Source organism: Microtus pennsylvanicus, chromosome 15 (genome assembly GCF_037038515.1).
Source record: "Microtus pennsylvanicus isolate mMicPen1 chromosome 15, mMicPen1.hap1, whole genome shotgun sequence".
In the NCBI taxonomy this organism is placed as follows: Eukaryota; Metazoa; Chordata; class Mammalia; order Rodentia; family Cricetidae; genus Microtus; species Microtus pennsylvanicus.
The window spans coordinates 14,896,876-15,039,856 of record NC_134593.1 but is presented as its reverse complement, the minus strand read 5'-3'; the positions used below and the strand labels follow the sequence as shown (position 1 = coordinate 15,039,856).

Genomic DNA, 142,981 nt, shown 5'->3' with positions numbered 1-142,981 from the left:
TCAGTTACCACTGAGGGCTCTGTAACTCCCTTCAGTCTAGGCCACTATGCTACTGTCACAAGAACATACTCCTGCAGGGGGCATGTGGGTCTTGGAGTGCTGTGCTGCCACCCAGGACCATAATTACATGTGGGCCAGGACTGTTGCTGAGAACCAAGTCTCAGTCCATGGCTCTGCTGAAGCCAGGGTCTGAGCATTTATGTCCCAGGCTCGTGCTGCCATCAAAGACAGTGCAGAAGCCTGGAATGTGGACCTAAGTCCACCCGGGGTCTGCTGCTGGGTCCATGCTGATCTGAGTGACCTGCATTGACAACCATGGCCATGGTGACATCCCTGCCCAGGATGTAGCTTAGGACCATATCTGGGTCCATGTTACAAATGCAGCCAGGGTCTGTGCTGATTCCATGGCTTATGTTTCCAATCAAGAGACACACAGAAGTAGAGATCTCAGCCACCGCCATGTGAGTCTTTGAGGGCTACACTTCTGCTGGGGTCACACAGATCTGAGTGTCCTATGCTGTCACCAGCGAACATAAGTGTCCTCTGGGCCTGAGCTGCTGCCAAAGGCCATGTCTGCATCCATTGCCCTGCCAGTGCCTCTATCTGTGTTGATATCATGGCTCCTGTTAGCACTGAAGACAGGATACGGATGCACAGATGAAGCCCACCCTTCACAGGCTGCAGCACTAGGGCGAACTGACCTGCCTCTCCTCAACTATAATAATGGGGATGCTGGGTCCTGCACCTGGACTGAGCAGCACAGTAGAGCTGACCCTGTTAGCAGCAGTGCAGGGGAGCTGGCCCTGAGCCTGTGAGAGCAGAAGAGCTGAGTTTACCCCCTTCTTCTCCCTTGTGTTGGCAAAGATGAGGGAAAGACGCCTGCCTCACCTGAGTACATATCACCTGCAGTGGTGGGAGAGATGGCTTCTGGGGCATGAGAACAAAAACCTGGGTCTGCCTCTCACCAACTGCAGCAACTGGGAGAGTGGGCCTGGGACCTCACCTGGGCTCAACAGTAGAGCTGGCCCTTTGTGGTCTGAGTGTGTGAGAGCTCGATGGGAGGGCGTGAGAGCAGGATCCTGGCCTCTCTGCATTCTGCTTGCTCTATTGGGAGACCTAACTGAGGCAGTGCTGGAAAGCTTGCCTGGGTGGTGAAGATGAGGGAAGCCTGGCAGGTTCACTAACCCAGCTACAATGCAGGCCCAGAACCAGGGCTATGATTATCCCACCCCAACACCCTCTTTATCTAGGAACTGCTGGAGCAATGAGGGCCTGGATCCGCAGACCCAAATCTGCAGGATCTCCATGACACAAGCTTCAGTAGGATATCCAAAAAGAGTCCCAGTGAGGATACATTATCCATAGTATAGTAGAAGCCAAAGGTCTGGAAAACTTACAGGAAAAGATGTATGGACTAAAGGGTATACTGTGTGACTCACTGGGCCACACTGCCGAGTCCTCACCAAGATTTTGTGTGTTTGTTTTTGATTTTGAGTTTTGGGTTTTTCTTTTAAACTTTGTTCTGTTTGGTGGGGAGGTAGCAAGAGCAGAACACAGATGTGAGGGAATGGGTAGGGGGAAGAGTGAGATTGAGATGCATGATGTGAAACCAACAGAGAATCAATAAAATATTTTTAAAAAGAAATTACAATAACTGGAAGTATCTGTCTCTGGTTTCCTTGAAATACAGCATCAGGGATAACCACACAGCAGACAGAATGACTTCTAAGATATGTTGGCCATGTTTTTCTGTTTTGGTGCTGTGCATTAACTATGCTTTGGTTTAATTTTTAAGATTATTTAGTAGATATATATGTATGTATGTTTTACCTGCTGAAGGGCTGTATATCACATGCATTCAACTCCACAAGAGGCCAGAAGAGAGCATCAGATTCCACCTGAACTTGGCGGCTTTTTATCTGCACTGTTGTTCCTTTGGGACAGAAAGAAATACTGAAAATTATGGCACCATCTCTCCAGCCCCTACAATTGACTTATATCCATCATATTAGTTAGATTGAATTATCCTCAAGCAATAAGAGAAGTTTAAGGAGACCAGAGGGACAAATTCAAGATGTAGGAATGCGAATTGTCTTAGGATGCCAGACATCCATGCAAGGCTTTCGCAGGTTCAAGACCCTGCTCCAGCATCACTTGTTGTCATGGCTGGAGCTCCAGCATCACTTGTTGTCATGGCTGGAGCTCCAGCATCACTTGTTGTCATGGCTGGAGCTCCAGCATCACTTGTTGTCATGGCTGGAGCAGATCTCTCACATCTCGTCCTGAAATGACAGTGCAGATTAGGGACATCTGATGAAATGCAGAATTGAGAAGACCTTCCTGGTGGCAGTGGTATGGTTAAGGAGTCTCTCTTGGTGCTTCAACTAAGTGCTGGAAGGAAGCTTCAAACTAGCCAGAGTGGATGGAGCCTGCAGCAAAAGCCACTTGCCTCTGCCTGAGAGCACAACTGTGCAAGGCTAAGAAGGGAGAGGGATGCATGACGCTGCTGCGTGTGACCACAGCAGATCTCACTGTATACTGAGGAAGGGTTTCTTCCAGATGACTGCTTTATTCTTGTGCAGCTCCCCAGAAACGGATCTGACATCTGAGACTGACAGTGAGTCGCAGTTAATGTGTGGAGGAAGTAATCTTGTGGGTCCACAACTGGTGCTGTCAAACCAGGGGGAGTGAATCCACTCTAGATGAATGAAGGACATATGTATTCAGAACACCAATATAGATATAGCGCTCATTCAAGTCCATGGATAATGTGAACCACCAGAGAGATGTCTCAGAGACTATAGATACCTGCTGACAGCCTACAGGCCTGAGTTCCTTCCCTGGGATTCACATGGTGAAGCAGAGAACAAAACTCAGACAAATTCTCCTCTGATTTCCTGTGGGTGTGGGTGCCACACATGGTCCACAGAAGCTAAGACACCCAACTTTCCACTGAATCTCTCTATCTCGTGCACTCATTTAATTATAGTACTGTGGTGTCCATACTATTTTGTCTTTCTGGCTCTTCGGGATTTCATTCAAGATGTTTTTTTCCTAGTTCCATCCATTTGCCTGCAACTTTCAAGATGTCATTGTTTTTTACCTCTGTGTTAAATGTACCACATTTTCTTTATCCATTCTTCAAGGCAGCTAGAAATATGCCTGAGTTATTGCCCAAACAGTGTTGCAATTAGTATAGTTTCTGTGTGATTATTCAGGTCTGGGTAGCCAGGAAACAAATGAGCAATCTCTTCTTACAAATTGGGAAACCAATGTGGGGCAACTATATCAACATGAAAACTAAGAAAGCTTGGGAAGGAACTCTAAACACAAAAGAACAGAGGTAAGCACAGTTTCTTGGTAGCCACATTTTTTTTTCAGATAGACTCTGTTTGCTGGCAGCAAACAGAGGCATGGCACCATTAAGACAAGTTTTAGCAGCAAAAAATTGCACAGATTCTTTAAGATCCAGCTTCCTGGTTTGTGCTGGCAGAATGAACTTTTGCTATTTCAGGAGGTCCTCCAACTAACTGGGGGTCTGTGAACAATGTGTTACAAATTGCTTAATGGTGACATAGATCTGTTGGGCCCTCTAGCTGGGGTGATAAGCATGGCTCGCAGAGGCAGTGAACATGCCTCCACCATGTTGGAATAGGTGGAGCAAACAGGGCTGCAGAGCTAGTTATAGCCATGCCTTCTTTGCATTAAACAAAAGGCACTCCTGGTCAGAAAAGGAATTCAGATACACACTTGAATAGATTCAGACATAAAAGACCTCTAAAGGGGTCACAGCATGTTTTTAAAAATGTATGTAGGCTTTGGAGAGAGAAGAAAAAGAGGAATGAGAATATGAGCAAAGAGGTCAAGAATATGATGGGTACCCACTAAAACAGTCTACCTGAGCTAATGGGAGCTCACAAACTCCAGCTGGACTGGGAAGGAACAAGCATAGGATCAAACTAGTCCCTCTCAATGTGGCTGACAGTTACATAGCTGGGGCAGACTGAGGGGCCACTGGCAGTGGCACCAGGATTTATCCCTACTGCATGTATTGGCTTTCTGGGAACCTATTCTCTTTGGATGATAACTTGCTCAGCCTAGATATAATAGGGAGGGCCTTGGACCTTCCCCAAAGCAATGTGCCTTACCCTCTCTGAGGAGTGTATAGGGGTGGGGTGGGAGGGTGTATGGAGGTAATGGGAGGAGGGGAGGGAGTGGGTACTTTGATCGGAATGTACAATAAAAAAAGATTTTTCTTTTAAAAATGAATAAATAAATAAAATAGTTTTAAAAAATAAAGTTTTCAAAGAAACAGTAAAAGTGATATGAAAGAGTAAATACAGTTATAGATTAAAGGGCTAAAGAAAAATAAGTCATGTAAAGATGGAATATTTACAGAGAGTCTGGATTATGATATTGTTGTGTTTTCTTTGAATTTTTTGACTGCAGAGAGAGACTTGATTCTGGGGGCTGCTAAGTTAAACCAACATAAAGGTATCTTGACTTCAAAATTTGAGTCTAGGGATATGTTACTTTGTAAAAGAGTTTCTGATTTTGTTTCCACAGAAGATGAGAACCTATGGATTCCTTCTAGGCTAATGTGGTTTGATGGAACAGAGCGTCCTGAAAGGTCTCCATGAACCCTAAGAATACATCATTCAACAATCAACAGGAAGGATGCCCAAAAGTTCTATAGGAATCCTAAGAATACTTCACCCAATATTCAGCAGGAAGTAGTCTCTAGAACTATGCCCAAATTCCCAAAATGATTGGTTATGTTTGTTTTCATTTAAGGGGAGACGATTATAAGTGTTTAATGGTCATAGTCAATTTCTAAGAAGAAAAATAAGGGGGATATGACATAGACATAATACTTTACATTGGTATAAACTTTGGTTTATTGATACAAATTTAAGACAAATTTTATTGTAAGTATATATCTATTCTTGTTTAATATGTTATATTTATATAGCACATTTATAATCAAAAATTACAGATTAATAGACATTTATAACAGTCAAACTTGTAGTCATGTTAGTTAGGTTTTCTACATGTACAGAGATATTGTTTCAAATGGATATGTATTCTTCAACCCTTTCAAAGACCTATAGAATATGGCATTTTAAGGGTTTTAAGAACTTAGAATTTTCTCAACAGCAAGACAGGTCTGCTTCTGGCAACACCAATCTACTTCACAGAGATTGAGGGGAATTGAAGAAAATCATTATGGAATTTGCCTTCAATGTGGCAAGGCTAGCCATTTGGGCAAGAAACTGCTCTTGTCTGGACTACTTGATAGTATGCTGTATGAACTAGACTTGCAGGGCACACAAAAAATAACTGGTGAACTTACCTAAAGAAGGTGAGACAGTCCTTCAGGGCTCCTCATTCATGAAAGAGTCTGCCAGATATTTGTAGGACAACAAAGATATTATGGGTCTGTAAGCTGAAGATGGATATCCCAAGAGTACAGAAGAACTTTGGGTGACTGTCCATGCAGCAAGATTTCTCTGTCAAATCTAGAACTTTGGCAGTTGTTTATAATGCACTTCCTGTTTACTTAGGTAATATTATATCCTTCTGAGGTTTTTAAAGAGCTGAAGACATATAGTTATAGTAACAGTTTTCCTTAGTTATCATAAAAGATAAATTAGATATAAAACTTCAGATTCACAAGGATAGGATAGATGATAGAGTATTTTACTTAATTTGACAAATGTAAAAGGACTAAATATTATAACTATAATTCTTGCTTGATAACTGTTTTGTATATGCAGTTTTACAATGTTAAAACTTTCTTTTTTATTTAGACAGAAAAAGGGAGACGATGTGGGATGTTATTCTGTTTATGTGTGGCTTTTATTGGTTGATGAATAAAGCTGTTTAGGCCAATGGCTTAGCAGAGTAAAGCCAGGCAGGAAATCAGAACAGAGATAGAAAGAGAAGGCAGAATCAAAGGGACACCATATAGCTGCCGAAGGAGAAGGACCAGGAATCTTTCCAGTAAACCACAGCCTTGTGGTAATTTACAGATTAGTAGAAATTGGTTATATCAAAATGTAAGAGCTATCTAGAAATATGTCAGAGTCATTGGCTGAACAGTTTTATAATTAATATAGGTTCTGTGTGACTATTTGGTTCTGAGTGGCTGTGAAACAGTCTCCGCTTACAGTCAGAAAAGCACAGTGATTTAAGTTCAGTGACTGAACTACACATCAAGATGGAAGGACAGAAAAGACTACAAGAAATTTTACTTTGACCTCCACATGCACTCCATCACGTGCACAATGCACAACACACATGCACGCACACACACCATGTAGACACAATAACAAATTTTAAAAGAGCATAACTGCTTAATAATGAAGAACCAAAACTTTAAATATTTTCTTATCAATTTACACATACCTATGATATTTCTGCATTACATATTTATGCTAAGTAGTATTCTCAGCACTGATTATAAAATCAAGTTAATCACTAACTTTAAAAAAATACTCAAGATTCTAAGTTGTTCATTATCAAATAAATTCTCCATCCATCTCATCTTTAAAAGATGATAAAATAAATGCTTTTGTTTTAAAATAAATTTCTTTAATATGTTTTACCATTAAATCTTTAATTTGTATACCTATTTCACATATCTATATACTCAGTATAATATAAAACTTCTCAGGTAAATATGAGTTACAAGTGAGAAAAGGTTAAAAAGACCTGTAGTAGAGGACCTATTAGTTCAGTTCTTTCAGAACTTGGAAATATGTGAGGTATGCAGAGAGCTCCCTCATGGAACACAGGGAAGGTGACATTGCAATGTCAAATGTTTAGCAACACATAAAAACTGGAAGACAAATTTTTACTCAGAGAATTTTTTGGGTTCTTTCCACCAAGCCTACCACTTGAGTTCAATCAGGCCCCGCATGGTGGAAAGAGATGACCAGTTCTTGCAGGTATCCTTTAGAGTCCACATATGCTCCAGAACATACAACATACCCCACAGATAAACAAACACAGAGATAGATATGACAGATGGATGGATGGATGGATGGGTGGGTGGATAGACAGACAGAAAATTTACAAAGAAAGAAACTGAAAATAGGAATAAGTTTATAAAGTAAAATTCCTCTTTCCTATCCTTTTGGGACCTGAATTTCAAAATGGTAAAAGGCCACTGTCCCTCCATTACCTTACAGAAGTTTAGGTAAGTGTTAAAACCACACTGAAGAGAGAGGCAAAGGACAAAAATTACATAAGAATGCATGAGCATACTAGCATACTGCCATCAAAACATTTGCAACCACTTTCAATTTTTTTAACTCTATTTGTTTTGGCATTAGAAATTATCAAATATTCTACCATTTATTCCTGGTTCTGTGATACTCTAAAATACTTTCCTAACTCCTTATAACTACTTTCTTATAAAATATTCTGCCATTCATTTCAGTATCTAGGACAACCTAAGCGACTTTCACCACCACAAGTTAGTAAATGGCAACTGTAGTGTGTAAATGGAGACTGTATTTTAGTTTCTTATCTGCCCAGACATGAATATTCACACAAAAACCTATACTAATTACAACACCATTTAACCAATGTCTTAGGCACATTCTTAAGCTAGCTTTTATATCGTAAATTAACTCATCTCAATTAACCTATCTATCATCATGAGGACGTGGCCTACAGGTATGGTCCTGGTGTCTTTCTCCTTCAGCTACGTGGTGTCTCCTTGACTCTGCCTACTCTTTCTCTATATCTCTGTTCATATTTAGCTGCCTAGTTTTACTCTGCTAAGCCATTGGCCAAAACAGCTTTATTTATCAACCAATAAAAGCAATACATATACAGAAGGACATCCCATATCATCTCCCCTATTCTGTCTAAATAAAATGGAAGGGTTTAACTTAAACATAGTAAAGTTACAGATAGCAAAACAGGCATCAATTAAGAATTACAGTTACAATATTTAGTCTATTTGTACCAGGCAAAAATTAAAGAAAATATTCTATCATCTATCTTATCTTTGTGAATCAAAAGTTTTATATCTAATTTATCTTTTATTATAACTAAGGAAAACTATAACTGTCTGTCTTCAACACTATCAAAGACCCTAAAAGGATATAATATTACCTAAGCAAACAAGAAATGCATTGTAAGCAACTTTTAAAGATCTAGAAATGACAGAGACATCTTGCTGCCTGGACAGCCACCCACAGTTCTTTTGTACTATTGGGGCATCCATTTCAGTATACAGGCCCATAGGATCTAGCAGACTTTTCTGTGAAGCAGGAAATCTGAGAGACTGGTTTGCCTATATTGGCAGTTTTTCGGTTACTTTCTTCTGTATCCTGCAGAATGTCTGCCAGGTCCCTCTGTGAAGCAGGAATCCTGAAGGACCATTCTGCCTTTTGGAAAGTTCAGAAGTCAGTCACTTTTCTGTGGCTCCTGCATATGTAGTTCATACAGTATACTATCAAGCAGTCCAGATAAGAGCAGTTTCTTGCCCAAATGGCTAATTTTGTCACATTGAAGGCAAATTCCATAGCAAGTTTCTTTGATGCCCATCAACCTCTTTGAAGTAATTAGAGCTGCCAGAAGCAGAAATCTCTCACTGTTGAGAAATGTCTAAATTCTTAAAACCATTTAAATGTCATATTCTGTAGGTCTTTGAAAAGACTGAAGACTACCTATCCATCTGCAATATCTCTGTAATCTAGAAAACCTAACTAGCATGACTACAAGTTTGACAACTACAGATGACTAACAATCCATAAATTTTTAATTTTACATTGTATTTTTAAATAAACCATATAAACATAATACCTTAAAGAAGAGCAGAAATACATATACACAGAGCAAAGAAGTCGGGACCACGAGGGGTGCACCCACCCACTGAGACAGTGGAGCTGATCTACTGGGAGCTCACCAAGGCCAGCTGGACTATTACCAAAAAAAGCATGGGATAAAACTGAACTCTCTGATCATGACGAACAATGAGGGCTGATGAGACGCCAAGGACAATGGCATGCAGTTTTGATCCTACGCAATCTGCTGGCTTGGTGGGAGCCTAGCCAGTTTGGATGTTCACCTTCCTAGATATGGACGGAGGGGGGAGGACCCAGGACTTACCACAGGGCAGGGAACCCTGACTGCTCTTTGGACTGGAGAAGGAGGGGGAGAGGAGTGGGGGGAAGGGGAGAGGGGTGGGAGGAGGGGGAGAAGAGTGGGAGGAGGGGGAGAAGAGTGGTAGGAGGGGGAGGGAAAGGGGAGGCTGGGAGGAGGTGGAAATTTGTTTTTTTTTCTTTATTCTTCTTTTATCAATAAAAAAAAATAAAACTGTAACCCAAATAAAAGCAAACAAAAAAAAAATCAACCTTAAATTTGTATCAATAGACCAAGATCCTTAACAATGCAAAGTATTCATCTTTATATCAAAACACTTATATTTTTGAACTAAAAATCACCCAGTCACTTATTTTTGTTACATACCAGAGAGACAATGAACATATTAAAAGGAAAAAGTGTTTTTATGCCAACATATTTCACTGGGCTTCTCTTCTGGACTCTGCCGTTCAGGAAACAGGGACTGCCTTTGCAGTAAGCTGTGGCTCATCTCCCTTTAACCTATGCTTAGGTTAAGGAAGACTGTGTTTATACAATTATGTAATTAAGTTTAAACCATATACAGCAATTAAATTATTCAAAGCCTCAATACAGTAGCTAACTTTTGGAAATGACTTTTTACAAAACCTACTTTGCAAAGTAAAAGAATGTTTTATGTGCTATTAACAACCACCTTCTCTATGCAAGTATCAGAACATATTTATTTCACTTTTTATTTTCAATTCTTGTGAATGCCTTAGGAAAGTAAAAATTACATATAAACATTGTCAACTACTGTATTTCTAAAGTCAAAATGATTATCACCTAAGTGTTTAATTTCTGCAATGACTAATTTTTAAAACTCAAAATTGCTACTGATGTAATTTAAAAATGGCACTGCGAAATGCCTATTTATGGGTGGCAACAACATAAAGGATAAAATGTACAGAATATGAAAAGTATAAAATGGCATGGCTCCATAAGTACAAAAACAGCTGCATTCTGACTACAAATGTGGAAATCTGACTCAAGTCTCAAGGCATAAGGGCCTGAAGCAGATGTGCTGGAACTGGGGCATATTCAGTCCAGGAAGCTCGACAGGTGGAACTGCTGACACAAAGCACTCACGTGCCAGAAATGAAGCATCACAAATGGAAAGGCAGTCTCAACAGTGCACACTGCTCTACCCCTAAGTTCAGTTACATCTATAAGAACAAAGGGTAAACATGTCACTTACGATAACATCTTTGGTTTTCAAAGTAATACTTAAAAAAATAAAAATACATCAATCTGGTTTAACAAGTCATACTCATGCTAAAAGAAGTTTTACTAAACAGCTGAAGGTCAAGATCCCAAGTATGCAAAACTATCTTCAGAAAACTTGGGATGTAGCATGCTTAGGTTACTTAGATATCATCAATGTCTTCATCATCATCTCCAATATCATCAAACTGGATTTCATCATCATCCCCAGGACCAAATGTGTCTGTTTCATTGATTTTTGCATGTTCTGGAAGTTCTCCATATGCCTTCAGACTTCTTGCTTCATTTGCATTATACTTTAAGATTACATCAGCTTTGTTATCTTGATAGTCTCATAAACCAATCAATATAATGTCTGAGGTATTTATCCAAACCTTTTTTCTCAACTTTCCTCTGATGTGGCACAGCCTCCTTACACCGTCGAAACACGCTGCTTCCAACTGTCCATTTCCCAGCATTTTGATCACCTGGGCATACTCTTGCCATCTTCTTGAAACACCGACTCTCTTTTTCCAGATTCATTTTCATTTTTACCTCTGTGCTTGTTTTTGCCTCCTTTGCCTTTATTCTTCAGCATGATGGTAAGGGCAACCACAACAGTCGAGGTGAGAGACTCCTTACTGATGTTGCTGATGTTACTGACTTTTCCTCTCCAAGAGGAAAGGATGGGCAGCAGGAAGTGTCTAACAGTGGTAGGTTGGAAGCAAATCTGCAGCGGCTGGAGCTTTCTGGTAAACTGTTAGTACAGAAGATCCACAGGCAGCAGAAAGGGTTCCAGAGTCCTGGCTTCTGCTAGGGTGACAAAATGCAGTGGAAGCCCTTCACCACCACAGCTGAGCGAGCAGCCCAAAACCCTTATTTTTAGAAAAAGATTGACTGTGAGCATTTAATCATTTATGATCAATCCCCTGTAAATGAAAACAAACATTTATAAACAATCATTTTGGGAATTTGAGTATAGTTTTCTCCAAACTGCTTCTTGTTATTTGCTGGGTGAAGTATTTTTATGGTCCATGGAGAACTATCAAGGGGTCTTGTTCTATCAAAGCACATTAGCCTGGAAAGAATCCACAGGTTTTCATCTTCTGTGGAAACAAATGCAGAACCTCTTTTCCAAAGTAAAATATCCTTAGACTCAAATTTTGAAGTCAAGATACCTTTAAAATATATGTTGCTTTAATCTAGTAGTTCCCAGAATCAAATGTCTCTCTATAGTCAAGAAATTCAAAGAAAACACAGTAATATACATAAACCAGACTCCCTGTGTATTTTCCATATTTATATAGTTTTTTCTTTCTATTATTTTTAATATTTATTATCCTTATTCCTTTAATATATATTGTCTGTCTTCTTTAACATATAATAATATATAATATTATCTGTCTTCTTTAATATATCATATATAATATTGTCTGTCTTCTTATAAGCTTACATATAGTTTTAAATACACTGTGTCTTGTTCAGAGGTCTTTTATGTCTTAATTTTCCTATTGTGTATCTAAAAAACTTTTCTGACAAGGAGAATTTTATAATGATAAGCAGTGTGGTCAAGGCAGCCCTGGATGCTGGCTCTGCCTGTCTTGTCCTTTCAATATGGCAGCTGGCTCTGCCAGCTCTGGGAGCCATGTTCACTGCCCCAGCTCCAGGGATGCAGCAGTCTATGTTGCTTTCATTAAGCAATTTGCTGCATGCAGCTCTCAAACCCTATAAGTGCTCCATACAGGACCTCCCACTAGAGTCAGTGTAACACCCGATTCTGTGTTACACCCTCAGTACAGTTCCTGCGCCACTGTACCACATGCAAGTCGGGCAAGGGCCTGGAGATTGAAAGAACACACAAAGAGATCTGGGTCGTTCGAAAGGAGATCAGAAAAAAGCCCCTTTATTCAGACTTCCAGTCCTTAACTACCTAACTGCTGCGCAAGGACCTCCACCCAGGCAGGTGGGAAATTACCATATCAACAATGGAGTCAATGCCCTACAGCTAATCACCAGGTGGGGCAGGGGAAGTACAGGAACAAACAGAATGCTTTGTCAGCTGACCAGAAACTGTCCTCCAGATGCACCCCAGGAACAAGGGCAGACCTGGGCCCTACAAGTCAGACCCAGGCCCTACAAGTCAGACCATTTGTACCACCAGCATGAACCAGAAAGCTGACTCTTAAAGGAGTTTTACAGGTTTTGCTGCTAATGCTGAGTCAGGAAGCTTCTCTTACAGGAGTCTCACCTCTGTTTGCCACCAGCAAATAATCTATCTAAAAAATGTGGCTACCAATAAGCTGCATTTGGCTTCTGTTTTTGTGGATCTAGAAGCCTCTATTTTAAGCTATTTTAGGTTTTACATGGATCCATGCCACAGACGGTGGGCACCATATGCAAATGGTGACTGAAATTTAGTTTCCTGGCCACCCAGACATTATTAATCACACAAACTATATTAATTATATATTATTACAACAATGTTTGGCCAATGTCTTAGGCATATTCTTAGCTAGGTTTTATATCTTAAATCAACCCATTTCTATTAATCTTTGTATCACCACGAGGCAGTGGCCAACTGGTAAGATTCTGGCATCTTTCTTCAGCAGCTACATATCATCTCCTTGAGTCTGCCTACCCTCGGTCTATATATCTGTTTGTATTTCTCACCTGGCTTTACTCTGCTAAGCCATTGGCCAAAACAGCTTTATTCATCAACCAATAAAAGCAACACAAATACAGAAGGACATCCCACATGAGTAGTGGTCATGCCTGCGGCACAGTACCATCTTTTCTACCTTCCAATCCCTTACACCAGCATCTACACTAAATCTTCCCAAGAAAGTATGTGTGCAACACTCACTAAGTGCACATGTATTTCAACCAGCTCTGTGTACATAGTAAGGGTCACTTTTTCCACTTTACACACAAGGAAGCTAGAACTCAAAAGTGAATACCAATCTGAGGCCACAATGGGAGGGGAAAGAATAAGCCACAATCATAAAAATACATAATACCAAGATAAATTCAGCCATAGTCCCTCACTAAGAATATGATATACATTTATAGAAGCAAAGATAGCCAGGCACTGCAGAATACAGCTTTAATCACAGTATTCAGGCAGAGGCACGCAGAATGTGCTTACAAACACATTCAAAATAAATAAATAATTTTAAAAATTTGGATGTGAAAGTTCTGCCTACACAACTATATGCATACCATGTGTATACCTAGAACCTGCAGAGACTATTGATCCAATAGAGCTGGAGTTACAGATGGTTGTGAGTCATCACATGGATTCTGAGGAACCAAACCCAGGTTCTCTGCAAGAGCCATGAGCATTCTTGGTCACAGAACTTTAACAATTCTGTTCTCAGACTACATGTATTTCACAGGTTTTGTAGTTTTCAACTTTAAACATATACATAAAAATTTATAGATTAAATCTAAAATCAATTTATTCTGTTGAAACAAAAATGAACAATATTAATTTAAAAAGAAAAGACAAACAAAAGCACAGGATTCTTTAATTTATTACTGATTACTAATAATCTGGTAATTTTTATGGCATTAAAAACATTAATAATTGGTACACTCATCCACTGCTGGTGGGAATGCAAACTTGTGCAACCACTTCAGAAATCAGTGTAGCGCTTTCTCAAGAAATTCAGGATCAACCTACCCCAGGACCCAGCAATACCATTCTTGGGAATATACCCAAGAGATGCCCTATCATATTACAAAAGCATTTGTTCAACTATGTTCATAGCAGCATTATTTGTAATAGCCAGAACCTGGAAACAACCTAGATACCCTTCAATGGAAGAATGGATGAAGAAAGTGTGGAATATATACACAATAGAGTACTACTCAGCGGTAAAAAACAATGACATCTTGAATTTTGCATGCAAATAGATGGAAATAGAAAACACTATCCTGATTGAGGTAACCCGAACCCAAAAAGATGAACATGGGATGTACTCACTCATTATTGGTTTCTAGCCATAAATAAAGGACATTGAGCCTATAATTCATGAGTCTAGAGAAGCTAAATAAGAAGGTGAACCCAAAGAAAAACATACAGTTATCCTCCTGGATATTGGAAGTAGACAAGATTGCCAGGCAAAAGTTGGGAACTTTGCGGTGGAGTGGGATGGGGGTAAGGGGAAATGGGGAGAGAAAAGAGAGAAGGGGAGGATGGGGAGAGCTTGGGGAATGGGGTGGTTGGGATAAAGGAAGGGTGGATATGGGAGCAAGGAAGTATATATCTTAATTAAGGGAGCCATTTTAGGGTTGGCAGGAGACTTGACACTAGAGGGGTTCCTAGGTGTCCAGGGAGATGTCCCCAGCTAATTCCTTGGGCAGCTGAGGAGAGGGTGCCTGAAATGGCCCTATCTTATAGCCACACTGATGAATATCTTGCATATCACCTTAGAACCTTCATCTGGCTATGGATGGAAATACAGACAGAGACCCACACTGGAGCACCGGACTGAGCTCCCAAGGTCCAAATGAGGAGCAGAAGGAGGGAGAACATGAGCAACAAAGTCAGGACCGTGAGGGGTGCACCCACCCACTGAGACAGTGGGGCTGATCTATTGGGAGCTCACCAAGGCCAGCTGGACTGTGACTGAAAAAGCATGGGATAAAACTGGACTCTCTGAACATGGCGGACAATGAGGGCTGATGAGAAGCCAAGGACAATGGCACTGGGTTTTGATCCTACTGCATGTACTGGCAGCATAGTCTAGCCTGTTTGGATGCTCACCTTCCTAGACCTGGATGGAGGGGGGAGGACCTTGGACTTCCCACAGGGCAGGGAACCCTGACTGCCTTTTGGACTGGAGAGGGAGGGGGAGAGGAGTGGGGGGAGGGGGAGGGAAGTGGGAGGAGGTGGAAATTTTTAATTAAAAAAAAAAAGAAAAAAAATAAAACCAAAAAAAAAACATTAAAAGTTTTCTACTGAGAGATGGGCATAGTGGCACACACCTGCAAACCAAGCACTGGGGAGGAAAAAGAAAGAGCATCACTGAGTTCAAGTTCAGCCTGAGATAAACACCAAGACTCTAAAGAAAGGAAAAAATAAAACTGAAATGGGAAGCAGGTACTCATGACTACAGGTGAAACTGTGAACGACAGATGCTTTCCACAGACAACTCAGCACTATCTACCAACAGCTGCTGATGCAAACCCGTTTGTGCTCGCAATTCTGTTTCTGTGTGAGGACGTAATCAAGGATACACAGATATGTGTTATAAGACAACAATGTCAGTAAGTAGCAGAAAGGAAGAAGGGAGCAACAGGGAGCAAGAGAGGACAGAGAAATGCAACATAAATATTCAAAACAAATAATTAGTGACCTAAGGATAAATCTAAGTCAACTAACAAAATGGCATATAGCCATTAAATTAATTATACCACGTAGTTAATTGTATATAAACCCAAGTTTATGAAATATTTTATAATCTTGTTTTCTCCAAGTATATAATGCCACATATAATTTACATACAGGTACATAAGAATACATGTAAGACCCTCTTCAAATTTTCAAGTTTGGAAAGAGAAGCAACAGATTTCAATAAAATTTTTCTCTTAATAATGTCAAGTATTCCTTAGTGTTACTTATTTGCATTATATCCACTCCTGAATTTCTAGATGGACTTCTCATTATGGGAGTGATGGAAACCCAGTATCTTTCATGATGCATAAGATCTGGTCACCCTAGCTTAATAGATCATAAAACAGAAAATGATGCATAACAATAAGTCAACTGGCAAATTCAAGGTAACATAAGGCTCTGCCGGAGTCATAGCTCACAGTGGATATCCTTTTCAGTTAAGTATTTCCATGTCTCTTAGACTGAAGCATACTGAAGTGTTTGGGTTTGAAAGCCAGATCCTCATTAGTTTAAGTCCTAATGTTGAGCAAATGATCTAGCCTCTCTGAGCCTCATACTCCACAGCCAGAAAATATGGTAAGCAGTCTCTATTGTTATTATAAGAGTGTAATTGTGAGCGTTCAAACTCGTCTACGCAGTCACATCCTCTTACAGTTGTGAACATTTAAACTTGTCTATGCAATCCTAACCTCTTACAGTTGTGAGCATTCAAACTCATCTTGCAGAACACCTGTACTGGGCTTAACATTTTCATCACAAAGTTATAAAAAAATCAAAATCATACTGCTGTATTTTAGTGAACTTGCCCCTGGCCATTTCTACAGGCATCAAGGGAACGAATAAACCATTTTTCTTCTGGACTCTTATTTGGGTCCTGAGGAATCTCCTAGAGGAATCATCAAGGAGGAACTGTCTCCACTGAAGGGTGCATATCCTCGGGAGCTAACTACTCAAGTGGTGAGCATCACACTGGTACAGAACTTTGGGCAAAGCAGTCAAATAATACTTTATCATGGTCAGGGCAGAGAACTTTGGAATTTCACAGAATTCACAGTCTAGCATGCACTGATGTACAACAGGAGCCATGAGAAACAGTCTATTGTTCTTCTTATGGCTTCAAGTGAAAGCTTTGAAGATGATGGTGTAATCAAAAACATGAAAAAAAATCAACATTTTTACACACACTACCCAAACTATAAAGCATAAAACTTAAGTATACATTTACCTTAACAAAAGTATGTTCTTCACAAAAAACAAAGTGGGGATGCACTGCATGAAGAAAAGTTATCCCCAAAGGGAAAAGGATAACTAAATCTTATGTGGAAATATGAAAAATCATCATAATACCAAAGATAATTTTACATAAATCACAGCAGTCTTGTAATTGTATTTAAAAGAAACAGTCTACTGAAGGAGAAAATAGTCTAACATAGGGAGATATGCTTTGATAAAATATCTGTCTGATTAATGTCCTGGAAAGAGATCATGTCATGTTTTATAAAAGATGTTTCAGTTTGTATAGTACTATGTATTAGTGTGAGATGCTATTTAAAACTCAATAAGAAGGTGAATCCAAAGACAAACGCATAGGCATCCTCCTGAATATTAACCTTCATCAGGTGATGAAAGGAGACAAAGACAGAGACCCACATTGGAGCACCGGACAGAAATCTCAAGGTCCAAATCAGGAGCAGAAGGAGAGGGAGCACGAGCAAGGAAATCAGGACCGCGAGGGGTGCACCCACACACTGAGACAATGGGGATGTTCTATCAGGAACTCACCAAGGCCAGCTGGCCTGGGTCTGAAAAAGCATGGGATAAATCCAGACTAGCTGAACATAGCAGACAATGAGGACTACTGAGAACTCAAGAACAATCGCAGTGGGTTTTTGATCCTACTGCACGTACTGCCTTTGGGGGAGCCTAGGCAGTTTGGATGCTCACCTTACTAGACCTGGATAGAGGTGGCCGGTCCTTGGGCTTCCCACAGGTCAGGGAACCCTGATTGCTCTTCGAGCAGATGAGGGAGGGGGACTTGATCGGGGGAGGGGAGGGAAATGGGAGGTGGTGGCGGGGAGGAGGCAGAAATCCTTAATGAATAAATAAATTTAAAAAAAAATATTGAAAATCAATAAAATTGGGAATGGAATAATGACTCAGTGGTTAAGAGCATTGGCTGTTCTTCCAAAGGACCTGGGTTCAATGACCAAACCATACATGGTGGCTCACAAATCTGTAACTCCAGTTCCTGGGGATCCGATGGCCTTTTATGATCTCTGGGGACACTGTAAGCAAGTAGTGCACAGACACAAAGCGCAAACACAAAATAATAAATCAAAAATAAAATGTCAAGTCAAATGTGGTTGCACACATTTTTAATTCTAGCACTCTAGAGGCAGAAGCAAGAAGATCTCTACAAATCTGAGTTAAGACAAGGAAAGGCTACATAGGGAGAGTCTGTCTCATAATTAATTAGCAAATAAAGAAACTAAAAAAAATATATGTTTTCAACTCCAGCACCTGGGAAACAGACCTGCTCAAATCTCTTGAGTTTAAGGTCAACCTGGTCTCCACGGTGAGTCCCAGGACAGCTAACAATATTCTGTAGGACACAGACACTGAATAAAAAATTATATATATATATATACATATATAAATGTTTATATAAATGCACACACATATCTATGTGTGTGTTTGTATGTGTGTGTGTTTGTGTTACTTTAAAAACACAAAGAACCAAATGTACTCTACTTTGTTATTTGGGAACTACAGAGATTGGCTCAAGGGTTAAGAGCAAATAGCACTTGTTGCTCTTGCAGAGAACCAGGTTTCAGTCCCCGAGCTCCACATGAGCACCACGGCGGGCATGCTCTGATACAATAAATAAATAAGATTAAGTAAAAAATAAAAACAAGTATTAAAAGTAGGACTAGCCGTATGGCTCAGCAGTTTAAGGTGTTTACCATCAAACCTTAATCCCTGCAACCCATATGATAAGAAAACAGACTTCCACTAATTGTCCTCCGACCTTCACACGCACAGTGCGGCTCACATACACAAAAAATCATAAACTTAAAGATAATATCTAAAGACAACTGTTTTACGAAGGATCTCAAACTGCATCACCTATTCCAGATCAAGCGTCAGGCAGGCAGTGGGCAGGAGGCTCTCCCTTCTAGCTATCGAGTCAGGCACTAAGCTTACAGACACCTACAGCTACCCTGAGCTATCACATGGGTTCCAGAGTCTGACCCCAAAAGAATCCTGCACATCATGCACTTTTATAACAGGTGAGCTTATCTTCCTGGCCCTATGGCCAAAACTTATCTAGCACTGTGAAGAAGTGACCCATATTTATGATAAAGTTTTAATTAAATATACAAGGAAGCTCTCAGAATTTTTCTTCTTCCTGCCATCAGGTACTAAAGTTTCCCTGGAGAGATTATGCAGACTAAGATTTGGCTCCCTCTGGATGTTGAGGCTATAAACAATGACAAAAAGGATGCCCTTGTCCTAGGAAAGCATTAGACACAGTATTTATTACAAATGCAGCATGTTTTAATAACAGTTAAAGTCATCTATTCCATACAAGGTAGGAAGTCATCAAATCTTAAAGTAATCCTCAATAATATGAATCAGTCGCTGTCCTACTTCTTGTCTAGGAAACTCCTCTGGCCACTCCTTTAAGAGTAAACAAAAGGTGAGTCACCAAAGGAAGCCATTGTCTAGAAGACAATTTTCAAGGCCGTTTCTCCACCATTTTCCCCACTACAGAATAAGATCCTGACCTGCCATGGCAGCTGCAGTCATAACGTGGATGACGCCAGACAGAACTTTTAGTTTTTATTCATTTCTAATAAAGCTTTATCTTGTGTTTGTACAAACCTGCCATATTTCTCTTTTCCAGATGACCATGACACTAAAGCAGAGCTTACACATCTAATAGTGCTCAATTTCTCACCTCTTGCTGACACAGCATTTTCCTAAGTAAGTCAGCAAAGACAAAGTCTCTAGCACAGGACAGTTCCTTTGTGCTCAGAATCTAGCCATTCTGTTGAGGGAACCTAAGGGGAAATTTTAAAAAATCAGCTTTAGCTTGTCAAAAGTAACAAATTATTTCATTCAATGCCACAGTCCACTTCAGAATAGCACCTACCATAGACCAGACAAAACTCAATGCCAGGCGAGGAGATGTGCTTCTACAGAGGCAGCACTCAAATCATTCTGAGTTCTCTAAGTGAACCGTGGATACAGAAAATTTAAAATTTAAAAAGAGTCTCTCAAATAGGCACCATCTTTAGCACAGCCATCAGCTGGAAAAAATAAGACATCGAAGTGATATATTTCAGATTCTAATAACCAAAAAGTTCATCTTAATTTCAATTAATTTCACAACATAGAACAGTACGTGTTTTAAGCCCCACATTCATTCCTCCTTAAAATTCAAAATGCAACTGAGGGATCTTGTAAAATAAAAAAATAAGTTATATAATTTCTTATTACAAGAGGGAAGAACAAGGGCACACTTGCAACCATGCTTAAGCAAAACCAAATTACAACAGTGTAAAACAGCCATGTCTAACTCCTAGAAGCACTGATTTGGGCTCCAGAGGCTCAGGCAGCTTACTTCTCTGGCTCTGCCATCTGACACACACTTTGTCTCAGAAGCTCAGGCCAGCTCCACATCTGTCACTGTCTTCGGGGGTATCCACTAGAACCAAGGCTATATCTTTATTAATAGCCTCTCCTGGTCTCTTGAGGGAATTTTGATTCGGCTACATGGTTCCAAGTCTCAGCTTCTCACCATGGGCCTCTCAATACTGCAGCTTACATGCTGCTAAAAGCAGTCCTCATGTGCAGGGATTATAGACATCTACCACCATATACAGGGTTATCTGCTACTAGGGATTGAACATAGGCTTTTGTACATACTAGAGAAACACAAATTTCCATACATCCCTAAACCTAAATGTTCCTAAAAAGGGCCAACAACAACAAAAACAAACAATCAACAAACTAACAAAAACCAGATGAAGACAGAAAACATATGAATGGCTTCTGAGCATTAGGAATTAAAAACTAGATGACGACAAAAGGATACAGCCCAATCTGGAAGGACAAAGGAATTATTCTAATTTAATCAGTGGTTAGATGAATATACACATTTGTCAAAATCTGTAGGACATTATACACTGAAGTCAGAAAATTTGAATAAATGTAAAGGATATAATTTTAGAGAATAAAAGAAGTGGGAGACTAAGAAGACATAGTGACAATGTACTGAGTGAAGCTTGACTTTCCCTAGCTCACATCTGTGTGTGGTGTGTGCATTATGATGCAGGCCGCGTGCTAGTGCGTGTACCTAGGGAGAACAGTGGGTGTCAGCTGTCTTCCTCCTATCACTCTCCACCTTAGTCTTTGAGACAGTCACTCAGAGAACATGGAGCTCACAGACTGGCTAGACCAGCTGGCTAGGAGCCTCAGGGATCCTCCTGTCTCCACCTTCCAGCCCTCAGATTACAGACACACGGTGTCATGCCTGGTCCTCAAGGTTACCACATTAACATTTTACCCACTGACCCATTACCCAGCCCCTCCATAGCTTTTAAATGAATGTTAAAAGAACATCAAATATATGCTGAAAAATACAGTATTGTTCACATTATATGTGAATAACTGGGTCGTGTTAGGTATGATTAAGGCTCAACACATTACCTGTGTAGAAATGTTGAGCTCCAAAGCAGCCATAGACAATATGGGTGTGGCTGCAACTCACTAAATCCTTATTTACAGAAAAAGGCAGCAGGTCAAAGAAGATAGCACTACACTACCAAAATGCAGACTACCCTAGGGGATGCCTATGGTAGAGTAGGCAACAGATGAGCATTAAAGAGACTAGCCTAGAAGGTGGCAGGTGTATCAGTCCTGAAAATGGTAAAAATGTTGGTTTGACCCTGTTGAGTTACAGGCAAGTATGCTTTATCATAACGTACTAAATCTCATGTTCTCAATATGGGTGTATTTATTGCATTCTGTAATACCTCAACAAACTTGATTTGTTTTCTGTAGTAATAAGGGCGGCGGGGCTGGGTCCCCAAAACCCCAGCCGCCCGGCTCGGCTAGCCTATGCCCCGAAATAATTACACGGACACGGTATTCTTTTATAAACTGCTTGGCCCTTAGCTCTAGCCCTTACTGGCTAATTCTGATATCCCAATCAACCCATCTCTAACAATCTGTGAGCACCGGTCTTACCGGGAAGATTCTAGCCTAAGTCCATCCTGGGTCGGAGCTGGGGCATGGCGTGTGTCTGCCTGGGAGCGGGTAGCATGGCGTCTCTCCTGCGTCTGCTCCAGAGAGCAGAGCTGTGGAGTCTGCCCTCACTTCCTCTTCCTCCCGGCATTCTGTTCTGTTTACTCCACCCACCTAAGGGTGGGCCTATCCAATGGGCCTAGCAGTTTCTTTATTGCTTAGCCAAAGAAATCAACAGATTGATATGACACTCCCACATCACTTCCCCTTTTTCTGTTTAAACAAAAAAAGGAAGGCTTTACCTTTAACATAGCAAAATTACATATAACGAAACAGTTATCAAGTAAAAGTTACATCAGAAACATTTATACATATAACAAAATTGACCTTAAAATCCATACCAATACAAATTATTCATACCTATATCATTTCCCCCTTTAAATGTAAAAGAACATTTATAAACTATATTTGGGAACATGGGCGCAGTTTTTTCTCTCCAAACTGCTTCCTGCTGAATGGGGGCGTCGTTAATCAGATTATTTAGGGTGTAACCTGTGTGCCAGGTTTATCTCAGTTGGCAGTTGAGCAAAGCAATTTTCTGAAGATGTTCACAGCAACCCTTCAGGAGGACGTGGTCCATCATACCAAATCGGAATAGAAGAAATCCATAGAGTCTCATCCTCTGTGAAAACAAAAGAAGACTCTCTCCAAAGCATCATATCCTTAGACCCAAATTCTGAAATCGTAATACCCTTATATCCATTCTGGTTTAGCTTGGCAGCCCAGGTAATGAAATGTCTCTCTGTACTTAGCTCCTTCACAGTCAAAAATTTTAAAGAAAACACAATAATACAAAGAATCCAGACTCTCTGTGAATTTTTCATCTTTACGCGGCTTATTTTTACTCTATCACTTTACTTTATTCTGTCTCTTTAAAGACTTTACCTTTTTTTTTTAAACCATTAACTTTATTCTCTATATTCTTTTTCTTCTCTCTCCCAAGCCTACGTACATTCATCCAACAGTGTGACTCATTCAGTGGTCTGAATCTGTCCTATTGTGAATCTGCAATTTTTTACTATCCAGGAGCACTTTTGATTTATGCCTTTAAATCACTAGACGCTTACGAATCTAAGCTGAGACATTCCTAAATTAACTTTTTGCTTTTTGAGCGTATATCTGTGGACCAGGCTGTCTTTGAACTCTCAGAGATCCGCCTGTCTCTGCCTCCCAGGCATTGGGATTAAAGGTGTTTGCTACTACACCTTGAACTCACAGAGATCTGTTCGTCTCTGCCTTCTAGGCACTGGGATTAAAGGCGTGTGCTACCACACCTTGAAGTCACAGAGGTCTATCTCCCTCTGCCTCCCAAGTGTTGGGATTAAAGGTGTGTACACACAACAACTCTCTTCCTTTTTTTTTTTACTTTAAGAACTTTAACTTTTAGCTTGCATATATTTTTAACACACAGTAAACCATTCAGAAGTTTTCTCTGTCTTTGAATCTCTCTTTACTGTATATCTCTCTTTTTCTGACCACAAGAGCCTTTACTTTACCAAGCAATATCAGTAGGATTAAAGGCGTGGCTTTGACGGCTGGATCCAGCCCATTCCTTAGCTTTTCAGCCTCATGGCTGAGGTACTGGCTGTAGCCATGTTTATAGCATTTCAAGGTCCCTGCCAACCAGCAAACTACAACAGACAACACTCAAGTCCTCTCTCTGTAGCCGGCCCTCCTGCCTCAAACAGTGAGAGTTTGCCCTGGCAGGATGGCCCAGAAAGCCGGCATTTTAAAACGGCGCAGCTTTTTTCCTGCTACGGCTGAAAACCGAAAAGCATGCGTTCAGCTTTTCGTCAACACCGTTTAAGTGTTTCGTGGCAGGACCTCTTAATGAGCTGCAGGCTTTGCAGCTGAAGCTGAGTCAGGAAGCCTCTTGGGGCTACCAGGTAGGAGCGGCACTCAGCACTTTAATTCTGAGACTGAGCGTGCAGCACAGAAATTCTTTTCATCCAAGTAACATCCAAATCTGATAGGCAGAGCACTGCGCAGTCTAAAAACACGTCTCTGTATGGCAGCAGGAATCGGCCATGCTCTTCCGCCTGCCTAAGCCTGATTCTGCCTTCTGCCCAGGAGCAGGCGGGGAGCTCTGAGTCATCGCACGGTCTCAGAGCACTCTCCTTCCGATCCCAAGCGGGAACACAAACATAAAGCCAGAGTTTGCACTGGCAGCACAGCCCCGGGAAGCCACACTTTAAAATAACGCAGCTTTTTTTCTTCTACTGTCGCTGAATCAGGAAATCTCTCTACAGCACGCCACCAACAAACAGCAAAAATCTGTGTTAAACGCTCTCTTCCTTATTTTTAAGCCTTCTCAGGTTTTTTAAGTGGGTTTAGTTAGCCACACGTCTGGGCGTCATTTGTAGTAATAAGGGCGGCGGGGCTGGGTCCCCAAAACCCCAGCCGCCCGGCTCGGCTAGCCTATGCCCCGAAATAATTACACGGACACGGTATTCTTTTATAAACTGCTTGGCCCTTAGCTCTAGCCCTTACTGGCTAATTCTGATATCCCAATCAACCCATCTCTAACAATCTGTGAGCACCGGTCTTACCGGGAAGATTCTAGCCTAAGTCCATCCTGGGTCGGAGCTGGGGCATGGCGTGTGTCTGCCTGGGAGCGGGTAGCATGGCGTCTCTCCTGCGTCTGCTCCAGAGAGCAGAGCTGTGGAGTCTGCCCTCACTTCCTCTTCCTCCCGGCATTCTGTTCTGTTTACTCCACCCACCTAAGGGTGGGCCTATCCAATGGGCCTAGCAGTTTCTTTATTGCTTAGCCAAAGAAATCAACAGATTGATATGACACTCCCACATCAGTTTTCAAAATGAACTTGAAATTTTCATGTGACAACATCAATGATATGGAAAGGCCTGACCTCTGAGGCATCAACTCAATGACACATTAAGGCCTACTAGGTAATTTTTCCTTATCCTAAAAATTGGTTAATAATTTCATTCTCAGGATTCTTTGTTGGTCCCCACCCATAGGAGGGAGGGGTTGAGAATGAAATGATGAAAGTAGGTAAAATAAAGAGCACCTATCACAGAAGAAAACTGAGTGAACTAATTTTAAATGATAAGTATGAAAATGACAGTAAAGAACAGCAGCTACACTGACCTCCTCCGTAGTCTGCTTTAAATATCCAGACACTGCTCACTGTTAACTGCTGTTTTACCCGACATCAGGCCCCAGCATCAAAGTCAGCTGCTGCATCCACTGTGATTTGAAACTAACAAGCATTCTGAACAAAAAGTTAGTTTAAAAATACTCCCTGATAATTATTCATGGAGATAAAATGTGAGAAGACCCAAACAGAAAATGACAACAGGCCAGCGTTCCCAAGCAAGAGGAAGGACAGATGTCTTATACTAGTTTAGTTGCTTTCCATGGGGGAAAATAACAGTGAAGCGAGTGACAAGTATTCCCTTGAGGGCTAGGGTTTACATTTTGTCCATACCAGGAGCTGATCAATGAAACTGCACCAGCACACAGTATGGGGCTTTCTGGCCTGTTTCCCACAACAGCAGCATTTAGCTGACAGGATAATAGTGGGGAATGGGAGTGGAGCTGGAGGTGGAAATAAGAAGCAAAGATACAAAGTCTGAGAAAGATAAAGTGGCTTGCTCAAGATCAGACAGTGGAAAATAGCAATGTCCTTTATTAGAGATCACAAGAGAGTACCAACTTGGGGTTCTACAAAACTTGATGCTTAACATCTAGGAAAGGCTTTCCCCTATGTTGACACCTCATGTTAAAAAGGGTAACTGATTGCAGTGTGCTACCCTAATTAATTCCAAACCTTTCAAGAGTAATTCATTATTTCTGGTGGCAGGAACTGATTCTAAGATCAAGAGCAGGCTTATTATCAGAAAATAAAAATCCCTACAAGAAGCCTACATCATGGCATAAAGAGTAAATGCCTCACACCTTCCCCTTTCTTTCACTTACCATCCGTATCATACAAATGTACCAAGACTCAGCTCTGAAGAGGTAAAACAAAGCACCCCATTGCCCAATGTAGAATTCAATCAGTGTTTCAGTACTGATCTACCAGTCCAACCTCCCAGCAAAGACTGATAAAAATAATGTCTGATCTACTTACAATGACCTGATCAACACAAAGATGAACTAGAAACTATACACTGAAGACATGTGCATAAAATAAACATCTTCCTACTAACAGCTTCCTTCTCTCTCCCCCAATGTAGTAAGCTAGGCAGAACACACAGCACAATGACAATCACTTCCATAAGGATGTTCATCCTTGTCAGTAATAACTATAGTTCAAGACTCTTTCAGTGAACTTAAAAGTTAAATTTAAGGAAAGCAAGGATCAAAGTCCAAGCTTTCCCAGGTAATTTGGTCAAAGATATATATATATATATATATATATATATATATATATATATATATATATATATATATCCACAGTCTTTAGGTTCCATCAGGTAAACTGTTCTAAAACATATCTACTCCATTTGGTATCTTAAAAATTCTAAACTAAGTTGGTACAACCCACTTTAATAAAAACTTTCTTCTGTAAATGGTGGCATTTGGAAAGGCAAGTGAGTGGTGTGCTTAAGTCTCTTAACTGTGTATTATGCTAACACCCAGTCCAGTTCTATCTTGTGCAAACTTGAGACGTCAGAAAGCCATATTGTTTTCAAGGCCAATGGAAAATGGAAAAGTTAAACTGTCTGTAACTTAGACACTGTGGTGCTTTGAATAAGAACGGCCCCCACAGGATCTTAGATTTGAATGTTTGGTCACCAGGCAGGGACATTAGTTAACAGGGTAGGAGGTGTGGCCTTGCTGGAGGAATATGTAACTGGGAGTGGGCTTTGAGGTTTCAGAAGCCAAAGCCAGACCCAGAGTCTCTCTTTTCATGTTGCTTGTGGATCCAGATGTAGAACTCTCGGCTACTTCTCTAGCACCATGTGTACCCGCATGCTGCCATGCTTCCCAACAAGATGACAAACCTAAAACTTTGCAACTGTAAGCAATCTCCAATCAAATGCTTTCCTTTTTAAGAGCAGCCATGGTCATGGTGTCTCTTCACAGCAACAGAACACTGAGACGGACACACTATTGCTAGTATTGGAAACAATCATCTCTTGTCATTTCCCAAACCACACAGCTGTACAGAATTCTTTCCTTCCACACCACCTGGAATCTCACTGAGAAGAAGGCTAACAGGCGATGTAACAGTATAGTTTCTATCATCCTCCTGGTCAAATGACATTTTGTGATTTTCCAGCCAGCTGTGAGTTTAGAGTCGGGATAAGTGTCACAGTGTGAATGTGGAGGTCAGAGAACAACTTTCAGAAGTTGGTTCTCTTCTTCTATTATGTGGAGTTCTGGAGGCTGACCTCAGGTCATCAGGTTTGGTGACAAGTGTCTTTACCGACTGAGCTATCATCTGTCCAGAAACATCATTTAAAAACACTTTCTATCTCCATCCATCACCAGATGAAGGTTCTATGATGATATGCAAGATATTCGTCAGTATTGCTATAGGATAGGGTCATTTCAGGTTCCCTATCCTCAGCTGCCCAAGACAGAGACCCACGCTGGAGCACTGGACTGAGCTCCCAAGGTCCCAATGAGGAGCAGAAGGAGGGAGAACATGAGCAAAGAAGTCGGGACCACGAGGGGTGCACCCACCCACTGAGACAGTGGAGCTGATCTATTGGGAGCTCACCAAGGCCAGCTGGACTGTGACTGAAAAAGCATGGGATAAAACTGGACTCTCTGAACATGGCGAACAATGAGAGCTGATGAGAAGCCAAGGACAATGGCACGGGGTTTTGATCCTACGTAATGTGCTGGTTTTGTGGGAGCCTAGCCAGTTTGGATGTTCACCTTCCTAGATATGGACGGAGGGGGGAGGACCTAGGACTTACCACAGGGCAGGGAACCCTGACTGCTCTTTGGACTGGAGAGGGAGGGGGAAAGGAGTAGGGGGAGGGGGAGAAGGGTGGGAGGAGGGGGAGGGAAATGGGAGGCTTGGAGGAGGTGGAAACTTTTTTTTTCTCCTTTTCTCAATAAAAAAAATAAAAAATAAACACTTTCTAAAGTCATGTAAAATGTATCAAAATTATCATTTGAACCACCAGGAAGCAGCCACAACACAATATCGGACAGTGTACTAAGTCCCTTTTACTGTTTCATGCATTCCTAAGAACGTGTAACGCTACTACCCCCTACAAGGAAAAAAACAAGCTCAGCACTTAAGTGAAATGCTCAAGGCTTCAAACACAGATGAAAAGAAGATAAGGATCTAAAACCAAATTTACATAAATAGAAAAACTGAATTTCTTCTAAATTGAGCTCTCTTCCAGTTTCACAATAGAGGAGCGGGAAGAGCTATGAATGAATTTGTTTAGCGGTTTAATAGTCTCAAGGAGGAGGAGTGAGGGACAGATTTCTAAACTGCAATCTTTTCTTGGAAGTACTGTCCAAACCCCACTCATCTTCTAGAACAAATCAATAAATTAATCAACAAATAAAGAGTTTTGAAATCTAAGGAAAGTGATACAAACCTTCTATGGTAGCCCTAAAGAAACTGAGGCAAGGAAGTCCTGAGTTCAAAGCCAGCCTACACTACAAGACAAACACTAAAACAAAGAGAAAGAGGGAAGCTAAGCCTTTAATTCCAGCACTCAGAAGGCAGGTAGAAATCTGTGAGTTCAAGACCAGCCTGGGTTACATAGTGAGATCCTATCTCAAAACAGAGAGAAGCCTTAGCAAATTTTCCTAATCTAAATTTCACCACAGATGTGCAAGCTAATTACCATCCCGTTCAAGGCCCAAGAATTACTAAGTCTCTCCCGTGTACACTATCAGTAGCTGGTAAAAGTCACTTCACCCAAATCAAAGGAATGCTCAATACCAACTGTGTGTAGAGACTTTTCTAGTAAAGACAGTACATAGCAAAATACAGCCCATAAGAGTCCTTAAGGAGGAAAAAGACCAGGAAAGACCATTTATACTACATACAGTCTCCATTTAGTGAAGCAAGTTAAATTCTAAGAAATCCTGACACAAACTTATGTGTTGTCACAGTCCAGGGAAGGAAAGCAACTGGAGTTCTGGTCACCTGATTTTGTAGGCAATTATGTTTGTATTATGTGACTCCCTAATAACTTCCAACTCCTGCCAACCTCCTTTCCCTCACCACACCCACCCAGGAAAGGAAAACTAAGCACAAAGATTGTGAGTCCTGGATTCCTGTGGCTTAAGAATATTTTCCCTTGGTTTCATCAGGTAAACAGAGCTGAATTTCAAGTCAATAAAAGCCAAACAAACCAGAAAACCCAAGCCACTCTTCTCTACATTATTCACATAGAAAATAAAGCAAAATATCATTTGCAGTATTTTTCAAAGAAAACTTTAACTTTATAAGATGCCAAAGAGATGCACCTGAAATTAACATGAAATGGCGTGGCCATCATGCTTCAGTATGAATGACAGGACACTTAAGCTAGTTCCCCTTGGGAATTCAAACAGAATCATAACCATAGCATAAATCCAGCCAAGGAAATGCAGTGGAATGAATCCACCACAAACTTAAGAAGGCACGTGGTCAATGCAGTTAGGAAAACCCCAAGAAATAAAGGTGTACAAAATGACACCGGTTTATTTCACAGATACCTGAACTCATGGGAACGTCTTTACAGACAGTGACCTTAAAAAACTGGAGCACTTCTCCAGACCCGGGCAATCCAAAGGTTTAAAGAAATGAGTAAATGACTTTGGGGAATAAGGGGATGATAAGGGGGTGACGGTAGTAACCCAAAAAGACACATCACTTTGGCAATGAAATCCTAAAGTAGCTTCAGTGTTGTGGAAAAGCAAAGACCGAATACTAAAATGTTGCTCTATCCAATTTTCATTGTGAATTCCTGAATTCACAGTAGAGTCTAGAAACTTAATATGACCCAGATTTTCAGAGGCAAGATGGGGTGGGAATGAGGCTAGACAGTTTCCCAACTAAAAGAAAACTGGGTTTTCTACATCAATTGTTTCATGCATCCTGAGAGTCCTATTTACCAAAAGCAATAACTTCCTGGGTCTGAAAGTCTTAGCCTCTGCACTAGGGCCCCAGCTGAGGTTCTGAATGCAGTTTTCTGAGCCTTGGTCACGCCCCCCCCCCCAGAAAGCGTGGGAAAATGCCCTAAGACTGCCAGGGCACGCAGTGCTTACCTGTCTGATCCACTGTACCAGGGAGCTCTTTCCTGCGATGTCCACGCCGAGCACCTGTCCATCAGAGGAAAGTTCCAGCAGGACCCACTGAAGTTGGTCGCAGGAGAATGCGCATCCATGGAGGCTGGGATAGGCGGCCGCACCTCCCACTCCTGGCCACGGATGCTCTCGCCTGACCCGGGTTCTGCATCTCGCGCGTGGCCGCGGGCAACCCAGGCAGAGAGGCCGATGCGCGCGACCGCTCCTCAGACGCCCAGACTTCCCTCAACAGTTGAGCCCTCACCGGTCGGCTCCCCAGGCTCTCCCGCGGCCAAGTCCGAGCAGCTCCGCGCCTTGGAGGTGATGGACGATAGGCGGCAGCTCCTTAGCGGCGGCTGGGACAGAGGTCGAGGCTCCGCGGTGTTGAAGGAGCCCAGAAGCTTAACAGGGGTCTCTTTGACTCCCCCTGCATACAGCCCTGCCCACCCGCGCATGCGCTGCCTATGGACCTTGAGTAGACAGCTGCGCCCCGCCCCCAGTGAACGCCCCTTCTGGGGGCGGGGCTTCTGTGGAGCTATTGACAGTTGATCTCTTCAGGGAGAGTTGGTTTGAGAATTGGAACCCCTTTGATTAACCATGTCTCAGTGGATGCCCAACCCCCAATTCCTGTCCATATACTGGCAGCAGAAATTGAACACAGTGAAATATATATATGTGTGTGTGTGTGTGTATACATACATATATATTTGTATGTATGTGTGTGTACATATATATTAAAAAGGAGAAGTTGAGAGGGATGGCGTTGGTGAATATGTCCAAAATACGTTATATGAATATACAAAATTTTCAAAGAATTATATGCACAGTACTTCCTCTCAGTGCTAGGACTACAGGATTTAACCTGTGCAAATCTTGTGTTCGCTGCCACAGTCTACATGAGTTCATATGTACATCAGTCCTTCTGTGCCTGGAAGTCACTGTTTCCTTGGATTCATCCATCACCTCGGGCTCTTACAAGTTTTCTGCCTCCTCTCCTCATACCTCCCTGAGCCTTGTGAGTCGGGGTTCAATCAAAACATCCCATTTAGGACAAATGCTCCAATGTCTGTCACTTTCTACACATTGTGCACTTGGGGGTTTCCCATCTACTAGAAGAAGAAGCTTCTCTGATGTGGATTGGGCAAGACTGATCTATGGGTATAGCCAGCTGCCATTAAGAGACATTTTATAGATATGTTCCTTTATCAGAATAATAGTAGGCGTCTCCTAAAACCATGACATATCAGTTTGAGGCTCTTAGCCACTTTGCAGTGTAGGTATGACTTCCATATCAGGGAATCACAAAGTTATTGGTTGCTCCCACAAAATTTGTGCCACTACTAAGCTAATGTGTCATACAGGCAGGTCACTGTTGTAAGTCACAGGTTTGTAGCCCTGTAATATTGGTGATTACCTTTCTCTTATGGTATCAAGCAGAGTAACTTCTAGAACCAAAATAGCTAATCAATAAAGGTAAAGCTTCTAATTAGGCACTAGCTCAGTTCTTCCATATTTGATGAGAGAAGTAAACGTTACCTTCAGCAATAGAGCCGTACTATCAGTTTATGGAAAGTGTTCAGTAGCATTGGAAATAACCTGTGATATTTGAGGGTTTCCATGGGGCCTCTTTGGCCAACAGCTCAACAAGGTATCAGCTATTCTGGGCACTGGAGGATTTACTTGGTGGCATAAGATGTCAAGTTGTCTCCACTGTATTTGGTAACTCCATTTAGATTCCTCTCAAACATGCATGTGTTTTAGGAATCTTCTACAGTAGTAGGTTTCCCTGTTGGTTTCTCAAACGTCCTTTAGTGTTAGTTGTCCTCCCCATAGTCCCTCCTTTACCCTTTTCTCCCATCTCCTCCCATTTTAATTCTCCTAGTATCCCTGTCTCTCCACAACAACATAGTCTATCTTGTATTCCTTCAGGGAATCTCATTCCCCCAGTCCTTTACTTGGTATCCAACCTCTGTGGTTATTTGTAAAATAACACATATGTTGAAAGCTTAAAACCTAACATCTACATATGAGAGAAATCATACAATGTCTTTTAGGATCTATGTTACCTCAGCTGAGATGATGTTTTCTAGCTTTATCCATTTACCTGAGAATTTTATGATTTTTAAGAGGTGAATAATATTTTATTGTCTAAATGTATCACATTTTCATTATCTATTCATCAGTTTGTTGACATCTAGGTTGCTTCCTGTGTCCAGCTATTATGAATAGAGCAGCAATGAACATGAATCAGCAAATGTTTCTGTATTTTGGTATATATCTAAAAATGGTTTAGCTAGATCTTGAGGTAGATTAATTTCTAGCTTCCTGCGAAACCACCACACTGATTTTCATAGTGGCTAGAGAAGGTTGCACTCCCATCAGCAATGGATAAGTGTTACCTTTCCCTACATCATTGAAAGCACATGGTTTATTTTACTGATCTTGGCCAACGTTGTAAGAGGTAGAACAGTATCCCTAGCCAGATTCCCAACAAACTGTCCATGTCTGCCTAGTCCAGCCTTGGAAGAGGGAACAGAGCATCCCCAGCCTGGCTCACTAGCACATGGCCATCAGTCGAGAGGCCAGTCATGGAATAGTGGGTGCATCTTCTGCAGCCTGGATCTGCTGGGCATGGGCAGACCTAACGAAGTCATCTGTGAAAGAGAGTGCACAATTTTCCAACCCTAGATCCCAGAGAATGGCTGGCCCTGGGAAGTACAGTCATGGGAGAGGTTGGGGCAGCTCCACCAGCCTGATTCCCCATGAGATGGTCAGCCCAAGAGAAGTCTGTCATGGAAAAGCAGTGTGCCACACCCCTAGCCTGGCTCGTCAAATACTCTCCAGTCCAAGGTAAGCCTGGAGTTGAAGAAGGGGAACAACTTACTTGGCCTGTCAGTCACTGGGAAGGCTATCCAAAGAAGAGGTGGCACAGATTATTGTCAAGGGCAGACACACCCAGGTAAGCCACCCCAGGGCCTGTCCTTTACTGTGGAGACCAGCTGTGGACAATTGGTGGCACAGCTTCCCCAGCATTTCTCTTAAGGGGTTGTTCAGCCCCAAGATAATATCATACATGGAAGATAGGGGCACAGCATCCCAGGCCTAGCTCTACAGGACCTATTGTGACCAACCATGGAAGATAGGGGTGCAGCTTCCCCCTACTGTCTCTGCAGGGCCTGTTTAGTCCTGTTGAGGCCAATCATAAAGATGTGGGTACAGATTCCTTGGCTGGCCCTGCTGAATCTGGCCATACAGAAACCAGTTCTGAATGAAGTGTGCATACTATAGGGAGACTGGCATTCCATGTCCTGTCATTGGACAGCTGTGGAAGGAGGGATGTAGCTTCCCAAGCCTGAACTCTGCAGGGCAAGGTAGGACCTGGGGAGGCTAGTCATGGAAGAGGGGCACAGGTAATCCATGGAAGAGGGGCACAGCTTCCATCACCTGGCTTCCCATTCTATGGCTGGCCACTGGGATTTCTGTCACAGAGGAAGGAGCACAGCTTGCCTTGCCTGGCACCACAATCCATGTTCTGTCCTGGAAAGCCAGTTGTGAATACAGGGTGTGACTCCCCCAGGCTCTCAGGCCCTGTGGAGGAGACTCAGACCAGGCATCAAAGATGGGGCAGAGCTTTCACACAAGACACAGCAGTTACTGGCCAGTCCTGGAGAGGCCAGCCATGGAAGAGGAGAGGCAGATTCCCTATCTTGACTCCCCATGTCCTGTTCATCCCTGGGGAGGCCATTCATGGAAGAGGGGTGTGAAGCATCTCTGGCTGGACTCCCCTGGTACTCTTCTGTCCATAGCAGGCCAGCAATCAATGAAGGGTATAACTTGCCTGTCCTGGCAGTCCCAAGGGAAAACATGCATAAAGAGGTGGCATAATTCCTCAGACAGGCTCCAGATGTCCTGTCTGGCCCAGCAGAGGCTCACCATGGAAGAGGGGACATAGCATCTCAGGCATGACACCATAGGTCCTAGCCTGCTACTAAAGGACTTGTCAGACCCTGCAGTGGACAGTCATGGAAGATAGCGGTGCAGCGTCCCCACTTTGGATCCCCAGGGCTTGTTTGGTCCTGGGACATCAGCATTAAAACTGGGATATCAGGGTGACTGGCATGGCTCTCCAGAGACTCTCTCACCATACTGAGGCAGTTGTGAAGAGGGGAGCACAGCTTACAGGGCCTGGCTTCCCATGTCTTGTCTGGCCCTGCCTAGGACAGCTGTGAAAGAGGGCAGTGCAACTTCCCCAGCCTGGCTCCACAGTACAGGGCAGGCCCTGAGGAGACCAGTCTTGTATAGGGGTGCAGCCCATCCACATAAGAGTGGGCACAGCGATTTGGGTCTCTGTCTCTGTCTGCCTTCATCGCCCGAACAAAGTTAATATCCAGGAGGATGACTTTTGTCTTTCTTTGGGTTTACCTTCTTATTTAGCTTCTCTAGGATCCCGAATTATAGGCTCAATGTCCTTTATTTATGGCTAGAAACCAAATATGAGTGAGTACATCCCATGTTCCTCTTTTTGGGTCTGGCTTACGTCACTCAGGATAGTGTTTTCTATTTCTGTCCACTTGCATGCGAAATTCAAGAAGTCAGAGACCCAAATCAGAACACCGGACTGAAATCCCAAGGTCCAAATCAGGAGCCGAAGGAGAGAGAGCACGAGCAAGGAACTCAGGACCGCGAGGGGTGCACCCACATACTGAGACATTGGGGATGATCTATCAGGAACTCAACAAGGCCAGCTGGCCTGGGTCTGAAAAAGCATGGGATAAAACCGGACTCGCTGAACATAGCGGACAATGAGGATTGCTCTGTGTGTTGACTCTTATATGAACAATGAAATTTGTGATTTGATTTTAGGTCTATCACACAGTAGGGAACTCTTGGCTGGTTCTGTAAACTTGGTTAAGAGCCCAATGATTGAGGCCATGGTCATGTAATATGGCAATATGTCTTATTCTAGAGACTGGAACCTTTGCTTGACATCACAGCCAGAGTTCATAACATACCTTGAGGTCACTTAAGACATAAGGCTGCTCTCCTACTGTGTACTCAAATTGATTGTTTAGCCAACTTTTAAGAGAAAAACGTAACAATTACCACCACTTTCCTTGGTCTTCCTACATAGCCACCTTTTACAAACTAAACTAATACTTAATTGTAATGTTAAATTATGTCTTCTTCTGTGCCCCTGATCCAGAACAATTCATGTATATCATTTGTATAAAAGAGCAAACATAAAGAGGTTGAAAACACTTCTAAATGAGTATCCACCAAAACAGTTGGGCACAGCCAGCATTACTGGGCAATCATGGTATTTGTAATTTTTTTTTCCTGTCTGTGTGAATTGGGTTCAGTTGCACTCATTACCTTAATCCCTTGTACGACTCCATGAATGATTTCTGTAAAGTACCCCACTCCTTCCCCATGTGATTTTTATGGGGAAATTCAATAAAAGAGAGAGCAAGAAAAGGGGCAGACACACAAATTCACACATAGGGACACATGTAGGGACAGACAGACATAGGGACAGACAAAGACTCACACACACATACACACACACACATACATATACATACACACACAAAACCAGACAAAGGGACAGACAGACTTCTTCAGAAAGGCACAGATTTGGATTCATGCAACAGACATAGGAGGGAAGACAGGGAATATGGAGAAAATTCAAACCTGGAAATGACTCCCATTGGAAGTGCTTTTATTTCCTTACTGCCATGCTGATGCAGTAGCGGTGACTCTGAGTTAATCACTGATGTGGTGAATCCACACTATAGGCCCTCTGTTGTTGTTTTGTTAAAATTACATGGCATCAAGCTGCCTTCTACGTACTCTCCCTGACACCTATACATTTGAGCAACTGTAATCCCTAATGAGAGAGGCTTCTTTAGGAAGTGGGCTCTGCTGACTGCACAGACTCACACCTGGCCAAAGTTTAGAGAATACATAACTGCGCAGTTCTCAGACCTCAGCAGGACACCTGAACCACAGCACACTGCAAGGCTCAGGGACAACTTTGGAAGTGAGAGGCAGAGGTTGAAGGTTGTTTCTGTGAAATGGTGTCCAGGACACAATGATAATCACACACAGGAAGGGGCTCATAAGGCCCCACCCTCAGTGAGGGACTTTGCTCACTTAACATGTGCTTGGTGATGGAATGTCATAAAAAGTAAAGAGGGAATGCAGGTAAGCAGCCGCAGTTTAAATCTATGGATGTTAAGGCCAATAGAGTAGTTGGGGTGGTGTTTTTACTCATGTGAGAGCAGTGTGAGAATGGAAACCTCAACATGACTGGTTTGTGCCTTGGAAAACCCACTAAAATTCATTGAACTCCAGTTTTCAAAACTGCAATTGCAGGCCCAGATACCCAGAAATGGGCTCAATTTGGACTTTTGGAGGATTTCTGGAGGGTAGATAAATCCAACATTCCTTAAAAACTTGTGGAGCTACTTCCTCTTCTCAAAGGGGTCATTTCTCTTATCACTGGCAGTAGGAAACGTTGACTATCTGTGGTGGCTATTACTATAATAAGGTACAGACTAGCCTCCAGGCTCCTTCAGCAGCACCAGTACCCACTGTACATGTCAGAGTCCATGCTCGTGTTCTAGGTCTTCTACCCTGCTCCCTACCCTAAACTCCCTCTAGTTCAGAAGCATCCCTCTCCCAGCTTTTCATTCTCTTTCTAAACCTATCTCTCTGTCTCCTCCTGTCTCTATGTTGCTCTCCCTCTCTCTGTGTCCCATCTTCTGTCTCTCTCCATCTGCCTCTCTGCTCTGCTTCTGCTTCTATCATAGGCAGGTGCAGCTGACTATGTTCAGCCAACATCTCTTTCTGCTCTGGGTGATTTGATATGCTGCTGTCTGTTCTATCTCTGATAGCTATAATAGAAGCTTTCTCCTTAAACATGTCACCAAGAGGTCATGCCATCAGCTTGTACAATACAAGGAAACAGTTTAAAATATTTTCATAGTACATTTTAATGAAAAGCTACTAAAAACTTATATACAAAATTCAATATATACTGTATCAATTTTCAGAGAAATATTTAAGATTAAAATTTCTAAATTTTTTCTGAGAGTAAGAATTTTATTTTATTAATTATTATTATTACTACTAAAATTTTTCACCTCCTCCCCTCCTATTTCTCTCTCCCTTCCCTCCTTCCCTCTTCCCCTCCCTCTCCAGTCCAAAGAGCAGTCAGGATTCCCTGCCCTGTGGGAAGTTCAAGGTCCTCCCCCTCCATCCAGGTCTAGGAAGGTGAGCATCCAAACAGACTAGGCTCCCACAAAGCCAGTACATGCAGTAGAATCAAAACCCAGTGCCATTGTCCTTGGCTTCTCAGTCAGCCCTCCTTGTCAGCCATGTTTAGAGAGTCCGGTTTGATCACATGCTCCATCAATCCCAGTCCAGCTGGCCTTGGTGAGCTCCCATTAGATCAGCCCCACTGTCACAGTGGGTAGACGCACCCCTTGTGGTCCTGACTTCCTTGCTCATGTTCTTTCTCCTCAGTGGTAAAAAAACAATGACATCTTGAATTTTGCATCCAAATGGATGGAAATAGAACACACTATCCTGAGTGAGGTAACCCAGACCCAAAAAGATGAATATGGTATGTACTCACTCATTAGTGGATTCTAGCCATAAATAAAGGACATTGAGCCTATACATCATGATCCTAGAGAAGCAAAATAGGAAGGTGAACCTAAAGAAACACATGTAGTTATCCTCCCGGATATTGGAAGTAGACAAGATAGCCAGGCAAAAATTGAGAGCTTGCGGGTAGGGGTAAGGTGGGAGTAAGGGGAGAGGGGAAGAGAGAAGTGAGAAGGGAAGGATGGGGAGAACTTGGGGGGATGGGATGGTTGAGGATGGAGGAAGAGTGGATATGGGAGCAGGGAAGTATATATCTTAATTAAGGGAGCCGCAAGAGAGTGGACTCTAGAGAAGTTTCCAGGTATCCAAGGAGATGCCCCCAGCTTGTTCCTTGAGCAGCTGAGGGGAGGGCGCCTGAACTGGCCCTATCCTATAGCCACACTGATGAATATCTTGCATATCACCATAGAACCTTCATCTGGCGATGGATTGAGATGGAGACAGAGACCCGCATTGAAGCACTGGACTGAGCTCCTAAGGTCTAAATGAGGAAAATTTCTAAATTTTATAAAATATTTCTGACAGATTGTCACTTGAAAGCCAATGTAATAACATCATAAAAACATCATTTTAAAGGTGTCTAATATCTTTAATTTTTCAAAATAATGTACAACAGGTTAATAGGTTTTTTAGAATACTACAAAAGGAGGTGAACTAAGAAGGAACTAGATTGCTATATGCTACCAGAAATACATTATAATTTATTTTTATGATATATTTTGATAGTATTCTTTCCTCCCCTGCAGTATATTCCACATGCTTCCTTAAAAATACAGTTTTAAAATCATGCATTCTGACTACAATTGAGCTCATTTAAAGGACCAGGTATTTTAATTGTACATATATACATACATAACCCCCTACACACATATGCCATGTTGATTTTCATATTCTAATCCTAGCTGGGCCTCTTAGCCTCAACAATTCTCAGTGGAATTTTTCATTCCTGAATGTTGAACAATAGGGTGCTAAGGAACCCATACATATCTATATTTGTATTCATAAAGATGTGGCAAACTCAGCATCTAATATTTGTCATCTTTTGTTACAAATGAGCAACTCTACTCATTTTCTGAAAATCTCATGAAATTCATTCTAGGCAGAAATTGATTTCAATATTTTATCGGATGGCAGAATAATGAATTTATTGACCTCTTGGAAATACTTTTGACCCTTTGCTCCTTTCAACTCTCCATTACAGATCCTTAACCTCCCTTAGAATTCCACACAACTAGGAGGCTTCTGATCAAGGATTAAGAGAGAAAGTCCAAGTAGCAAAGTGTTTCTGTTTATCTTTCAGAATTTATCAGTATGTTCCACTAGATAAAGTCAAATTCCTATTGAATTGTGTATCCCCTTGAGTTGTGTCCTCTCTCTGGGGATGCATGTACAGTACATGTTTAAATAGGTGAATGAAAGTTTAGCAAGCTTTACATGTACTGAAAGCATAATAAGGTCTATAGAATTAGATAAGATTTAATGTTTTAATGCCTGGCCAGTAATTCAAGGAACAAAACACTATATGTAATTTATCTGCAAAAGTGGTGAAAGATAGATGTTATGTCTCCCTCCCTTTTTTAATAACTCACTTAGTCCAACTGATAATGTCCACATGCACTTGGCTGTGGGGGATCCTACTGGAAGTCTTACTCCTTAAGATAAATGACAAAAAAATGGGATGGGATGGAGGCAGAGGACAGGGATGGGGAAGATATGAGCAACATGGATGATCTGAATTACATACATTAAAATGTCAAAGAGTAAACTGAAAATATTCTTCAAACAATAAAATGAAAGAAAACCTTAAAAAATATTTCTAACAGCTTGTCATTTGTTGACAGGAGCTCCTCTTAGGTTGTTCAGCAGAAACTAAAAAGAAAAGCAAGAATTATCAGTAGTATCAAGAACATCATTGGTGGCATCGTCAAGATAAGCAGTAACAGAGGCATCACCCGTAGAATCCTATGTAGCGTCATGTCACAATGAGTATCATTGTATTTGAGAACGGTGAGAATGTGGAGTCTTGTTTCATTGGTTTTATTCTCAGAGGTTGTTTCTTTTGGGGTGTTTGTTTCCAAAACACTGCTGTCCACATAAGTCACAGTGTATGGACACAAAAAAATAACAACTAATATCTAACAGTTACATTTCCCTGCTTAGCCATTCAGAAAATACAAGTTTCACATTAAGAGTGAAAATCATTTCCTCATTCCAGCATGGGAGGCAAGTGTGTGCTTACCAACTTTACTTGATCAGTTTGGTTGGACTAAACTGAATTGGTAATTTTATGTGATGCATTTTCAATATGACTAGAAAAGATAATCATTTTTTCTAGTTATAGGTAATATCTAAAGAGTCCTATACAAAGTATGAAATTTATTTATCATCATGCATATTAGAGCCAAAGAGAATTGGATTTCCCACACAGAAATATTTATCTATTTTAAGACATTGGTGTGGTTTACCTTACCTTGTTAAGCTCCTTTAACTTTAACTGTGCAGGATTTCTAAATTAGGTTCCATATCCACGGCATCGTCAAAGCCACCAACTGCAGCAACCACATTGACGATGTTAGGAGGAGCAAGGATGTGGTTGCTGCCCAAAGTAGAAAAACCATGACAGGAGTCTTCGCTGCATAGCTGGTGCCATGAGCAGGACTTGAAACAAGAACCCGCATATGAGCATTCTGAGGGTCCAACGCGTCACCTGGGATACAAACAAGAGCAGATTTCTGGTCAGTAGTGAAGCTAAGACACTGTGTTCTCTTCTAAGCAGGTATCAAGAACAGGGTCAGAATGTTGCACAGGGTCCATGGTATCACCAGTGTGGCTACCAGGAGCAAGCTCAGGGACAGCATGTGTTCTCCCCATTGCATGCCCAGTATAAGTACCTAGAGAAGGTGTGTGATCCACGCTGGTGTTGTTAACAGTAGTTTCCTTAGATGACGATGACTGAAGATTGTCACCTGTTTCACTAACGCTGGTGGTGTTAACAGTAGTTTTTTCAGATGGCCGACGATTGTCACCTCTTTCACTAACGCTGCTGGTGTTAACAGTAGTCTCCTCAGAAGACTGACGATTGTCACCTCTTTCACTAACGCTGCTGGTGTTAACAGTAGTTTTTTCAGATGGCCGACGATTGTCACCTCTTTCACTAACGCTGCTGGTGTTAACAGTAGTCTCCTCAGAAGACTGACGATTGTCACCTGTTTCACTAACATGAGAAGTTGATGTGGCATTGGCATGGGCAGGAGGCTGGGGCACGATGTCATGCATATTGGATGGAGGAAGGAAATCTTCTCCCTTCTTTGTTTCAACCTTTAAGGAAATTTTGAGATGTTAGATTTCATTGAAAATCTCACTTATTTTTGTTCATTTTAGAACTTATCTGTTAATGTCAGGGTCTTGATTTAGAGTCCCCAAATGTTTATTTTCTCGGGCTAATTTTATCACTATAACCGCTGATATCCTGAAACTTTTGCTTCCATTGGTTTAGTCAAAGGCCCAGAGTTTGAGAATCTTAAAAGGGGATCTATTCAGCTTTATGCCTTCTTTTCTTCTGTTCTTTGCTACCTCTCTATAATGGAAAGATGGAAAAAAAGACACAATGTGTCCTCTTCTGTCTTTATGACAAGGATTTTACATTCCATCCAGATTAAGAAAATGTGACAATCGGGGGCTTTGGAAACAAAAGGAACCTCGCTCTTCTGCACCACACTACTGCTTTCCCCATGGCTTTCACAATTGCCCATTAGGTTCCCAGGATAACAGAATAGTGAGGGTGACTTTTGAAATGAATGAATAAAGTGTGCCACTTCCCACAGTGGATGGAAACTATGGGGCTGAAGGAAGGGTTCTGGGAGATGCCATCCAAACTGTTACTCCTTAGCTATGACTCTTTTTATATATGGCTGATGAATGTAATGGACTCTTCCAGCATCTCTGTGGTGGCTTGAATGAGAACAGACTCATGGGCTCATATATTTGAATGTTGGTTTCCAGGTAGTGTAACTATTTGGGGGGAAGGATAGGTGGTGTGGCCTTGTTGGAGGAGTTGTGTGGTCTTGGGTTTCAGAAGACTGGTGCCATTTCTAGTGAGCTCTTGGTTCCTTGTATAGATTTAAATGTAACTCTCAGCTGCTGCTACAGCACCATGCCTGCCGGCCTCAATCATGGTGGTGATGAAATTGTATGTATCCCATTGGAACCATGTGCCTTACTAGAACTGGATGGAGGTGGGTGGTCCTTGGACTTCCCACAGGGCAGGGAACCCTGATTCTCTTCGGACGGGCGAGGGAGGGGGACGTGACTGGGGGAGGGGGAGGGAAATGGGAGGCGGTGGTGGGGAGGAGGCAGAAATCTTTAATTAATTAATAAATAAATATATTTAGGAAGTGCCAGTTTTGAAAATGCATTTGATGCTGTTTGTCAGAAGGGGAGCCTCCCCAACTTTTATTCCAAATACAACTAATGATGCTAGGCCTTAATCATTCATGACATCTCAGGGAGACTCCTAACTTAGCAGTCTATGTTTACCTTTCTGTACCAGGTTTGAGGAGGATTTGTGCTACTTATGTGAAATACTCAAACGTTCCAAAGCTTACCAAACATGATCAAACAAGGTAACGTGGAGATGGTAAACAAAATAGCTTGAGAAGCATTGTTTGTAAAGGAAAACATATGAGGAAGTAACATACTACATGTGTGTCTGAACTGCTCAAGGGCATCATGTAAAAATGTTCAGTTCATTTGTTTCCTTGAGAATGATGAGCGTGAACACATCAAAGCTCAAGATTTGTGAGCCTTAGACACATTTTCACACGCCATATGTTTCACTCATTGCTTCATCATTAACTAAATATGCTTAAGCCAGTTATAAAAAAGAAATGAAAGGGCCACATGGTACAAGTATAGTTTTCCAGGACACATGTCACATGGAAATTAGAAACACTGAAGATGACTGAGAAGACCCTGAAAATATTTTCCTTATATGTTAGTTACACAACAGGAGTGCCAATCAATATATAGACACTATTTATTATCTGAATAATCAATATTGTATCATCCTAAAAATTACTATTGGAGTGTGTGTTTGCTTGTGTGCTTGAATTAATATGCCTGTTTGTGCTATGCTAGTGCATGTGTGTATACGTGCATGCATACATGTGTGCGCGCACGTGTGTGTGTGTGTGTGTGTGTGTGTGTGTGTGTGTGTGTGTGTGTGTGTGTGTGAAGGGCAGAGGATAACCTTCAGGAGGCGGCTCTCTGCTTTCGCTGGGTGAGACAGGGTCTCGCAATGTTTCTGTGCCTCTGTGTGTTCCAGTCTGGCTGGTTTGTAGGTTTCAGAGCTATTCTACTCTCTCAGCCTCCAATCTGGATTTAGGGGTGTTGAGATTACATATGTGAGACACTTGTTGTTTGTTGTGTTATCTGGGATGGAACTCCTATCAATAGGATTGCAATGTAAGGGCTCTGATCTGCTGGCATATGTGTGTGTGTGTGTTCTAGCTTTTTAATGAAAAGAAGTATGTGTGAGAGAGGAGAGAAAAACAGAGATTGAGGTATTGGTTTTTTATCAGTTCAGAATGAAGATGGAGAAAAACTCATTGTGATGTGAGCTTTTTCTTTCTCCTAAGCTAAGCATCATCTTTGTGCCTTTGAAGCCTGTGTCATTTATCAGCGTGTCTGACTGTAGCTCTTCATGAAGACTTCTGCTTAGTATTCTGTTAGCATGGGGAACTGACATTATCTAGATCAGGTGGTGACTTTATACTCATTACACTGCAATCACCAGGCAATGGGTTCTGGAAAACTCATGTGTTACTATCATTTTATGCAAATCTAACATCACAAAAGTGATGTCTCTTTTTATTTCAATCACATCTTTGAAGGATAGAAACAACTGCCCTTTCACTTTATTTGCCTCAAGAATATGCTAAGATCTCATTTCTATTAGTGATATTGTGGTTTGTATATTGTGGCTTGTATTCTAATCCTTTGCATATCCAAGATGTTGGTCCCTTCACGCCAAGGGGAACACTCCATGGCCGCCACACTCATCACATTACCATTTACTTTCTGTATCAAACTAAAATTTCGACATTAGTCTAAAATTTGCATTTGTATTAATCATGTCAACTTATGTGCTAATGATTTTTCACTGATATCTTGGAAGATGTCTGGCAACTGAATGTCTGTTTATTAAAATCACTTGAGATCTGTCTCCCTGCTAAGACCTCCCTTGACCAATTACTCACTTTGATCATACATAATAACTAATATTAATTTAGAAACCAAGTTGGATTAAGCTTAAAAGAAAGAACTTTTGAGTTTGGTTCTGACAATATTAAAATTACAGTTACTAATGGTTTTATTAAGTGTCATAATTAAGTCAAGTCTACTCCCATCTCTCCTATTGCTGAATTTAGATGCTTCAAGGTAACTAGCTAGTTGTTAGCCATTTGTTTTTTTTTTTTGTTGTTGTTGTTTAATTTTTATTTTATTTTATTTTTTTGCTTTTTCGAGACAGGGTTTCTCTGTGGTTTTGGAGCCTGTCCTGGAACTAGCTCTTGTAGATCAGGCTGGTCTCAAACTCACAGAGATCTGCCTGCCTCTGCCTCCCAAGTGCTGGGATTAAAGGCGTGGGCCACCACTGCCCAGCTTGTTGTTATCCATTTGTAATGGAAACTGGCAATTGGTTAAGTAGGGGATACAAACAGAGCGAGCTCTTCTGCTTGTTTATACCTTCTGAAGGTTTAAAACACAAAAGAAAATTGTTCATTTCCTTTACATTTTCCACTTTTCTCAAATACATATTTTTGAAATATGACCAGATAATTCTCTGGATTTCCTCAGTGTCTGATGTTATGTCCCCCTTTTTATTTCTGATTAATTTGGATTTTGTCTCTCTTTCTTTTGATTAGTTTGAATAAGGGTTTGTCTATCTTGCTGATTTTCTCAAAAACCCATTTCTTTGTCACATTGACTCTTTGTTTCATTTACTTTGTTTCTATTTTATTTTATTTTATTTCTTTTTTGATTTTCGAGACAGAGTTTCTCCGTAGCTTTTGGTTCCTGTCCTGGAACTAGCTCTTGTAGACCAGGCTGGCCTCGAACTCACAGAGATCCGTCTGCTTCTGCCTCCCGAGTGCTGGGATTAAAGGCGTGAGCCACCACCGCCCGGCTTGTTTCTATTTTATTGATTTTAGTCCTCAAATTGATAATTTCCTGGTATCTACTCCTCCTGGGTGAGACTCCCCTTTTTGTTCTAGAGCTTTCAGGTGTGCTATTAAGATGCTAGTGTGAGATTTCTCCAGGTTCTTTATGTAGGCACTTAGTGCAATGAATTTTCCTGTTAGTACTGCTTTCAAAGTATCCCAAAGAATTGGGTATGTCATGCATTCATTTTCATTAAATTCTAGGAAGGCTTCCTTTATTTTTCCTTGATCCAGGGATAATTCTGTTGAGAATTGTTCAGTTTCTATGAGTATGTAGAATTTTTGCAATTAGTGTTGTTGAATTCTAACTTTAACCCATAGGTGATCCAATAAGACACAGGGTTATTTCCACTTTTATTAATCTGTTGAGATTTGCTTTGTGATCAAATATGAGGTCGATTATAGAAAAAAAACCCTGCAGAAACAGCTGACCCAAGGCTGTGGGAGCTCACTGGCTCCTGACTGACAACTAGGGAACTGGCACAGGACCAAACTCTGAATGTGGGTGACAGTCATACGGTTTGGTCAGTTTTGTGGGTCCACTGGCAGTGGGTCCAGTATTTATTTACCCCTAGTGTGTGAACTAGCTTTTTGGAACCCATTCTCTATGGAGGGATACTTTGCTCAGCCTAGATACAGGGAGGATAGCCTTAGTCCTGCCTCAAGGGATATGACAGACTTTGTTGACTCCCCATGGGAGACCTCATCCTCTATGAGGAATGAATGGGGAGTGGGGGAGTGTGGAGTGGAGTGGTGGGCAGTTGGGAGAGCAGGTAGAAGGGAGGGAGAGCGAATTGGGATTGGTATGTAAAATAAAAGATTGTCTTAAAGAATAAAAGAAAAAGTAAAATAAATAAGTAAAAAACAATGAAGGCTATTACTTTTATAGTTGCTGTGACAAAATATCTGACAGAGATTATTTAAGCAAGGGAGAAAGGCTCATGGCTACAGGGAACTACTGTTTGCCTTCCCTGCTCTAACTGACTGGCTTTCCCTGCAGCAGTTGAAGTAGGGAAAGCCAACAGGGAAGCTTTGTCTGTGGCAATGGTCTATTGCTTCTCACATGCTGGTAGACAGGGAAGGAGACAACTCAGAACTGATTCCAGAAGTAGTGATAACCATTAAGACCCACCACAGACAACCTTCTGCTAACCAGACCAAATCCCATCCCAAAGGTTAACCAATCTCCTAAATTGTAACAAAGTATTCAAACACATGATATCCCTTCTCTCTCTGTCACGCTTTTTCTCTTGTTTGGTGGTGGTGGTGGTGGTGCGGGTGGTGCTGGTGGTGTGTGTGAGTGCTATAAAATTTCAGTCCAAGTGTAAATCAGAGAGCCAGTGTGATGGCTAAATGGATGAAGGCACTTGCCAGCATGACTGACAACTTGAATTTGATACCTGAGCCTGAAATGAGAAAACTTACTCCTATATACATTATCCTTTGACCTCCACACTTCTGCTTGGTGCACATGTTCCTTGCCTCCCCCCTTCCTTCAAATAAATAGAGACCAGGGTGTCCTTGAACTAACAGAGAACAGTCAGCCTCTGCTTCCTGATTACAGGGATTAAAGGTGTGCACCAACATGCCCAGCCTCCTATTGCTCTTTGTGCTGCCTCTGTGTTCTCTAGATTTCAGTGTGTCAAAGTGGCCTAGGGCTAGCAGTTTAGTAAACATCCTGAGACTGACTACTCATTTCCACTGATGATATACTCTTTTTGTGTACCAAACAGATTCATTCTGGGGACTGGAAAGATGGCTCAGTAGTTTATGACACTTGTTCCTCTTGCAGAGACCTGGACTAGATTCGAGCACCCACACATATGCTGACAACCATCTGGAACACCAAGTCCAGGAGATCGAATGCTGTCTTGGGTGTCTGTGGGCAGCACACACACAAGGTGAATGGAGAGAATGCATGCAAAATATTTATACACATAAAATAAGTCAGTTTAAAACATTGTATGTATGTTATGTGCACTCACGTTGACAGTAACGACTCCAGGAGTCTTTATTTTTTATTCTCTGTATTTCATGAGTCCTCCACAACTGTGATAAAAGTTACTCACTTTCTGATTTTTGTTTCCATAGTCTAATTTGCTATCACTTACACCTTAGAACAGGGATTCTCAACCTGTGAACCCATTTGGGGATCCTAGGACCTTTTTACAGAGATCATCTAAGGCCATGTGGAAACACAGATATCAGCATTATGATTCATCACATTAGCAAAATTACAGTTATGAAGGAGCAGCAAAAATCATTTTACGGTTAGGATCACCACATGAGAAATTGTGTTGAATGTTCACAGCATAAGGAATATTGAGGACTACTGTCTTAGAAGGGGACAGGCTCGCATGGGTATTCATAGGAATGAGAGTATGACGGAGGTGAAAGGTATGTTCAAGGCTTTGTCTTCTCTGACATGATTTGCAACTATACAGACTCAGAAACACAAAGTCAACATTCTCCTCACAGGCAAATATGTTACTTTTTAAATTAATAGGAATTACCATCATGCATGATTTCTTTTTAGAGAACTCAGGCTGTGCCTCTCCCAGAGTACTTAGGTCTATCATTGATTTTGATTTGCTAAGACCTGCTTGGTCTTGCTTCTTCATTGCAGCGTTCTTTTTGGAATACAAACTTTGTTTCTCTATGATCTGCAAGGAAAAGACAGAGGATCAATTTTCCTAGTTTGATTAGGAAATGAACTCTTGATTTGGGGTGCACAATATCAAAACTACTTTATTCCGTACTAGCTAGATTGAGAAAATCATGAATTTGAAATTTGGCCTTTCCCTGTGATTGAGACTAAACTTAACTCACTATATTTTAAACTTTCTGAATCTTATTTGAGATGATGATTACTTTTAATAGCCCCCCTTCATCAGTGTTTCTCTTCTGTTTGGGAGGCAAAATGTATATTATTTTCAACTTATAAATATACTCTCACTTACTAGTGTCCTCCATATCATAGTATCTATGAAACTGCTTTATAGAAACCCATTTTTCTGCTGAGTCCCATTCAAAAGTCATTAATATTCAACTTCTGATTCACACAACACTTACTCTAAGGCTCCAGGTTACAAACAGGATTCCTAACCTCCAGTAGCTCACAGTAATGAGGTCACTTTACTATGAGCACATAAATGCTAAGTATAACCCTAAGATATTTTAAATAGGTGAACATGATACAAAGAATCAGAATATATATTATTGTCAAATACAGAGCAAATATCCAGAAACCAAGGTGTTACTATATGGTATTGAATCTTCACATCTACAATTGCTGGCTAATTGGGGAAAAATACTTACCGTGTACCTGGAGGAAGAGTTGTCAATATCCTCCTAGTGGAATCAAACAGAAAACAGACTGTAATCTCTTCATAATGAAAACTTGGTTGAACAGATTACAAATAGCTAAATTACCAAAATTTCTTGCTAATGTAAATACAGAAGAAAAGAGACAAACAGAGGAGATGCTTTTATCTGTGATCCTGAAATAGAAATATCCAAGGGAAGAGAAAACCTACCTGCAATTATGCTGAGAGAAAAGGCACCTGGCTGATGCCTGGACCACTACAATAACCGGACCCTCTAAACTGTATTCAGATGTATCACCACAGTTGTTTTTAAAATCAGTCTAATGTGTATCTATTTCTGCAAACCATCCTTGATCAAGCACCAGGCATCTTCTAATATATGAGAACTGCACTCAATCTTCCCCTCCCTGTGTTTCCAGTTCATTCTCTTATTGGGCCACTGCTATCTGCAAGGACTTACTGCTCACTGGAATTTATAGAAAGGATGGTTCACTGATACCAAACACTTTTCTCTGACCAAATTTCCATATAAAACTGTGATAGGTAGAGTACTGCTGCATTTTAACAAAATTCATAAGGAAACAAATTTCACAAAGGAGAATTTTACCTTAATAGCAGAGGTGGTGGCCGTGTCCTCTGTTGTAACATGAGGGTTTTCAGAGAGCCTTTAGAGTAAAAACATGCAGTGAGGGGTGAATTTGGTCCTTAGAGCATCTCTCTTGAAAGATTTGTTATCTGTGCACTAAGTGACATTTTTGCATTTATGTAATTCAACGTTGACCCCCGTTTTAAAAAGTTTTTGCTTTGGCAGTTTCAACTTGTCTCAATCTATGTAACATTCAGTGAAGACTCACTCATAGTTCTATTTAAAAATGAAAATTTAAAAAGCCAGTGGTTTGGGAGATGGCTCAGTCAATAAGAATGTTTGCTGCCAACACAGATCAACCTGAGTTTGAATCCTCAGCATCCACATAAAAAACTGGGCATGGACACATGCACATGTACCCCAGTACTGTGGGTGGAACAGGTTACCAATTGGGCTTGATGGCTGCCAGACCAGCTCGAGGGTCAGTCAGAGATCTTATGTCAAGTGGATAAGTTAGAGAATGATGCAAGACACCAATATCCTCCTCTTTCCCTCATGTCTGCACAAAAAAATATTCAAAGCACGCAAAAGGCACAGACACATGCACACATGCAACACACACATGCAACACACACACACACACACACACACACACACACACACACACACATCCAATCACATAAGAGGGGGAAATGGCGAGTTTTGCACACACTTGTTATGATGCTTGCAGTAACTGATTGTTTTGAGCACTTAATGCTCCTATTTCATTTGTTCCCCTAAACCTAAAGTACCATGGCCTGTTTTTTGTAAAAAAAAAAAAATTAGGCATTTCATTTCATAGCACTCTCTTCAAAGAGTTGCTTTGTGAAAATATGAAATGTACTCTATGTCTAAGCATTAAGTTGCCATCAATCTCAGAAGTCATCATATTTTGGGGCCTTGAAGATTTGATAGTGTGTCCACATGCATATGTTGAAACTCTTTATACTCAAGAGTATTTCTGAGTCATTTTATAGGACACTAGGGAGCAACACTGTCCCCTCAGCTTTGATTCATCTGAGCTACAGCTACAAGTTCCTAATTTCAGGGTTTTTGACTGGCAAACTCTGGAACAAACACTTTCTTTTTGTAACTTCCACCTACCTAGGGATTCACCACAGAGGTGGAACTCATTAAGAGGGAAATAAACCTGCTAAACAGAAGCATGTCTATAAGGCCATTCTGAGGTGATTTTCTCAGCAAAGTCTGGGAGAGTTTTGCCCACACTCTTCCCAGCAGACACCTTGTCCCAAACATACTAATAAACAGGATCAACAGCCTGAAAACTAATATTTTTACATATATGTAACTGCATGTTATGTGCAGTGTATTTGTAAGTATGTATGATTCAGATAAATACGTGCCAGTGTATAGGTGTGGTGACTGGAGTACAGACTTGGGTGTCGACCCTCACCCTCAGCCTTAGTTATATGGCTGAATCTCATTCATGAATGCAAGCCCCAGGCTAGCAATCCAGGCAAGACATCCAGAAAATGTGAGAGTATGCTCTGTCTCCACCTGCAATCTCACCAGGATTTTAGAAGCGCACAAGACTAACAGGCCTCATGTGGACCCTGGGCATCCATCTCCCATTTTCCCATATGCACAGCCAGCATTTTATCTGCTGAATCACCGCCACAGACAGGGAGTCCTAACAGCATTGCACACTGTATCTGAGGAATAATTCAGCTTTCATTAGCAAATAATCAAGAAGCTAAAATTGTCTTACACAGAGGAAAACTTGGTGCCAGCTTCTGAACTTTATATTCTCTACATACTGTATTTAAAATCCAGACATTCTTACCTGAGTGGGATTTGGTCTTGATTTCTTCCATTATCTACAGAGTAGAAAGGCAAAATATGTTATAAGCAACTGTAGAAAAAAGAGCATTGAATGCCAAGGCCAATGCTTCGTTACTACATATACTTTGAATCTGTGTAGCCTTCAAGGTGAATACTGATTTATAGACAATATAAACAAGGATAACTCTTAATTTACATTTATTTGTATGTTTAAAATACAGAGACAATTTTATCAAAAGTCGATACTAATAATAAATTGGTATACAAAATACCTATGATCATGAGAATTATCAGAGAAACTGACATCTTAACCAGAATCAATATCACAAGCTGAAATGTTAATTGGTAGCACAGTGTTGCTGCTGCTGGATTTGTCTCTGGACTAGTGGTGTTAGGAGAATTGTGAAAAGAGCCTCTCTAAAGATTAAGTTGAACTTATTTCGTTGAAGATGAAAATTCCAGACACAGGGAAGCTAAGTCTATGAGGACCGCTCTTTGCAGCATAGCAAAAGTTAAGAAACACAGGTAGACCAAGGGCAAAGAATTTCCAGATGCCAGGGTGGCAAAGCTACAGAGAGAGAGGGGGGGGCATTGTGTGTACTCTCCTCAAGTGCTTCTGAGGAAGCTGCAGAAGCCCCTCAGTTCTAGCTTCTGGTCCCTCGCTAACAGGCAGTGCAAAGAAGCTCAGCACTAGCTGCTATCACCTCCCATGGTAAGAGCTATGGGAAAGCCCCCTGCAGTAGTTATGCATCCTGAACTGTATCTCCAGGGCGAGAAGCATGGAAGAAACATGGGGGAAAAGCAGCAATTCCATGGGAGTAGTACCTCACAGGAAACGTTTGTGTCCACACATACACAGCTTCAAGTGAGCAGCTTTCACTGCATGCTAACAGCCCGCCCTCTACAAAGGAATAGAGCAAATTTTTGCTTATTTCATTCACAGTATGGGAACTGCAGTATAACCTCCTTGGCATTGCCTATGGCTGAGGCAGAGCATTTGTCCCACCAACAAATGGACTGCCAGTGAGGCTTAGCATGTGAGAGACCTCCATCAACCATCGTCACCACAAAGGAAATTTAATGTGGAAATAATGTAAAGGACAGTCACCCACATTACAATAATACTGACTCTTTTCAATAAAGTCTTTCAGACCCTCTACACTCCATGTACTCCTATTCACTTGATGCTGTGCTCTCTATAGGCAAGGTAGGTGTGAAGACACTGTGGTGACAGCGGAGAGCCCAAACTCTGTAGTGTTCCTCCCACTCTTAGAATCTTATCCAGACTCAGTGGACCAGTCAGTGCTGTCCCCTGCAGAATGATGCTCTTTTCTCAGCCTTCCTCCTACTGTGGTGAATTGTTCTGGAAATTATGTCTATCAGCATATAAACCAAGTATCACCATATCCTACACTAATAAAACCAAAGGAAAAAGGTGCTGGCAGTATAGCCATTAGGGCGAGCACTAGTCTAGAATGCTTAGAATGGCAATGTTCAATCTGCAGCACTGCCAAAGGATTCTAAGTCCAGTTTTTAAAAAAGTTGACCAAGCCTATTATTTCTTATGCCAAGAAATAGTCAGATTAAATAGCAGATAATTAAAGATAAACATAAAACCATATGTGAATTTTCTAATATGTCCAAGTAGAGAAATTATAGAAAGGAACAAAACCCATAAAAATGTAGTTAATTTAGTTCTCAAAATCCTTAATGAAAGTAATTGAATACTGTATTTCTGTTTTTTGCATGATCACCTTTCATTGACACTAATATATATGTAGCATAAATGTAATATATTTATCAGAAAAAATGAAAGAAAAATTCATTTTATAACAAGCAAAATTGCTGTCACATAATTCTATAGGACACATACTGTGGACTAGTTAGAGGTCCTTTTATTTATACAAAGATACTGTGTGCATCAGAGGCTCATGTTAAATAAATAAACATGGTTCAGATAATATAGTTTGATGCTGAAATTTCTCAGAAAATCATTTCTGAAATAATTTTGAATGTGAAGAACATTAGGAAGCAAATTTTAATAAATGAAATTACATTTATATCTTATTTACTTTGTTCCTTTTTTGAATGAATTAAGTTGCTATTGAAACTAGGGAAGTAGCAGCAAAGTATTCATGATTACTCTTACCTCCACTGATCTGAAGAGACTTCTTAAGTATTGGTTTCAGCTCTCCAGGTGGTCGTATGCTGCTGTTGCATATTTTAAAATGTAATATTTTAATATTCATACAAGAACATTTACCAAATGCTTTGATTACTTGCTGTCTGATTTCCTAACATACATTAGAGATTTACAGTCAAGCATTAACTTGTCCTTCAATCAGTTGATTAGGTTTGGAGACACTTTTTTAAAACTTTTCCCATGTGAAAGAAAGGAAAGATTTAGTCAACAGAAATTAGTCCATCGAAAGCATAGAAACACACGAGGGAGAGAAAGAGAGAAAGACAGACAGAGATAGAAAGAGAAAGAGAGACAGAGAGAGAGAAAGAAAACACAAAGACAGTAGTTTCTTTCTAGCACATTTTTTAAAATTGTAGTAACTGATGGTCACTCTTATGCTCAATGTAATTAGTACCCCGATTCCACTTGTCATGTCATCATCTGCTCCTAGAGCATCACAGAACCCCTCTCTCTCAGGTTACTTTGTGGGCTCTCAATGCTTGTGATGCTATCTCTCACAAGGTTTGTTTGTGGACCATAGAATAGATTCCTGCTTCTGCTAGCACTCTGACAAGATATCATGGCCTAGGCTATGCTCAGGCTGTCCCTTAGTAGTCCATTCATGAGTGAATCTTGAAACCACAATAGGCCTGTTCCTATGCCAAATGAGCATTGCTATTAACTTAATGAGATAAAAATATGAACAAACAACAATAAAACTCAGTGGATAATTTCGGGTTATTAGCTTGAGACAGTTTAGAATTCCTAGTAGAAGAGAACATGGTTTTTACAAGGTGTGTCTTTGAACAGTTGTAGCTACGGTAATTTATGAATCTACACTTTGGACCTTTTAACTTGGAGTAATTTATTAAGAAATAATTAATAATAAGCAATTTACTAATGTGTATCAAATGCTTTATGATACATGTTCCCACAAATGATAACACAATTGTCCTCTATTATGGAAGTAATCAATTAAGATGAGCACAGAACTAGCTTGACATACCACCTTTAATTTTCTGCCAAATCAGTGTCTGAAATAGCAGATCACTGACAGAAGGGGCCGTTTACTCTATGTTCATGTCCTACTGATGGGGAAGACAAAGCCCCTTTTATAGACACATAAAGAGTAAACATGCCACAGTTTGGCTCTCTACATCCAGATAATCTACTGAGATCCAGAGACTTCATTACTGTAGAAAACAGCTCACAGGAATGGAGAAGTGATGGATGGAGCACTGTGGTAGGAGGAAGGCATGGGATCTTCCACCAACTATGAAAGGGTGCTACACAGAACAAAAGGGCCTCTGAATGTGGAGATGGTGTCAAAGGAAGAAAGTAATTTGTTGGCTTCTTGTAATACTGTGTGATAATGCAGAATGATCCCAAGTTCTGTCAGCTTTCAGAAAGACAAATGCAATGAAGATCTAGTTCACTAGCTGATTTCAGGAAGTTTTGAAAAGGCAAGGAGTGTCAGATGGACGTAGTGTGTGTGGTAAACATTAGGAAGCTCATTTTCCAAAACACCGAATTGGTACAGGGGAAGTGATGGTTGGGTAAAAACCTCATGCCCGTGATCTAAAAACAATAAATTTTCAGTCTAAAAATACATTGAAAAAAATGTGGGGTTGTAAGACAACACAAAAATTGAGTGTATAAATCAGTATCTATCTGAGAATACAACCAATAATTAGCTTGTTATCTTTGAATTTCCTTAGTCTTTATATATTGTTAGACCTTACCTGGAAGAAGGCTTTATGTCAGTGCTGAAATTTTCTTCTAAAAAAATCAAAATTAATTCATTACAATGCTAGAGAAATATAACATATAAAATTCTTAGGCAAATAGTATAATTTTTTGAGATGAATCTAGATTATTCTAGAGTAAATACTCCTTTGTAAGAAATTTCCTCATGGGGAATTCATTCATTCTCTTAATATTTCAAATCAAAGACTTAAATTTAACAAGCATAATACCTAAAGGTAAACACCCACCCATAAACAATTGAGATGATCCTAAGTGAACTCTCTCAGACAGATGGAGAGTAGCATCCTTTCCAGTATAAGCATCAATTGACTGTGTCACAGAATAGCTTCTATGGTTCTTGTTTGACTTTGGGATAATGACACTTGAGAAAAATTTTAGAGTCTGGATGGTGGCACACAACTTTAATCCCAGCACATGGATGGTAAAGGCAGGTGGATCCCTGTTATTCCCAAGACAGCCAGAACTACCTAACAATGAGATGGTGTCTCACAAACAAAACAACAGAATCAAAATGGAAGAAAAAATCCATGAGCCTATACACATTTTTGTTCTTCAGGGAAACAAAGAATCTTGTTCAGCTTTTTAGTTAAAATTGTTCATTTTATGGTACAAAACGCTACCACTGGGACTACATGTATGGCTTTTGTCTTTTGTATCAGGGTATAACCTAACAGAAAGAAAGAGAAGAGGGGCAAAGACTTTTACCTAACAGCTCAAGAGAGTGCAACAGGATTCCTCTCCTCATCCCTGTTGAGGGAAGAAGTTCCTTAGTTATATCTGTGTTCCCAGCCTTATATGCAGCTTAAAGGATGCTCATGAAAGCAGGCATCATCTCCCCTGAAAAGAATTATTGGAAAGATCCCTCCCTTGGTAGTAATAACCCCGAGCTCTACCTAAGGTGAGAGATCAGCAGAGAAGAAGCTGTGAGACTGCAGCAGCAAATTCCATGGGCTTCCTTCTGACATAGGATCATTGTACAAGTTTACATATGTAAACAATAAACTCACTGAATCCTTCCCTAGACACTTGCAGCTTGCTTTTAGAAATAAACATTTGAGTTGGGCAGTGATGGTACACTCCTTTAATCCCAGCACTTGGTACCAGAGACATGCAGATCTCTGTAATTTCAAGCTTAGCCTTGTCTACATAATGAATTTCAGGTTAGGCTCAAAGTCAACACACAGGAAAACCCTGTCTCACAAAACCAAAATAAACATAAGAAAACAAAAATGAAATGAAACCTTCATTTATTTTTTTGTCTTGATTAAAGTCAAAGAAACTTAATGTGCTTTTAAGCATTCCTCATGACTCAGGAAGGTCATTTGAGCCACCAACTAGTGGACTGGGATTGCGGCTCAGCAGGAAAACCTATGCTTATTATGCAGGAGGCCTCAGTCAGTTCTCACCACCACAAATGCCATGAACAGCAAACTTTATAATACAGTGACACAAAGCTGTCTCCATTACAATAATATTGACTCTCTTCATCTTACCTCTTGAGGGAAGAGGGTTTTGGATTCTCTACCTAGTGTGGTTGCCACTGGCAACTGAGGTATAAAAGGCACTGTGATGTGAGTTACTGAAAGTAAATACTATGTGGCGCTCCTGCCACTGCCACAAAGTCTCTCCAGACTCAATGGAGAAGCGGACAATTCTTTGAAATACAGAATGATGTCATTTTCTACACTCTGCTTTTTTCCAATATTTATTCCTGAATCATTCTTTGCAGCATGGAAATGATATTCACCCTTACCATGTTCTATAAGAAAAACTAAAGAGAAAAGGACTGAAGGTAGGGATAATGGGTAGGGTGCTTGCCTAGAATGCTCCCAAAGCCTTGTGCTCAATGTCTAGCTCTTCAGAAAACCAAATCAAAACAAAAAAGAAGGAAAGAAGAGAAGAAAGGAAGGAAGGAAGGAAGGAAGGAAGGAAGGAAGGAAGGAAGGAAGGAAGGAAGGAAGAAAAAGAAAAGGAAAACATGTCAGGATTGATAAGTCTTCATAAACTCAATACATTCATTACAGAATGAAGCTTTCACCCCTAAATGGGAGATTTCTAAAGAAAACAATTATACAGTAGGACAAAACTGTCCAAATTGAGAAATTGCACAGACATTAAAGAGGTCAGAAGATTTTAATTATATCATAAGGTAGGAAATTATTCAATGAAAGTTATTGATTACTGAGGTTGGTTTGTGACATAATTACATTCTAGTGACACCTACCTGTATACTGTTATGCAGTACAAAATACAAGACATTTGTCATAAAACTCAAGGAGAATATGTATTTCTGATAATCCTATTTGCTGCAATGTGACTATGGAGGACACGTGTGTAAAGTTGATTTCTCCTTTATTCAAAGGCAGTACAGATATCAGCATTAATATAAAATAAGCAATGTTTTGACAATATATTTTCACAGTTGAAAGTTCTTTGAAATAAATTCTTAATTCTGACTTTTCAGAATATTTGAAAACCACAGAACTGCATTTATACTGGATTTCCTTAACTCCTTTTTGGGGATCTAAAATCTTTACTCTTCCTTATTTTCTTTAGGGAAGGTAGGAGCAGTTGGAGTCATTCTTACCTTCGTTGGAGTTGGCACACGTTTTCATTGATTGTTCTGATTCTACTGCAGCTGCTCCTCCACTGTGACATATGTTTAAAAGTGATCATCATTTAACTAGTCATATAAAAATACTTAGCATGTTTTCTAAATTCCTTATTTTTGAGTCCCTAATATATCTCTCATTAGATATTTACAAATAATTTTTTGAAACAGGTCTCATTATGCAGTCCAGATTACTTTAAACCCACTATATGCATCATGTTGGTCTTGAAATCAAAGAGATCTCTGTGCCTCCTGTTTTCCAAGTTCTGGGATTAAAGGCGTGGGCAACAAGGCCCAGCCTAAGAACTCTATACTAATTCTTCAACAGTTGGTGATGATTAATGACTGCTGTCCTTCCCACCTTCCCTCAAAGAGAAGAAACAGAGAAAATTTATCTCTTGATTAAAACACTTTCTCTCTCTCTCTCTCTCTCTCTCTCTCTCTCTCTCTCTCTCTCTCTTGCACACACACACGAATGATAGCAGTGCTTTTTCCATAGATTTGCTTTGAATGCTCCAGTAACCTTGTATTTCTATGCTCGTGGTGTCAGTGTTCCTGTTCCACTCATCTGCCTGCTTGTCCCTAAGGCCCCACAGTCCTATCTGTCAGAACTCTTTGGAGGTATTTTGTTGAGTACTATGCTCTAAGTGGTCAGTATGTGAAAAAGTATTTTTTTTTTTTGCTTCTAAGCATCCTTCTGCCTGCATTCTTAGAAGCCATGACAGTTGTGGCACCTTCTAATTGTTTTAACAGTTCTTTCATGTGTGAATGCTGAAACCACCGCCTGGCTGTTTCTTTGTTCATAAGCCTTTTTGTGTAATCCTGAGTCTTTGTAACTCACGACCAGCTTCCAAACTCAAGGAAAGCAACGCTCTTTTGTCAGCTATATTCTTCCCAGGTCAGAGCTAAGACTGCTGTACTTCAGGGCCTATTGCCAGTATATTCTGGACCAGCAGCTTTATTTTCCTAGTTTCTGCTTTGGCTGTCATCACAGTCTTGGAACTTGCCATGGGGACTTTTCACCTGCAGTGTGAACCTTGTCCAAAATAGCACCGCTGCTGAAGTGATCGCCAGAAAACTAAGAAAACCTTCAACCTTGACCACTATTTCCCATGTCTTTTTAGCAGATAATGATCCCCAGTCTTACTAGATCAACAACCTAAACTTACTTTTTCATCTTCATATTTGATATGCGTTCCTGTTCACATCTGTGTATGCATTTGTGTCTGTTGATCCTAGTGCATGTTTTTTAGGTCAGAGGACATCCTTGACTGGCAGTCCTTGCCTCTTAACTTAGTTTTGAGGCAGAGTTTCTTGTTGTTAACAGCTGTACAAAGCAAGACTATCTAAAGTATAACTTTCCAAACAGTCTCCTGTCTCCATCTCCCATGTCCCTCAACGTTCCCTGAGATTAAGATGCACACAGCATATGAGGCCCTTTCTGTGTTCTGAGGAGCTGAACTCTGAAATCTTGGGTTTGTGTGATAAGTACTTTATTCCTGAGACATGTTCCTAGTCGTGAATTCCTAAAACTGTGCTATTCCATGTCAAAGTCACAAGCATACTTTATTTGCTTCAAAAGTACCAGCTTTACAAATTTCTGTCTGTCTTGTATTAAAGGAAGAATAAATGACCTCAAATGGTTCTTCTTAGAGGGGAACACAGGCCCTCTAACTGGATTAGAGGTTTAATTGAAAGTGCTCTGCACTCAGAAGCCTTAGTTGCATAATTAATAACAATACACTTAGAGCCACCTCTTAATTTAGACCCAAAGTCTTCTTCTAAAAATTGAGTGTTTTACAGCCAGATAGATGGCTCAGTGGGTATACATAATTGTCACAGTAGCCACGAATTTGAATACCTGGAATTCAACAAAAAGTCAGACACTGTGTAAGGTATCTATAATCCCAGCACTTTTATAGTACAAAGAAAGTGGAGGTAGTAAGATACCAAAGAGGCTTCCCAACCTGCTTACCTGGAGTAAGTGGCCAAGTGCCAAATAAAAATAGAAAAAATGCCTCAAGTAAGATGGAAGACAAAGCCATCACACAGTGCTATACTGTGTCTTGGTTGGGAATATCAGTGCATGCATGTCCTCTGACACAAAAACAAGTACATGAAGATGAGGGATGCTAAACCATGTTTAGAATATATGGTATGTCCAAAGTGTATTTTCAATAAAAATATACACAACACACAGGCTTTACTTTTTAATTCATCTGAGTTTAAACTTGTATGTATGAACAAAAAAGGTAATCATTTAATTTTTAATGCTGAAATCATCTTAAATACCAAGTGTCCATTTTAGAGCTGCTATTTCTGTGATAAAACACCATGACCAATATGAACTTGGGGACCAAAGGATTCATTTGGCTTATATGTCTGCATCATAGTTCATCATTAAAAGAAGACAGGGCAGGAACTCAAACAGGGAAGGAAGCTGGAGGCAGGAGCTTATAGAGGCCATGGAAGAGAGCTGCTGCTTACTGGCTTGCTCATTCTGCTTTCTTATAGAACTCAGGGCCATGAGCCCTGGAACAGCACCTCCCATGATGTGTTGGGCCCTTATCCATCAATCACTAATTAAGAAAATGCCTTACAACCAGATCTTATGGAGGCATTTTCTCAATGGAGTCTTAGTTCTTTGTACTCATTTTGGACAAGTGTCCCTATCCAGATTAGCTGTTTCAGGAGTTTGGGTGTACAGATTCACATCTGACTAACACAGTGTCAAGATAGTTCAGACAGGACAGGGGAAAATAATAGCATCTGGTAATATCATCTAATTGATGGATACCCTAAACTATTTGCTTACCCAAATTCACTTAAAGCAAAGTGAGTGATCAAAGAGACAACATGATTTGAAAAAAATATTTAAGTTGAACATATATAAGAAGAAAATATATAAGGAACAGGCTAAAAATAATAAAATTATACATTTCAGTGTTGATAATAAAGTTGACACTTTTCAAAGTAAACAACATTAATGTGAAGTTGCCTTAACAAGTAGAAAATTGCCAATCAAATCAGATTAGAAGTGATCACTTGTTTTTGAATGGGAAGCTGAGCCCTGGTACACACTGTTCCTTTGTTTATGTTGGAACAGTCTCTTTTCCAGCTCACACTCCCTGTGAGCTAGTCTTTCTCAATATATGCTTATGAGTTGAAGCCATTTTCCCTCTAGCATTTTAGTGTTCATTACTTAAGCAATGACACCCTCAAGAACAGCACTAAGATTGTAAAAAAGAAATGGTACCTATTTGGTGTAAGCTCCGAAGGTGCTTCTGCACCGTTCTCAATTAAAAACTCCGCCATTTTAAGTTGATTTTCAAACAAAGCGAGTTTATAGGGTGTCAAACCATACTGTAAAGGAAAAATTTCATTTTATAAATTGACATGCTTTTCAAATGAAAAATGTATCACAGATTTTGAAAACAAAATGAGTCACAAAGGGATAGATTTTCCTTCAGCCCTTGCTGCAGATTCACACACACAGGGCTTCCCTTTCCTTTGAAACATCTTTCCCTGTCCAACAATGCCTGTGAACACCACTATTTCCAGAACTTCCCACAAACACTTGCTGGTTCCAAGTTTCTTAGCTCCATAGAGAGCTCAATTGCCCCTATCCTAAAACATGGAGATAGATTTCTGTTTTTTCTACAGACATTTATCTTAAAATTATTTTTTCTATTGTTTGTGTGTATGTGAAGTATGTGTGGGCCCAAGTCCTCTACTTGTTGAATTTTAAAGTAAAGCCCAAATCTGAAACAAAATGTGCTGTGCTGAGTTCCTTTAAGTTACCTACTAAACTATGAAAAACAGATTTGAAAAAAATGCTTTACTCTTAACAGATTCAGTGAGACTGCTTGAGCTTCAGAATATGGAAAGTGATCTGAGTGTCATTGCTAGAAGTACATTGTGAATGAAGTTGAATGATTCTTACCTCTGTTTTGGCTTTAATGTCTACATTATACTCCAGCAGTTTACTGACAACTGGTATGTTCCCTCTGCAAATGGCGTGGTGGAGGGCAGCATCGCCATTGGCATCTACAATGTGGGGATCAGCCCCGTGCCTGAGTAGAATAGAGATGCATTCTAAATTGTCCCGCTGGGCGGCCTGTGGGTATTGGATAAAGAAAGAGACACCGAAATCAAGAACTTTAATAAGCATTCCAACAATTCCATTGACTAGTTACCCTTGGATGAGACCAATTGTTTAGGTCATGCATATTATCCCTCTCAAGTAACCAGACATTCCTAAATTCATAACCTCCCCACCAAAGTTTTCCAAGTGGTAGAGTTTCAGAGGTGTGCCACCACACCTAGATATTAAAGGATTTCACTAGCACTGTTTGGCCATTTTTGTAGTGGGGGAGTTTGCTTGTTCATTTGCTTGTTTTGATAACTTGACACAGGTTGAAGACACCTGGAAAAAAAGAATCTCACTTGAAGAATTGGCTCCACCAGACTGGACTCTGGGAAGCGTGTATAGTATTTTCTTGATTAAGGTTGATCTGGGAAGGCACAGCTTCTTAGGGGTGGTGGCATGACTGGGAAGGTTATCCTGAGTAGTATAAGATATCTGAGCAAGCCTTGGAAAAAGCCACGGGAAAGCATTATTCCCCCATGACCTCTGCTTCATTTTCTGCCTCAGGTCCTGATTGAACTCCTGACCTGGTTTCCCTTCATGACTGACTGATGTGGAATTGTAAGCCAATAAACCTTTCCTTTCCTGAGATGGTTTGGGCCAGTGTTTCATCACAGCAACAAAAACCAAACAAGGATAATTTCTAATCCATTTTATACCAAAAGTGTTTCACGATAGCTACCTTAATTAGGGGCGTGCAGCCTTCGTCATCCTTCATATTAATATCGGTACAGTCGTTGGATGATAGCAATGTTACTACATTAGGATGATTATGGGCAGAGGCGTAGTGAAGTGGACTCCTACAAATTGAGAGGACATTTTAGGAAATTACAGATTATTATGTAAAGGCACACTCAAGTAGACACCAATGTGCATTTCCTTCTAATGTAAAAGAAGAAACTAAAGTTTTCTTATTTACTTATTTCTCTACTCAGGTGTTCATTTTCTGTGCTAGGCATATAGCGCATGCCTGTCCCATTCAAGGCGAGTGCTCTATCACAAGCTTCACCCTTCCTCAGAGCAGCCTCTCTGGATAACAGGAGAATGCCCAGTAGATTGAACTCAGATTGGATTTGAATCCTACGCTAATCACCGAGGGTTACTAGTTACAACACAGACCTCCTATGAACTCCACAAATCAATCTCTCCATCTGTAGAATGGGGATTCAACACTGCAGCTCTCTTACACAGTGCTGCTGTGACGCTTCAACTCACATCTTCAAGAGCACGTACAAATGCTTCCAGCACCTGACAGCTCAGTGTTGCTAAATACGATTACAATTTGTTCCTAATGGTAACAAACAGAATATTTCAATGAAGAGAAATAGCAGAATTATACCTACTGCAGATGTGAAAGTTTTTACTCAAGTATCTTTACAATATTTTAAAACTATATTCCCTAAGCTGGCCTTGAACTTGGTAATCCTCCCAGTAGGTAGGAATGCAGGCAGTTCCACCGCACCCACCTTACTCTTTATTTCACACTTTAGCATCGCTGATGTCTGCCACTTATAATTCATGATATTTTATGACTATAATTGGCGATGTTTTTTACTTTGCTACCATACAAAATAAAAGGTCACCATGCAGTCCATTGTGCCTGACATCCAATGAAATATGACACAATCCACAGGCCCATGACACATCTAAAGGTCACATGTATCTATGTAAATTTCTGCTCTTAAGACTATGAAATGTAAACTATTTAGAATAGCAATAACAACAAACAAAAATCTAAAATTTCAGTCATCAATACTTTAATTTTTTGCATTTCTCTTTGCCCAGAATTAATGTTTCTATATTTGCTGCCAACAGGGACACAACATAGTCCTCAGTCAATAGACAAAATGTCCATGTTAATATAGACACCAGGTAGTAGCAAATGGCTTTGCCTTATACCTCCATGAATTAGCACCAAAACTTATTAAATCTATCCAGAAGGAGATAACCCATGGTATCATAGCTCCCTTGCTTTGATTTTCAAAAAGTTTAAAGACAAAAATTACTAGGGATTCAATTGAGCATCATTCATTGTTTTCAATATTTAAATTTATAGAACGTCAGGAAAGCTGACTGAACAGAGAAATGTAATATCTTAAGAATGAGAGGGTCTTGAGAGCTAGTAGGTTTGTATGCTGTACAGTAGATATCTAAGTTACATGCAGGGAATAAGTGGATTGGCAGAATGGATAGATACAGCTGGAAAATTCAGTGTTTTTAAAGAATATACTTATTAAGCAAAAATACTTTGAAACAATAATTTACTGTTCTATTATTTGTATGAAGCTCTAATTTGGAAGATTGAATAACTATAGACTAAATAACCTCACAACTACAGACATGATCAAGAAGCATGTGAGCTATGGAGAATCTACTGTTGAGGGTCATTGTTTCCTGCCTATAATCTAGTGAGAAACAGGAAACAAGGACTAGGAAAGAGGGCTGCAGTGATTGTTACAACTCAGTTGGAAAATCACTCACCCTGCAAGCCTGAGACCCCAACTTCAGAACCCCCAGCACCTTGAGAAACTGGTGCTGGAGATGTGGATACAGGAGGATCCCCACATCTATCTTGCCAGCAAGTCTAGGTCAATCAGTATACTCCAAGACAATCAGTCAAACACAGCGGGGATTTTGGTGAGAGAATCTGTCTAAAAAGCTGAGGTGGAGGAACCACAGGGTGGTTCATCAGGTGAGGGCACCTACTGGCAGAGCCAATGGCCTATGTTCAATCCCCAGAATCCACAATGTGGCAGAACACAGCTGTCAATAGTTCTCTTCTGACCTTCAGACACTTGCTTGGCATGTGTGAGGCACAGGTGCACACACACATATGATTTTTTTAATGAGATGAAAAGAATTTTTCAAAGAGAATGTCAACCATTAGCCTTTATGTATTTACCAAAACACACACAACATGTATATAAGGGGCCAGGGGACAGAGTTATAGTTCAAGTTGAAAATTTTTTTATGAAATCCCTCAGCAAGCATAAAACAGACATAAGATTTCTTGTTAATTCTTTGGGGTTTTTTTTTTTTGGCTTTGAGTTGGCTTTTTATGTGAAAATTTATCCTATGATACAATTTTCTGTGTTGCATATAACATAGCATTAAAACATATACATTAAAGGGCTGGAGAGATGGCTTGGCATTTACAAGCTCTAGTTTTTCCTGCAGAGGACCTGGGTTTGATTCCTAGCACCCACACAGCAGATCACAACTGTCCATGACCCCAGTTCCAGGAGATCCAACACCCTCTTCCTATGCTTGTGTGGTACACTGAAAATACATACAGCCAAAACACTCAAACCTAAAAAATTATAAGTGTACACATAAAAAGATGTATATGGTTTCCTTAGCTAAATTCCTTTACAGCCCTCAACAAAGTGCTCTAAAAGAGACAATGTAAAGGGATTTGTAAACTAACTGAAGTTCTTTGTTTTGCTTCTCTTAAAGAAAGCCTCGGAGCTGCCCTTCCAAGGTGTGCAGGTTTCAGGTGCCTAGGAGCTTAAAGCAGGTACAAACCCAGAGGTCTCCATGAAAGAAGAGCCTTAAGCATGACATCTGCCCTCCCACAGGCTGCAGATCTGGAAGGTATGTTTCTCCCTGGTAGACCCTGACTGTCCCCAACAGCTTCTGCCCCTCCTGCCCCTCGCCCCTCCTCAAGCCCCATTACCTGCCCCTCCGGTCGCACTCGTTAACATGGTGTTCACGGGCATTGATCAATCTCTCGACTAATTTGACATCACCCACACTGGCCGCCCTTTGGAATCGGCCCACGGGATCGTACCCAATTAGGTACAAAGGAAATCGCTGCTGTCTTCTACCCAGGCACCCATGACCCAGGCATGCGGGCCACAGGCGGGTATACCAGCGAGACCGCTGAGGGGCCCGAATGGTTAGGGCATCATACTCCATATCCTCCTGCATGTTAAGGCTCAAGGCTCTACAGGCCCTCCTGGCCCTCCCGATAATCCCGCCCCTCCTCCCAGCCCTCCTGGCCCTCCTGGCCCTCACGGGCCTACTACCCCTCCCTTCCTTCCCCTTTAACCAACCCCACCCTCCCAAACCCAATAGTAAACGTTCAAAATCTGGTAAAAACTCCCCACTGAACCAAATAAGCGTCCTGCTTGGGCAGATCCTTGGTTCAGTGTGAGCTGAATTCTGAGTCACTCTTAGCAACACAGTTCTAGGGGCATAGTGATGCGCTATGACCTCACAATGGTACTCAGCAGCTGTGCACCGAGGTTGTGTTCTGTGCGTGCCCATGTCAGACTCCAGCGTCAAAAGCATACAGTGCTCAGTACATGTAGACAAATATTGTATGTTTTCTCTTTTAAGGATGTTATGGTTCTGATATGGGAACTTCAATCTGAATACCCACAGAGGTATGGAACCTAGTAAGGGACCAGGAGGGAGGAGAGGAAAGGAAAGAAAAAAGTCTATAGTGTTATTTAGCTATTAAGGAAAACTAGAATTGGATGGTTTAATGAAAGGGGGATGGGACAGAAAGGTAAAGGAAGGAAAATGGAGAGGGACAACCAATACTAAAGGTCCTTTGAAAAACTATATGGACACTGACTATCCCGGAATCTTCCTTTACATATGTGAAAGGAACCCACAGGGAGACAAAAAACAACAGGGGAGTGAAGACTTCAACTAGATATCTTGTGCCACCAAATTAAACCTCCAGTGCCAGGAACAGGTTACAGCCTGTTGAGTCATTCACCAAAGGGACCCATGGAAACCACCAAATAGCACAGGCTATTGCCAAGGCTCTTGGTTGCTCACACAACCTGATGTTAAGGTCTTGTCTCTTGAGGGAACACTTCTGTCACTGAATATGGAGAAGTTGAGCTGGTGTCTAACTATATTATTCACCTACTAACCACAGTTCACTGTACTGGAAGGTACTCTACATGCCCCTGGAGGAGAAAAGTAGTCCTCAATACCTCTCAGCACAAACCCTTCAACCTATAACCAAACCCAAATGGAAGGAAGCTCACAGATATTTATATCTAGGGGATCCAACACCCTCTTGTCTCTTTGCAGGCACCAGACATGCACACAGTGAACATACATATATGCAGACAAAACATACATAGACATGAAATGTGATCTGTAGATATTGAGAAGTAATTCATTTATGTAGTAAGTTTACTCTTTTAAAGTATATAACCCAGTAGGTATTTTTTTACTATGTTCTTACAATAACGCAACCATTATTCTATTTACTTTTAAAATAATTTGTCATTTGAGAAAAACCACTTTATTCATTAGCAGTTACTCTTCATTTCTCCAGACCCCCACCACCTATTAGTTACCAAGCTAACTTTCTGTTTCAAGTGTCTCATTCTGGGTATTAAAGAGAAATCAAATCATCTAATAAAGAAGTGTCTCATTCTTCAGTCCTTTGGCTACTTTCAACTCAATGTTTGTGATATTTATTCATGTTATAGGATGTATGCTTTCTCTACCCCTTTCCATGACTAGAAACTAGACCACTGTATTAACACACCACCCTTTGTTTACCTACTCATCAAGCAGTAGGTAATTGGGGTATCTCCTTTTTTTATATATATAAACGCTCAGTTGCTAGTAGTTGCACCAGCAGTAATGTTCCTGTGGTATGTTTACACTCTCACATATGTCCCAGCACCTGTGAATGCTAGACAAGTGCTTTCCCTGTGACTTATATCCTCAGCATGCAACATGTACTTTTCAATTCTTAGACCATATTTTGCTGTCCAGCTTCAAACTCATATATGATAGACACCACACACACACACACACACACACACACACACACACCTCTACCAAGTGCTGGGATTGCAGAGCTGTGAAACCAGGACTGACTTATCTTTTGTATTTTAACCATTTTAATGATATCAAGTATCATCTCATTGAAATTTGATTTGCAACACTTGACGGCTGATGGTGTTGAACATCTTCCAGTGTGCCAGTGGGACATTTGGAAATCTTTCCAGGTCCCATGGCATGTGGGTGAGGTTCAACCCGCGGCTGGTAAGGGACAGACAAATATGCCATGTAGATGAAGATTGAGTGCAAAGTTTTATTAAAAGGGGAGGTGTAGTGGGGAGGAAGGGATGGGAGGAAGGGACAGAGAGAAAGAGAAAGAGAGGGGGGAGGAGGGAGAAGGAAAGAGGATGAGACCTGCTTGCCTCAGTGGGGGATAAAGAGAAAAAGAGAGAGGGGGAAGGGGGAGGGAGAAAGAGAGGGAGAGCACTAGAGAGATTGAGAGTGAATGGAGGGTCTCTTAAAGGGACAGGATACCATTTGCTATATAGCCAGGCAGATGGTGTGAGGTGCTGTGTGAGGGTGTACCTGAATACTAACAAAATTTCTCTTCAGATCCATTTATTGTCCTCTGTGTCACTGGGCTGTCATTCTAGTGTTGAGTTATAAGAAATCTTAAATTCTGAAGAAAATTCCCTATAGGCCTATATATGATTATATACAACACATGAGAATAAATCAAAGAACAGGGGATATATAATGATTTCTTCTGGACCCATGTATGAGGCAAGCTCACACTACCCCCAAGCTCATGCACAGCCCTATGTTTTCCTTACTAGCTAGCATTTTACAAGCATTTGCTTATTTAGGGAGGGAGAGAAATATAAGAAACACTTCTGTTTTTAATTTTTAATGGAAAGAAAACAAGGGGAAAAAGCCATTGAAATGGCTCTGCACCTAAGACCATATTCCATACAAGCCTGATAACCTGAATTCCATTCCTGGAATCCATAATAGGAGAATTAAACCAATTCCCTGATGGTGTCCTCTGACCTCCACCTTATCTTTCATTCACACACACGAGAGAGAGAGAGAGAGAGAGAGAGAGAGAGAGAGAGAGAGAGAGAGAGAGAGAGAGAGGCGCCAAGGATGATCACTGCTTATTGGCCTGTGCCCTATGGCTTTCTCAGTCTGTTTTCTTATGGGAATGAGGACCATCTGTACAGACTGCTGCTACCCACAGTAAGCTGGACCTTCCTACATCAATCATTAATCAAGAAAATGTCTTCAATGACTTGCCTACAGGAAAATGTAACAGAGAATTTCCCTCCTTCTTCCCACATTATGTCTAGGTTTGTGTCAAACTGGCAAAATTTAACCCCCACAGCAGCACCCAAGGCTCAGGTGTTACTGTAGAAGAGGGAGCAAGAAAGGGTGTAAAAGTCAGAGTTGAGGGAGAATTGCTGGAAACTGGGTCTTCAGGAGAGGACACAATGACTGCACTCAGGAATTCCATGCAGCCATGTTTTCCTGCAGCAGAGCTATATAATACTGGGGCTTCACCACTCCAACATTCATTGAGAAAGGCTCATAAGGTCCCATCCCTCTATGCGGAACTATGAGAAGTTAATGGAGGGTAGGTGAGGGATCAGCATAAAATTTTTACAGAGGAGAAAATGCAGGTAAACCATTAATCAACTGTTTTTTCTCTCTACCAAAATATTTAGCGATATGAATAATATTTAGCACTTGGGCAGTAGGACTGGTTGCCACCTTAAAAATCCACCAAAAAGCTACTGATGCCATAAAGAGTTTTAAATGAATGATTTCTAATTAATGTATTTTAATAGAAAACTCTTAAATATGCAAACACTTTAGTAAATTTTTGTCAGCATTCAGAAAATGCTTTTCTTTAAAATTTCTATAGGTTTTTCATTCTTCCTGACATAGATTGTGAATGTCGGCATACTGATCCTGAAGGAGGTGCTTACAAGGAACAAGGATGTACTTGAGCAGAACCTAGACAGAAAAGCACGAGTAATATCCTCAATCTCAAAGGCTTTAGAAATAGGTTAGCATAAGCCAGTAGGGCAGATTGAGAGCACCACTCATAGTTGAGAATAAAATTATGTAAGTACTCCTACATTACAAAATGAGAAGAATGCAATATGCTTATGTTTGCACCCAGACTTTGTCATCATCTACCTAAATGCTGGATAGTTTTCCATTGTTATCTAGTCAACAACCATGTACTAGGACAAGCAGTAGACTCACGAAAAGATCCACTGTTCAGCAACCATATGATATAACCCTCCCAAATCAGATGGACAGCATGTCCACACTGGTCATATTCTATGTACATGTAGTACAGGGAACTGCTGGAGCACACAGAAGGCTTATGTGTCAGACTTGGGCCAGCACTATAGGCTCTAAGGTGGAGAACAGTGAAGACAAAGTAAGCCAGAAAGACAGAGGCAGTACCTGCAAACAGCCAGAGGTGAGAAAGCACACATCTGGTGGGAAGCTACAGAGAAAGAAGTGGATGGGGCAGTTGGTGAGAGGTGAGGATGAATAACTGGATGATGGAGGAAGGTAATTGGTTAATTAATAAAGAAACTGTTTGGCCCTGATAGGTTAGAACATAGGTGGGTGGAGTAAACAGAACAGAATGCTGGGAGGAAGTGGAAGTGAGCTCAGACTCGATAGCTCTGCTCTCTGGGGCAGACGTGATGAAGCTCCGACCCAGGATGGACATAGGCTAGAATCTTCCCGGTAAGCGCACCTTGGGGTGCTACACACATTAATAGAAATGGGTAATCAAGATGTAAGAATTAGCCAGTAAGAAGCTAGAGCTAATGGGCCAGGCGGTGTTTAAATGAATACAGGTTGTGTGTTGTTATTTTGGGGCAGAAGCTAGCCAGGCAGCCGGGAGCTGGTGGCAGGAATGCAACCTGCAGCTCCCACAACAGAATGGCTGCCCAACGTGTGGACAACTGTATCCACATAAAGCCTGAGACAGCTTGGGAAGTAATTCTAGAACAAAATGAAAGCATTGCGCCTGGTTTCTCGGTTCTGCTCTGCTTGCTAGAGGCAAGCAAGTGTTCTCATCTAAGAGAGGCTTCCTGACTCAGCTTTAGCTGCAAACCTTGCAGCCCTTTTAAGAGATCCTGCCACGAAGCACTTAAACGGTGTTGATGAAAGCCGACTGAATGGTTGTTTGTTTTCAGCAGTAGCAGGAAAAAAAAATCTGTGTTGTTTTAAAATGCCGGCTTTCTGGGCCATCCTGCCAGGGCAAACTCTGACTGTTTGAGGCAGGAAGGCCGACTACAGAGAGAAGACTTGTGTGTTGGCTGTAGAAATAATACTGCAGCTTACTTGCTGGCAGGGATCTTGAAACACCATAGACTTGTGGCAATAAATGTGGCTACAATGGTACCTCCTCAAAGAGGCTGGAAAAGCTAAGGAATGGGCGGGATCCAGCCGTCAAAGCCACGACTTTAGTCCTACTGATATTGCTTGGCAAATTAAAGACTCAAGTGGTCAGAAAAAGAGATATACAGTAAAGAGAAATTCAAATACAAAGAAAACTTCTAAATGATTTACAGTGTGTTAAAAATGTGCAAGCTAAAAGTTGAAGTTCTTAAAGTAAAAAAAAAAAAGGAAGAGAATTGTTGGGTGTGGTAGTACACACCTTTAATCCCAAAACTTGGGAGGCAGAGAGAGATTGACCTCTGTGACTTCTAGGTGTGGTAGCACACGCCTTTAATCCCAATGCCTCGGAGGCAGAGACAGGCAGATCTCTGAGAGTTCAAGGACAGCCTGGTCTACAGAGTTATTCCAGGTCAAAGATACAGAGAACCTCAAAAAGCAAAAAAATAAAAGTAAAAATAAACAAAATAGAGGTTAAAATAAAGCGCAGAAAGATGGAAAATACACAGAGAATTTTGATACAGTATGCTATTATGCTCTGTTTGAATTGCTTTAATGCTGAGGAAGGAGCAACAGCTGCTAAAAGATATTTGTTTATAAATGCTGCTGAACTAATCCAAAACAAATATTTTGAAAATACCTTGACATTAGAATTTGGATCTAAGGATATGATACTTTGGAAAAGAGATTCTTCTTTTCTTTTCACAGAAGATGACACCCTGTGAATTGCTTCCATCCCAATATGGTATGATAGACAACTCCCTCCTGAAAGGTTGCTGTGAACACCCTCAAAAAATTACTTCACTCAATTGATGACTGAGATGAACCTAACACACAGGTTATACCCTGAAATATCTGATTAACAGCACCCCCCCCCATACAGCAGGAAGCAGTTTGGAGAGAAATAACTGTGCCCATATTCCCAAATATTGTTTATAAATGTTCTTTTACATTTAAAGGGGGATTTTATATAGATATGAATAATTTACATTGATATGGATTTTGCTTTAGTGATTTAAATTTAAGGTCAATTTTGTTATATGTATATGTATTTCTGATCTTGATTAAGGTATTATGATTGTGTAGTTCGCTTAAAAATGTAATGTATATAGGTTGTTAATGGATAATCATAATAGTCAAGTTTGTAGTTATGTTAGTTAAGATTTTCTAGATGTACATAGATATATTTTAGATAGGCATTTTTCATATCTTTCAAAGATTATAGAATATGGCATTTAAAATGTTTTAATAACTTAGGGTTTTTCATGAAAAGGAGACACTCTGCTCCTGGCATCACCAATCTACTTCAGGAAGAAGATGGGCATCGAAGAGGACCCTTATAGAGTTTGATAGCCATTTGGGCAAGAAACTGCTCTTGCCTGGACTGTTGCATAAACTGGACAAAAAGAACCCACAGAGAGAGGACTGCTGAACTTGCCTAAAGGTGAGATGATCTTTTGGGGTTCCTGATTCATGAAAGAGTCTGCAAGACATTCTGCAGGACACAGCAGATAGTGACCGAACTGCCTTTGAAATTTCCTGCTTCATGGAAATGTCTGCTGGAAACTATGGGCCTGTAGGCTGAAGATGGATACCCCAACGGTACAGAGGAACTTTGGGTGACTGTCCAGGCAGCAAGATGTCTCTGTCATTTCTAGAGTTTTGAAAGTTGCGTATTTTTTGTTTGCTTAGATAATACTGTATTCTTCTGGAGTCTTTGAAGGAGTTAAAGAATAACTAGATAGTTATAGTAATAGTTTTCCATTGTTATGATAAAAGAGAAAATAGATATAAATATTGTAACTGTAATTCTTACTTGATAACTGTTTTGTTATATGTAATTTTGCTATATTAAAGTTAAAGCCTTCCTTTTTTTTGTTTAAAGAGAAAAAGGGGAAATGATGGAGGAAGGTCATTGGTTAATTAATAAAGAAACTGCTTGGCCCTGATAGGTTAGAACATAGGTGGGTGGAGTAAACAGAACAGAATGCTGGGAAGAAGAGGAAGTGAGCTCAGTCTCGATAGCTCTGCTATCGTTAAGAAGCTCCGACCCCAGATGGACGTAAGCTAGAATCTTCCCAGTAAGTGCACCTTGGGGTGCTACACACATTAATAAAAATGGGTAATCAAGATGTAAGAATTAGCCAGTAAGAAGCTAGAGCAAATGGGCCAGGCAGTGTTTAAATGAATACAGGTTGTCTGTTGTTATTTCAGGACATAAGCTAGCCAGGCAGCTGGGAGCTGGTTGCAGGAATGCAACCCGCAGCTCCTTCAACAACTGGACAACTTAATTGATAAGGATTGGTCACTTTATTCATAGGCCACAGTGTCTGTTTTACGACTGGATAGAGAACCCCAGACATCATGCTGACCATGGATAGGAGAACTAAGTCTCTCTGTCTCTCTGTCTCTCTCTCTCTCTCTCACACGAGCACGCACACATAGTTTGATAAATACATATACACATGCACTCACAGATATCGTGGCCCTGCCCTTCCTCACGCCCTGGGTAAATGGGGTGAGATGATGGAACCAGATCTGTCTGATTGTTTATTTCCTTGCCACCCAGAACCAAAATAATCACACAGAAACTGCATTATTTGCAATACTGTTTGGCTGATAGCTTAAGTGTATTTCTAACTTACATGTTAACGTAATCCATTTCTATTAATTTATATTTAACCACAAGGCTCATGGTTTATCAGTAAAGTTCTGGGCATCTTTCTCCTCTGGTAGCTACATGGCTTCTACTTGACTCTGCCTACTTTCTTTTTATATCTCTGTTTGGAGTTGTTACCTAGCATTACTCTGTTAGGTTAAGTTGTTAATCAGCTTCCTTTTTAATCAATTACAATAAAACACATTCACAGCATACAGAGCAGAATCCCACATCATCTGTTTTTTATGGTAAGTATAGTTTTAGAGTAAGGAGCTATAGCTGGGTTTTGTTATCTTCCTCCAAAAAAGTACAAGAAATCTACTCCCACTTTACCCCTCAATACTAGTAATTCTTTGTATTTTGGTGTGTTTTTGAGACAGGGTCTCTCTATCAAGTTGGGTCTAAACTTCTACTTAAGATTCTCTTGCCTTAATCTCCCAAATGCAAAGATTACAGGCACCCCGTAGCTAAGTTAATTTGAATGAGGAGGGTACTATTTAAAATTTATTCTCCACTGAGTCTAGGCCCACTGGGGTGAATAACACAACAGTTGAATTGTCTTTGTTTCTTAGTTTTTTTTTTTCAATGAAGAAACAGTCTCAGAGACGGTAACTTCTTGTCATAAGTCATGTCCTTGAATTTGGCAGGGTGGTGATTGTACATGCCTTACTTGCAGAACTAGGGAAGCAGAGGAAGGCAGAGCTCTGTGTTTTATCCCAACCTGATCTACAAGCAAGTTCCAAGACAGCCATGGATACATGGAGAAATCCTGATTAAAAACACAACTGAACAAACAAATTAAAGCAACTTGAACTTGAACTGTCAGACTCCAAAGTTTCTACCCTTGAGGCTTTTCTCTGAACCTCAAGAGATTGTTTCCACCCATCAGATGCCCAATCCTCACTAGTAGCACCTTTTACCAAGGTTTATGCCACCTCCTACTTAGAATCATCCCTTTAGCTAGCCTGATTCCATTTCCCACAAGGCAAACAAATTGTAAGAATGAGGCCTGTTTGAATGTAAACCCAATGATCCCATAAATCCTAGCCTGACAGAGATGCTCTGGGGGCCAGGTGAAGAGCACGGACTTGGCCAGCTCTTCCCTCACTCCCCTTGTGATCAGCCATGGAATAATTCTTTTAGGTCAGCTTGCAAACTGAGTCTCCCAGTCCCCTGCCTCTGGAAAGGTTTTCTGGGATGCCTGCAATTCACTGCTGGGCAGAGTCTCTCCCTTGCTTTAACTCTCTTCAAATACATTTCCTTTTTGCCCTGCATAAATTGGCACCATCTGGGTGTGGAATGTCTGGAGAAGCACAGGCCAGTCAACTGAGCTGTCTGCTCAGGTCTTACACTCAGCATTGGATGCAGAGGCAAAAGTAAAGTCAGGTTTGCTCTGCTGACTCTAGAGCTCTCATATTAATTCCCTCATCAGGTTGTCTCTCTGTGAATGGGAATACAGCTCAAGGCTTTAAAACAAGAGTGGGTGCTGTGGAACAGAGCCTGGTAGAGGATGGGGTAGAGTATAGAAACAAAGTGGATGAGTGATGTGGGATTCCCCTTTGTATGCTGTGAATATTTAATGTGCTATTAAAGAAACTGTCTTGAGACTGTGACAGAGTAGAATAGAGCAAGGTGGGGAAAATTAAACTGAATGCTGGGAGAAAGGAGGCAGAGGCAGAAGTCATGTAGTCTTCTGGAGCCAGACATAACTTGACCCAGTAAGGCACAGCCACGTGGCAATACACAGATTACTAGAAATGGGTTAAATTAAGATGTAAGAGTTAGCCAATAAGAAATTAGAGCTAATGGGCCAAGAAGTGATTAAATTAATACAGTTTTTGAGTGATTGTTTCAGATCTGAGCAGCCAGGAACAAAAAAGCAGCTTCCTTACAACAAATTGGTGCTCCAATGTGTTGACTATATTCATGTAAAACCTAAAAAAACTTGAAAAGGAACTCTAGATACACATAAAATCCCCAAAGTTTAGTTGTAAATTTTTTCCCAGTGTGGCAGTGTGTTGCAGCTCCTTTAAGACAAGTTTTCCTGATTCAGTGGTAGGGAAAAAAAAGCCAAATGGTTTTTAAACAGCAGCTTCTTAGGCCCTGCTGCCAGCATGATATTTGACACTTTCTGGAGGTACGTTCATGGAGCATTTAAATGGGGTTTGTGAGCAGAGTGCTACAACTTGTTTAATGACTACACAGACCTGCTATGACCTGACCCTGGATCTGGATAGTACGGCTCTCAGAGGCAATGTACAGACCTTCTCCAAGTTGTCAGGCTACACAGAGCCAAAAGGCAGAGCAGCCTTAACCCTAGTCCCATTGCAGCTTAGCATTTTAAGAAGCCGTCCTGGTCAGAAAAGGAATAAAGATATGCAGTAAGGACAGAGTCAGACATAACAGACTTATAAGTGAGATATTGTGTGTTTAAAAACTTTAAGTAGGCTTGGGAGAGAGAAGAAAAAGAGTATAGAGAGTTATAAAAAAAAGTAAATGGTCTTTAAAAATTATTTAAAGAAACAGAGTACAAGCAGTCAAAGATTAAATGAGTAAAGAAAACAAAATCCATATAAAGATAGAATATACACAGTCTAAATTGTGTATATTATTGTGTTTTCTTTGAATTTTTTCACTGTTAAGGAGCTAAGGACAGAGACACTTCATTGTATGGGCTGCTAAGCTAAACCAACATATATAACTTAAAGTTATCTTGATTACAAAACATGGATCTAAGAATATGTTACTTTGGAAAAAAGATTCTTTTTTTTGGTTCCACAGAAGATGAGAACTTGTGGATTTCTTCCAGACTAATGTTTGGTGAACCAAAATCCCCTGAAATGTTGTCGTGAACATCCCTATAACTTACATTGTCCTACAAAAAGCAAGAAGCAGTTTGGAGAGAACTATGCCCAAATTTAAGGTCAATTCTGTTATATATATATGTATATATATATATATATGTGTGTGTGTGTGTGTGTGTGTGTATGTATGTATATATGCTCTTGATTAAGGTATTGTTTTGTACAGCTCATTTAAAAATGTAATATATAATTAAGAAAAATGTTTAACAGATAATCATCTATAATAGTCAAGCTTGTAGTCATGTTAGATTTTCTAGATATATAGAGCTATATTTCAGTTAGACAGGTATTCTTCAAATGTTTGAAAGACCTTCAGTGCTGCAGGAGCTCCTTCCACACCTTCCAGCAATAGCCTTTGAGTTACCAGCCCACTGGGGCATGGTCTCTTTCTCTTTAAAAAGCAGCAGCAGCCCTCTGCTCTCTCTCTGGACTCCAGTTCCGGTGACTAGACTCCTTTCCTGGCTGTTGTGTAGGACAGTGTTTTGTAAGTTTTTTCCCATCAAATAAATAACCCATTTAATAATAAGTCCAAACAGGTGTGGTATTGTTTCACGCTTTATCTGACGCCCAACATTTGGTTTTAGAACCACCCTCTCACCTCTCCATACCCCATACCCCTGCTCAGATGCCTGCTGCCAGGTTGGCACGAGCCCTCCCTAAGCCGCAGCCTGTGTGTGGAGTCAGCAGTTAAAAACCCCACACCTCCTAAGATTCACAGACAGTCTCTGGCTGCCTGGTTTGATCTTTTCTGAGCAGGTTTTAAGTGCAGCACTTGGGCAGTTCAAGTCAGAGTGCAAGCCATTGCCACATCCAGCAGAAAGCACTGTTTGAAATCCCCACCACAGCGTTTGCATTTGCACTGTGACCCTTTGTCCCAGCAGAACAGCATAGGGACACTGGGTGGGCAGTCAGCCGTTCTCACAGAGGCTGTGTCATGACCCCATTTATCAGATCACAGCAGGGCAGGCACCTGGGGTGAGCCTTGCTGTTTATCAGCCTCTGGAAGCTCCCTGGATTTTTGTTTTTGTGCCTGGACTCTGTGTTTTCTTCCTCTGTGTAAATATAACCTCTCCAGTACCAGAGGATCTATCCTGAAACCATTCCATTGATTCTGGTCAAGACTTGGAAATAGTGCCATCTGCTGGTTGACAGGTAGAATGGCAGGTTTCGTTTTTAATGGGACTCTAGCCATGGTTTTTGCTGAAATCCCATGAGGCCTCTATGACCTTGGAGGTACCTCAATTTACTGGTTATTAAATTTCAGTTTTCTTCTCCATATTATGTCATTATGGAAGTATATGATATTAATTGATAGGATTAATAAAACGATAGGCAAAATTGACTCCATATCTAAGAGTACTAGGAACTTATCTGAAAGTGTCCAGGCTGTTGAATTTGACTTTCAGAAGTTATCACAGAGTTTTGATAAGGTAACAGACAGAATATACCTCCAGGATGGCAACTTACATGATATCCAGGGACTGTTCAAGGAGGAGATGTTATCTTTGAAAGGAAACATTAAGACCTTGGAATCACAGGTGCAGAATGGGGACCAGAAAATTAATACCATAGGGAAATTACTAGAAACCTTTGCAGGTCGGGACATTCAGGACATACATGAGACAATGATTAAGAGATTTGAAATGATTGTCCCTATGCCTCAAAGCAGCCTTGAATGCCAGAGAAAGAATACCTGAACTAGAAAAAAATCTACAGTCATATACCAGGGTTAGGCAGGGACAGGGAGAACCCTATACTGACTTTTTGCAAAGATTAATTAAGGCTCTGAACATAAGAGTAACAGACCCAGAAGCTAGATGACTATTTCTTGAATCGCTGATTTTTGAAAATGCAAACTTAGACTGCAAAAAGATAATTGGGCCTTTAGGGTCTAGATCAGCACCTATGGATGAATGGATCCAGCATACCATGAATTTTCAGACCTTTAACTACAAAGATGAATCTTGGGTAGGCAAAGTGATTTCCAAAACGATGAGAGGACACCAACATGCCAAATGTTTTAATTGTGATAAATTAGGACACCTGAAAAGGGATTGCAGGCAAGTAATTTCTAGGAATAACGCTTCATCTGGGAATGACAGAAATAGGAAACCTTGGCCTTCAGGTATATGTAGGAGGTGTGGTAAAGGACGACAATGGACCAATGAATGCAGATCAACAACAGACAGACAAGGAAACCCGCTAACTACGGGAAACTCCTTGAGGGGCTTCTAGCTGGAACCAAGCCAAAAGTGGCCCAGTTGGTCCCAGTAAACGTGGAGGACATGTCACATGAAAATTAAAAACTCTAGAACCTTCTGTAAAAGATCATAAGGTTCTAAATGATGGCTCAAATTTGGAGGATAAGTCAGAAATTCAAATAGGAAATAAGGAGCGTATATTTTGGCAAACTTCTATAAATGATCAGAGACCAAAGCTGTGAGTCCATATAAATGGAATTGTGATTGTTCGCTTAATAGACACAGGAGTGGAGGTGAGTATCTTCACTCCAGAATTTGGCATACAAATTGGCCTCTTCAAGAGGCAGATGTTCAATTACTAGGAACTGAAACCATATCTTGAGTTAAACAAAGCAAGAGATGGGTTAACTGTATTGGGCAAGAAGGTCAAAGAGGAAAGCTAAGGCCATATGTAGCTGATATTGTAATAAATTTATGGGGCTGTGACCTGCTACAGCAATGGAATACCAGATTAACATTCCTGCAGTCCCAGGAACTCATAATTCTGGGAAGGATGTAATAAGGTCCTGTGCACAAAGGTCACCAGCCATTCAGGCTGTATAAAAACATAAAGCAACTAACAAACAAACCTTTAGAGGTACCAACAGCCCCACCTTTAAAATGGCTAACCGAAAAGCCAATATGAGCTAAGCAATGGATTATAGCTTAAGATAAATTGCAGGCTTTAGAACAATTGGTACAGGAGCAATTAGATGCTCAACATATTGTGGAGTCAATTAGCCCTTGGAATTCTCCTGTGTTTGCTGTAAAAAAAAATCTGGTAAATGGACAATGGTGACAGATCTAAGGGCTGTCAACAAGGTAATTCACCTATGGGTCCTCTACAGTCTGGAATTCCTCTGCCTTCTCTGGTACCCAAAGGATGGCCTCTTACATTATTGATTTGAAGGATTGCTTCTTCACTATACCTTTACAAGAAAAGGATAGAGAAAAATTTGCCTTCACAGTGCCTACTTATAATAATTCTCAGGCTACTAGGAGATACGAGTGGACTATCCTACCACAGGAAATGCTCAATAGCCCCAGCCTGTGTCAATACTTTGTAAGTCAGCCATTAGAAATAATACGTAAGCAATTCCCTAAGTCTATAATTTACCATTACATGGACGACATTTTGTTATCTGATTCAAACATAGATACTTTAGAAAGAATGTTTGAGGAAGTAGAGATAGTTTTGCCTAAATGGGAATTAAAAATTTCTCCTGAAAAGATTCAAAGAGGATATTCTGTTAATTACACAGGTTACAGAATAGGTTTACAGAAAATTAGAACACAAAAGGAACAAATTAGGAGAGACTAGTTACAGACTCTTGATGACTTTCAAAGATTGTTAGGAGATATTTCCAGTCTATGACTGGCTGTTGGGATAACACCTGATCTAATAATTCATTTAAACAAAACCTTAGAGGGTGACAAAGATTTGAATAGTCCCAGAGAATTAACAGCTGAAGCAGTAAAGGAACTGACAATGGTTGAGGAAAAATTACAAAAGGCACATGTGCATATGGTGAATCCAAATCTTAGTTGTATTCTCATCATATTGCCTCCCATAATTTCTCCTATGCAAATTTTAATGAAGAGGGATGATATTATTTTAGAATGGATATATTTACCACACAAACCAAGTAAAACTTTAAAACTTATGTAGAAAAGGACTCTGAATTAATTAGAAAAGGTAAACTGAGACTTTGTCAACTAGTAGGTATAGACCCAGCAGAAATTACAGTACCTTTCACTACTGATGAAATAGAAAGTTTATGGGAAGACAATGAACCATGGAAAAGGGCTTGTGCTAATTTTCTGGGAGAAATTAATAGCAACTATCCCAAAAAAGATAGACTTAACCTTATAAAGAGAACTTCTTGGATTCTTCCTCGAATTGTACGTGATGCTCCAATAACTGGGGCCTGTACATTTTATACTGATGCAAATAAATCAGGGAAGGCAGGTTACAAATCAGACAAATTGAGTAAGGTGAAACAAAGCCCTTCTAATTCTGTCAGAAGGCAGAATTATATGCCATTCTTATGGTGTTAAGGGATTTTAAAGAGCCTCTTAATATAGTTACTGATTCACAATATACAGAAAGAGTTATCTTGCATATTGATACCACTGAATTTATACCATATGATACAGAATTGACTACATTGTTTATCCAGGTACAAGACATAATTAGGAATATGCTTTGTCCTATGTACATAACACACATCTGATCCCATATGGGTCTGCCTGGTCCTCTAGCACAAGGGAATGCAGAAATTCATCAATTATTGATTGGAAGCATGTTACAGGCCTCAGAATTTCATTAAAAAAACATCACTTCAATAGCAAAGGTTTAAGGAAAGAGTTTTCCATTACATGGCAAAAAGCTAAGGAGATTATAAAGAAATGCCCTACTTGCTCTTTCTATAACCAAACACCACTACCTGCAGGGACTAATCCACAGGGTACTCAAAGGAATGAAATCTGGCAGATGGATGTGTTCCACTTTGTGGAATTTGGCAAATTAAAATATGTACACCACACCATTGACACTTATTCAAGTTTTTAGTGGGATACTCCTTTAAGCTCAGAAAAAGCTGGTTCAGTAATCACTCATTTATTACAAGTCATGGCCATCATAGGTATATCTGCACAAATAAAAACATTATGGTCCAGCTTATGTCTCTAGGAAAATGAAATGGATTTTGCTTATTATAATATTAGGCATGTTACAGGTAGACTTCACATTCCTACAGGTCAAGCAGTTATAGAAAGATCAAATTGAAAGGGAAAACATCAGCAAAAAGACATTGGATAATGGAAAAATCTGGTGAACTAAATCAACCCGTTTATTTCTAGGATGTGCTGACCTCTCAATGGAAGCCAGGAGATGTTCTACATCAGGAAAGGGGGTTTGCTCTTGTTTAAACGGGAGAAGAAAAATTGTGAATGCCATCAAAATTAATAAAGGTTCGGTTTGAAGAGGAGAAACCTCTTGGAAAGGAGAAATGACACCTCATCCACAATGATGATAATCATACAGGTAGTAAGAAAAACAGATAGGATGGGGGAAGGGTTCTGTTCTTATCTCCGCAGGAAAAAAGTCATCTTCAAAAAATTCAAGGGATCCTGGATATTTGAATACTGACAGATGGAAAAATAACTACTCAATAGGGATCATCAAGAAAACTGAATAGGTTCTGTAAGTATAAAAATCAGAGATATATGTTTACATTTCTAAATTTATAGAGCTCGTTTTAAAGTTTGACTCTGGCTCAGTCCCTCTCTAATTCCAAGCCTATTGTTAAGAGAAAAACCCAGAGTTTCTGGAGTTTCTGTCTCATGTCAAGAGTCATGAGATGGGACAGAAAGAAAAATGAATTTAGAAAACATCTTTGTTTTTCTTCATATCTATATTACATTTCATTGAATATATAGGTACATGTTTATATAAATAATGTTTAAGTTTTCCACAATGAACAATGAGTTTTTCTTGTAGTGATATTTGAAGTTTGCAGGAAGAAGATGGGGCCCCATAACAACTCCACCTGGTTGATATGACGTCATGATACTGATAGTGCTACTACAAGACCTGTTTCGGGTACAAGCTGCACAAGACTGTTCCAACTTGGTTAGCTGATATGGTGCACATCTTTTACAACATTGTGGACAGACCTCCACAAAATACTCAGAGACCATATGCAATTTTAAAAGACATTGATCTTGAAATTTAATCATCACTTTACTTTCACAGGATCCCCTAGAAAAAAATGTCACCCTCATGACAGCTGGAAGTAATTCTAGAGGACGATGTCCCCTCTCCCAGCACAGTTTGTTCTCATAATTAGAGACATCATTTAGGGGTTGATTATAGTTGCTATACGGTTGAGGGTTGGAGGAGGAATTTTATAAGCTCAAGGCTCTTTTTGGGGAAAAAAAGGAAAATTAGATGATGGGATAATAGATTGGTGTTTGTGAGTTATTGTTTATATTAAATTATATTGAGTATTGTATGCATGTATGCTTCTACCTCTGTTTAAAACATTTTTATGTATGTATGTATGTGTATATATATATATATATATATATATATATATATATATATATATATATTTGCCAAATTGCAGTGTACATTCCTACCTCTGATCAAGATACTTATCCATTGTTTACATTTGGAGGTCACTGTCCTCAATTATTACACAGTGTTCATTGTCTTAGTCTTTAAGTTGGATAGGTATTAAGAATTGTAGATCAATAGTCATCTATGTTTGTCATATTTATATTAAGACTAATCAGGTTCTTTAGATACATCCAGATTATATTCTGTATAAATACATAATCTTAAACCTCTTCTAAGAACTGTATAAAATGGCACTTAATATAACTTAAGAGTTCTGTGGCAGTGAGACACAATCGTTCCTGGCAAAAACAGATCTATTCCTGAGAGATTGTTGAGCACCAAGGACACTCCACTTGGAGCTTGTCTTCTTCTTGTCAAAACTGGCCTCTGGGCAAGGAACTGCCCATACTTCAACTACTGACAAAATATATAGTATCCAGAAATGGATTAACAGAAATGTCAAATCATGCAAAGACAGGGTAAGACCGTTTTGACAGTTTTCTTGCCTCTAAAAATAATCTGTCAATTATTCTAGGCCTTAGCCAAAGTTGGTTGCTTCAATGTTGCAAACATGACTTTGGGTGATTGCCCAGGTAGCCAGTTGTCTCTGCAATTTGCTGCACGTTTTGCAAGTTGTTTGATTGCACTTCCTAATTACTCAGGTAACATTATTTCCCTTCTCAGACCTTTGGTGGGGTTGAAGACTGGATAAATGTAGTTATTTTTCTCTCATGACTTGGCCAAAGTTATTTATTATACAAGACTTAAGCTAGTTAGAATAGGATATTTGTTCTTCTTGTGTATAATTTTGTAGTAGTTTTTGAACTCTCTTACTTAAAGAAAAGGGGGAGGTGCTGCAAGAGCTCCTTCTGTTACTTCAGCCAATAGCCTTTGAGATACAAGCCCACTGGGGCATGGTCTCTTTTCTTTTAAAAAGCGGTGGCAGCCCTCCTCTCTCTCTCTCTCTCTCTCTCTCTCTCTCTCTCTCTCTCTCTCTCTCTCTCTCCTCTCTCTCTTGCTCCGGACTCTGGTTCTGGTGACTAGACTCCTTTCCTGGCTGTCATGTAGGGTTTGTTCCCCTCAAAAATAACCCTTATAATAATAAGTCCAAATTGGTGAAGGATTGTTTTACACTTTACTTCAGAACATGGCATTTAAAAAGTTTTAAGAACTTAGGACTTTTCATGACAATGAGACACATCTGCTGCTGGAAGCACCAATTACTTCAAGAGGAAAATGGGCATCAAAGAGGCTCCTTATGGAGTTTACTAGCCATTTGGGCAAGAAACTGCTCTTGCGTGGACTGCTTGATGATATGCTGTGTGAACTGGACATGCAGTACCCATGAAAAATTACTGCTAAGGTTGCCTAAAGAAGGTGAGACAGTACTTCGGGGTTCCTGCTTTATGAATGAATATGCAAGACATTCTTCAGGACACAGAAGAAAGTGACTGACGAACTACCAATATAGGCAGAAAATTTCCTGCTTTGTGGAAAAGTCTGCTGGATACTATGGGCCTGTAAGTTAAAGATGGATGCCCCAATGATGCAGAAGAATTTTGGGTGACTCTCCAAGCCCCAAAAATATCTATGTCAATTCTGGAGTTTTGGAGATTGCTTGCAATGAAATTCCTGTTTAATTAGGTAATATTATATCCTTCTGAAGTCTTTAATGGAGTTGAAAAATAGTAATAATACAGTTTTCCTTAGTTATGATAAAAGATAAAATAGATATAAATATTTTAACTAATTTTGCTTGATAACTGTTATATATAATTTTACTGTGTTAAAGTTAAAACCTTTCTTTTTATTTAAACAGAAAAGGGGAGGTGATGTGGGATTCCCCTGTATATATGGTAAATACCATTGTTTATTAAAGAAACTCTGTTGAGCCCATGATAGAGTAGAATAGAGCTAGGCAGGAAAAACTGAACTTAATGCTGGGAGAAAGGAGGCAGAGTTAGAGAGAAGCCATGTAGCCCCACTGGAAACAGATGTAACTTGATCTGGTAAGCCACAGCCATGTGGTAATACACAGATTACTAGAAATGGATTAAATTATGATGTCAGAGTTAACCAATAGGAATTTAGAGCTGATGGACCTAGCAGTGACTTAATTAATAGTTTCTGAGAGGTTATTTTAGGTCAGACCAGCAAGGAACAAATAAGCAGCGTCCTTACTACAAGTGTGGGTGAGGGCTGCTGTGGCTTCCAGAAGCTGTAGGCACAGGTACTTTCTGTCTCCAGGATGCTCCCCTCTTTAGTTCCTGAGAGAAAAGGGCTGATCACAGAAGGCTAAGTTCAAAGTTAGGTCATATGTGACAGTGCTATGTTTGGAATGAAGTTGCCCAAAATGCATACCTCCTAAGTTAGTTTGAGAAACCTGAATTTGGTTCCTCCAGTCTCTGAGATAACTGTGGATGATGGTTCCTCATCCAGGTTGCTGGATCAATCTATAGAGTTGATTGCTGCCATGTGAGATTGGTTTGAGGAGACGACATAGATCTCATGAGAAATGATCAACAATCACAATTGTAAGATCAGTATATAGTTGCATAGTGTGGTAAAATAAATGCAAGTACAAGACAATCCACATAGAATAAACAGTCATCACTTCCCATGGCATCACCACTGCCACCCATGTTTTGTCTTTCCTTTCTGAATCCCTCAAGCTTCTTGTAGCAGCTTTTCATCAGGTGGTTGTGGCAATAGTGGACATCGTGAACTCTCCTGCCTCTCTAAGGTAGTCTCTCTCACTCTGCCCCCCCCCCAACTCCTCATGTAAGAGAACAGACCACAGGGCTTTCCATGTGTTCACCCACCCTATTTTCCAAACTGCTTCACCTGGTAGTGATTTCCTATGGAGGATCTCAGTGTCTCCATGGTGACATTTTCTACTCTAATCTCCATGGCAACTCTTGCCATGGTGACATTTAAGTGATTATTTGGAGACCCCTAAATAACTCACCCATAGCAGTCTATGGTAGAAGTATGTGGATCTTGTTCCTGTGTTGGGGGCCAGGATTGGGGCCTAGGCTTACATGCAGAAATGTGGAGAGGAAGTAAGGAGAGATACATTCTGCTGTCCTGGATCTAGCTCTGTGAAGAGCCCTCTCTGGCAAACTCCTTAAGCCACAATGAATGAGGAGACCCCTACCTCCACGATGGTGGACAAGACTGATCAGCCAATATATGAGCACCTAAATGGCCAAAATGGCCACTTGAAATTTTTATTTTAGTTTTTTTTGTGTGTGCTGAAGAGGAAACTGAAGACATTTTGCATGCCTGCCAAGTGCTCCCTGACATCTCCCACTAAAACCCTTTTGTAGAGAAGAAAATCTTAGGCATTTGGGACTGTGTCAGCTATACATTTGGTCATGTTGTGACCTGAAGAATGGTGCTTACCTGCTTTCAACTGCTGTCCTTAGAAGGGACAACTCAACTATTTCCAGAGCAGAACTCAAGTCCTTTCTAGTTTATCCTTATGTATTATTTATGTGTGTCTGTATGTGCACATGTACACGCATATAGACACACACATGCAAGAGCTCCAGTGGGAAGTCAGAGAACCACTTGTGGAGTTGGTTCTCTCCTTTCACTCTGGTCATGAGGGTTGGCAGCACACATGTTTATCATATGAGCCATCTCACTAGACCTATCAAGAACTTTTAGCGCCAGGTCAGCTCCAAGATGACTTGATTTCTTTACCATCTGACATTGATTTAAAAATTCAGTAGGGAAGATCTTAAAAGAGCACCAACATACAAAAGTACAACAGAACAGGGTGAAAATAAACTCTTCCTCCCTCATTACTGCATTGCATGGTTTTTCCTCAGAGACTGCCATCACTCCCAGCTGTTTAACATATCCCTTGCTGATGACTTTCAAACGGTAACCTCAGGGAGGAAAAATTATGCAGCTCCTGGTGCACTGCATTAAATAAAAGAACAACTAATAGCATCCCTGTCCATGTCTATCAAGTCAATAAGTCTTATCTAGTCATCTGAAGCACTCTGATATTAATGCTGCATTGGAATCACATGGATCTTATGGTTTCTATTAAACTCTTCAAGCCTTCAGTCAACTGCCAGTCATCTATTTCCTTAGTTTTCTCCTTCCTAGTATAAAACAATTCCTAGATTTGCAGATTGGGCAGACAGCTGGGGGATGTGCCATAAGAACACCATCTTTACAAATTAACGAACCACAGCTCCTTGAGTGAATTACAAGACACAGAAGGACAAACAAGTGTCCATGTTCAATCAACTGAACTACCAAAATAAATAAATAAACCTAAAGTGTAGGTACGTACTTTGAATTCAGACTGTGTTTTCAGTAAGATGAGTGTAAGGGTCACCACAGCTGCAAGCATTTTGCATGTACCAAGCATGCAAAGATGTTCAGATGTGTGATTCACTAAACCCCTCTAATGGGATGCTGTATTTTGTAATAAATTTGTTTTTGATTTCACTGATGGTCTATGAGAAAAAATAACAGCTCTTATTCAATTCATCTGAAGTACACTGGTCTTAATGACCACCATGACTCCACAACGGAATAGAATTGGCTTCTTTCTCTAACACATGAGGCAGATAAGTTAAGGAAAGGTTTGACACTCCTTGTTCACCTGAGAAAAGAGCATCTGGGACTTGAGTCCTCAATGATTGTGGAATACAAGTCTCCTAAGTCCAATCATTTCACAAATTTCATTCATGGGGGCACTTCACTAGAGTACAGATCAGAGACTTAGCAAGTAAGATGGCAGTTATATACTTTGCAAGGATGACCTTCCTTGGGTCCTCTGCTGTGGGCACATCCTCTGGCCTCTGGGCCTAAGAGACAAAGACCCAAAAGGGAGGGGTTGGAAGCTAGAAGAACTTCCCCTGAGTGTTAACAAGACCTCTTTCTTCACTTTGATGAGGCCTCCTGCTGTGTACAGCCTGTCTCCATGATCCAGGCCCTGGATGCAACAGCATGATCTGAAAATCACAGTGCAGACAGAATGGCACCATGTTTGGTGGGGTGAAGCTGGGCATGGGAGATCACAGCAGGGCTTGGGTAGGGGTACCAGGAAAGGACTTAGGATGTTACTTCCAACTATATGGTCCTTACATTCATCACACTGAGCTCTACCAGTTAATTCCCAGAATGTTACACACTGACCTGCCTCCAGAACCCATAGGAACATAGTTGTGCAATCTTCCATTCAAAAGGACATTTGTCATTGTCCTGAGAGTACACAGCCCTAATTTCAAGTAGGTCACAAGCAGAACGGCCTGGTGTTGGCCACTGCTCCCCTCTTCTGCTCATTGCTATGCTGTATATTTTTGCTCCCGAGTCTGACCAGGCCTGTGCTTTCTTCCCAGAGAGTTTTGCAGGGAAACAGATGTGTATGCACACATGGGTACCTGTCTAGCTCTTTGGATCTCATGGAAGATATGTCCATAAGAGAGGAAAGACTGAATTAACCTTAGTTAATGGCCTGGAATCTTTGCTATGACTCAGACTAACTTATTAAGTAGGAGAAAATTAAGAAAATGTCATTTTCACATCGCTGGTGTTCTGAGAGGTCAGACCGATAGATGCAGCCCTAAACCACAAATCTCAGATTATGCCTTGTTATATGGAATAGTTTCACCTTCATCTTAGGCAAGTCTTCTGCCTTTAGGAAACCTGTGCCTTAGGTGTATAAAAAAAAATCAGGTCAAAAATTGCTGGTGTAGTTATTGAAAGCCTACAATCCTAACACTGGGATAGCTGAGGAAGAGGGATTTGAAGAACTATCCTGGGATAGAGAATAATACCACGTCAGCATGAAAGAAAAGCATTACTCAGTGGTTACTCCAAGCATCCATAGCCACTGAACTTCTTAGCAATATAAACTCAGAGGTTAGAAAATCAACTAGGAGAAGTCTAAAGAATGTGAGTGTTCTAGTGTTGAAGGAGCTACGAGCTGCGTTCCTGCCACCCAACTCCCGGACGCCTGGCTAGCTTATGCTCCGAAATAACAACACACAAACTGTATTCTTTTAAACACTGGCTGGCCCATTTCTATTAATGTGTGTAGCACCGAGGTGCGCTTACTGGGAAGATTCTAGCCTACGTCCATCCTGGGTCAGAGCTTCATCGTGTCTGCCCCAGAGAGGAGAGCTTTCGAGTCTGAGCTCACTTCCTCTTCCTCCCAGCATTATGTTATGTTTACTCCACCTACCTAATTTTCTGTACTATCAGGGCCAAGGCAGTTTCTTTATTTAACCAATGACCTTTGTCCATCATTCTAGAAAATATTGTTTCAACATTTTGATATCTTGCTTTTGCTTTTTTTCCTTTTGAATAACTAGCTCTTGAATTACACATCCATTCTACTTAACTGTACTGGAACTCCCTAAGTACAACAAGCTGGCTTCAAGCACATAGAGATCTCCTGCTTCTACCTCTCCGAGTGTTAAATGCATGTGCCTCCATAGTAGGAAAGACCATTGCATCTTGTAGATGTTGAGAGAGCTAGATCACTTGGGCCATTATGGAAGTGAACGTGGTCAAATCCCTACTTCATCTCACCTCACCATTCAGGGAGCAAGGAGGATTAAATTCAATCCATGTAGGCAGGAAAAGGAAGAAGAACAGGTCCACCTTTGGGAAAGGGAGCTGTGTCCATAACCATTTATTCTTGGCACTAAGCAGACTCAAATGAGCACATTCAGCACAAAAGGTGCATTGTATTCCAGGACAATGACTTTCATTGCTCTCCTGTGCTGTATGGACCCCAGATGCCAAAGATCCTGGCAGTGGAAAATAACTGTTGGAAGCCCGAGGAGTTATTGAAGAATTCATCCAGAATCTCTGCCTGCCTCTTCATAGTCATTTTCTTATCATCAGGGTATTTACCCTTCCTAAAGCTGGCTGTTGTCAGCCTGGGCAAATGCCCACAATGCCAGGTCCCTTCTAGTTGGCAGCTCGTGTCTGCCTGAACATAGGAGAGCTAGTGCTGTGTGTTCTTTGGCTCTTGGTGGTGGGATTGACTGATAACATCTCAGAGGAGTGTGGATGACAAAATAAAGCTCACCTGGACAAGCGGTGCATCATCCAGGCCATCTAAAGTATGTTGTAAGATCTAGTGATGCTTCAACAGGTCACAGAGAATGCCCTGCCTTTGGTACAAAACAGTCCCTTGGAGACACTCAGAACTAAACAAGAGAAGTACTTATCCAGGCAACATAGAAGACCTTTTAGAGGTGATTAGGCCTTACATTGGTCTCAGTTCAGTTAAAAATTCCTGATGGCCACATTCACTTAACCCACTTTTCAGGTGATGCTTTGAGGCCAGCTATCTTGATTTTGATAGCTTCTGAGGGGAAAAAAACAAAAGTTCATATCCCTCTAATGGAACAAATACTAACATATTTACATGAATGTTGCAGGTAGAGAGGTATGGAGATTACATGGCAGCAGATACATAGATGAAGCAAGAACACCAGTGTAGGGCTTATTCCAATCCAGGATGGCACTGACACTATTTGTCAAATAACAAGCTCCCCGTAAGGTCCAACACAGTATGGTGCAGGCACGGGTAGCCAGGAGCTGCTGCCTAACTGAGGAACTGTTCCTAGGAATGTCAGCGGTGAGGGCACATTGAGGCTATCTGAGCTTCTGTCTCAGGGGCACAAAGTGATTTGATTGAGTTACTTATAGGACATGGAACAAAGACCAGGAATGGCACACTGAACTTTATGGCAAGAAAAGACACATCAGGGGCGGCGGACGAGACCCGGTTGCAGCGGCAGACGGAACCCAGTCATGGCGGCGGACGGAGGTCACCCCCCGCAGCCGGTGAGGACCGGCTGGGACCCAAGCGGCAGCAGAGGATGCAGGACGCAGGCTGCGAGAACCATCGTGGCAGCAGATACAGGCTGCAGGGACCGCACACCGACACCAGATCGCCCCACTACAATTAAACCAAAGAGGTAGGCCTTTGGGTGGCGAAATCCCTGGCAAAGGAGGAACCAGGCAATATTCCTGAAGACCCTTCTGAGGGGTGAGAGGGACCTTGCCCCCCCCCGGCAGGAACCAGGAAACAGAGCGAGGGCATTTTGTAAGAGGAGCCCCTGGCCAGCAGGGAAACCTGAAACAGCTTTAAAAGACCCATTAGATAGCATCGATAGGAGGAGATGGGCAGGCGCCAAGGCAAGAATTCACCCAATAATCCGAAAAACAACATGAAAACACCAGAACCCAACGATCTTACAACAGAAGGTTTTCAACACCCTAACACAGAAGAGGTAGAAAAAATTGACTTTATGAAAGCAATAGAGTCCTTTAAACAACATGTGAAAAATGCCCTATAGAAATGGATGAAAAATATAACCAAAAGTTTGAAGAAATGAGTAAATACGTACATAATACCCTGGGAAACCAAGAAAGAACGATCAAACAGGTAATGGAAACAGTTCAAGAATTGAAAACTGAAATGGAAGCAAGGAAGAAAACACAAACTGAGGACCAGCTGGATATGGAAAATCTAGGTCAACGAGCAGAGCCTACAGAAACAAGCACAATCAATAGAATACAAGAAATAGAAGAAAGAATCTCAGATTCTGAGGACACCATAGAGAAAATAAATGCACTGATCAAAGAAAACTGCAAAGCCAACAAATTCTCATCACAAAACATTCAGGAATTATGGGACACAATAAAAAGACCAAACCTAAGAATAATAGGAATAGAAGAAGGGGAAGAGTCACAGCTTAAAGGGCCAGAAAATATTTTTAACAAAATTATGGAAGAAAACTTTCCCAACATACAGAAAGATATTCCTTTGAATATTCAAGAAGCATACAGAACACCAAAAAGACTGGATCAAAGAAAAACATCCCCTCGCCATATAACAATCAAAACACAAAATATAAAGGTTAAAGAAAGAATACTAAGAGCTGCAAAGGAAAAAGGCCAAGTAACTTATAAAGGTAAACCGATCAGACTTACACCTGATTTCTCTATGGAAACAATGAAAGCCAGAAGGTCCTGGATAGAAGTACTGCAGAAGCTAAGAGACCATGGATGCAAGCCCAGACTATTATACCCAGCCAAGCTTTCGTTCACTATAAATGGAGAAAACAAGACATTCCAGGATAAGAACAAATTTAAACAATACGTAGCCAAGAATCCAGCCCTACAGAAAATAATAGAAGGAAAATCGCAATCCAAGAAATCCAACATTGCCAACACTGCCTACAATAACTGAGGCATCTAGCGACCCTTCACTAGCACAACTCAAAGAAGGGAGACACACAAATTCTACTTCCAAAAACAATAAGAATATCCGGCGTAAACAACCACTGGTCATTAATATCACTTAATATTAATGGTCTCAATTCACCTATAAAAAGGCACAGGCTAAGAGATTGGATACGAAAACAGGATCCAACATTCTGCTATTTGCAAGAAATACATCTCAATCACAAAGACAGGCATCTACTCGGAGTAAAGGGTTGGGAAAAGGTCTTTCAAGCAAATGGTCCTAAGAAAAAAGCAGGTGTGGCCATATTAATTTCTAACAAAACTGACTTCAAACTAAAATCAATCAGAAGAGATCGAGATGGACACTAAATACTTATAACAGGAACAATTTGTCAGGATGACGTCTCAATCCTGAATATTTACGCCCCTAATATAAAAGCACCCACTTATGTAAAAGAAATATTACTAAAACTCAAGGCAGACATCAAACCACACACACTAGTAGTAGGAGACTTCAATACACCTCTCTCAGCAATGGACAGGTCAATCAGACAGAAACCTAATAGAGAAGTAAGAGAACTACTGGAGGTAATGAAGCAAATGGACTTAACAGACATCTATAGAACATTCCACCCAAATAGGAAAGAATATACCTTCTTCTCTGCAGCTCATGGAACCTTCTCAAAAATTGACCACATACTCGGAAACAAAGGAAACCTCCACAGATACAAAAAAATATCAGTGTCAACCTGTGTCTTATCAGATCACCACGGATTAAAGTTAGAAGGCAACAACCACACTACCCCCAGAAAACCGACAAACTCATGGAAACTGAACAGTCAACTACTGAACCACACTTGGGTCAAGGAAGAAATAAAGAAAGAAATAAAAGTTTTCCTTGAATTTAATGAAAATAAAGGGACAACGTACTCAAACCTATGGGACACTATGAAATCAGTGCCAAGAGGAAAGTTCATAGCACGTAAAGAAAACAGAGAAAGCATACATCGGAGACTTAACAGCACACCTGAAAGCTTAAGAAAAAAAAAAGAAGCAGACGCGCCCAGGAGGAGTAGAAGACTGGAAATAATCAAACTGAGGGCTGAAATCAACAAAATAGAAACACAGAAAACAGTCCAAAGAATCAATGAAACAAAAAGTTGGTTCTTGGAGAAAATCAACAAGATTGACAAACCCCTATCCAAACTAATTAAACGACAGAGAGAGAACACGCAAATAAATAAGATCAGAAATGAAAAGGGGGACATAACCACAGACACAGAGGAAATTCAGAGAATTATTAGATCTTACTACAAAGCCTGTATGCCACAAAACTAGAAAATGCAAACGAAATGGACATTTTTTTAGATAAGTACCAAATACCAAAGCTAAACCAAGACCAGGTGAACGATCTAAATAGACCTGTTAGTCGCGAAGAACTAGAAACTGTTATCAAAAATCTCCCTTCCAAAAAGAGCCCAGGACCAGATGGTTTCAATGCAGAATTCTACCAGAACTTCCAAGAAGAGCTAATACCTATACTCCTTAATGTATTTCACAATATAGAAACAGAAGAGTCATTGCCAAATTCCTTTTATGAAGCTACAGTTACCCAATACCAAAACCACACAAAGACCCAACCAAGAAAGAGAATTACAGGCCTATCTCACTCATGAATATCGACGCAAAAATTCTCAATAAAATACTGGCAAACCGAATCCAAGAACACATTAGAAAAATTATCCATCATGATCAAGTAGGCTTCATCCCAGAGATGCAGGGCAGGTTCAACATATGAAAATCTATTAATGTAATCCATCATATAAATAAACTGAAAGAAAAAAACCATATGATCATTTCATTAGATGCTGAAAAAGCATTTGACAAAATTCAACACCCCTTTATGATAAAAGTCTTGGAGCGATTAGGGATACAAGGATCATACCTAAACATAATAAAAGCTATATACAGCAAGCCGACAGCTAACATTAAGTTAAACGGAGAAAAACTCAAAGCCATCCCACTAAAATCAGGAACACGACAAGGATGTCCACTCTCTCCATACCTCTTCAATATAGTGCTGGAAGTTCTAGCAATAGCAATAAGACAACATAAGGGGATCAAGGGGATTCATATCGGAAAAGAAGAAGTTAAGCTCTCGTTATTTGCAGATGATATGATAGTATACATAGCGACCCCAAAAACTCTACCAAAGAACTCCTACAGCTGATAAACACCTTTAGTAATGTGGCAGGATACAAGATCAACTCCAAAAAAATCAATGGCCTTCCTATACACTAAGGATAAGGAAACAGAGAGGGAAATCAGAGAAGCATCACCTTTCACGATAGCCACAAATAACATAAAATATCTTGGGGTAACTCAGACCAAGGATGTGAAAGATCTATTTGACAAGAACTTTAAGGAATTGAAGAAAGAAATTGAAGAGGATACCAGAAAATGGAAGGGTCTCCCTTGCTCTTGGATTGGGAGGATCAACATAGTAAAAATGGCAATTTTACCAAAGGCAATTTATAGATTCAATGCAATCCCCATCAAGGTCCCATTAAAATTCTTCACAGATCTTGAGAGGACAATAATCAACTTTATATGAAAAAACAAAAAACCCAGGATAGCGAAAACAGTCTTATATAATAAAGGAACTTCTGGAGGCATTACCATCCCTGACTTCAAATTCTATTACAGAGCTACAGTAATGAAAACAGCATGGTACTGGCATAAAAACAGAGAAGTCGACCAATGGAATCATATAGAAGACCCGGAGTTTAACCCACAAACCTATGAATATCTCATTTTCAATAAAGGAGCTAAAAGTATACAATGGAAGAAAGAAAGCATCTTCAACAAATGGTGCTGGCACAACTGGATGTCAACCTGTAGAAGAATGAAAATAGACCCATATCTATCACCATGCACAAAACTCAAGTCCAAATGGATCAAAGACCTCAATATCAGTCCGAACACACTGAACCTGATAGAAGAGAAATTGGGAGGTACCCTACAACAGATGGGCACAGGCGATCGCTTCCTAGGTATAACCCCAGCAGCAGACATTAAGGGCAACATTGAATAAATGGGACCTACTGAAACTGAGAAGCTTCTGTAAAGCAAATGACACTGTCACTAAGACAAAAAGGCAACCCACTGACTGGGAGAAGATCTTCACCAACCCTGCAACAGACAAAGGTCTGATCTCCAAAATATATAAAGAACTCAAGAAACTAGACTTTAAAATGCTAATTAACCCAATTAAAAAATGGGGCACTGAACTGAACAGAGAATTCTCAACAGATGAAGTTCAAATGGCCAAAAGAGACTTAAGATCATGTTCATCCTCCTTAGCGATCAGGGAAATGCAAATCAAAACAACTTTGAGATACCATTTTACACTGTCAGAATGGCTAAAATCAAAAACACCAAGGATAGCCTTTGCTGGAGAGGCTGTAGAGGAAAGGGTACCCTCATCCATTGCTGGTGGGAATGCAATCTTGTGCAACCACTGTGGAAATCAGTGTTTCGGTTTCTCAGGAAATTCGGGATCAATCTACCCCAGGACCTAGCAATACCACTCTTGGAAATATACCCAAGAGATGCCCGATCATATTACAAAAGCATTTGTTCAACTATGTTCATAGCAGCATTGTTTGTATTAGCCAGAACCTGGAAACAACCTAGATGTCCTTCAATGGAAGAATGGATGAAGAAAGTGTGGAATATATACACATTAGAGTACTACTCAGTGGTAAAAAAACAATGACATCTTGAATTTTGCACGCAAATGGATGGAAATAAAAAGCACTATCCTGAGTGAGGTGACCCAGACCCAAAAATATGAACAAGGGATGTACTCACTCATAATTGGTTTCTAACCATAAATGAAGGACATTGAGTCTATAATTTTGTGATCCTAAAGAAGCTAAATAAGAAGTTGAACCCAAAGAAAAAATATACTTATTCTCCTGGTATGGGAAGTAGACAACGTTGCCTGGCAAGAAAAAATTGGTATCTTGGGGGTGGGGTGGGAGGGGGGTAAGGGGAGATGGGGAGAGAAAAGTGAGAAGGGGAGGATGGGGGGAACTTGCGATGGGCTGGTTGGGATAAAGAAAGGGTGGATAAGGGAGCAGGGAAGCACATATCTTAATTAAGGGAGCCATTTTAGGGTTGTCAAGAGACTTGACCTAGAGGGGCTCCCAGGTGCCCAGGGCGATGTCCCCAGTTAGTTCCTTGGGCAGCTGAGGATAGGGAACCTGAAATGGCCCTATCCTATAGCCATACTGATGAATATCTTGCATATCACCATAGAACCTTCATCTGGCAATGGATGGAGATAGAGACTGAGACCCACACTGGAGCACCGGACTGAGCTCCCAAGGTCCAAATGAGGAGCAGAAGGAGGGAGAACATGAGCAAGGAAGTTAGGAATGTGAGGGGTACACTCACCCACTGAGACAGTGAGGCTGATCTATTGGGAGCTCACCAAGGCCAGCTGGACTGGGACTGAAAAAGCATGGGATAAAACTGGACTCTCTGAACATGGCGGACAATGAGGGATGATGAGAAGCCAAGGACAATGGCACTGTGTTTTGATCCTACTTAATGTTCTGGCTTTGTGGAAGCCTAGCCAGTTTGGATGCTCACTTTCCTAGTCCTAGATGGAGTGCGGGGACCTTGGACTTTCTACAGGGCTGTGAACCCTGACTGGTCTTCGGACTGGAGGGGGAGGGGGAGAGTAGTAGGGGGAGGGGGAAAGGAGTGAAAGGAGGAGGAGGAGGGAAATGGGAGGCTGGGAGGAGGTGGTAATTTTTTTCAATAAAAAATAAAAGAAAAATAAAAAATAAATATTACCCATACTCTTAGAAAATGCAATGTATAATTAGGAAATATAGGTTGCTAATGGATAATCATCAATAATAGTCAAGTTTGTAGTCATATTAGTTAGATTTTCTAGATATATAGAGATATATTTCCGTTAGCTAGGCATTCTTTATATCTTTCAAAGACTACAGAATATGGCATTTAATATGTTTTAATAACTTAGGGCTTTTCATGACAATAAGACACATCTGCTCCTGGCAGCACAAAGCTACTTCCTGAGGAAGATGGGCATCAAAGAGGCTCCTTATAGAGTTTGCTAGCGATTTGGGCAAGAAACTGCTCTTGCCTAAACCATTGTGTAAACTGGTCATGAAGAACCAATAAGGAGAGAGGATTGTTGAACTTGCCTAAAGTTGAGATGGTCCTTCAAGGTTCCTTCTTCATGAAAGAGTCTACAAGACATTCTGCGGGATACAAAAGAAAGTGACTGAACTGTCTTTGAAATTTCCTGCTTCATGGAAAAGTCTGCTGGATACTATGGGCCTAAAGGCTGAAGATGGATGTTCCTTGGTACAGAAAATCTTTGGGTGACAGTCCAAGCAGCGAGATGTCTCTGTTATTTCCAGAGTTTTGGAAGTTGCTTACTTATTGTTTACTTAGGTAATATTATATCCTTCTGGAGTCTTTGATGGAGTTGAAGAATAGATAGATAGCTATAGTTATCATTTTCCTTTGTTATGATAAAAGATAAAATAGATCTAAATATTGTTATTGTGATTCTTGCTTGATAACTGTTCTGTTATATGTAATTTTACTATGTTAAAAAGAAAGCCTTTTTTTTGTTTAAACAGAGAAAGGGGAAATGGTGTAGGAGGTTCTTCTGTCTATGTGTTGCTTTCACTGGTTGAATAAAGAAACTGCCTTGGCCTGTTGATAGGGCAGCACTTAGATAGGCAGGCAAAACAGAACTGAATGCTGGGAGAAAGACGGCAGGGAGGGAGAGCTGCCATGGAGCATCAAAGTCAGACATGCTGAATCTTTCCAGGTAAGCCATGACCTCGTGGTGAACACAGATTAATAGAAATGGGTTAGATCAAGATGTGACAGTTAGCCAATAAGAGGCTAGACATAATGGGTCAGGCAGTAATTTAATTAATACAATTTCTGTGTGGTTATTTTGGGGGTTAAGCTAGCCAGGCGATGGGATACAGCCTGTGCTCCTCTTACTACAGGAGATGAAAGCAATTAGAACACAGGTGAGGAGACATGGCATTTCAACTGTCTAGCTACCATCTTCTACTATATTACGTTGCCTGGACAATCAACATTGATCTTTGGACTGATAACATTCTTTTTATCCTCAAAGGAAAAGGATCACATAGTAGCTAGGCCTAGAATTTTTTCAGTCCTAAACATGTCATATTTTAACAGCACTGTATAATGGTCTTTCTACTTGAATGAATAGGACATTCTCCTAAAGTTCAAAAAATCATTTTGTAAATAGCAACAGGATATTAATACCATGTCCAAGAGTATATGAGCAATACAACTGTTATTGATGATGAGTTACTGATTAACTACATCATTTTATTGATAGCCATAATAAAGCCTTGCATGTAGGAAGCTGAACAAGGTCATGAGGCTAGCTGAGTTCTCATGTCCAGGAAACAATTGAACATGAACAACATGCAGGATAGAGCCTCTCATGCTAGAGCAGAATTTCCTGAGATGTGTGCCTGATAACCCTGGCCCTGCCAGGGATCTGGGACCAAGCAGAAACTTGTGATTTCCTTGGGGCTATAGCTGGGAACCTGAGTCCTGGTTCTCTTTGGGAATTGGTAACAGCATACTCTGAGAAGGTTCTGATCTTATCTGCAGCTGAGGCATCTGCCTGTGTCATCCTGAGGAGTTCTTAACCTATTCTATTCAGAGAATAGTTTGCACAGGAAATGGGTAATATTGCAGAAAACAAAGTTCAAAGGTGGAATTCTCTTCTCCACAAGGGATGTTCCTAAATAAAAGTGTTATTTCAGCCAGGTTTGGTGGTACACACATTTCAATCCCATTACCTGGGAGCTGAAGCAGGCAGATCACTGCCAGTTCAAGAAACTTCTGTTCAGAACACGGAGAGTTCAGAAGGGAGGAAGGGAGACTCAATTCCTGAGACACACTGAGTATCAAATGTACTGTTTTCTGGACAGAATTTCTTGTTGATTGGACCAGGACAATTCTCTTAGGTATTTTTCCCTGGTTCTAGTTGGAAACCATACATGTGAGCAGAAGACAACAAAAGACAGAGATCCAAGGTAAAAGGGACCCACTGGGCTCTACTTCCTCCCCAACTCTGGGTTCCTACCTCAGCTGGGAGAATTCAAAGTGATGCTGTAGCTTTTCTGCCAAGTCCTTTTCCTGCATGGGTATTTCCCTCTGCCTCCATAGGAACTGAAGACTTTCCTCCAATCTCTTGAGCTCCAGTTCATTAGAAGACTGTGTTGTTAGTGGAGGGTCACAGACCATCATACATCTCTAGGCACATACAAAAGATCCAAATAGCTTGCTGGTCAGCTAGGTAGACAAAACAGTAAAAGCACCCAGGAGAGTTAGAAACCCAGATTCAATTTAGAGACTGATCAGAAACAGAGTAGTCTCCTTTAGCCAATCACACACAAGATCACCTAAATACTTATACTACTACTACTACTATCACCACCACACACACACACAAACAAAGAGAGAGAGAGAGAGAGAGAGAGAGAGAGAGAGAGAGAGAGAGAGAGAGATGAAGAAAGGAAATGAGGAAAAACGGAAGCCAGTAGAAAGAAATATCATGGCAGAAGAGGACATCTAATATGGGATTCCCCTCTGGATGCTGTTAATATGTTTTATTGTCATTGATTAATAAAGAAGATGTTTTCTGTCGATAGCTTAACAGTGTAAATCCAGGCTTGAAGAGCTATATACAGAGAGTAGTTGGAGCAAAAAAAAAAAAAAGACATTGAGATGTCCCCAGGAAACAGACACACCAGAATCTTGCTAGTAAGCCACGTCACCGTGGTGATTCTGAGATTAATAGAAATGGGTTAATTTAAGATTTAACAAAAAATACACTTAAGCTATTGGCCAAACAGTATTGCAAATAATATAGTTTAGTGTGATTATTTCAAGTCTGGGCAGTCTGAAAATGAACAAGCAGCCTCCAACAACAGACTGGTGTGCCAATGTGGGGCTGATTACATCCTTGTAAAACCCAGGAAGCTTGAAAATGAATTTTAGACACAAAGGAAAAGAGATAAGAATGGCTTCTTGGTAGCTGCCATTTTTTTTTTGATGGGCTCTGTTTGTTGGTGGTGAGCAGGAGCACCATGGTTCCTTTAAAAGAAGTTTTCTTTGGTGATATGCAAGATATTCATCAGTATTGCTATAGGATAGGGTCATTTCAGGTTCCCTATCCTCAGCTGCCCAAGGAACTAACTGGAGACATCACCTTGGGCTCCTGGGAGCCACTCTAGGTTCAAGTCTCTTGCCAACCCTAAGGTGACTCCCTTAACTAAGAATTGTGCTTCCGTGCTCCCCTATCCAACCTTTCTTTAGAACCTTCATCTGGTGATGGATGGAGATAGAGACAGAGACCCACACTGGAGCACTGGACTGAGCTCCCAAGGTCCCAATGAGGGGCAGAAGGAGGGAGAACATGAGCAAAGAAGTCGGGACCACGAGGGGTGCACCCACCCACTGAGACAGTGGAGCTGATCTATTGGGAGCTCACCAAGGCCAGCTGGACGGTGACTGAAAAAGCATGGGATAAAACCGGACTCTCTGAACATGGCGAACAATGAGGGCTGATGAGAAGCCAAGGACAATGGCACGGGGTTTTGATCCTACTTAAAGTGCTGGCTTTGTGGGAGCCTAGCCAGTTTGGATGTTCACCTTCCTAGATATGGACAGAGGGGGGAGGACCTTGGACTTACCACAGGGCAGGGAACCCTGACTGCTCTTTGGACTTGAGAGGGAGGGGGAGAGGAGTAGGGGGAGGGGGAGAAGGGTGGGAGGAGGGGGAGAAGGGTGGGAGGAGGGGGAGGGAAATGGGAGGCTGGGAGGAGGCGGAAACTTGTTTTTTTTTTTCCTTTTCTCAATAAAAAAAATATTAAATAAATAAATAAGAAAAAGAATAAAAGAAGTTTTCTTGATTTGGCAGTAGCAAAAAAAAGTGTGGTTTCAAAACGAAGGCTTCCTGGTGTGTGCTGTCAGCATGAACTCTGGCCCTTTCAGGAGGCCAAGCACTTGAATAGGGTTTTTGAGTAGTGTGCTGCAAGTTATTTAGTGGCAACATGGGGCAACTGGTTACCAGAGTTGAGGCACTGAGTGTGGCTCCCTCCCAATAGTCCCAGATTCAGTAAACAGACCTCTGCCATTTGGATTAGGTGGAGCCAAAAGGCAAAGCAGCCTTAGGCCTAGCCACACCACTTTGCATTTTAAGAAGCAGTCCTGTTCAGAAAAGGAGTACAGATACACAATAAAGACAAATTCAGATGAAAATGAACTCTAAATGGATCACAGTGTTGGATAAATATATATAGCCTTGGGAGGGAGAAGAAAAAGAATACATTCAGTTATAAAAGGAAATGAATTGTTACAAACTGTCTTTGAGGAGATAAAATTGTTGTAATAAAAGCGGCGGGGCTACGTCCCCAGCACCCCAGCCACCTGGCTTGCTTATGCCCCGAAATAACAACACACAAACTGTATTTATTTAAACACTGCTTGACCCATTAACTCTAGCCCTTACAGGCTAATTCTCATATCCCGATCAACCCATCTCTAATAATCTGTGTAATATCAGTCTTACCGGGAAAGATTTAGCATGTCTGACCTGACAGCTTGCTTCATGGCATCTGTCCCAGAGAGGGGAAGCATAGCGTCTCTGAGCTCACTTCCTCTTCCTCCCAGCATTCTGTTCTGTTTACTCCTCCCACCTATGTTTTAACCTATCAGGTCCAAGCAGTTTCTTTATTGCTTAACCAATGAAATCAACAGATTGATATATAACACTCCCACATCATAAAATTCAGAGTTATAGATAATAGGAGTAAAGAAAAATAAGCCACATAAAGATAAAATATACAAAGAGATTCTTGATTATGTATCTTATTGTGTTTTCTCTGAATTTTTGATTGTGAATGAGCTAACTACACAGAGATATTTCATTGTATAGACTGCTAAGTTAAACCAACATATATATTTTAAAGTTATCTTGACTTCAAAATTTGGGTCTAAATATTTGTTGTCTTGGAAAAGAGATTCTTTTGTTTCCACAAAGGATGAGAACTTGTGGGTTCCTTCCAGACTAATGTTGTTTGATGGTCCAAGATCCCCCCAAAAGTTACTGTGAACACCCCCCAAAATTACTTCACCCAACAAAAAGTAGGAAGTTGTGGAAAGAACTACATCCTAATTCCCTAAATATTGTTTATAAATGTGTTTATATTTAAAGGGGCATTTGCTATAGAGATGGGTACTTTGCATTGGTATAGATCTTTGTTCAATGATACAAATTTTAGGTCAATTTTGTTATTTGTACATTTATTCTCTTGATTAAAGTGTTGCATTTGTGAAGCTCATTTAAAAATGTAGTGTATAATTAAGAAATATAGGCTAATAATAGTCATCTACAATGATCAAGATTGTCATCATGTTAGTTAGGTTTTCTAGATATATAGAGATATATTTCAGTTAGATAATCTTCAAACCTTTCAAAGATTAACAGAATATGGCATTTACAATGTTTTAAAAACTTAAAACTTTTCATGACACATCTACTCCTGGCAGCACCAGTCTACTTTAAGAGGATGATGGACATCAAAGAGTCTCCTCATGGAGTTTGTTAATCATGAGTATAAGAAACTGTTCTTGCCTGAACTGCCTGACTGGACTTGCAGAACTCATAGAAAAATGACTACTGAAGATGTCTGAAGAAGGTGAGACTGTCTTTCAGGGTTCCTGTGTCATGAACAAGTCTGCCAGACATTCTGCAGGATACAGAAGAATGTGACTGACAAACTACCAATATACATGGAACTGTCTTTGAAATTTTTTGCTTCATGGAAAAGTCTGCCAGATACTATGTGCCTATGGGCTGAAAATGGGAAGCCTCAAAGTTACAGAAGAAATTTGACTGTCCAGGCAGCGAGATGTCTGTCAATTCTGGAATTTTAGAAGCTGCTTACAATGCACTTCCTGTTTACTTATGTAATATATCCTTCTGGAGTCTTTGATGTCTTTGAAGGAGTTGAAGAACAGGTACCTACAATTATAATGTTACTTAGTTACTATAAAAGATAAGGTAGATACAAATATTGTAACTATAGTTCTTGCTTGATAACTGTTTTGTTATATGCAATCTTGCTATGTTAAAGTTAAAACCTTACTTTTTAATTAGAAAGAAATGGGAAGGTAATGTGGGATTCCCCTCTGTATTCTGTTAATCTGTTTTATTGCCATTGGTTAATAAAGAAGCTGTTTTTGCTCAATGGCTTAACAGAGTAAAGCCCAGATGACAGACAGAGAGAAAGAAAGAAAGAAAGAAAGAAAGAAAGAAAGAAAGAAAGAAAGAAAGAAAACCCACAGGAGACAGATGCACTGGCACCTTGCCAGTAAGCCACAGCCATGTGGTGATACACAGATTAATAGAAATGGGATAATTTAAGATATAAAAGTTATCCAGAAATATACATAAGCTACTGGCCAAACAGTATTGCAGATAATATAGTTTCTGTGTGGTTATTTTGAGTCAGGGCAGTTTGGAAATGAACAAGCAGCCTCTATCAACACACATCAGTTTTCAGACTAACCACACCAGACCTTTCAGAAGAGTCTCACAACTCACACATAATTCCCTGGGGAGAAATACTGTTGACCAGACTGTGTTGATCTAATTAGAAAATTCTCCTCCTGAAGGCCCAAGTCTCACCCCATCCACCACCAGCTTGTCAAAAGCCCACAGCGGATAATCTAACAACCCCAGACTATATACAGCTGGATGGGGGAACCGTCCAGCACCACTCACAGAAAAGAGGCTGACAAACTGCTACCCGACTTCTATTACTGTAAACCAAGAGCTGGGCAATGGGAAGAGAAAATATTGGGATGCGGGAAAAAAGGAGAGGGCCACATGTCAACCCCATCCATGACTGTGAGAAGCACTCATTTGGCACGTGCATGGGAGTCTCCTCCTTGCAAACTGCTTCACACGAGTGATCTCACAAGAGCCCTGCTGAGTGAATGAGCCCCAGGACCAGGAACTCACTTACTCAAAGCTCTGTGCACAGAATGCTCTCTATCATAATGACATGTAGGTGTATGATATGTTATTGACCCTTCTCCTTCTCTAGACTGCAACTTCAAACAGAGACTCAGGGATGGCTTGCCAATAATTCAGTTTCTCATGAGAGGCTAACGTCTCAGAAGTACTTGTGCATGAACACTGAAATAAACACCCCAGGTAGCATGAGGTGGGTGGCTGGATGGGAACATGGATAAGTAAGGTGATGGGTGAAAGCACAGGTGGGTAGATGGGCAGAGAGGCAGTCAAATGGGAAAAAGGTGCCCAACTTTACCCTGACTTATTTGTCTGCCCCTACCTCTTGTTGCTGGGTTTGAGGCCACTAGTCTCTTCCTCTCGGTCCTTACAGATCATATTCAAGTCCTCCAAGTGGTGCTTCAGTAGGAGCCAGTCACCCAGACATCCAGCAGTTTCTTTTTCTCCTGCCTCAGCATGTACAACTTCTCCAGTTGAGTCCACTCCACTAGGAGCCAGCTGTGCAGACTGCTGGAGATGCTATCATAGTAAGATCCTGCCAGCATCCTCCTGCCACCCCTGCCTCCAGGAACCCCTGCCTCCAGCTAACAATCTCTTTCACATGTAGGAATATTAGGTCCAAGGGACAAAAGTCCAAGAAATGCATGCTAAGGCTGCTTGCTAAGAAGCAGAAAGGCTAGAACCAGAGTTGGGGATGCTCCATCCAGAGAGAAATGAAGGCAGAGATGGCCATTTCACAACTTTTGGGGTCCATGCCAAGATGGGCACTTACTGATAGAAAACTGTCTCCTTGGTCAGCTCACTGAACTTCTCTGAGGTCTCAGTGTAATCAGCTTCCAAGGTCCTTAGGTCTGACATGACCTGTGCATGCTCCAACTTCAGCTTTTCATAGAAAGGATTTGCCTTGTGGTAAGGCCTAGAAACAGGAGGAAAGAACCTTGTGATCAGAGGCCTCAAGGATCATGATAACGCATGTTGTATCCCGGTCTACCACAGTCCAGTGAATGCCACATTCTGCATCCTATGTACAGGGACCTCCTGGTGCTTTTAAACTTGTTATCTTGGCAGTAGATCAGCTGGCTTCAGAGATGGAGGATGCCATGGTTGCATGTGTTCTCTGAGTATGCTTAGAGACTCAGTATAGCTCCCCATGTTACCAGGGCTTATGCTACACGTCTTGCCACACCAATATTACAATGACATTTCTCCCACTTCAGAACAGCGATTCTAGGTCCCCTGTGACTATTACACAGGATAGTGATATGAGCTCCCACAAGGGATGCCTAGGAGTCATGAAGAGGAGTATGTAGAACAAGAGTTGTGCTGCTTAAAGTGGGGTTTTCTGACCCCTAGCACCACCTGGAAATTGGTATAGGCAAATCCTCATGTCCCTTATAGACCCCTGGATCTCAGAGTCTCTATGGACAAACAAACCTGAAAATGCACACACACACACACACACAAACAAAAATGAAAACCCAAACACATTAGGGAGAGGAAGCAGATAGGGGGAGAGAGGAAGAGAGAGAGAGAGAGAGAGAGAGAGAGAGAGAGAGAGAGAGAGAGAGAGGGAGAGACAGGGGGAGGGAACCATGTTTGCATGCTAAATAGATTCATAGAGCATTATTGCCTAAGAGTATGAGGCACAAAGCTAGAGAGAAACTGTGATGAGTCCCAGGACTTCTAATCCATGCACACAGATGGACAAAGTGGGAACGGGTCTCTCCAGCCTCTACCAGGAGCTTCCAGTACACAATCAGCTTTCAAACAAGTTCAAAGACTCACACAAACTCACAGCAGCTAGTATCTCACCCAAGCCACCACCTCACCTGTCAGGTCATTCCCAAATGCATTCGGGGATCAGGGAAGTGCACATGACTATCTCAATTCCTTAGCTGTGTGACTCAGACCACAGGCTCTGGTTTTCATTTGGAGAAAGAAGACTAGCTAGAGTCACCATCTCCCTCCCCCCAAGCTTCAGGTCTGCCTCTCCTGAGAAGAATTTAAGACATGGGTCACACTGGAGGTCCGGTACCTGAGAACCCAAAACCTTAAAGGAAAACGGTGAGGGTGACATTGCTGAAAGTCCCATGAAGACTGAAACAATGAATACCTGTTCTCCATGGTATCTTCACTGATGAAGGTCAGGTGGTCTTGCCGCTCATTTCTTTGACTTGTAATCAGCTGCAGTTCCGTGGTCAGCCTCTCCACTTCCTGCTTCATCTGCTTCTTGGTGAGGAGCATTGGGTGGGATTTTGGCTCCATAGCAGCATCTGTGGGTAGACAGAACACAAGTGAAACTGCACAGGACAAGGCACAGAGGACAGACAGACCACCCTGAGGCCCAAACAGAAAGATCGAGTTTGGAACCAAGTAACAAACCAAATTTTTTGGCCTGGTTGAGTTGCACCCTCTGTGGATGTAATCTTTCCCATCACTATGTAGAGATGAGGCTACATAAAAAGCCAGGGGTTTTCTCTGCCTCCCTACACATGTTTCAGGTGAAAACAGAGGTCACCTCTTCAGGCTTATTCACAGAAGCACAGGATGCAACATGGCCCAGGGCCCTGAATCCTGCCCGTGGTTTCAGAAGCCAGGAGAAAAATGACAGCGTGCACAAGCACTCAGGTTCTGTGAGGACTCCAGATCTCCTGCCTGGAAGGGTTGTGAATTGAAAAGTCATGCAGGGGCAGAACATGATCAGTAGACTCACTAAGTCACTCCACTGACAGTCCAGAAATGGGAGCTGGCATCAAAGAGTTGATCTCTGCCTTAGTCCCATGCCTCTGAGAGTTGTTTGGCTACCCTAGAGAACTGGCTGCCCCCCTCAACTGCTGATCAGAACCCTAAGTGGGTCACTGTCAGGGAGAGGTGGTCAGAGGAATTCTGCTGTACAGTCTGAGGACACAATGTCTTAGCCAGAAGCACTTTTCTCTCCCTGTAACTAGTGTCAGAGCCACTGAACCTAGAGGAAGCTGCTGAGTGTGAGGTGCAGTAAGGCATGTCCTAAGGTGGGGACACATTAGTGCCTCCCTGCCTTCTGCTGTTTGTTCTCCTTCTGTCCCCAAACCCCAGTAAATGTAGAAGCTAGATACTCCCACATAACAGTTTTGGCACGGCCAGCTCCTAGATTAGGGAACTGATAAACTAATGTTATGGAATCCTTAAATTTTAGGAATTATGATAAACAAGAAATCCCATTTGCATCTCAGAGTCTCTAGCTCCTCTGCCCCATTACTGGAGGGCCCACCTCCTCCAGGAAGCTCAACATTTCCTGCCCAGGACTCACTGTTTCTATCCAGAGCCATTCATTTGATCTTGTTTTACTCTTCTACATTTCTCTGCTTCCTGGATGATGATCACCATTCTCTCTCCAAAGTAGACTCCTCAGTCTTGACAACATCTCTAATGGTGTACCCTACAGGCACTGAAGGAATGGCCTAAGGGAAGCTGGTATTGCAACATCACTGGTGGCATCACGGGATTCCAGGAGCTTTCCAGGATACAATAGATTGTGCGGAGAAGAGACTGCTGATGTCATGGGGAACAGCCTTTGCCACCATGCAAATTAGCTTTCCTGAAATGACCAGAAGCCCAGGTTCCCTTTCCAGGAGCCTCTCTTAGAACACAGGAGAAGATCGTCAGCACCTCTTCATTCTAAAGCTAGAGTTCCCTTAGGCCCATAGTACTTTCCATTTTGAGAAATAAGCTATGCTTTTCAAATAGTGCCCAGAAACTTCTTTTCCTTCCGTAAAATTACTCTATTCATCAATATGAGCAATTAAATATTCCTGACAAGTCATATTAGGATAAATGTAGATGAAAAAACATCATGTTCCTGATGTACAAGTGTTTGACAACACATACAGAAGAACCTGTAGGGCTGGCTCAGTGTAGAATTTGGTATAAGAGTACAGTCATAGAAGCCATAGGCTTAGATTTAGAAAACTGTCCCAGGTGCACTTAGAGAATGCACTCATCAGGCTACTGGCAAAAGTGTGATGATCCGTTGGTACAGGAAAGCTGAAATAGTGGATCCACCATGATGAAAGGCCTCAGGCTGAGTGTGATGCTCTCCACACTGCAGGAAATACACAAAAGCAGGATTAGTTACAGGGCTCAGTAAGTTACAGCGAGGGTCTGACTAATGGAGGAAAAAGAAGGATAGTGGGAAAATAAAGACAACAACTGTAGACATATCTCAGTTGGCAAAGTGCCTGCCCAGCATGTGGCAAGTTCTGGGTTCAATGACTAGTGCTGCCCTCACTGGTCCTGGTGGCTCCACTTATAATCTCAGCATTGTGAAGTGTAAGCAGGATGACCTAAGCTCAAGGTGAACCTGCAAAGCCACTGTGAGGACAGCTTGGGAGACATTAGACCCTTCCTCAAAAAATAAACCAGAAACCAACCCTACCTTTAAGGCCTCACTTCCCAATCCTTTCTAATAAAAAGAACTTACCATTCTCCCTAACAGTCTTTCATCTTATGGAGATGTACTGGTAGGTAGAGTCATCTTTGTAATTTAAGGACAGTGCTCTTGACTTTCCTTAGATCCTCATAGAGGTCAAATGAAAGTGGGTTTGGCCATCATATCTACTGAGTAATACCAACTTCTGCTAGCATAGTACAATGCCTATGACAAACTCATGTAACTATTGGCTATAAAAAAACAAAACAAGGAAGTTCACCTTTTTATCTGTGGGGCCTCAGACTACCAGGTGTCCCTGTTCCTGTGTTGAGGAAATCAATCCAGACTGGTGAGTGTGTGTCATCCTGGGGTAGATGGTCAGGGCAGGGAGCAAAGGGCCCCTCCAGCTCCTGCTGCAGGGGCTTCTTTGATCCACAAGACCCTGCCTCCCCCAAGCCTGCCCTATTGTCTGTGAGGTTCTTGGCCCAGGAACAGTTCCAAGACAAAAACAGATTTAAACAATACTTAGCCACAAACCCAGCCTTACAGAAAATACTAGAAGGAAAACCACAAACCAAGGAAGCCAACAACACCCATAATAACAGAAACATCTAACAACCCTCCACCAGCACAACTTAAAGAAGGGAAACACACAAACACTACCACCAAGAAAAATAACCAGAGTTAGCAACCACTGGTCATTAATATCACTTAATATCAATGGACTCAATTCACCTATAAAAAGGCACAGGTTAAGAAAATGGACACGAAAACAGGATCCAACATTCTGCTGTTTACAAGAAACACATCTCAACCTCAAAGACAGACACTACCTCAGAGTAAAGGGTTGGGAAAAGGTTTTCCAATCAAATGGACCAAAGAAACAAGCAGGTGTGGCTATACTAATATCTAACAAAATTGATTTCAAACTAAAATCAATCAGAAGAGATGGAGAAGGACACTTTATACTCATAACAGGAACAATTCATCAGAAGGAAGTCTCAATCCTGAATATCTATGCCCCTAATATAAAAGCACCCACATATGTAAAAGAAACATTACTAGAAATCAAAGCATACATCAAACCCCACACTCTACTTATAGGAGATTTTGACACTCCTCTCTCACCAATGAACAGGTCAACTAGACAGAAACTTAACAGAGAAATAAAAGAACTAACAGATGTAATGAACCAAATGGACTTAACAGGCATCTATAAAACATTACACCCAAACGGAAAAGAACATACCTTCTACTCAGCATATCATGGAACCTTCTCAAAAATTGATCACATAATTGGTAACAAAGCAAACATCCATAGATACGAAGAAATTGTAGTAACCACCTGTGCACTATAGGATCACCATGGAATAAAGTTAGAATTAAACAACAATTCTACCCCCAGAAATCCTACAAACTCATAGAAACTGAACAGTCAACTACTGAACCACTTCTGGGTCAAGGAAGACATAAAAAAAGAAATTAAGGTCTTCCTTGAATTCAATGAAAATAAAGACACATCATATCCAAACCTATGGGACACTATGAAAGCAGCGCTAAGAGGAAAGTTCATAGCACTAAGTGCCCACATAAAGAAAATGGAGAAAGCACACATTAGAGAATTAACAGCACACCTGAAAGCTCTAGAAAAAAAGAGGCAGATTCACATAGGAGGAGTAGAAGACTGGAAATAATCAAACTGAGGGCTGAAATCAACAAAATAGAAACACAGAATACAATCCAAAGAATCAATGAAACAAAAAGCTGGTTCTTGGAGAAAATCAACAAGATCGACAAACCCCTATCCAAAAAACTCAAAAGGCAGAGAGAAAACATGCAAATTAACAAGATCAGAAATGAAAAGGGAGACATAACCACAAACACAGAGGAAATTCAGACAATCATTAGATCTTACTACAAAAGTCTGTAAGCCACAAATTGGAAAATGTGATAAGTACCATGTACCAAAATTAAATCAAGACCAGGTGAACAATTTAAATAGACCTATAAGTCATGAGGAATTAGAAACTGTCATCAGAAACCTCCCTAACAAAAAAAGCCCAGGACCAGGTGGTTTCAATGCAGAATTCTACCAGAACTTCCAAGAAAAGCTAACACCTATACTCCTTAATGTGTTTCACAAAATAGAAACAGAAGGGTCATTGCCAAACTCCTTTTATGAAGCCACAGTTACCCTGATATCAAAACCTCACAAAGACTCAACCAAGAAAGAGAAGTAGAGACCAATCTCACTCATGAACATCGATGAAAAAATTCTCAATAAAATACTGGCAAACCAAATCCAGACCACATCAAAAAAATTATCCATTATGATCAAGTAGGCTTCATCCCAGAGATGCAGGGCTGGTTCAACATACGAAAATCTATCAATGTAATCCATCATATAAATAAACTGAAGGATAAAAACATATGATCATTTCATTAGATGCTGAAAAAGCATTTAACAAAATTCAACACCCCTATATGATAAAGGTATAAGAGATGCCCTTCTTCCTCCCTTCTGCGGGGCCGCGGTATCAGCCACTCAGCCTGTTTGGGCACTGGGACAGGTGCTGGGGGCAAAGGGCAGTAGGAGTTCCTTTGCTTTGGTAGCCTGCCTGCAGAAAGGTAGGCCTTTTGGCAGCGAGGTCCATGGCCAGCAAGGGAACCTGATCCTGTTTCAGAAGACCCATTGGATAGTATTTGTAGGAGGAGATGGGAAGGCACCAAGGCAAGAATTCCTCCATCAATCGGAAACAATGTGAAAACACCAAAACCCAATGATTTTACAACAGAAGGACTTGAACACCATAATCCAGAAAAGTGGAAAAAATTGACTTTATGAAAGCAATAGAGTCCCTTAAACAGCATGTAAAAAATGCCCTTATAGAAATGGATGAGAAGTATAACAAAAAGTTTAAAGAAAAGAGTAAATACGTAAATGATACCCTGGGAAACCAAGAAAAAAATGATCAAACAGGTAATGAAACAGTTCAAGAATTAAAAACTGAAATGGAAGCAAGGAAGAAAACACAGAGGGCCGGCTGGATATGGAAAATCTAGGTCAATGAGCAGACACTACAGAAACAAGCATAACCAATAAAATACAAGAGATAGAAGAAAGAATCTCAGATTCTGAAGACACCATGGAGAAAATAAACGCACTGATGAAAGAAAACAGCAAAGCCAACAAGTTCTCATCACAAAACATTCAGGAAATATGGGACACAATAAAAAGACCAAACTTAAGAATAAGAGGGATAGAAGAAGGAGAAGAATTACAGCTAAAAGGCCCATAAAATATATTTAACAAAATTATGGAAGAAAACTTTCCCAACATAAAGAAAGATATTCCTATGAATACTCAAGAAGCATACAGAACACCAAATAGACTGGATTAAAAAAAATATCCCCAGGCCATATAATAATCAAAACACAAAATATACAGTTTAAAGAAAGAATATTAAGAGCTGCAAAGGAAAAAGGTCAAGTAACTTATAAAGGTAGACCTATCAGACTTACACCGGACTTCTCTATGGAAACCATGAAAGCCAGAAGGTCCTGGATAGAGGTACTGCAGAAACTAAGAGACCATGGATGCAAGCCCAAACTATTATACCCAGCCAAGCTATCATTCACTATCAGTGGAGAAAACAAAGTATTCCAGGATAAGAACAAATTTAAACAATACGTAGCCACAAATCCAGCCTTACAGAAAGTAATAGAAGGAAAATCACAACCCAAGGAATCCAACATTGCCAGAACTGCCCACAATAACTCAGACATCTAGCGACCCTTCACCAGCACAACTCGAAGAAGGGAAACACACAAACTCTACCAAAAACAATAACAATAACCGGAGTCAACAACCACTGGTCATTAATATCACTTAATATTCACCTATAAAAAGGCAAAGACTAAGAGATTGGATACAAAAACAGGATCCAATATTCTGCTTTTTACAAGAAACACATCTCAACCACAAAGACAGGCCTCTACTCAGAGTAAAGGGTTGGGACAAGGTTTTTCAAACAAATGGACCTAAAAAACATGCAGGTGTGGCCATACTAATTTCTAACAAAACTGAACCTCAAACTTATATCAATCAGGAAAGATGTAGAGGGACACTTTATACTCATAACAGGAACAATTCATCAGGATGAAGTCTCAATCCTGAATATCTATGCCCCTAATATAAAAGCACCCAGTTATGTAAAAGAAATATTACTAGAACTCAAGGCAGACATCAAACCACACACACTAATAGTAGGAGACTTCAACACACCTCTCACCAATGGACAGGTCAATCAGACAGAAACCTAATAAAGAATTAAGAGAATTAATGGAAATAATGAAGCAAATGGACTTAACAGACATCTATAGAACATTCCACCCAAATAGGAAAGAATATACCTTCTTCTCTGCAGCTCATGGAACCTTCTTGAAAATTGACCACATACTCGGAAACAAAGGAAACCTCCACAGATTTAAAAAAAAAATCAATGACCACCTGTGTCTTATCAGATCACCACGGATTAAAGTTAGAATGCAACAACAATGCTACACCCAGAAAGCCCACAATCTCATGGAAACTGAACAGTCAACTACTGAACCACACCTGGGTCAAGAAAGAAATTAAAGTCTTCCTTGAATTTAATGAAAATAAAGAAACAACATACTCAAACTTATGGGACACTATGAAAGCAGTCCTAAAAGAAAAGTTCACAGCACTAAGTGCCCACTTAAAGAAAACAGAGAAAGCACACATTGGAGACTTAACAGCCCACCTGAAAGCTCTAGAAAAAAAAAAGAAGCAGACTCACCTAGGAGGAATAGAAGACTGGAAATAATCAAACTGAGGGCTGAAATCAACACAATAGAAACACAGATAACAATCCAAAGAATCAATGAAACAAAAAGTTGGTTCCTGGAGAAAATCAACAAGATCGACAAACCCCTATCCAAACTAATCAAACGACAGAGAGAGAACACGCAAATAAACAAGATCAGAAATGAAAAGGGAGACACAACCACAAACACAGAGGAAATTCAGACAATCATTAGATCTTACTACAAAAGCCTGTATGCCACAAAACTGGAAAATGCAAAAGAATGGACATTTTTTTAGATAAGTACCATATACCAAAGTTAAACCAAGACCAGGTGAACAATCTAAATAGATCTGTTAGTCGTGAAGAATTGGAAGCTGTTATCAAAAACCTCCCTTCAAAAAAAAAAGCCTAGGACCAGATGGTTTCAATGCAGAATTCTACCAGAACTTCCAAGAAGAGCTAATACCTATACTCCTTAATGTATTTCACAATATAGAAACAGAAGAGTCATTGCCAAATTCCTTTATTTTTATTTTTATTTTTTTTAAATTTATTTATTTATTAAAGATTACTGTCTCTTCCCCGTCACCGCCTCTTATTTCCCTCCCCCTCCCCCAATTAAGTCCCCCCCCCAGCCCGAAAAGCAATCAGGGTTCCCTGTCCTGTGGGAAGTCCAAGGAACCCCCACCTCCATCCAGGTCTAGTAAGTTGAGCATCCAAACTGCCTAGGCTCCCACAAAGCCAGTGCGTGCAGTAGGATCAGAAACCCATTGCCATTGTTCTTGAGTTGTCAGTAGTCCTCATTGTCCGCTATGTTCAGAGAGTCTGGTTTTATCCCAGGCTTTTCCAGACCCAGGCCAGCTGGTCTTGGTGAGTTCCCAGTAGAACATCCCCATTGTCTCAGTGTGTGGGTGCACCCCTCGCAGTCCTGAGTTCCTTGCTCGTGCTACCTCTCCTTCTGCTCCTGATTTGGACCTTGAGATTTCAGTCTTGTGCTCCAATGTGGGTCTCTGTCTCTGTCTCCTTTCATCGCTTGCTGAAGGTTAATATTCAGGAGGATGCCTATATGGTTTTTTTTTTGGGTTCTCCTTATTTAGCTTCTCTAGGATCACTAATTATAGGCTCAATGTCCTTGGTTTATGGCTAGAAACCAAATATGAGTGAGTACATCCCATGTTCCTCTTTTTGGGTCTGGGATACCTCACTCAGGATAGTGTTTTCTATTTCCATCCATTTGCATGCAAAATTCAAGAAGTCCTTGTTTTTTATTGCTGAGTAGTACTCTAATATGCCAAATTCCTTTTATGAAGCTACTGTTACCCTGATACCAAAACCTCACAAAGACTGAACCAAGAAAGAGAATTACAGGTCAATCTCACTCCTGAACATCAATGCAAAAATTCTCAATAAAATACTGGCAAACCAAATCCAAGAACACATTAGAAAAATTATCCATTATGATCAAGTAGGCTTCATCCCAGAGATGCAGGGCTGGTTCAATATACGAAAATCTATCAATGTAATCCATCATATAAATAAACTGAAAGAAAAAAACTATATGATCATTTCATTAGATGCTGAAAAAGCATTCGACAAAATTCAACACCCCTTTATGATAAAGATCTTGGAGAGATTAGGGATACAAGGGTCATACCTAAATATAATAAAAGCTATTTACAGCAAGCCGACAGCTAACATTAAATTAAACGGAGAGAAACTCAAAGCCATCCTACTAAAATCAGGAACATGACAAGGCTGTCCACTGTCTCCATACCTCTTCAATATAGTGCTTGAAGTTCCAGCAATAGCAATAAGACAACATAAGGGGATTCGAATTGGAAAGGAAGAAGTTAAAATTTCGTTATTTGCAGATGATATGATAGTATACATAGTGACCCCAAAAACTCTACCAAAGAACTCCTACAGCTGATAAACACCTTTAGTAATGTGGCAGGATACAAGATCACCTCAGAAAAATCAGTCGCCCTCTTATACACAAAGAACAAAGAAGCAGAGAGGGAAATCAGAGAAACATCACCTTTCACAATAGCCACAAATAGCATAAAGTATCTTGGGGTAACTCTAACCAAGGAAGTGAAAGATCTATTTGAAGAGAACTTTAAATCTTTGAAGAAAGAAACTGAAGAGGATACCAGAAAATGGAAGGGTCTCCCATGCTTTTAAATTGGTAGGATCAACATAGTAAAAATGGCAATTCTACCAAAAGCAATCTATAGATTCAATGCAATCCCCATCAAAATCCCAACAAAATTCTTCACAGACCTTGAGAGAACAATAATCAACTTTATATGGAAAAACAAAAAAACCCAGGATGGCCAAAACAATCCTATACAATAAAAGTACTTCTGGAGGCATTACCATCCCTGACTTCAAACTCTATTACAGAGCTACAGTAATGAAAACAGCTTGATATTGGCACAAAAACAAAGATCTTGACCAATGGAATCAAATCGAAGACCTGGATATTAACCCACAAACCTATGAACACCTGATTTTCCACAATGAAGCTAAAATTATACAGTGGAAGAAAGAAAGCATCTTTAACAAATGGTGCTGGCATAACTGGATGTCAACCTGTAGAAGAATGAAAATAGATCCATATCTATCACCATGCACAAAACTCAAGTCCAAATGGATTAAAGACATCAATATAAATCTGACCATGCTGAACCTGATAGAAGAGAAAGTGGGAAGTAATCTGCAATACATGGGCACAGGAGAACAATTCCTACATATAACCCCAGTAGCACAGACAATAAGAGCAACAATGAATAAATGGGTCCTCATGAAACTGAGAAGCTTCTGTAATGCAAAGGACACTGTCATTAAGACAAAAAGGCAACCTACTGAATTGGACAAGATCTTCAGCAATCCCACATCAGACAAAGGTCTGATCTCCAAAATATATAAAGAACTCAAGAAACTAGACCGTAAAATGCTAATCAATGGAGTACTGAACTGAACAGATAATTCTCAACAGAAGTTCACATGGCCAAAAGACACTTAAGGTCATGCTCAACCTCCTTAGTGGTCAGGGAAATGCAAATCAAAACAACTTTGAGATACCATCTTACACCTGTCAGAATGGCTAAAATCAAAAACACCAAAGATAGCCTATGCTGGAGAGGATGTGGAGTAAGGGGAACACTCATCCATTGCTGGTGGGAATGCAAACTTGTGCAAACCCTTTAGAAATCAGTGTGGCTGTTTCTCAGGAAACTGGGAGTCAACTTACCTCAGGATCCAGCAATTCCACTCTTGGGAATATACCCAAGAGATGCCCTCATACTACAAAAGCATTTGTTCAACTATGTTCATAGCAGCATTATTTGTAATAGCCAGAACCTGGAAACAACCTAGTTGCCCCTCAATAGCAGAATGGATAAAGAAGATGTGGCACATATACACTTTAGAGCTCTACTCAGCAGTAAAAAACAATGACATCTTGAATTTTAATGGATGGAAATAGAAAACATTTTACTGAGTGAGATAACCCAGACCCAAAAAGATGAATATGGTATGTAGTCACTCATAAGTGGACTCTAGCCATAAACAAAGGACATTGAGCCTATATTTTGTGATCATAGAGAAGCTAAATAAGAAGGTGAACCCAAAGAAAAACATATATTTATCCTCCTGGATATTGGAAGCAGACAAAAAGTTGTGAGCATGTGGGTAGGGTGAGGGGAAGGGGAAAGGGGGAGAAAGAAGGGAGAAGGGAAAGATTGGGAAGAGCTTGGGAGAGTGGGAGGGTTGAGATGGAGGAAGGGCAGACATAGGAGCAGGGAAAGAGATATCTTCATTAATGGAGCCATTTTAGGGTTGGCAAGAGACTTGGCTCTAGAGGGGATTCCAGGTATCCACAGGGATGTCCCCAGCTAGGTCCTTGGGCAGCAGAGGAGAGGGTGCCTGAACTGGCCTTGTCCCATAGTCACACTGATGAATATCTCGAATATCACCATAGAACCTTTATCTAGCGATGGATGGAGATAGAGACAGAGACCCACATCAGAACACTGGACTGAGCTCCCAAGGTCCAGTTGATGAGCAGAAGGTGGGAGAAGATGAGCAAGGAAGTCAGGACAGGAAGGGGTTGGTCCACCCATTGAGACAGTGTGTCTGATCTAATGGGAGCTCACCAAATCCAGCTGGACTGGGACTGAAAGAGCATGTGATCAAACCAGACTCTCTGAATGTGGCTCACAATGGGGGCGAAGTGAGAAGCCATTGATAATGGCACTGGAAATTTGTTTCTACTGCATGTACTGGACCCTAGTCTATTTGGATGCATACCTTCCTAGGCCTGGATGGAGGCCGGGGGGGGGGGGGGGGGGGGGGGGTCTTGCACTTCCCACTGGGAAGGGTACCCTGCCCTCTCTTAGGACTGGAGGGGAAGGGAGGAAAGTGAGTGGGGGAGCGGGAGGGGAATGGGAGGTGGGGAGGAAGTGGAAATTTTTGAATGGAAAAATAAAAAAAAGAAAAGAAATCAAAATATCATTTGCAGTATTTTTCAAAGAAAACTTTAACTTTAACAGATGCCAAAGAGATGCAACTGAAATTAATATGAAATGACATGACCATTGTGTTTCAATATGAATGATAGGATATTTAAGCTAGATCCACTTCGGGAATTAAAACAGAATCATCATCACAGCATAACTCCAGTCAACGGGTGCAGGGGAATGAATGCACCCAAAACTTAAGAAGACACGTGCTTAATGCAGTCTGTAAATCCCCAAGAAATGAAGGTGTACAAAACAACACCGATTTATCTCAGAGTCATCTCAGCTCATGGGAACGCCTCTACAGACAATGACCTTTCACTTCTCCAGACCCGGAAAATGGAATGGTTTAAAAACATGAATGAGGGACTTCTGGAAATAAATGGGGATGATAAGGGAGTGTCGGTAGTAAGCAAAAATAAATAAATAAATAAATAAAAGATACATCACTTTGGCAATGAACTCTCAAAAGAGCTTCATTATGGAGTAGAAAAGCAAAGACCGAACACTAAAATCCAATTTTCATGTGAATTCCTGAATTCACAGTAGGTTCTAGAAATTTAACGTGACCCAATCTTTCAGAGGCAAGATGGGGTGGGAATGAGGGTAGACAGTTTCTCAACTAGAAAAAAACAGGGTTTTCTACATCGTTTCATGCACCCCGCGAGTTCTATTTACCAAAAGCAGCCACTAGCTGGGTATGTACTAGGGCCCCAGCTGAGGATCTGAATGCAGTTTTCTGAGCATTGGTCACACCCCCTCCCCTAGAGAAAGCGTGGGGAAATGCCCTAAGACTGCCAGGGCACGCAGTGCTTACCTGTCTGATCCGCTGTACCAGGGAGCTCTTTCCTGCGATGTCCACGCCGAGCAGCTGTACTTCAGAGGAAAGTTCCAGCAGGAGCCACTGAAGTGGTAGCAGGAGAACGCGCATCCATGGAGGCTGGGATCGGTGGACGCTGGGATCAGGGGCCGCGCCACTCACCCCGGGCCACGGATGCCAGGGAGAAGGGTCCACCCCCGCGTTGCTCTCGCCTGACCCGGGTCCTGCATCTCGCGCGTGGCCGCGGGCAACCGAGGCAGAGAGGCCGATGCGCGCGACCGCTCCTCAGACGCCCAGACTTCCCTCAACTAAGTTGAGCCCTCACCGGTCGGCTCCCCGGGCTCACCGGCAGCCAAGTCCGAGCAGCTCCGCGCCTGGTCGGTGACCAAAGATAGGCGGCCTCTCCTTGGTGGCGTCTGGGAAGAGGTCGAGGCTCAGCGGTGTTGAAGGAGCCCAGAAGCTTAACAGGGGCCTCTGACTCCCCCTGCAACAGCCTCGCCCACCCGCGCATGCGCTGCCCTTGGACCTTGAGTAGACAGCTGTGTCACCCCCCACTCCCCCCCAGCAAACGCCCCTTCTGGGGGCGGGGCTTCTGAGGAGCTGTTGACAGTTGATATCTTCTGGGGAATGAGAGTCAGTTTGCTTTAAGAACTGGAACCCCTCCAGCAAAGGCTATCACTGATGTTTTTGATTTTAGCCATCTGACAGGTGTAAGATGGTATCTTAAAGTTGTCTTGATTTGCATTTCGCTAATCGCTAAGAAAGTTGAGCATGACCTTAAGTGTCTTTTGGCCATTTGAACTTCTTCTGTTGAGAATCCTCTGTTCAGCTCAGTGCCCCATTTTATAATTGGGTTGATTAGCCTTTTACAGTCCAGTTTCTTGAGTTCTTTATATATTTTGGAGATCAGACCTTTGTCAGTTGCAGGGTTGATGAAGATCTTCTCCTAGTCAGTGGGTTGCCTTTTTGTCTTAGTGACAGTGTCCTTTGCTTTACAGAAGCTTCTCAGTTTCAGGAGGTCCCATTTATTCAATGTTGCCCTTAATGTCTGTGCTGCTGGGGTTATACGTAGGAAGTGGTCTCCTGTGCCCATGTGTTGTAGAGTACTTCCCACTTTCTCTTCTATCAGGTTCAGTGTGTTTGGACTGATATTGAGGTCTTTAATCCATTTGGACTTGAGTTTTGTGCATGGTGATAGATATGGATCTATTTTCATTCTTCTACAGATTGACATCCAGTTATGCCAGCACAATTTGTTGAAGATGCTCTCTTTTTTCCATTGGGAGCCTAGGCAGTTTGGATGCTCACCTTACTAGACCTGGAAGGAGGTGGGAGGTCCTTGGACTTCCCACAGGGCAGGGAACCCTCACTGCTCTTTGGGCTGATAAGGGAGGGGACTTAATTGGGGGAGGGAGAGGGAAGTGGGAGGCGGTGGTGGGGAGGAGGAAGAAATCTTTAATAAATAAATTAATTAAATAAATAAAAAAAACAAATAATCTCCCCCCGAAAGACAAGCCCTGCAAAGCTGCATCCAGTCACTGGGTGTAAGGTTGAGTTCTGCAAAGGATTCCAATAAAGCTACAGTGAAAGGATCATGAGCTCCATAGTCCACAATAAAAGAAAAAAAAGAACTGGAACCCCTTTGGTCAACCATGTCTCAGTGAATGCCCAACTCCAGTCCCAATACTGGCAGTACAAATTGAACCCAGTGAATTATATATTTAAAAAAAAAGTTGAGAGGGATGGCGTGGGTGAATATGTCCAAAATATGTTATATGCATAAATGAAAGTTTCAAAAAATTATATAAACACTTCCCCCTCCTCTCAGTGCTGGGACTACTGGATTGAACCTGTGCAAACCTTGTGTTTGCTGCCACAGTCTACATGAGTTCATATGTACATCAGTCCTTCTGTGCCTGGAAGTCACTGTTTCCTTGGATTCATCCATCACCTCGGGCTCTTACAATTTTTCTGCCTCCTCTCCTCATACCTCCCTGAGCCTTGTGGGGAGGGGTTCAATCAAAACATCCCATTTAGGACTCAATGCCCCAATGTCTGTCACTTTCTACACATTGTGCACTCGGGGGTTTCCCATCTACTAGAAGAAGAAGCTTCTCTGATGTGGATTGGGCAAGGTGCCATTAAGAGACATTTTATTGCTATGTTTCTTTATCAGAATAATAATAGCAGGCATCCCCCAAGACCGTGACATACCAGTTTGGGGTTCTAAGTCACTTTGTCGGTGTAGGTCTGAGCTTTATCTCACGGAATCACAGAGTGGCTGGTTGCTCCCATAACATTTGTGCCTCTATTAAACTAGAATGTCTTGCTGTTCTAAGTCACAGGTTTGTAGTTTGGTAATATTGCTGATTACCTTTATCTTTTGGTATCCAGCAGAATAGCTTCTACTACCATGAGGGCTAATCAATAAAGACAAAATTTCTAATTAGGCACTAACTCAGCTATTCTGTATTTAATGATAGAGGTGAATGTTATGTTCAGCAATAGAGCATTCCTATCAGTTTATGGAAAGTAATCACTGGCATTGGAAATAACCTAATATATTTGGGGGTTTCCATGGGGTCTCTTTGGCCAAAAGCTCAGAAAGGTATTGCCCATTTCTGGCACTGGAGGTTTTACTTGGTGGCATAAGATGTCCAGTTGTCTCCGCTGTTATTTGGTAACTCCATATAGATCCCTTTTAAACATGCATGTGTTTTAGGAATCTTCTACAGTAGTAGGTTTCCACGTTGGTTTCTCAAACGTCCTTTAGTGTTAGTTGTCCTCCCCATAGTCCCTCCTTTACCCTTTTCTCCCATCTCCTCCCATTTTAATTCTCCTAGTATCCCTGTCTCTCCACAACAACATATTCTATCTTTTATTCCTTAGGGGAGTCTCTCCTTCCCCAACTCCCTTACTTGGTATCCAACCTCTGTGGTTATCTGGACAATAACTACATATATTGAAAGATTAAAAGCTAACATCTACTTATGAGAAAAACATACAATATCTTTTAGGATCTATGTTACCTCAGCAGAGATAATGTTTTCTAGCTCTATTCATTTACCTGAGAATTTTATGATTTTTAATAGCTGAATAATATTCCATTGTCTAAATGTATCACATTTTCATTATCCATTCATCAATTGGTGGACATCTAGGCTGTTACCAGTTTCTAGCTATGATGAATAGAGCAGCAGTGAATATAAATCAGCAAGTATTTTCATATTTGGGATATATACACAAGAATGGCTCAGCTAGATCTTGAAGTAGATTGGTTTCTAGCTTCCTTGGGAACCACAGTGGCTAGAGAAGGTTTACTCCCACCAGCAATAAATAAGTGTCACCTTTTCTCTACATCATTGACAGCACATGCTCTATTTTATTGATATTGGCCATTCTGGCTGATATAAGATGAAATCTCAAAGTCCTTTTAATTTGCATTTCCCTGGTGGCTAAAGATGTTGATCATGTTTTTAAAGGTTTCTCAGCCATTTCTGTTTTGTTTTCTTGAGGGTTCTGTTCTTAGTTCTCTATCTAAAGTTTGAATTAAATTATTTGTTTTCTTGATGTTCAGCTTTTAATTTATATATTTTAGATATTAATTATCCATCAGATGACTAATTGATAGAGATATTTCCCCACTCCATAGGCTGCTGCTTTGCCCAAATGGTGATGTCCTTTACCATATAGAAGTTTCTCAGCTTCATGAGGTCCCATTTATTAATCATTGGTCTTAATGCCTCTGCTATCAGTGTTCTGTTCAGAAAGTCTTCCTCTGTGCCAATGACTTCAAGACTATTTCTCCACTTTCTCTTCTGTCAGATTTAGGATATCAGATCTTGTATTTATGTCCTTGATCCATGCAGGCATCCAGTTATACTGGCACCATTTGTTGAAGATGCTGTCTTTTCTCCAGTATATACTACATATTCAACACAATCGCCATCAAAATTCTAATACCATTCTTCATAGAAATTGAAATAAAAATCTCCAACTTTGTATGAAAACACAAAAATTCAGAATATATACAACATTGTTGACTTATTCTTTTTATTAATAATTGCTATTGGTAGAATAGCCATTTTATAACATTAATCCTACTGATCAATGAGCATGGGAGATTATTGCATCTTCTGATTTCCTCTTTAATTTTGCCCTTAATTGCCAGTTTTTATTATACAAGTCTTTCACTTTCTTGGTTAGAGTTATCCCAAATTTTCTGTCTTTATCTTAGATGATTTTGAAAAGGCTTTGTAATTCTTCAATATTATTGATTTTCTTCAGGCTTCAAGAACCAATTGTTTATTGCTGATTTTTTGTAATTTTTTTTTGTTTCTAGTTCAGTGATTTAAGCCTTCAGTTTACTTCTTTCCTTCTATTCTTTTAAGATATTAATTAACCTTTTTTTAGAGATTTCAGATGTGCTGCTAAGTTACAAATATGAGAACTCTCTTTTTTTCAGGCAGGCACTCAGTGCTGTGAACTTGCCCCTTCAAACTCCCTTCATTGTGTTCCATAGGTTCGGATAGAGTGTGTTTTCATTTTCATTCAATTCAAAAAGTATTTTAGTGTTGATTTTGGTTTTGACCCATTTTTCATTCTGTACTGAGTTTTTCAGTTTTCATGGCTTAGTATAGTTTATGCTGTTGTTGGTAGCCAGTTAAAGCCATGGTGGTCAAATATAATACAGAATTTTATTTCAATTTTTTAATATTTGTTGAGACTTTTCCTATGTCCTAGTATGCTATCAATTTTGGTGAATGTTCCATGAGATTCTGAGCAGAAAATATGTTCTTTAGTGTTTGGATGAAATAATCTGTAGACATCTGCTAGTTCCATTTGATTTGTGGCATTAATTAACTCCAGCATTCCCCAGTTTAGTTTTTGTCCATGCTCTCTGGAACTAGTAGAGATCCATCTCTGTTTGTGAGTAGCATGAGCTACATAGTGAGTTCTCAGTCAGTCCGAACTACAGAGGTTATTGGTGTCCTGGGTGTGGATAGCACAGCTTGCTCATGGATACGCACTGTATGATGGAATCAGCATCCATAATTTACCCGTGTCGTAAAGGACCCTTCCCCCCACAGTGTTCTTTTCGTTTACTTTGATGTAATACCCAATATTCCCTCTTCTATGTTTTGTGCTTTCTTGAAGCTTATCTTTGAGATTTTGGTTTGACTTCCTAAGTTACACATTTCCAGTTTTATTTTGGTTTGTGTTTTCCTTAGTAATTCTCTTTCTACTTGCATGTCTTGAAGTTTTTCTTCATGTTATTCCACTGCTTGTTATCTTTTCAAATACTTCATGAAATGAGTTTTTCATATCCTCTTTAGGATCCTTCATCAAGTTCATATTATCTATTTCTGATGCTATTGTCCGTGGTTCAGTTGTATTGCATTTTCAGGATCTGTTGTAGCATGGTTACTGGGTTCTGGTGGAGACATATTGTCTTGGCTATTCATGATTATATGTTTGTGCTGGTGTCTCTAGTTGGAATAACTGTGTTTCTATGTGTATTGTCTTTGTTCTGTCATTGTTTTCTTCCCTGGATATGGACTCTCTGGATCTTAGCGAAGTATTATTTTTATGGTATGGTTGGGAGTGTTTCTATGGCCAATGTGTGGCAGAAAGAAACAGATGTGGGCTAGGATAAAAGGCTGAGAGAGGCTTCAGTAACAAGCTAAGTGGATCCTGTTCACTCCTAGAAGTGGGATCCACAGAGTGTTGGGGTGTGGTGGGAAGAGGGGATTCTACATGCAACTTGTAAGACTTATATGAAGAGATGGGGATGGAAAGGCTAGGGACCCTGGGTCTGAACCAAGAGTGGTAGAGTCCAGAGAATAAAATTGAGAAAGGGGACATGCAAGCAGGTTGTTACCAGGCTGAGCATGAGAACAGAGAGATTGTAGTGGAGGACAGGAAGGATAGTGTGAATAACCTGCTTGAGTCCCTGCCAGTGTGGCCACTGGGGTAGAAAGTGCTTTTATTTATTGGAGGGTGACACTAAGGGAAGGGAATTGATGCTGAGAAGATCCACAGGAAGGAGGGAAGCTGGGTGCTCTGCAAGGTTTGTCAGAGTCCCTAGGTAATGGAGGCCAAGAGGAAGGACATGCCTTTGCTACAGGGTTGGGGAGAAACTGGGGAGACTGAAATGTAGGACAGGATGGAGAGTAAGGACGGACTACCTGCCTCCCAGGATTGTGTGACAACCACATTCCCATCTGGAGAGTAAGGACGGACTACCTGCCTCCCAGGAATGTGTGACAACCACATTCCCATCTGAGTGTTTCTACTGGCTTTCAACACAAAAGAATAGGGGTGAGGGAGGAAAGGAAATGAGGCAAGGTTCTGCTGAGTCTTCAGTGAATGGAGGAAGAGTGATAGGACAGGTAGGTAGTTTACTACAGGACAGGGGATGGTACCAGAAGAACTGAAATGAAGGAAAGGAAGGACAGTTAATCTGACCTATCTCCTTTCCAGGTCTGTGAGTACACTGGGTTCCCAGAGAGACAATGTTTGTATGTGTTCACATTTGAGATGAAGGAAAGGCAATTGTCTAGACGTAGGGGGAAGAGGGTGGGAGAGTCCTCAGGAAAGAGGAAAAATGGGCTTGTTGCAAGGTTTGTCATATTCTCCAGGGAATCCACCACTGCTCTTCTATCAGTAGTTCAGTCTAGATACTGTGGGAGTGGGCAAAATGGATGATGCCATCCTGAAGATCAAATGACTTCTGAGAACTTTCCTAAGAGTAGCTGTGTGTGCTTGTGACTCCAGGCCAACTCTCAGGTAGATATGATGAATGCATAAAAACATCATATCGGCATTGTCAACAAGATCTCACTCACTGCAATGGAAAGAATATTGTCATTTTGCAACTGAAAGCTCAAAGAGACCCAAAAATGCCTGTTCTTGGGTGCCATTGCTCTCAAGGACAAATATTGGCTTAAGTATCTGTCACCAGGAAAAGCAGGAGTGGCGAGATGAATGACCTGGAAATTCTATGACAAGGGAATACATCAGTAAACACAGTTCCAGATATAAGGGATACAACACACACATGACCACATCATATATACATATTTATATATGAAAACTTCATGTATATGAATTTATATATAAAAGATTGTATATAATCTATGGTATATTTATATAGAAGAAACAGAAGACTCCCTAGTGTGTACAAACACCATTCTTGTTATCTCAGCACTAGGACCTACTTGATGTGACATATTGCTGTTTTATGTGTCTGCGTCTCTCACAGGTCAGAGAACCCTTAAACAGAGACCTCACTGCTTAAAGATGCAACCAGCAGGTGGTAGTAGACCTCAGCTACTGGAGGGTAGGCAGAGGACTCACTTCCTTGTATGCTGGTTGTGCAGGCTTAGGGCAGAAGCCCAGCCTTTCCCCCAGAGACTGAGTTGATGACAAGAGGTAGAATTGTTATTGAGAAAGAGCAACACCCTTAGCTGTAGTTAACCTGCTAGTCACAACTGTACCCAGGGTCTAAGTTTAATTGGAAAGCACAATGAAAACACATGTTCCTACTTTATTCATGTTTCTGTGGCTGCAGCTGGATGATGAGTTAAGATTTTAGGGCCACAGAATACCCAGTGAGTATTTCTGAGACAACCAGGAGGACTTCTATTTTTGTCATTTATATCATAGAAAAAGAATCCAGAATAGTGGTGACCTGACAATCCTTTTTTTCCATCTTTCTAAATAGGGGTGAGCCATGGCCAGCAGGTGGAACAGCATCCTTCTACCCTGAGAGTCCAGGATGGAGCCAGCACTGCCATCAACTGCACATATGTAGATACTGCCTCATCCTACTTTCCTTGGTATAAACAAGGACATGGAAAGCATACTAAGCTCATTATAGACAGTGGTTCAAATATGGAAAGAAAGCAGTATGAAAGACTGATAATTTTATTGGCTAAGAAAGCCAACCACTTCTCCATGCTCATCACAGACACCCAGCCTGGAGACTCTGCCATGTACTTCTATGTTGCAAGGGCACACTGCTCCCCAGACACCTGCAGCCACTCCTCAAACCTGTCACAGGGCCTGGAGCCCCATCAACATCCTGTACCACAGGCCTTCCACTACAGAATATGCCAGTTGTTGGTTGGTAAGTGCCAACTATAGTGTAGACATTAAAAACACAAAATAATAAAGTTAGCTTCAAGTCACTCAATACAATTTAGGATAGTTTATTCTGTTTTTAAAAATTGAAATACAATTTCATCATTCCCTTTCTGTGGTTTCAGCACATGGTGATTGTCACAGAGAACCAGAACACACTGCACTGCAGAGAAGAACAGATTATAGCACACTCACCCACAGATGGGACATCTACATTACACACTTTCCTCCCAAGAACAGAGGCCACTGAGGAAGGAGGGGTGGAAAGAATGTCAGACATAGATGGGGGATGACTACAAGGACACAGTGTTTCCTGGACACAGCAGGGCAGCTGCACACATGAACTCACGGAGGTTGAGAGCACAGGTAAGTCTTGCAAGGATCAGGGCAGACAAAGTTCCAGCAAGCAGAAGGAGGGTGGGCATTCTCACCCTTAGTTAAGGAGCTATGGACAGTTGGTAGCTGCTGGGAGAAGGATTCAGGTTTCTTTATTGGTGAGGCCTTGATTGCATTGACTACGCTCCACTGAAGGTCACACATCCAAGAGAATATGTCTGGACAGCTTGTAAAGCAAAACTTGAGTTATTTCCTTTTAAAAGTGTGTGTGTTGGGGGAACTGGGTTGGTAGGGAAGAGTAGATGGATCTGGTAGGAGTGTAGGGGACAGGTGGATATAATCAAAATCTTCTTGTAACATTTCCTAAGAAAGAACTAATTAATGAGAAAAAGAAAAATTTTAGGTGTCACGGCCACCCTCGGTTAGCAAGGATGACGCGACCACCGGAGCTCTTCTCACTGCAGTTTATTCCAGGACTTTATTCACTTTCTCTCTTACTTTTCCTCTCTTTCCTTGACCTCTCTCCTTTTTTCCTCTCTCTCCGGGCAAACCTCTCCCAGCCCTTAAGTAGGCATGGGCTGCCAACCCCAAACTGCCAGGTGAGCACTGCCCATAGGCCCACGCATGTGCAAGCAGCTGGCAATCATTGCGTGATCATAGCATAGGTCAGACTTTAGCCATAGGAGCTGATTATACATCTCCATCAGTTGTGATTCCACTCAGCTCGCTACATTTAGGAGCTATGTGGATGTGTGTATGTATGTGTATGTATATCGATAGATAAATTTTATGTATGTTCATCACAATAAATATCATAGAATACATATGGTTCAGTAACACCAGCGATTGCAATCATTCACTGTGGACATGAGACCTGCCACCTTTGGGTGAGGTTTCAAGTTTATTCACAATGTGCTGTGCAGACATCTGTGTGCACTTTGAAGGGAAATCAGCAGAGGGCACTGCCTCTTCAGATGTGGTTAACATCTCATCCAGGTGGTAGCTTCACTTGACAGACTGTCACGGGCGCAGACGGAGTTTCTTCTTTGAGAGTGAGAAGCTTCAATAAGGTCCTGGGGAGATTTTCCCTGTGAGTTTGGTGAACTCAAGAACCAAGTGTTATTGACTTCTGCGAACATGCTTCCTGACACCTGCTCTTTCCTGGTGCTCCTGTTAATGCTCAGTAAGTTACATTTACCCTAAGTGGTGCTGACGTCATTCTCTTACAACTGTGGACGTCCTTACCTTCTTCCTCATAGAAAAGTGATTAATCCTTATTTATTATTTATTTATTTATTATTTATTTATTTATTTATTATTTATTTGTTTGTTTATTTATTTATTTATTTTCAGGGAGGAGCAATGGAGACTCTGTGACCCAGACAGAAGGCCTGGTTACTGTCACAGAGGGGGTTGTCTGTGAAGCTGAACTGTACCTATCAGACTACTGATTCAGCCCCTTTCCTTCTCTGGTACGTGCAATATGTCCAAGCCCCCCCTTGGCTACTGCTGAGGAGCTCCACAGACGACAAGGACAGAGCACCAAGGGTTCCACGCCACTCTCCATGAGAGCAGCAGCTCCTTCCCCAGGCAGAGGGCCTCCTGCAGCTGTGTGACTCTGCCCTGTACTGCTGTGCTCTGAGTGACACAGAGAGGGAGACGGCAGGGGAAGCTGCACACAAACCAAGAGGGCAGAAGGGCTGAGGGGAGTGGCCCTGTGAGGGAGGGCTGTGTGCCTTCTCTAAGTGGGGTTTACTCAGTCTCCTAAAATAGGGCAACAAATTTCATATCAAAGTCCTAGAAAACTTGGAATTCGTGGCTACTCTGACAGGATACGTTGGAAGTCATTGCTAGAGACAACTCAAGCTTTGTTCCACAGAAATACTGTTCTCTCCCTAAGTGGAGGACCTCTCATAGAAAACATCTCCAGGAAAATTCTGACAGGATTTATCTCTACCAAGATGTCTTACAAAACTTAGTGATTGATATTCTCCAGCAGTCTTCTGTTATTTCTCTGCAAATTTATGTCCACATGACAAATACAGACTCCAGTCTTTAAACATCTGCTTCAGTCTCAGTCCACAAGATATTTAGTTTCTTTCTCTCTTTGGTCTATATTACAGGTGGTTCAACCTATCTTCTGGCCTCAGTTATTTTTGTATTGCTGTGAAAAGACACCATGACCAAGATAACTTATAAATGAGATCATCTAAGTGGGTTGTTTTTCTTTCTATGTATGTGAAAAAGTCTTAACATTTTATTCATGGGTCACATGAATTAATGTTGTAAAAATGGCTATTCTACAAAAAGCAGTATGTAGATATGATGCCGTCACAATAAGAATTCCTGATAAAGTGATTTCCCTTTTCTGCTCCAACAGTATTAGTGCTTAAGGCATTGCATTGAGCTGTTTGATCAATTTTTAATTAATATACTTTAGGGTGGCAAAGATATAACTTATTCTACTACTTATTTTTTTCATCGCCATTTACTGAAGGTATCTTTCACCATTGCATTGCTGTAGTTATTTTGCGTCCTCAAGAATAATGCCAGGGGCCTGGAGAGATGGCTCAGCAGTTAAGAGCACTGACTGTTCTTCCAGGGGACCTGGGTTCAATTCCCAGCAGTCACATGGCAGCTCACATCTGTCTATAACTCCCAGATCAACAAGCAGGTAAAACATCAATACACATAAAATAATAAATAAATTTTTAAAACAAAGAATAATTCCATTGGTCTGTGTGTCTCTTTCATTAATGTAAAATGTCATTTTGCTCCCATGACGCTGTCCTATAAATAGATATCAGAAGCTGTGATATCTCCTACCTTACTATTTCTACTTAGGAATAGCTTTGACAATGCTGAGTATTTTCTAATTCCATATGTTTTAAATGCTTTTATATCCCTGTAAATTATATAAAGTACTGGGATTTTAATATTGATATTATTAAATCTTTAGATTGTTTCCAATAGAATATCCATTACACAAAATTAAAAGCAAACAAACAAAATTCTTGTCAAGAAAGATGTTGTGTGACCCAAAATCACACAGTATACCATTTAGTCCATACATGTCTTCTGATAAGACTTCCTTGCCTCTGGTTTCTCTACACTATAGATAATGGACGTTCACTTATCCGCTTCTTGAAATCCTACTGATGCCTTGTGTCATGGAGATCCTCAGCTTTGGATCTGTACATCTGGGTCTTTCACACACTCCCGCAGTACCAAGATGTAGAGGGTGGTAACTCATAGGTTCTGTGCTTAGGTGGTAGCAGTTTGGATAGCTCACCACCCTTTCTCATCTCACCACCCAGGCCAGCTCTCCAGCACTGCCCCAGCTAGTTCTCCCAAGGCAGCAGGCAGAATGGACAGAAGTCAATTCTCCTCCTCCCATGCCCTCACATCTCACTTACCTTCACTCTAACCACAAGGGGACAGCTCTAATGTTTTCCCCTGGGGAGGTGCTGAGTCCACTATCCCAATTTCTGCCATTGGTGAGATCTCTTTTCCCATGGCCCAGAGGCCAACTCTCCCACCAGCTACAGGTGCATATGCTCAGGTGGGGCAGACATCTTTCCCTCACCTTTGCCGACACAAGGTGGACAGAGTAGGGTGGACTCAGTTCTGCTGCTCTCACACCCTCGGGGCCAGCTCACCTGCATCACCACTCTACTCTACAACACTCTATTGTGCTGCTCAGTTCAGGTGCAGGACCCACTCTCCCGAGTGCCACAGTCAGTGAGGGGCAGGTTAAGTAACTCTTTGTTAACCTCTCCTGCTTCAGTGGTAACAGGGGACATTGATATCAACATGACCAAGGCTATGGCAGCACACTGGATCCAGACATGGCCTTTAGCAGCAGTCTAGGCCTGGATGTCTCCAGGGCCCTGGTTGACAGTGCAGGTCAATCAGATTGGTATGGACCCAGGAGCGCCATGTCCCCAGGATGTGGTCCTATTCCAGATGTCTGCCCTGTCTTTGATGACAACAGGAGCATCAGACATCAACGCAGACTCTGACTGAAGCAGAGACATTGACCCAGATGGATGTGAGATTCTACTCTGTATGCAGTATATATGTTTTATTACCATTGGTTAATAAAGAACCTGCTTTGGCCTATGGAGGGGCAGAATAAAGCCAAGTGGGAAATCCAAACAGAGATAGAGAGAGAGAGCAGGCAGAGTCAAGGAGAAACCATAGAGCTGCTGAAGTGGAAAGAACCTAGGTAAGCCACAGACTCATGGTGATATATGGATTAATAGAAAAGAGCTAAGAGAAATGTGCCTAAGCTTTGGGGTGAACAATGTTGCAATCAATTTAGTTTCTGTGTGATTGTTCGGGTCTGGACAGCCAGGAATGAAAGACTCGGGGTTTTTCTAGAAGTAGCAGGAATGTTAATTTGGGTATTCCATTGTTGTAATAGGTCACGACACCAAGAGCGGCCACCATTTACACCAGACAAGGCCCTCACTATCAGTTTCTGCCCAGATGTCACTCTGGGCCTGGATATCAGCACAGTACTCTAAGACACACATGCCCCCTATGGGGGCACATCCCTTTAACACCAACATGGTCACAGGTGGTCACCTAGTCTGCAGGTGATTGCAAGGGCCTCACTGATAAGAGGAATCATGGATACCAAAAAGAATCCCCACATCTGTGTCAGGGCCATGGACTGGATATGGCCCTAGGCAGCAGCCCCGGCAAGGACATTATCATGGTCCCTGGTGGCAAGCAGGCCATGAATTTCTTTCATAGTCCCTTAGTAAATGTTTTCGTTTCCAGCGAAGCTTTACAGAAATACTATTGTGCTTCTCATTAATTTGGCATGCATGATTATTGCATGAAATGTGTAAACAGCATGATATATTTTAAGGATGGATAAATATATGACTACAAGGATACAGTATGGATACTTTTTCCACCATGCAATGGATATCCAAGCTGGCAACACCATCCACATTCACATCCCGGTGTAGCCCTGACTGACTGTGAACTCACTATGCAGCCCAAGTTGGGCACTCAAGAGTTATGGTCTTGCAGGTAGTTCTGGGGCTACTGGAGTGAGACGCCACACCCGACCAAAGAAATTGGTTCTAAGAGAGAAGAGTTGGAAATCACTTTTGTATTAATAGAAGTAGTCATTTTATTCAATAGGGGCTTAAAGAGGGCAGTCAATATAAATAGTGAATATCCTTCAAAAATACCAAAATACAAAAAAATCCAAAGAAAAAACAAATAAATAGCAGAACATCAAACCATAACAAAGAAAACCAACAAAAGCAAAGCAAACAAAATTCAACCAAAAATGAAACAAAAAAATATGCAATCAGCATTCTCTTTCTGCAGATTTAGCAGCACAGACCTACACTGTCACTGGACATGTTTGGAATGGTAGGAAGGCTGTCATCAATTGTAAAAAGCATTTTCAAAGATAGTATAGCCAGGTTTCCTTGAAGATTTGTGAGTCAAGGCCTCACCATTAGTAAGTTTGAGACATGTTTCAAGAGCATTCTTTGTAGCCCTTTTGGGCAGTTTTTGATGGATGTACTTGGAGATGGATCACGTGGAGGTCAGCTGGTATTCACCTCATTGGTAAGTTCACAGGTATAAGCGGGTGTCTTCTGAGGAGGAGGCCTTGATCCGTGGGTGCAGAATGTCATGGGTTCAAGGCATCTTTGACTCTTGGGCCTCCTCAGCGCTCTCAAGATCTGCTATGCGAGAAGGAAAAGAAATCAGACCAATAAGCAGCCTGGCTGGGACACCAGCTAGAAACCAATCAGGCTCCATTCATACTGGAAGCCAAGGTCGAGAACTCCTAGTCCCCCCAATGCCAACTTTGCTGGGGATAGGATGAAATGGTGGTTCACTTGCCTGTGAGACTTAGACCTGCTGCGGCAGCTCTGTCTGCAGGAGGCTCTCATCCTGGGCTGTGACCACCTCACATTGGAGATTCTCTGACCTAGAGGAGGAAGGCAGTTAGGGGAAAAGCCTGGAAGGAACCTGCTCTGTCATCTGTTGATCTGAATCAGCTCTGTTCAGCTGGACAATCCAACATGACCTTTCAACTGAGGGTGTTCCCCAAGGGAGAAGGGTGCACCCAGGCCTGGATTTTTTCTCAGCTTTTAGAATGTGCTTGAAGATGAACTGAGAACTACACTGTGCTAAGCAAGAAAATACAGCACATTTCTCCAGTTGTCTAGATACATTATTTGGAAAAATAACAGTGTAGCAATGTCTGAGTAACAGTTTAGGACAGATATGCATGGCCTTGATTAGATACCAGGTGAGAGTGAGCAACCTGGTAAATGCAATGTAGATCCTCTAGGGAAGCTTGTAAAATAAAAGCATCGAAGTTTCTAATTATTCCCACAGCACAGAAACATGCCTGAGTTCAACTCCTCAATCAGTAAAGCTTCTTATAGCCAGAAAACTGTTTTCACAGAAAACCGGTGGTTGCTCTAGAGAGTCTGTAATTAACATCAGTGTGCTGCATGCAGAGCTGCCCAAAGGTAGGAGCTTCTCTCTAAAGGTGATGTTCTGGAAGGAAAGTAAAGTGGCAGGAGCACACACTGTCCTCCACAACTAACCCTCTACCTGCTGGGTTTATGACTATCAGAGGGAGAATTATGTGGAGAAATGAAGTAACAGATACTTAGAAAATACCAGCGAGCTCAGAAGGGAATACGGCATAAACAATGCCCAGAAAAACTAAGGATCAAACATAGTGTTTCCTGGTGAAGTCCTTGTTGACTGGACCAGCACAATACCCTAAAAAGTTCTTTCCCTGGCTGTGGCTGAGAGACATCCAGAAAGTGAGAATCCCAAAAAGGACAGAGATCCAGGTACAGGTGACCTACATGGTACTAACTACTCCTCCCAGCTAGGCTCCTACCTCATCTTGGGGACACTGATGTGATGCTGCAGCTTTTCTGCAAAGTCCCTTTTCTGGGTGGCCAGCTCCTCCTGCTTCAGCAGGTTCTTCGGGTTTTCATCCAGGCTTTCTTCCTCCTGTTCATTAGAAGATTATGTTCTTAGAGGAGGGTTGCTCACTCATGTATATACATGAATTCATGAACACAAACAAATGCATGTATGTACATAGAAGCACACTGTAATGCAGTAACGTGTTCAGTTTACCAGTTAGTGATAATATAAGGAAAAATCACCAGGGATACTGTTGAGAAGAAGGTTAACCTTTGCTGCATGAGAGAGCGGCATGAGAGAGCGGCAGCTCAGTCATTCAAATGTCCATCCCGTCAATCTAATTCACAGGCAGGTGGAGCTCTGGAGTCCTGGCTCCTTAGCCAACCCTGTTCAGAAAGTTTCCCAGGCTGTGGAGAACAGGAATGTTCCCAGCACAGGACCACTGGATGCTAGTGGACCTGTACTCTGGTCCTGTTAACTTACCAGTGACCCCCAAGGTGAGCAACTTCCTCCAAAAGGAGCTCCCTTTGCCACAGGCTGCCTCACTTCAGACCCAAGGCAATGAGCTCAGGAAACCAGAAAATTGACAGCCAGGAGTCAAAATCAACAATTCCTCCCTGTGAGGTGGTTGTGTCAGGAATTTCTTTGAGTAACACTGACTAAGTCAACAAAGGTGGAAAGAAAATGATAGCAGGCAATGCAGATGAGGACAAAGCAGGGGATAGAGAAGACACAGTGAGCTACCTGACCATTGAATGTGCAGTCACCATTCACCCAGAGCAGGGAAGAGACACAAATCATTTACAGGTCTATCCTGTCCCTCAGACACCTTGATTTACCACAGTGACCCCCTCCTCACCTCCCTGTACTGCATTCCTCTCATGTGACCCCTGCAAAGGAAATGAGCCACAGGCTGCTGACCTCATCAATGAAAGCTCTGTTCTATTCCTAAGCAGCAACCATATGACATGTAGGTGTGTGGTATGTAACTGATCCATCTCCCTCAGTGGACTTCTAGCAGGGCGTTTGCCTTCCAATCTCCAGTTCCTCGCAAGAGAATAACTCTCCAGAGACTTGTGAATGATCACAGAAATGAACAATTGGGTGGTAGTAGGTGGTCGTCTGGATGGGTGGGTGGATGGTTACACGGCTGTCTCTCTGTTTATGCTTGGACTGATAGGCAGCATGCCCCCACTCCCTCAGCCTACCTGGTGCTTCTCAGCACAGGGGTCACAGATCTTCTCATGGAGCTCCTTCAAGAGCTTCTTCACCTCCTCACAGGACTCTTGCAGTGCAATCTGCTCCTCCCACAGCTTTTTCTTCTCGGCTCTCAATACATGTATGCTATTCTTCAGCTCAGGCAATTCTCGTCCGATCTGGCTGTGAAGGTAACTGAACCACCATCCAAAGATGGTGAATCCCATCCACCCTCCATTTGCCATCCCTAGTACCACCAGCCCTGCAAAGCTGCACACCCCAGACAACGCCAAACTGGAGCTCACAGTAGCCTAAGATCACACAGAGGCAGGCGAAATCCAGAGAAAAACCAAATTCCAGAAAGATTCAAGCTACTGAAAACCCTGGCACCAAAACTGATACTGTGTGCCTGAGAACAGGGTGTAGCCCACACCTTTTCTGAACTCTTCATGGTATTGGGGAAGCATCAACATGTAGAGGGCAAACAATCACTCAAGAAGGACAGAGGTCCCAACAGGAAAATATTCTGTCTACAGGTCCCATGGAAACCAGATCTGCGAAACCACTGCCAGAGCACCAGGGGCCCTGGGCTTCAAGACACCCCCTGTTGGTGCAAATCATTTTTCTATCCAGGGGCTCCTATTTAGGACATCACTGGGAGAGGCTCATTGTCTTTCACACTCAGCAAAACTGAGTCCAAGAGGCACAAGTTCAAGTGCTACAAGTCAGGCTTCTTGGTAAGAGGCCGTTGGGCTAGAACCAGAACACTTTCTTTGGGTCAAAGACAAAGAGGGTAGAATCAGTCTCTCCAAAGCTATGTCAGGCACTTACCTGTAGATTTTATTCTCCTTTCTCAGCCGCTTGCACTTCTTCAAGGCATCACTGATCTCCATGGGCCATTTCTGCAGGTCCGACATCACCTGCTTATGTTCCTTTTCCCGCATCTCAAGAGAATTCATCCTGTGGTAGGGCATGGCCCAGGAGAAAAGACCTCCATGAACATAGGACTCAAGGATCACAAGAAGTCAGACTGTGTCCTGGACTGCCCCTGCTCAGTGGATGCCACAGCCTGGCACCTATACACTGGGGCCTCCTGGTGCTATTTAACTTACTATCCTGTGCCCCACCAGAAGAGGCAGGGTGTCCAAAGAGAGTTATCCAGGGCTACATGAGCACCCTCAGTGGCCTTGGAGCTTTAGATTAGTTCTCTAAGAACTTTCCATGAATCTGTGTCACATATATGGGCCTGCCAGGAACCTATGACGACATTTCTCCTGAATTCAGAACATGGATTCTCATTCCTAGGTTCCTGTTGCTACACAGAAGTCCAGAGCACACGATCAGTATTTCCAGGGAGGAAACCCAACTTCAGGATGGTTTTCTAAACTCCACAGGGGATTCCAATGTTGCACCAAGGAGACCACAGTAGCAAAGAGTTGTGCTGCTCAAAGTGTGGCTCCCTGGCTTCAGCACTGGCATCCCTGGGAAACTGTGAGAATGGCAAAACCTCAGTCTCTGCCAAAGACCCCAGGCTCCCAGAGGTACACACCCCACATGTTCTCTCCCCCAAACCACCCACACCTACAATCAGGTTGCCCATGAAGTGCAGGGAGGTGTCAAGGACTCAGATTATAAAGAACAAGACCAGAGAGGAATAGTGATGAACTCTGGGCCTTCCAGAAACACACTGATATAGACAGATGGAACCAGGCCCCTCAGCTGCTGCCAGAAACTTGCAGCACACACTCATCTGCTGGTCAAGTACAAAAACTCATCACAAACACACAGGACTAGCATGTCTCACAAACTAAAACCTGCCAAGGTCTCTTTTAAGGCATGTTGAAAGCTGACACACTGCTGTCCCTATCCCCGGAGTGTGATTCAGGTCACAGGCTCTGTTTTTCATTTGGAGGAAGCAGAATAGCCTGTGTCCTCATCTCATAGCTACCCAGGTTGCAAATTCTGACTCTCTGAAGCATTCAGGAAAATTGGTTCAGGCACCAGGACCTCCTGAGGTTCAGCCTCCTGTTCCTCAGGAAATCTTGGCTTGACACTGTGGGATCAAGTTGGTCAGCAGAGAACTGAGCGTAAACAGCTACCTGTTGTTCAAATTCTTGTAGTAATAATTGGTCATGAAGCCACACAGCTCAATTTGTTCGTATTTTATACTCTGTATCTGAATGGTGAGATCCTCCACCTCTTTCATCTCCTGCTCCTGCTCAGTGAAGGTGGAGAGTTGGGATGGTGCCTCCCCAGCAGTCCCTGCAGGTAGATAAAGATAAGTGAGCTTGTATAATTGAATGGTATAGGGACAGGAGAGTCCATGCTCAATCCAAAAAATAAACCAGAGGAAGAGGGAATTCTAGGAACAAAGTGAAGTCTCCAAAGAACAGGGAAGCTGTCCTCAAACTGGTGTCCATGAGATTTGTCTGTCTTCAAACACCATGGCTAGCATTGCCTTGCTCGCTAATGCAGTCCTATGTACCTGGAAGGCATAGGTAGCCCGGCCATGTAGATCTGGAGGACAGTGTCACCTCATAGCTGACATGATGCAAGTCCTTAACAGCACTAAGTCCTGATAACGTATGCCAGGACCAAAGCATCTGAATGTCTGAGACTTTGGTACATGGCCAGGAGAGTCTACTTCTCTTCTTATTTGCACCAGATTTCCATGGAAACTGAAGGAATCCACTAGGATGAAGTGCAGCAACTCCCTCCTCCAAGAGGAACACCTAATTAATCCCTCCTTTTCTCCTGCTGGCCTCCCTTTCCACTCAGAATGAGGTTAAAAATCTCTCAGAAAAGTAGCTGCACAATTGGCAATTCATGGCCCTCCCAAACTAACCATCAGTAACTGTTGACTCCTAGGCATTCTTTTGGGGAACCCAGAGAAGTAGGAGAAACCCAGTGCTTCCAAGAAGTCCCCAGATGCCAAGCCCTACTACTGGAAAGCCAAACTCAAGCTTCACCTCCTCCAGAAACCTTCTAATTTCCTGCCCAGGACTTACTGTGCCTTCCCCAGAACCATAAGTCCCCATGGCTTACAATGAAACTGAAGTCTACCCTCCTTCTACCTCTCACAGATCTCCCCATGTTTTCCATTCTCTCCCACAAGTAGCCTTCTCAGTCTTGCCAACATGTCTATAGGCACTGAAAGAATATTCCACTGTCATATGGTGTTCCCAATGAATATTTCGGACTCACCAGAAGGCAATAGAATATGCAGAGAAGGCAATAATAGGGTCAGCAGTAGTAGCCCTTCTCACCTGCTTACTAACTGGCTCTTCTACAATTCACTGGAAGCCTTACTGGCCTCCCCAGGACCCTTCCCAGAAACCCAAAGGAAGACTTTCATCACCTCCTCATTACAAAGCCCGAGATCTCTCTCTGCTTCATTAGAATACACTCACTACTTCGTGTACTGGAAATTGAGACTCACTTCCAAACACATCCCAGGAAGTGGCTCATCCCCTTCTTGAGATAGCTAATCAATATCGTGAGAAATAAAGATTTCTATGTCAGAATGTTGGGCAGGAAATTTCAGTCCCCTAGCAGCAAAAAGCACATTATGGAGGATCCAAAAAGTTTTAATACTATGTGGGTGTGATGGGAGATTGTGAGTGTCCTGTCAAAACAAAGATAAGTCCCATAGTTGATGAAAATTACCCCCAAACCTCAGCAGAATACATGCCAGGCATACTAAGTTAGCAAATGCGTGGTCAACTTGTGACAAGTTGGGCTGGAAATGCTAAGAACTGGGGCTCTCCAGGGGAGCCCTCAACACAAGGAAGAGTGATTCCTGCACTCAAGTTTAAGAAAAGACGAATGGTTATTGAGAGACCACACAGAGATATGCAAAGGCATTTCCTAAAAATCCAATTTCTCATAGTTATGAGGAGGAGAATTACTTGATGCCTCAGCCTTGCTAATGACTGTTATGTAAAGCATAATAACCTCAGGCTTTTCCAGAGCACCGTCCTTTTCCTATTATTACTGGCACACTACCTATAGGACTCCACTGGGGGCAAAGTGCAGTGCTGGTACTGAAATCTAACTAATTCCACTGTGCCTCCTTCCCCACTCAGAGTGAATGCAGAGGATCTCCAACACAAAGGCTACAGCCTTGTCAATTCCTCAATCTGTCAATTTAACTATCATGAATCCTTGATGTTGGTTGAACTCAGAGAAGCAAGATTGGCCTATTGTGTCCCAGAAACCCATAGTTCCTGAGCCCTAGCCCTAGAAGGCTCAAGGCCTTCTCATTCAGAAAGCTTCCTAGTCCCTTCCCTGAACTCACTGCTGCGTCTTCCCCAGGACCATTCATTTCTCCATGTTTTCCAGTGAGACCTAGGGCCTGCTTCCTTCTGCCTCACTCTCATCTCACCTTGATCTCCATTCTCTCTCGAAAATAAGCTCCTCAGTCTAGACAACATGTCTATAAGCGAATCTTATGGGCACTGAACGAACGTCCTGAGGGCAGTTGAGTTGCTACAACACAAGTGACATCACAGGATTCCAAGAGCTCTCCAGGATACAATAGAATTTCCAGAGAGGGACTGCTGATGTCACGGGCACAGCCTTTGCCTTCTTGCTAATTATTGCTCCCTGAACTAACCAGAAGCTGAGGTTTTCTTTCCATGATTCTCTCCTGTGACACAGGGAAGTCATTCAGCATCTACTCCTCCCAAAACTAGAGATTTCTCTCCTTCATTAGAATCATTTCTCTGCTTTACCCATGGAGAGTTGAATGCTCACTTTATAAGCACTGCCCCAGAATGGCCCTTCCCCTCCTGAACATCCATACCCAATTATATGAGAAATAAAGCATGCTAAGAAATTAAGTCAAGATGATGTGGAGGGGCTGGAGAGATGGCTCAGTGGTTAAGAGCATTGCCTGCTCTTCCAAAGGTTCTGAGTTCAATTCCCAGCAACCACATGGTGGCTCACAACCGTCTGTGATGAGATCTGGTGCCCTCTTCTGGCCTGCAGACATACAGACAGAATATTGTATACATAATAAATAAATAAATATTTAAAAAAAAAAGATGATGTGGAGGAGGAGGGTTGAGTCCTCTGAAGTGAAAAAGCACCTGGGGAAGGCTAAGGTTATGGGAAAGTGGCTGTTGATAATTTGTAAGTGAGCTGAGACTGTTATGAGACCCAAACTGCTCTAGACTGCCCTCTCTCCATGCCTGTGTATTGGTCAGGGCTCTCTAGAGTTATAAAATGGATCTCTCTGTATATAGAAAGGGGATTTGTTAGAACGACTTACAGGCTGTGCTCTAACTTATCCAACAATGCCTGGCTAAGATAGAAAGCCCAAGAGCCCAGGAGTTGCTCAGTCCAGAAGACTGAACGCCTCAGTCTGCAGTGTACGGTATAATCTTTTAAAAAGTAGGCTCTAATGCCAGGGAAGGAATGGATGTGCTAGCAAGGTGAGAACAAGCGGAGAAAAAGTAAAAGCTTCCTTCTTCCATGTACTTATGTAGGCTGCCAGCTGAAGGAGTGGTCCAGACTGAATCTGGATTAAAGATCTCAATATCTGAATTAAAGGCCTAACTTCATACCTCAAATACCCAGATGAAAGAAGTTCTTCCTGCTTCAGCCCCCAGGTGTGCCCTCTATTTGGGGGTTATTGTTAATCCCTAATGGAGTCACACCGACAACCGAGACTAATTCTTAAACTACTAATACTCTTGAGCAAATGGTTCCATTCGAGATTGACAGGAAGGGGTGCCGCTAATCAACAATCGCATGTGAATCAGCTTTAGATCTCATGGTCAGGATGACTTTCAGTGGCCTCTGTATGGACGTGGATGGCTACAATAGACTGAAATACCAGTCTTTGGTTTCTTGAGTAAGAGGGGATCAGCTAGAAACCCAATAAGTTAAGAATTTGGTCTTTCTCTATAACTGAAGATTTGAAATTCAAATAATTACATTATGTCTGGTAGTAACTATAGTGGAAAAGTGTCCGTAGGCAGAAAATGAGACTCTTTGAAGAAAAAGGAAGAAAGGATCAAACAGCAAGCACACTGGGCCTGTCAGCAAGAGTGGGGTGACTCCTCCAGACCACCAGACTGCACATAACTTACTCCATGCATCCTGTGATGAGCAAAACTCCTTCCTAAAACAGGAGGAACTGGCATGACTTCTGTGTGGTCTTCATTGTAAACAACAGCTAGAAGCTTCCTATTGCTTTCTAAGTAAACAGGGTTTATTTGAAGTTTCTCTGAGGGTCAGAGAAGCAGGCGTTGAGACAGCAGTAGTAGAAACAAATCAAACTCCAGAGTCAAATCATACCAGAGATGACAGCACTGATACTGCCATGATGAACGGGGCACCGCAGTGTGCGTCACTAAGAATGTCGTCATTAGAAAATGCGCCTGGTGCTGCTTCAGAGACTTGCAACATCTAGGGCTCTGAAAAAGGATACAGACTTTCCCAAACTATCAAGCAGACTGGACTCCTCCATTTCTTTAGAACATAAGTTCTGCCTTGCCATTGACTAACTCAGGTTTGTATTTGGGCCCTAGCCTCTGTAGTAAGGGGTAGGGCTTCTGATGGGAATTCTCCACCAAAACACTGGAGGGATGGTCAAAGGTGCAAGCAGCCAACAGTCCCTCCCCATGTCCACCCTACAGCCTCCAAAAGAGGCTTTAAGAAGTCAAATTTACCAAATTTTCCTTTGTGGCTTGGGCTTATTGTCACTCATTATCTAAGCATAGTATTATTTCCCAACATAAGTCCTTTTAAATGATTCTTCCTACAACTGAAATTTCATGTTGGACATAGAATTCCATTCATGGGGGCTCAATTTTCTAAGCAGTAAGCAGAGGATTATATTTTCCACTTTAGGTCTTGCTGTGATGTTTAATCTTTGCTGTCTACTTGATACATTGTTGAAGAACTGACTCCATCAAACTGGCTTGCAGGCATGTTTCTTTGGCATTTTTTTGATTGCTAATTGATTTAAGAGCGATTGGCCCTGTGTGGATAGATAGCACCATCCCTAGGCATGTGAGCCTGGGCCACAGAGGAAAGCTAGCTGAGCAGATCAGTGAGCAGTGTTCCTCTGTGGTCTCAAGGCCCTGCCTTGGCATCTTGCCTTGGCTTCCCTTGATTGATATTGGGGTTCAACCTAAAGGTCAGAAAAAGGTAGAGGCTCTTTCCTCTACCTCAGTCTGAAATGGCGATCCTGCCTCCAAGAATCTCAGAACGAGACTGTGCCTGAGAGCTGTCTCCTCCCGTTTTATAATTCTCTCTAGTTCTAGGATTAAAGGTGTATACCACCAGGATTAAAGGCATGCAGCACCTGGTTTCTATGGCAAACTAGTGTAGCTATGGGATTAAAGGTGTGTGCTACTACTGCCTGGTCTGTAAGGCTGACCAGTGGGGCTGTTTTACTTTTCTGATCCTCAGCAAGCTTTATTTATTAAAATAAATAAATAAATAATAAGGTGGTTGCTCGCTTGTAACTCCTGCCCCCTGGTGTCCATGCATGGTACAGTCTCCTCCTGAGGGCAGGACCTAAGATATAGCAGATGACACTTCTGAATTACGCTGTATTTTTTAAGAAATGCAAAAGGACTGCACCGGTAACTACATCCCTCATCAGTCTGAATGATGTTGAATTTGATCTGAATTCGTCAAAGTGAAGATTGCCCATCAGGGTCCTTTCCTGCATGTGCAACACCCTCACCTGGGTCTCCAGA

The 142,981-nt window shown here is 41.3% G+C and overlaps 2 protein-coding genes and 1 pseudogene across 5 annotated transcripts; all 3 read right to left on the bottom strand.

The window, feature by feature from the left end:
* Positions 1 to 9,468: 9,468 nt before the first annotated feature.
* LOC142835646 (eukaryotic translation initiation factor 1A-like) lies at positions 9,469 to 30,700 on the bottom strand (annotated as a pseudogene).
* Positions 30,701 to 38,531: 7,831 nt separating this feature from the next.
* Positions 38,532 to 53,692, bottom strand: LOC142835606 (uncharacterized). Its single transcript, XM_075949206.1, has 8 exons — positions 53,058 to 53,692; positions 50,910 to 50,943; positions 49,088 to 49,145; positions 48,473 to 48,505; positions 47,668 to 47,817; positions 40,829 to 41,255; positions 40,408 to 40,644; positions 38,532 to 39,806 (listed from the first exon to the last, which is right to left on the bottom strand). Exons 1-7 carry the CDS (start codon positions 53,155 to 53,157, stop codon positions 40,445 to 40,447), a joined length of 1,002 nt encoding a protein of 333 aa, XP_075805321.1. The 5' UTR covers positions 53,158 to 53,692; the 3' UTR covers positions 38,532 to 39,806; positions 40,408 to 40,444.
* A 777-nt stretch (positions 53,693 to 54,469) lies between these two features.
* LOC142835645 (uncharacterized) lies at positions 54,470 to 119,095 on the bottom strand. 4 transcript variants are annotated; one of them, XM_075949242.1, is made up of 9 exons: positions 118,656 to 119,095; positions 107,365 to 108,156; positions 106,189 to 106,348; positions 104,848 to 104,991; positions 62,298 to 62,415; positions 61,412 to 61,585; positions 60,725 to 60,831; positions 57,445 to 57,506; positions 54,470 to 54,869 (listed from the first exon to the last, which is right to left on the bottom strand). In XM_075949242.1, the coding sequence occupies exons 2-9, from the start codon at positions 107,381 to 107,383 to the stop codon at positions 54,829 to 54,831; spliced, it is 825 nt and encodes a 274-aa protein (XP_075805357.1). In that variant the 5' UTR covers positions 107,384 to 108,156; positions 118,656 to 119,095; the 3' UTR covers positions 54,470 to 54,828. The 4 variants fall into 4 exon arrangements, with proteins under 4 accessions (XP_075805357.1, XP_075805361.1, XP_075805359.1 ...); XM_075949243.1 differs by lacking the exon at positions 60,725 to 60,831 and having other exon boundaries at positions 54,833 to 54,869; XM_075949246.1 differs by lacking the exons at positions 104,848 to 104,991; positions 107,365 to 108,156; positions 118,656 to 119,095 and adding an exon at positions 99,117 to 99,325 and having other exon boundaries at positions 106,189 to 106,269.
* Positions 119,096 to 142,981: the final 23,886 nt, after the last annotated feature.

Coding starts and splice junctions, on each gene's coding strand:
- LOC142835606 (XM_075949206.1), bottom strand. CDS start 53,157: ATGAATATTAAAATATTACATTTTAAAATATGCAACAGCAGCATACGA. Junction 47,818..48,472: donor ACTCTTCCTCCAGGTACACG/GTAAGTATTTTT, acceptor TTTTCCTTGCAG/ATCATAGAGAAACAAAGTTT. Junction 40,645..40,828: donor GGATCACACACCTTCTCTAG/GTACTTATACTG, acceptor TTTGTATCCCAG/GTGACGCGTTGGACCCTCAG.
- LOC142835645 (XM_075949242.1), bottom strand. Junction 57,507..60,724: donor TCGGAGCTTACACCAAATAG/GTACCATTTCTT, acceptor CATATGTCACAG/TGGAGGAGCAGCTGCAGTAG. Junction 54,870..57,444: donor GTGTGCCAACTCCAACGAAG/GTAAGAATGACT, acceptor TGATTTTTTTAG/AAGAAAATTTCAGCACTGAC.